General features: G+C 52.3%; 5 protein-coding genes across 7 annotated transcripts; all 5 read right to left on the bottom strand.

Moving 5' to 3' along the window:
* Positions 1-4,568: 4,568 nt before the first annotated feature.
* On the bottom strand, positions 4,569-21,122 carry ETNK2 (ethanolamine kinase 2). 3 transcript variants are annotated; one of them, XM_060088453.1, is made up of 9 exons: positions 20,865-21,122; positions 18,950-19,209; positions 15,849-15,971; positions 11,442-11,584; positions 10,764-10,847; positions 8,037-8,192; positions 6,693-6,721; positions 6,607-6,629; positions 6,291-6,399 (listed from the first exon to the last, which is right to left on the bottom strand). In XM_060088453.1, the coding sequence occupies exons 1-9, from the start codon at positions 21,120-21,122 to the stop codon at positions 6,291-6,293; spliced, it is 1,185 nt and encodes a 394-aa protein (XP_059944436.1). The 3 variants fall into 3 exon arrangements, with proteins under 3 accessions (XP_059944437.1, XP_059944438.1, XP_059944436.1); XM_060088454.1 differs by lacking the exons at positions 6,607-6,629; positions 6,693-6,721 and adding an exon at positions 4,569-4,641 and having other exon boundaries at positions 6,282-6,355; positions 8,047-8,192; XM_060088455.1 differs by lacking the exons at positions 6,607-6,629; positions 6,693-6,721; positions 15,849-15,971 and adding an exon at positions 4,569-4,641 and having other exon boundaries at positions 6,282-6,355; positions 8,047-8,192.
* A 2,342-nt stretch (positions 21,123-23,464) lies between these two features.
* Positions 23,465-33,821, bottom strand: REN (renin). Its single transcript, XM_060088452.1, has 10 exons — positions 33,730-33,821; positions 30,510-30,660; positions 29,830-29,953; positions 29,116-29,234; positions 27,935-28,131; positions 25,849-25,857; positions 25,192-25,311; positions 24,638-24,782; positions 24,251-24,349; positions 23,465-23,626 (listed from the first exon to the last, which is right to left on the bottom strand). The coding sequence occupies exons 1-10, from the start codon at positions 33,807-33,809 to the stop codon at positions 23,465-23,467; spliced, it is 1,206 nt and encodes a 401-aa protein (XP_059944435.1). The 5' UTR covers positions 33,810-33,821.
* Positions 33,822-45,237: 11,416 nt separating this feature from the next.
* Positions 45,238-47,565, bottom strand: KISS1 (KiSS-1 metastasis suppressor). The gene is made up of 2 exons (XM_060088450.1): positions 47,463-47,565; positions 45,238-45,551 (listed from the first exon to the last, which is right to left on the bottom strand). Exons 1-2 carry the CDS (start codon positions 47,563-47,565, stop codon positions 45,238-45,240), a joined length of 417 nt encoding a protein of 138 aa, XP_059944433.1.
* A 4,571-nt stretch (positions 47,566-52,136) lies between these two features.
* Positions 52,137-72,397, bottom strand: GOLT1A (golgi transport 1A). Its single transcript, XM_060078400.1, has 6 exons — positions 72,339-72,397; positions 66,522-66,640; positions 56,046-56,137; positions 54,841-55,019; positions 52,851-52,914; positions 52,137-52,175 (listed from the first exon to the last, which is right to left on the bottom strand). The coding sequence occupies exons 1-6, from the start codon at positions 72,395-72,397 to the stop codon at positions 52,137-52,139; spliced, it is 552 nt and encodes a 183-aa protein (XP_059934383.1).
* A 3,521-nt stretch (positions 72,398-75,918) lies between these two features.
* PLEKHA6 (pleckstrin homology domain containing A6) lies at positions 75,919-116,534 on the bottom strand. Its single transcript, XM_060088449.1, has 20 exons — positions 116,433-116,534; positions 110,796-110,900; positions 110,052-110,124; positions 106,953-107,053; positions 103,151-103,293; positions 100,927-101,409; positions 99,239-99,755; positions 92,828-92,896; positions 91,516-91,596; positions 91,080-91,229; positions 90,170-90,265; positions 88,478-88,589; positions 87,768-87,907; positions 85,239-85,368; positions 84,933-85,039; positions 83,888-84,061; positions 82,692-82,859; positions 82,481-82,614; positions 81,811-81,956; positions 75,919-76,034 (listed from the first exon to the last, which is right to left on the bottom strand). Exons 1-20 carry the CDS (start codon positions 116,532-116,534, stop codon positions 75,919-75,921), a joined length of 3,147 nt encoding a protein of 1,048 aa, XP_059944432.1.
* Between the last annotated feature and the right edge of the window lie 10,791 nt (positions 116,535-127,325).

Raw genomic sequence — 127,325 nt, 5'->3', positions numbered from 1 at the left:
AAGAGTCAGGAAGCTCAGGTTCTCTCCAGAACTAGCCACATGGCCTTGTGTGTGGGGGGGGGGGGGGCGCGGGGGTTTGCGTGTGTGTCAGGTCTCCCCTTTGGGCCTCATTGTCCTCATCTGAAAACAAGGAGGTTATGCCTTAGCCATGGCTCTTATCTTCTTTTGGAGAAGGAGCCCTTTGAAAATCTAATGAAAGCTGTGGACCCTCATTCCAGAAAAGGGCTCACATGGGCACCACAAGCCCACTTATAAGCCCCCCAGGATACTGATTAATGAAGCAGGGTCTCTACTTATGTACTTCAGGGCTCTGTGACCTTACACTTTGAAATGAGATTTCAAAGACCTACGTGTCCCACTAAGAGAAATAACAGTCCCGTAGACCTAAAAGAGCTGGGTGACTGAAACTCAAAATGTAACAAGAGTTGATAAAAAGACCAGCTCTTGTAGCTGAAAAATTAACCCCATCAATATGGAGTGGGGGCAACAAAGCTGAGCAGTACCGTGTCAAAGAGGTGGACTTGGGTTGGATTCACAGAAGCATGTGTTGACAAGAAGCAAGGTGATGGGCCAGTGTACACCACACAGCCCTGGCCTCAGGTGTGTCATGCCAGTCCCAGGCCCCTCAGTAGAAAAGGCGATTCTCACACTGGAGGGGCCCAGAGGCAGGCATCCTGTACAGAGGACTGGAGGGAGCCTAGTGGATGGACACGTCCTTCAAGGAATGGTTGAGAGGGCCAGGGATGTTTAGTCCAGAAAAGAGGAGACTAGGGTAGGGCAGAAAGGACAAGATGGCTTTCTTCAAAGCTGTCAGGTGGGCAACACATAGATATTTGACGTAGCTCATGAGGTGGCAGTAGCATTTGGCCTTTTGATGACAGTCGCCAGGGTCGACATTTTGGGCTTAACATAAGCTTTTTGACAAAGATGGTCAAAAGCGGTAGTGAGCTTCCCAACACAGGAGGATTCAAGCAGAGGCTCTTGAATGCTGGAAATGGATTTTTAAATTGGAGAGGGTAGTGGTGAGAGAAGGTAGGTATGGTTGACTCCCGGGCCACAAACTTGGGAGTAAAGACACCCCCAAGAATTAGGGTCCTGATACTTCTGATCTAGGGAGGATCCTGGCTGCTAGCCTTTGCTGGTTTCTCCCAGCCCAGCCTCCCAGAGCTTTGAGTCTCCTTCTCTTTGCCCTCCCCACCCCAGGTCACCGGCAGGGCAGTGGCAAGCAGCAGAGCCCAGCCTCTTGGGCTCCTTGAGGAAAAGATGAAGATGCTCTTTGGGAAGAGGAGCTTGGCTGACTGTGGCGCCTGCCCCCTAGTGGTCACAGGGGAGAGTGGCTCATTTCAACTTCCCTGTCCATCTCCGCAACCCTCCAGTCCCCACCACCCCCTCTCACTATGTTCCAAACCAAATCTGGGCAGTCTGGTCAGGACACTCCTGGCCAGGCTCGCCCTCACCTCCTGCCAGTCCTGAGTTCCTCTCACTTCCCTATTCCCAGGTCCTCTGTGGCCTCAGGCTCTCCTGAGGCCACTACTGCCCACCCCCTACTCCCTCCAGCAACCCTTGTCCTGTCTTCCTCATTCCAGCTGCTGAGAGAGAGTCACGTGCCCTGCACCCTCCTAGGGTGGGAAAAGCTCTGCCCGGGAACCTGTGGTTGGTGCCCTGGAGCCCCACCCCCCTGGGCCCCGGAGAGGTGGGATGGGGTCAGATGGGTTAAAAGGCCAGGAACAGAGCGTCCTGGACATTACCATTACTGGGAAGGGTGGGGCACGAGCTTGTTCTCTGCCCTCTCTGTGCCTCTCCGGAGGTTAGGGGTGAGAGCCCAGCAGAGATGAAGAGTCCAGGAGTGCTTTGCCCGGAGAGCCTGCTAAGTGTCAAGAAGTGGCCTGAGGGAGTGGAGCCAAGGCCACCCTGGGAGTCTCCAAGGCCTGGTGCTGAGCCCGGTGGGCAGGGGGGCTGGTTAGTGCGGGGTGGCAGTGAAAGGCGAGACGGTGGGCCTCCAGGCTTTGTGCGGGAGGGGTGTGCCTAAACTCCCCTGCCCCCACCCCTGCCCCCACCCGCCCACTCCCCTGGAGAACTGGAGGAATGAGGATACTTTCTCAAAGGCGGTAGTGGGATGGTGCCTGCAGGTTAATGCCTTTGGTGCTGGTGGTGGCCGGGCCATAGGGGCACAGGATGATACCTGGGGGGCCCTGTCCCCGCCATTCCCTGCTCACCGCTGTACCACCATCTCAGTGCTGTGACATTAAGGCCCCAGGAGGCTGGAAACGAAGCTGCCTTCACAGTGGTTTTCTGCCCTCAGCTCCAGAGGTGAATCTGAGAGGAACAAGGAGGGTGGGCACTGCCATACAGTCCTCAGGAAGGTGGTGCCCATGACCACGTGACCCCACAAGGACCTTCAGAGGCCCCACCTGCCCAGCCCTGGCACCCTCACTATGCCGGGGCAGATCTGTCACCCATGTCCTCCACTAGCACCCTTCCTAGATGTGATACTGCTACCCATCAGGGGCCTGGCCACCCTGGATCACCATGACCTTGAACAAGGCCCCAGCTGCCAGTGCCAGCTCAGCTCCAGTGGTTGCCATGGCACCCTGGTACTTCTGCAGGCAAAAGCCAAACAGGCAGAGTCCACCTGGAAGGCAGCTGCTGCTGTTGCGGTTGCTACCACTAAGGGTAACAGGCGCCTTCTGGGGGCCCTGGGAGTGCAGCCTGGGAAGCTGGGAGGGTGCCCCACTCACCTCTGAGCCTCCGTTCTCCCTCCCTCTGGCTTTCTGAGAAAGTGACATATTGGGCCCAGAAATCACCCTTGCCTGCTCCCAGGCACAGCAACCTCCCGCTCAACTCCCTTAACCGCTTGGGGCCAGAGGACCAAGGAAGAAGTCCTGAGCACTTCCATTTGGAGTCTTACTGGTCCATCACCTGGATAGGCCAAGTTCTTGGAATCCACCGTCTAGTTCCGTCGAAGCTGTGCCCTCTCGGGGTCAACACATTCTAGCAAGATGGTCAAAAGCAGAGCTGTGAGACCACCAGCTCTGCCCAGGTCTACCCCAAATCAGGACCCCAGGCCTTATGAGCCAGATCAGTGGAGGGTGTGGTGCAAAGTGTGCAGCCCAAAGGGACCCCAGAGAGGAGGGACTGGAGCACCCTGCCACCCCCCCCACCGCAGGAGAACTAGTCATACCATCTGAGTCAAACCCTACCAGTGGCACTCAGACACAGAGTGGTCCATAAATGGCCGTTTTAATGCAGAAAACCATGATAATTTACAAATGAATAATTTTTTTTTTTTTTCGGTATGTGGGCCTCTCACTGTTGTGGCCTCTCCCGTTGCGGAGCACAGGCTCCGGACGCGCAGGCTCAGCAGCCATGGCTCACGGGCCCAGCCGCTCCGCGGCATGTGGGATCTTCCCGAACCGGGGCACGAACCCGTGTCCCCTGCATCGGCAGGCGGACTCTCAACCACTGCGCCACCAGGGAAGCCCTACAAATGAATAATTTTATAGGCCAGAGCCAGAAAGGCCTGAGAGGCTGTGAGGGCAGAAAGGAGGTGGAGGCCATTGAGAGTCGAGGCAACAGCTCCTTCAGCACCTTCACGACCGACCCCACCCAGGCTCCTGCAGGCTGGGCAAGCCCCGGAGGTCCCTGGCCCCTGCCCTTAGACTCTCACTAGTCATTCCCCAGTGTGGAGACCGTGGGTCAACTTCAGAAGGTGGACATGGAGAGACTGTTCCTTGAAAGTGAGGGCCTGGAGGGCAAGGGAGGGAACAAGGCAGGAGGCTGCTGGCTATTGTCCAGCCACCCCACTCCTGGCTCTGTCCCCTCTGGCCAAGCCACAGCACGAAGCAGAGCCAGGCTTTGGTGGCCCATTCCCTTGCCTTCCCTCCCAGCAGGCGGCAGAGGTACAGAACACAAGCCTGGAGCAGAAAGGGCACTGGAGGAGAGCACATGTCCTCAGGCTGAGGTTTGGGAAGGGGTTATTTGATTGGATATGGTTTGGAGAAAGGGAGTAATCTCAGATGAGGCGGCTGCTGGGGGAGCCATCAAACCCAATTCTAGGCCCCACCCCCCCAAGATATGTACATCCATCTGTCAGAGTTGGCAGGATGCTGGTTTGGGCTCAGCACCTCCCACACGGGGCATGCAGGGGTAGATAGGTTGGAGGCTCAGGGCCCTGGAGGTAGAAAGGAGCCCTCCCACCTTCCCCCTTCCCCAAGCCAGGAAGGTCAAAGACACATCTAAGGCAGCCCAGATGCCAGGATGGCCCGGGGCTGGGAATGCCGGCCTTTCCAGGGTGGTTGTGGTCTGAGCCCTGGCTGGCTGCAGGCACTCCCCGCCACCCAGTCTGGCAAGGTGAAGAGGACCCCCAGAGCTGGGGCCTATCAGCCCCTCCAAACAAGAATGGTCACCAGAAGCATCACTGGGGGCTGGCGACAGGGGCAGAGCCTTCTCCTGGGACACCCACCTGTCCCCTCGCCCACCTTGTCCAAAGGTGAAGACCCCAGAGCAGAATGGAGCCCTGGAGAACAGGTCTGGCCAGGCAGATGGGAGGGGAGGGATGGGAACGCTGGTCACTTTGGCATCTCCAAGGCCGACACTTGAGGCTTCACCTTGAAATACTGGTTGAATCGGATCACTGCATACCTGCCAGAAGACAGGGAAGGGAAATGGGGGTGAGAAGCGTAGCCAGGTGAGCCCTGCTGGGGGCACTCACACCATGAGGAAAGTTTCTCACCAGCTCAGCCCATCTAGGTCTGGGCAAATGGACCCTAGCCCAGGCTGGGGTGTTTTGTTTTGTTTTGTTTTCACTTCAACTATAATTTTATTTTTCTTCTTAGATTAGACTGGAGCAACCCCTCCCCAAACATATTGGTTTGTTTGTTGAGTCTTTACAGCTCAGTGTGGTCAGTACGTTCACCTTGTTGAGCAACAGATCTCCAGGACGTTTTCATTCTGTAAAACTGGACTCTTATCTCCCCCACACAGCAACTGCCCAGCCCCCAGCACCCATTATCCTACTTTCTGTTTCTATGGATTTGACTACTTTAGTTACCTTATCTAAGTGGGATCATATAGTATTTGTCTTTTTGTGACTGGCTTATTTCACTCAGTACAATGTCCTTAAGGTTCATCCGTGTTGTAGCATGTGACATAATTTCCTTCCTTTTCAAAGGAATAACATTCCCTTGTGTGTACAGACCACATTTTGTTTATCCATTCACCCATCAATGAACACTTGGGTTGCTTCCACCTCTTGGCTACTGTGAATAATGCTACTATGAATATGGTTGTGCAAATTCCATTGCACAACCAACTTGAGACCCTGCTTTCAATTCTTTTGGGTATATACCCAGCAGTGAGATTGCTGGATGATACAGTCATTCTATGTTAACTCTTTGAGGAAGCACCGTATTGTTTCCCACAGAAGATACACCATTTCACATTCCCAACAGCAGTGCACAAGGGTTCCCATTTCTCCACCTCCTCACCAACGCTTGTTATTTTGTTTATTCAAAAGTAGCCATCCTAATGGGGGTGAGGCAGATGCGATTGTGGGTTGGACTTGCATTTCTCTAATTTTTGTGAACACTTTAAAGCCAGCATAGTGATTCCTTTTCAGCTGAGGGTGGGTGGGCAGGACAAAGACAAAGAGACTGGACCAGAATGGAAGACAAAATGATTCCTGGTTTTAGCGACATGTGTATCTCGCACGACAGGGCCGCCTAAGTAGTCAATACTCAAGTACAGTCTCGATACAGCCCCTAGTATATCACTAGGGGCCACTAAAGGAGCAGTTGGGTCTGATACCCCATGCAGGGAGGCAGCATAGTCAGCTAAACCACCAAGGGACCTCAGCCAGTCACCCACCCCTCTGGAACTCTGGTCCCTCTGCTACAAAACGAGGTTTGGACTCAGGGTCTTTCAGACTAATTTCCAGCCATTCCCCTCAGCACCGGGCTCTGTGGGGAAGAGCACCGGCAGAAGAGCCAGGCAGTGACGCAGACAGCAGGATATTATAGGGAAAGAGGAACCAGGAGGCAGGGCGCAAGGGCTTCCGACCACTTCCAGAGAGGGGTTCTGGGCACACGTGCTTCCCCAGGCATCCCTGGAGCAGCGACCCGCCTCGTACGGGCTGGCTGGAATGGGGATGGTGAACAGAGAAGAGGAATGGACCTGGACATTCTGTTTGGGGTGTCCTTTACCCCCACGTACTGGGCTCAGGGCTCTTCCTTTCCTCCACGCCCCCCACCCCCACTGACTTTCAACTTGCTCCCTGCACTCACCTGAGGAAATTAAAGTCGATGGTGGAGAACTGGCTCTGGATGAGGGCCCAGAGTGCCCAGAAGAAGTGAGACGCCTGAAAACACATCAGAGAAGATCAGTGTAGTGAGCCCCCCAAACCTGTCATGGACCCCCACAGCTGGAGGGACACAGGCACTGTAGAAGACACAGAACTAAGACACTGGCAGAGACACAGTGGGGTCTCCCCAGCACAGGTGGGGGATATTCCAGAGGTCAAGTCACTGGATGGTATTTGGGGACTCCACTCCTAGAAAAAAGGCAAGCAGAGTAGGTTCTACTGCCCTCAGGCTTAAGCAGACTTTCAGCTTGTTCCCCAGCCTAAGCCAGACCTGAACTCCAGCCCTGGCCGCTCCCCTACCCAGGAGAATCTTCAAGCCCAAGGTATCCAGGACAAGAGAAATCCCTAAGGCAGAGCTCAGGCCTGGTTGCCAGTGGAGGGGTGGCACCCCATCTGCAGTGCCTTGGCCACATGGGCATCAGAGGTCCAGTCGCTGGAGGACCTCTAAAGTGACTTCTTTCACCCCTTACCCTCTCTTCTATCACAAGGTGGGTGAGGTTAGACAGTGAGTGTAGACATGAGCCGGGCTGCTGACCAAGGGTTCAACTGCCTCCCCAGAACCCCCCCGGGGCCCAGGCCACCCTAGGCTCAAGAAACTAGAGTGCCGTGGTTCCTGCTGCTCCAGCGACCCCAGGCCAGGGCCCCCACTTCTGTGGCTCTCCTGCCCCACCCCAAGTCCTGCTCACTCTAGAGTCGGCTCTATAGTACCTCCCCCCATTTGATTCCCTTTTCACAACTTAAAAGGGGCAGAGATCAATTAGCAAATGGGAGTGGTTACTAAAAATTTAGCAAGATGAAGGCATAGGTGGAACAGTTAAGAGGAAGAACCTGAAGAAGAATCACTTGGTTGTACAGCAGAAATTAACATAACATTGTAAATCAACTATACTTCAATAAATTTTTTTTAAAAAAGGAAGAACCTGATAAGAATCAGTTTTACACCAATGAGGAAAATAGAATAGGCAATTTAAAATACAGGTAATTAAAGATTTTATTTAAGTTCTCTGATATATTGTGTAATTCAGGGCAGCTGACTTGTCTGCTTGCTGACATTAGTAAGACTAGTTAGCAATCCCCTTGGTGCATTCCAGTGGAGACCTGGCATGAACCATGTACCTTGGATAATCAGCACTCAACATCGAGAACTGACAACACACAGTAATTTGAGAAGAGAGAGCCTGATGGGAAAGGCTCACATAGAGTTCTGAGTGAGCCAGTGGAGAGAGTCAACAAGGAGCATTTGAACTGACATTCTCTATCTTCTCCAAAGACAAAAAAAAAAAAAAAACCCCACAAAACTTAAAGGATATATTTAACTGTGGCATGAAAGGCTAAGGTTAGACACTAGAAAGAACTTGTCCAAATGAGAGAATTGCTAAAATAGGAAGCTGGGCTCTTTCGTGGAAGTAGTTCTCTAGGAAGGAGAGAACCTGGACTTGATGGAATGGGAGGAAAGCAGGGAATAGGGTGTCAGTATTAAGAGGATGCCCAAGATGGCTCTTCCCAGAACCCCCCTCTAGGCTGGGGTTCAGGAGCATATGATGGGACTCCCCCAGGACCTCACCCCTGACCCTGGGCTCTGCTTCCTCCTCCACCACAAGGCTGTGAGAAGGTAGGAGCTGGGGGTGGGCCCTGAGTCCCTCCTCCCAGCTCTCCTTCCCCCACCCCTTCCAGTCACAAGCACTCACCAGGGCAAACTTGTTGACTTGCACATAGAGCCTCTCCACCTCCCTGGGGGTCACAGCCATCCCCTTCTGTGCCTGCAGGTAGTAGCGCAGCCACTGCAGCTGGGTCTCCCGCGCTGGGTACCAGCAGTAATCGACCTCATTCACACCTGATGGGGAGGCAGCCGCACAGAAGTTGCTGGGAGACGGGCCCACCTGGGGGTCTCCTCCAGCTCAGTAGGTGTTCCCTGATCCCCTCAAAACCTCCATCTCCAGTGTCCTGTGGGGCTGTGCAAAGAATGCAGCTTCTTTGACCACCAAACTCTAATGTGTGGAGGGTCGACCCCCATCCCAACTGGGGGCAGTGCTTTCAGTGGGCTGAGCTGGAGGAAAGCACAGAGAGAGGCAGACTCCTTGAGGGGCAAGGCACAGTCCTGGAAGTGATGGGGACCCCCTAAGACAGCACCACTGTATCCCTGAGCCCTTCGCAAATCCACGGCACACTGGAGGCGCTGGGTCAAAGCCCTGAATCAGGAGCCTAGTTGTCTTAGATCTGATGCTAACCTCCAGTTAACTTCGGGCAAGCCCCTTCCTTTCACTGGCCAAAATCTCATGTGTAAAGCAAGGGCTGGACGTAATGCACCTCAAATACGGCTTCCTGAACCAGTGTTGAGCTGGTTAACCTAAAAACATCACCTGGAGTGCTTCGTGAAAATACAGATTGCCAGGCACCCACCCATGTCCAACTCTCCAGATGATTTGGAAACACAGCCAGGCTTGGAACCCCTAAGCTAAATGGCCTGGACTCCTTCTAGTCCCACCCTTCCTTGAGTCCTCAAACTGCCAGCCCAGTACGCACCAGCCACATCTTGGGCATGATGGCAGAGAGCCTAGATTCAGAGCTGGTACAGAAAGAAACAGTTTATTAAAGACAGGACCAGGACTGGGCCACCTTGTCTGGTCTCTTCCTCCCTCTTCTTTTCTTCCTATCTTTCCCAAGCTTCCCTTATAACCCTGGAGAAACACACTCAGTCTTCTGGGCCCCCAAGAGTATGGCTGGGGAAGAAGGTCCTGGCACAGATGTAGACACTAAGGCCCAGGTAGAAGAAAGCTGTTCAAGGTCACACAGCCAGTTAGAGGCTGGTTCTTAGCTCCCAGCACTGGGTCACCCTGCTCCTGAGAACACAGGAGATGCCTCTCTCCTCTACTGCCCTCCTCCTTCCCCCACGCTAGGTTCCTCCTCCTTCATTCTCAACTTGGAAGCAGGATGCAATCTGCCCCCTTGGAGAAATTCCAGCTGGACTTTGCTCCAAGCGCTGGGTGAGAAGGACTTAAAATGCTTAAAAATTATCCCTTTTGGAAAGGCCAGTGGGTCTGTCAGCTGAGCAATCACAGGCCCCGTGCCGTGCGGGTGCCAGCCTCTGCTCCAGGCCACACCCCACAGCTCAGCTGCTCTGCCCAGCTGAAGCCCCATCTGTCCCTTGGGTGCCTAGATGCAGCTAGCTGGTGGCCACCCTGGGGAGTCATACCTTCAGGTACAAGCAGTGCTTGACAGCCCTGGTCACCTGGGGTTCCAGAAGGGGCAGGATTGGCCTGCATTGGCCTGGGGAGTGCCTCAGGCTGGCCCAGGTGCCAGCTCTACAGTTGGCCTGGGCGTGCCTCACCTATCCTAAGCCATAGGGACTGGCCACATCACGCTGAGCACCCCGCACTGCTAGCCTGGGGATGTCCCTCCAGCCCCAGTGTCCACCTCCATCCACCAGTTGCCTCTTTAGCCCCATCGAATTGTTTAACAATTAAGCCCTCGAGCTGGAAAAACCTGCCCTGCTTCCTTTACACAAATGATTCTATTGTACACACCTACCTTTATGGAAGGACGGCCTACACCAGGACACACTCCAAATCCAACCTCTTTCAGGACACACCCCAAATCCAACCTCTTCCATGGCCGCTCCAGCCTCCCTCGGAGGCAGAAAAGCTACCCTGCCTGACATCAGCAGCAAATACCAACGTGGAGCTTAGTATGTGCCACACTGGTGTGTGTACCGCATATCAATACTGTGAAGTAGGCACTATTATCATCTCCATTTTACAGAGGCACAGAGAAGGTGAGTAACCTGCCCCAAGCGTCATGCAGCTAGTAAGCAATAAAGCCAGGATGTGAAGTAGGGGAGTCAAGTTGCAAAGTACACACTTTTAACTAGTTCCACCATGATTAATTTCATCAGGTCACCAGGCAAATAGCTACTTGCAGCTTGTTCTGCCCCTTATCTGCCTGCAGGGCCCCTATTTATGACTTCACGGGTTGACTGGGCATAAAGGAGCTTGGACAGGGGGTGAGTGGAGGCTGACATCAAGCTGAGCTGGGCCAGCTGGCGTGGGCTGTGTCTGCCCAGAGGAAGGAAGGGGTCTCTTTAGAATTCACATGCCAAGCTGAATGTCCTCAGGGATCCTACAGAGGGCACATTTTCCTAATTTGTACCAAAGTGCCATATAGGCTAGCAGGGGCTTGCTCTGTGTATGTGGGTCTGCCCTGCACCGCCCCCCACCCCACCCCTGCCCATGAGACCTGGAGCTTTCTCAAGGCAGGCTGTGCCTGGCCCCTCCCTCAAGCTGTGATATCTTGAGGACAGGGCTGTCCAGCCTCCATTCCCCATGCACAGAACCCCCTCCAACACTCCCCCTGGACCTGGCCCTCCATCACAAGGAGGATACGGGCCAAAGAGTAATGCCCCTCTCACCTGCAAACTCATTGAAATGGTTGCCAATGTCAAAAGCTTGGTAGTTATAGCCGGCATATTCATAGTCAATGAACCGTACATGACCTGTGAGGTAGAGGAAAGGCAGTGAGGGTTGGCCCCAGATCTGGATATAGGGCTTGGTCAAGATTTCACAGACCTCAGGAATGCACCCACTGACTCTCACTGGCCTCTGCAGCAACCCAGCCTCACCCAACTTCTCAGTGGCAACTTTCTTCTAAGTTGCTTCCTTCCATCTTTCCATCTGTCTGTCTGCCCTTTCCCCAGCTCCAGCTGTCCCTCTCACACAGCTGGGTCCTCAGACTCTCCCCAACTAAAGACATCTGTCCTCAGCATAGCTGAGGACCAGAAAATAAAGGCAAGTACTCCATGGGGGTGAAGCTATCATCAGGAACACAGGGCAGGCTCAGGGCAGCCAAGACATCCTTGTTATCAGGGGAATGGCTCCACAAACCATGATTCTGAGCTCTTTCTTGGCAAAGATTTTTCTAAGTCGGAATTTGTTTCTTTTTCATTTCTCCCCTACAAATTAACTTGAGACCTACACCAGAAGGTCTCACTTTGCTTGTCCAAGTACCAGCCTGAGGAGTAGACCCCAACGCCAGCTGATCAAGCAGCCTGAGCCCTGCTGCTGCCTGGCCAGGGCCAGGGAAGCTATACCTTTGGTGCTGTCGTAGATGATGTTCTTGCAGAGCAGATCATTGTGGCAAAACACCACAGGGGATTCCAACTGAGGCAGGTGCTCCTTCAGCCACGCCAGCTCCTGTTCCAACACCTCGACCTTAGGGACATCTGCAGAAAGGCTGGACAGTGGCAAGAAAGGTGGCCGGTGGAGGGAGGGCTGATAGCAGACAGGCACATGCTTGGCCTCAAAAGCCCTGGGCTCTGGCCCCATCACTACTTCTTATTACAGAGGGACCTTGGACAAATGGCTGACCTTTCAGACCCTCACTTTTGTCACTTGTAAAATGGCATTAACCTTTCTTGTCCTTCTGACTTCCTGTGGTTATTCTAAGAAGCTGATTAAAACATGGATGGGCATAGGGCTTCCCTGGTGGCGCAGTGGTTGAGAGTCCGCCTGCCGATGCAGGGGACACGGGTTCGTGCCCCAGACCGGGAAGATCCCACATGCCGTGGAGCGGCTGGGCCCGTGAGCCAGACAGTGCCCTGGGAGTGGCGGCAGCACTGGCACCCTCTTGAGGGGACAGAGAGACGTTCCCGTGAGTCTCCCTCCTGCTCTGGTGGCTGGCGTCACGGTTGGAAAGGACTAGAGATCATCTAGACTAGCTTCCCATCGCACAGCGAGACCACTCAGGTCTACAGAAGAAAGCAAAAACAATTGCTTCTTGGGCCCACTCCTACAAGGTCAAGGCGATACTAGGGCCTTTCAATTGAAAAGCACTTGCTCTGTTGCGGCTCAATAACTCACCTCTTCCCCCTTGAGCTATGGGTGTGTTTCCCTGCCCCGGCCCCCTGCTTGTGTAGGAACAAAGATGCATGAAGGCCACCTGTCCCTCAGCCCACCCCATCCTGTGGCCCACGGCAGGCATTTCTGCTAAAAGTACATGTTGAGGAATGAATGAACAGGTCAGTCAATGCTGTTCTCAGAGGTCATAGGGAAGTTGGTGAGGGTGCACTGTGCTCCGAGGCTCTGAACTTTGCTCCCAGGAAGCACACCGTGCTGTGTATACTGAAAAACCAAATAGTTAGCAGAGCCCTTAAAACCCTAGCCTCCTCCCCTCCACCCATTGGTGCTTCCAGGGTTTTATCTCCATTCACATGACTCCTGTTTGCTTTCTTGTCCAGGGCAGTGAGGGTACACGTGGGAGGATGTGAATGAGACAGGTCCTCTCTGACCCTCCCCCAGGACGCCCCACTGCCCCTCACCCAGCCCAGAAGCCAGAATACAGGGAAGAGTAGTCAGCGACTAAGGCATCCCCATGTTCCCCTGGAAAAGGGTGAGCAGCAGGCTCCCTCCAGGCTCTGAGAAGGTCAATGCTAAAGAGGATCTTAGGTCTCCCGTCTAACCCCACGGGGAATCTGAGGCGCAGGGGAGGGCAGAGACTTCCTCCCGCCTCCAGATGCGTCTCACACAGCTGGACACCCTACTCCCTCACCTAAGGAAAGCGGTCCTCAGCCTATCCAAGGATCCAAGATCAAGCTGGGCCTCTGAACTGAGGGGGCCTCAGTGCCCCTCAGGGGCTCTGCACAGGCCACTCTTGAGTCTAGGGGTCTATTAGGGGTGGGATGGGGGAGGCCTCCCCTCACCCTCACTGGAATTTATCTGTGTTGACAGGTCTGTATAAGATACATTTTAATTTGGGCTTTTCTTAAGAAGCTACCTTTTCCTTTAAGATTCTTTTTCCCCCCCTTGGACTGAGACCATCCAAAGATAAGAATTAGGAGGCTTCCTTTGGTTTGCCCAGGTCTTAGCCTGAAAAACATGTCTTTGACATCCAAGATGCCTGCTGCCCAGGCCCTGACCTCTGTCTGACCCCTACCCCACCCACCCCAATGCCACACAGCTGGTTACTGTGGGAACAGTCCAGGCCTTCTACCTCCCTGCGCAGCCCTGCTTCCCTCCCCTGAGCGCTTGAAACGTCACCAGCTTTGCTACCTTCAGCCCTGACATCACTCGACTCTCGCAAGGCTGTGGGGATGGCAGAATAGTACCCACCACTGCATCACAGAAACTTCCACATCCCAGGCAGAACAGCTCTGTCCCTCAGAGGAGTAGGAGGGGGTGAAGGGGCTGGGGGCCCTCCTCAGGGAAGCCTGGGGGTTCCCTTGAAGGGACTGCTGCCTGGAAAGTGTCCACTCGGCCTTCAGGATCCAGGCGGGGGAGCAGGAGGAAGTACCTTCTCCCCACAGGGAAAGGACTTGCTAAGTGTTCAAACTTACTGACTCATCACCTTTGCCCTCATACCCATCAGCCCATCCGAAGCTCCTCTTCATGCCCCTTAAGCAGTTATCAACCCCACCTTCCCCAGCCATGCTGGGTTCCTCCATGTCCCACCCAACACCAAGACTATCAAATCTGTTTCCACAAGATCTGACTCATCCCCCTATTCTCCATCCCTCCATGAAGCTTCCCTAGGGCAACGTTCCTCAGAGCATGGTTCCTTGATCACCTGCCTCTGGCCTCCCTGCCTCGAAGCCCCCAACTCCCACCCAAATCTGTCATTTACAATGAACCCCTAGCTCCAACACCTTCACATTGACTCTCCAGTGCCTGATAAATTAATCTGGGCTCCTTAACCTGGCACTGAAGGCCCCTCACAGTCTAGCTCCAACTCACCTCTGCAGCCCCATCTCCCGCGACCCATCCCCAATCCCTCCTGAAGATCTGCTCCAGCCAGGCCCCCATCTACTCAGCATCCACAAGCAAGCTGTGCTCATGCAGTCTCCTCCAGCCGGAGGCCTCCCTTTTCATCTCTGCCATACTACCTCTGCCAAGAAGACTTTCCCTGGTGCCCCCACCCCTGCATACATCACACACACTGCATAGCTAGGTCCTATTTACACAGATGGAAGGACTGACTAAATCAGGGTTATTAGGCAACGACTGGAGCTCAAGTGCTTCACCCCATCCGAGTGAAGGCTCATCGCTGCCCTGCTTGCGGCAGGTTAGACAGTTTAGGGCAGGCATCATCCCCTCAAGAGGCTCAATTTAAGCAAATTGATTTGCCTTAGGTCAAAGGTGAGACAAGAGAAAAGGAAGTTGGCCAGCTCTTCCTCAGGGCACACTCCCCTCCCAACAAGGTCACGTCCCCTGAGGTTACACAGTGACAGTACAGTCAAAAGAAGCTGCAGTAACAAGGGTCATGCCCGAGCATCAGGCCTGGACTCTAGTCCTTGATTTGCCATGGTTCGGTAGAACCTTGGGCAAGTCCCATCCTTCCTCTGGGCCTCCGTTTTTCCATCTGTCAAACGAAAGTGGTGGGCTGGATGATCAGAGGGTCTTGCTCTCCATGTGCTGTTCTAGTCCTAAGGGGGAAAGCAGTCCTTGTCCCAGAGCCATTTGACATAGAAGGTCTGAACATAGGCCATCCTAGACAAGTAGTCCCAAAGCGGTGCTTAATAATCTCTGAGAGGGAGGATCTAGATAAAGTCATGTGTGCATGCATGTGACAGAGACACACGATTGCGATGGTTAATTATTACCATCTTAGAGGGAGAAGGCGATACCCTTCCTCCAAACCTCTTCTGTGCCCTGCTCCCACGAACATTTGGAGAAGAGTGATGTTCAGCCCCAGTGGGGATCATGGAGGGATCAGAGACCCACTATGGCCTTTTTTGGGGGGGCAGGGATGATGACCTCAATCTTTTCTCCATGCCACCATCCTTTTCTCAGCACTCAAGGCTATGCTGGGGAGTCAGGCATCTGAAGGCCAGAGGACTCTCAGGGTGCTGGTGAGAGCGTAAGGATAGGTCCAGGGAACTGCGTCTTACCTGGGGAAAGGCAATGTCAGGATGGGTAGAGTGCGCCCCTTCCTGGGGAAGAGCGGTGAGAAAGCAGCGAGCTGTCAGTTTGAACAAGGTGAGGAACCGGGGCCCCAGAGCCATGTGGGGACACGAGGTGCCCAGGCAAGTAGCAGGAATCTTGAAGTCCAAGGGCTTGTCAGCTGATGAGCTGAGTTCTTCTGACTGACTCTGAACTCAGCCCCACCCCATTTTCAAGAAGGCCGGTCCCTCCCTTCTCATTGCTCAGAAGCCAGCTCAGGTAGAAAGGGCTCTGTGTGGAAACAGAAGCCCTGCCTCTGACTAGCCCTGTGACACTGGGCAAAGCTTAAGTCTCTGAGTTCAGTATCCTTCAAGTGAAATGGGGAGATGCTGACCCTAGTCCCCGCCACAACCAGAAAACTGAGGGAGAAATAAGCACATAGGTATAAAACTGCAGAAACAAGTTCCTGAGATTTCGTCAATCAGCCCAACTCTGCTTGGAGACAGAGGCTCAGGAATCAGGACTGAAGCCACTAAACCTTCTGTCGGGGCGGGCTGGGGAAGGGAGGTCATATTAAGGCAGCAGAGACAGCGGTAGCCTTGAACCCTCTCAGATCTTTGTACCTGGGGTTGATCTCGTTCTTCACAAGGGTGAAGTAATTGTGCATCTTGTGCCAGAGGATGGGCTTGGGCAGGCTGCTGTTGGCGTGGATGGTGTGAATCTTTGCCATTTCTAAGGCAATTAGCCTACAGCAGAAAACAGGAAGAGTAGAGTATGAGTGTGGGGCAGGCCCTCCCCAGCTCAGCCACTCCTGAGCATAAAGAAATGGCCCTACAAGGTCCACTGGGGTCAAGTGTAGGACTATTACAAATCTCTTAGGAGCTCTTGGTCCTGCAGAAGCAAGGTCTCAGCAGAAGGCTGAGAAAATGAGATAAGGCCTTCAGCTCAGCAGCTCCTCTTCCAGAACCAGAGCCGGGGGAGCTTCAGGGACTGAAAGGGCAAAGCAGTGGGCCGTTGGCCACAGGTCAGTGATCCTACCCCACCCCAAGGTTGAGTGCCTACAGCAACCCCTGAGGACAGAGGGGTCACCTGGGGAGGGGGGCGGGACCCCTCCCACCCCCCCACCCCCGCCCCACCCCCTTGGACTCAGACCCACGCTCTCAGGGGGAGGTAAACGCAGGGCACCAAGGAATCAGGGGGTGGTAATGCCACGCAGGGAAGAAACGCTTGTCTCTTATCAGCCTGGCCAAGGTGGGGAGGGAAGCAGCCTGGCCCAGGGCAGCCCCTTCCTCTGCGGCAGGGAGTTGATGCTGGCGGCTGGGTGCCAAGGACGCAAAACAAACCAGCGTTCTATTTTCAAGTTCTCCTGTGGACATTATCCAAGGTCCCGGGAGAGAAGGAGGGGGCGGTGGGGAGAGGAGAAAGCAGAGCTGGGGAAGGTTGCTGGGAGAGGGCGGGGGTGGATACAGGACTGACCGGGCAGAGAGGGAAGGCCTTGATAAGGACCCCAGCGTCTGAGGCCCTGTGTCCCAGCTGGGCTCCCCCAGTCCTCTGCTTGCTCTCCCTTCTGGAGCCCCACCCCCCACTCAGCTGCCAAGCCTCCAGCATTCAAGCTTCCTTCGCCTCTGCCTGTTGCTCGAATAATAATCACTGGGAAAGACAACAAAGGCATTGGCTGTCTGAAACCTTGTTACCCAGCTGTTCCAGGGACACCCCCTCCCCTGGCCAGGTCCTTGGAAGGGACAGCCATCGCCCAACAGGATAGCAGGGCAGACTAGGGGCTCCTCCAGAAGCCCCCAAGGCTCCCACCTCCTAAAGGATGGAGGGGGCAGGGGGCGTGGCAGCGACCGAGTGGGTGAGAGATGAAGGCTGTGCTTTCAGAGGCGAGAGGCCCTGGGGCAGGAGGGAGCCCGCCAGGGCTTGGGCAAGGCAGGGGAGCAGCCCCTGACACCTGGGGTTCCCCTACCCAAAGGAAGATTCCGAAAAGAGCCTAAACAGAGTGTTTCCTTGAATATCAATAGGGCTGTTGTCTGGAATAGCAATGAAAGTAACCTCAACAGTCAGCGTTTTTATGCTGCAAAGCCTGGGCAGGAGGCGGAGGTCGGGAGGTGAGGTTCAGGGGAAGCTGGGGAGGTGGCTCCTGAGGCCTCGTCCTCCCCGCCTTTCCCTCAGAGATCCACCTTCATCCCAGAAGGATAATGGTCTATCCTGGGAAAATCATCAAGGAAGGGTCTACCTCCCATACTTATCCCAATTTCTGGCTCTCCCCCAAATGTAAAGTTCTTCTTATTATCAAACCTAAATCCATCTTCAATCTTCCCGACAATGGTAATTGTTTCCATGAAAGACTGAGTGTCAGCATCAGATTCCCAGAGGTGGCGGGAGACTGGGAGTGGTGCGGACCTGACAATATCTGAGCTTTTTTGCACAAGACTGAGGGAGAGCTGGGAGGGGTACTGTGGGAGAAGTCAGGACAGAGTTCCCCCGGCCCCGCTCTGACCTCACATCTCTAGCTGGGTGCATTCTGAACTACCACCTGGAGCCTAAGACCCTCGCACAGGGCTGCATGTCCCACCCCCACCCCAGATACACACACCTACAGCTACAACATACAACTCCACATGAATATCCTGAGGCTCAACCAGCCCGAGAGGCAGTGCTCTCAGATTTTCTTCTTCTAGGTCCCTAGAGGGCCTGCTAGGGGTTCACTGCAAATAGGGCCAGGCGCACTAGCTTGAGGTCAGCTGGGTAGCAGGTGACAGCTAAGAAGCTTCGTGGTCTACTCCCTGCGTGGGCTTTCCTGTTTCCCTTCAAGATTTGAAAGGCCCATTCCCCTTAGGTGGGACAGGACAGATCCCAAGGGTCTCAAGCAGACCCCCATGCGGTTGTTCCCGGTGTCAGGGGTAAATTTCGGTTTGCCTCAAGCCTCACTACAGTCTGAGGGCCCTGCACATGGGCGTGGCATTGTGGGGAGGAAGAAGGATCCTGCCTGACATCCCTGCTCAGCATGGTCAGAGGAGAGCATAATATGGGCTCTTCTTTGGTTCTCCCCCTTCCAGACCCCCAGCAGTGGCATCCACAGGGCTTAAAGGTTAAGTCCAGTTCCTGGGTCCTACACATCCAGGCGTTTAATAGGAGCAGCTCCCTGGGGGCCATGGGTCCTCGTGAGCCTCTGGAAGGAAGCCTCAGTGGTTCCCCAAACCTGGGCTCCTACCTTGTCAGGAAGCCCAGAAGGAGCTCAGGCTGGGGTGGGGAGGCATCTCTCTGGGTTGGCACAACCACACTCACCCTGGATAAGGCCCATTTTCCAGGAATGCCTGAGCCCTCGGCAGGAGGGGAGGCACAGGAAACCCTGAGCACTCTGGGGATTTCACTTACAAGGCTCCGATATGTTTCCAGGTCAGACTTGGGATGGGTGGAGGACTGAGGCATGGGCCAGGAAGCAGATGCCCCTTTGGTCCCATGTTCACCAAAATTCTCACTTGCCTCCCCAAGAACACATCCTTTTAGCAGACCCCACTGAAGATCTACACAAAACTATAGCTCCTCTCTGCAGAGCAAGGCACATAAACACACACACATTTTTCATGCCATTTCAGGGAGTTCACAGATCTTAAGAGTCTCTTTCATGGACGCCACTCCACCAGGGAAGCTGGCCAACGATTTCAAAGCCCAAGGCCTGTGGAATCATGGAGGTGAATGATACACTGGGCACCCTCCTCACCTGAAGAGCCGGGGCTCACGGATGTGCTCTGGCCCCAGGGCCATTCCCCTCATGTACTCGTAGCACAGCCCATTCTGGAAGGTGCAGTAGAGTTTGGGGGCACAGCCATGTGCTCGCAGCAGCTGGAAGTTCCTGACCTCATTCTCCCGGTCCACCAGCAGCTCCGTCCGCTCCCCGTACACCCGGACCAGCACACAGTCCTGCATGTCTTCCTCCACGTAGCAGGCCACCAGCTTGTTGGTAATGCCATCAGTGAAGCGCTGGCATGGGGGAGAGGGCAGCGCAGGGATGTGTGGAGCAGGGACTCTGCTCTTGCCCCGTGGTGACCCAGCTCCAGCACAGGGTGCTCGTTTGAATGCTGAGCACAATCACATAGAACCCCAGTCCTTTAGCCCTCTCACTTACTAAAGAGCTCAGCACCGCTCCGAACCCTCCACCCTCTCCCAATGCTTGAGGTAGACCAGAGAGTTCAAGAAAAAAATGGCAGCTTGGGTTCAGCCCAGGCATGCTTCTCCTGGGTCTGCGTCTAGTGGATGGGATTTGTCGGTGGAGGAATTTTCACACCACTTACTCCTCCCACCGACTTTTCACTCTCCCATCAGGCCCTGAAAGAAACCTCCATGGACCAGGATGCGGCAGAGGGAGGGGAGTCACCTAGGACGGGTACAGCCTGACCCAACTTGCCTCTCACCACCTGCCAGGCAGAGGGCTCCTTGCTGTCCCTCTTGCCCCATGCAGCGGCAGAGGTACAGGAGGGTACTGAGGTTGGCACCCACCCCAGGGCCAGGTGGTCAGAGCTCCTTAGGGCCAGAAGAGTCAGAGACAGTAGATCCTGGGCAGGTTCTCTGGGTAGGGCGACAAGGTGGAATGAACCATGGAATTTATGGGACACAGTCAAAGAGCTGCAAGGGGCCTTAGGGACATTCGAAGTAATAAAAGGTGGGGAAACTGAGGCCCAGAGAGGGGAGGGACTGGAAGACAGCATATTAGGCCAGTGCTGGAATTAATCTCAGGCCTGCTTGATGCCCTGACGGTTTTACACCAAAGTTGTCTTTTATTTTGAAAATGTTACCCACTCACCCCTCCCCCAAAAGGGGTCTGTCAACCTTCACACATGGTCCTGAACCCCACCTTTCCCCACCCAGAAGGCCCACCAGCATGGAGTCCCTACCACTCCAGCACAAGCTGCAGGTGCCCACTCAGGGCAGCATCCTCCACAGGCAGCTCCCAGAGGGAATGGGACAGCTGAAGACTCTTTACAGAGGAGGCAGGTCTGCTGGGAAGTCGGCCTGAGGCTCCTCAGGGGGAGTTTCTGCCCACGTCTGTGTCCCTGCCAATGTGCCCAGCAGAGCGAGGAGGTGCCCTGTGTAGGGGGAGCTGAGACAGAGCTAGGGGCATGGTGAGGCTTTCCACGCAGCTCAGGGCTCGGGGCTAGCTGGAATTCCTCAGGGTGGCTCCTGGGACCAGCAGTAACAGCTCGGAGCCCGGAGGCTTTGCTCCCACTATGGGGTGTGTGAGTGTGGGGGGTGCCCTTAAAAGTTCCTGCCTCCGCAGGTTTCAGAGCCGGATGGCTACTTGCTTCTGGGCAGCGAGGGGCACCGGCGCACAGCGACAGGGGGGTGGGGCCCGCACGCACAACGTGCTGACAGTGGGCAGGTGGATCTCCCGCGTGCCCGAGAGCCCCAGGAGGAGGGGTGTGTGTGGAGGGCCGAGGGAGGCGGGAGCCTAGCTTTGCTTAGGGACCAAAATAGATGGAGAAAGAAATACATACGCAAACCACCATTTCAACCCTCTTCTGGGCAGCAGCCGCGCACCCCTGGGACCGACACCCGGAAGGATGCACGAACACACGTCCACGCATCCCCGTTCCAGCCCCGGCGGGGCCCCATCCCCTGCCCCGCGCCCGCTCTGCTACCTTGGTCCGAACTTGCTGGGGCTTCCAATGCGGCCGCAGCTCCCGGATGAGGCGCAGGGCTCCGGGGAGGATGTCGTCCTGGTCCACGGATATGCCGAAGCACGGGACGGCGGCGGCCCTCGGGGGGCCCGGCGGTTCCCGGCAGCCCGCGCCGGCCGCAGCCTTCTCCTCCATGCCCCATGAGCACTGCGGGCAAGGCGCCTGCCTCCTCAGGTAAAAGGGCGAGCACGGCAGGGGAGCCGAAGGGGGTACAGCCATTCCCTGCAGCCCCACCCCCTCGGAGCCGCCGCGCGGACGCTAGCCCCCGCGGGGGGGCCCGGCGCGGGAGTGGGAGTGGTAGAGGAGGGGCCAGGGGAAGTCCATGACTCAGGAGCCAGCGGCCCGCTTCAATCGCCGCCTCGCAGCCGGGCGCCCGAAGCCGAAGCCGACCCGGGAACGCCGGGGCCCGCCGCGATTGTGACATCACGGGCCGCGGGGCGGGGGCCGCGGGAACGCTCCCACCCCACCCCGCCCCGTCCCGGCCCGCTGGCCGGGGTAGGGGGTGCGCTGCCTGCCACCGCGGGCGGCTGCGGCCACAGTTACCTGGAGAGCCTGGCGGGGTGACGCCCCCGGAGAGGCCGTGACGCAGGGGGCGGGGGCGGGGCCGGGGCCGGGGCCGGGGCGGGCCCGCCCCCACCCGCGTGGGCCCGCCCGGGTCTCAGGCCCGGTAGACCCCGGTTCATTCTCCCCGCTTCCGTGGCAGCGAAGTGGCCTCCTCCTTCCCACCTCGGCTGGGGCCGCTCTCCCTGTGTAACCTGGGGCAGGGCTGGGGGAAGCGTCTTCCCGTCCCCCACTGCGTCCTGGAGTGTGTAGATTCCGCTGCTCCCAAGAGGTCAGCTTAGGCTAGACCACCTGTCCCCCAGCGTCCTGCCCCCAATCCCTGGACTCCTGGAAGAGGCTCAGTGGGAAAAGGCCTTTTCCGATGGCGAGGGGACTTTGGGGGATGCATTTTGGGGGTGGGTGTGCCAATGGGGACCTCACTAGCCACCTGGCCGTGTGGAAGAGCTCTCACTGCACCACCCAGAAAAGTGCCTATTTCCCCAGGTTGACCCTTTCACCTATTCAGGAACCTCTTAACCACAAGCTTCCTGTCCTGATTGCTGTCCAGAATCCAGCTCTGACCAGTGGAACTTCTGCGATGATGGACATGTCCTATATCTGTTCTGTCCAGTGCAGTGGCCACCAGCCACATGTGACTATCCTGCAACTGAAATGTGGCTAGTGTGACATTTAATTTAATTTTATGTTTAATGTAAATAGCCATATATGGCTGTCTTATTGAACAGGGTAGGAGATGATTGGGGGGCCTGCCTACTTAAGGTCATGGAGCCCCAGTATGTTGAGCTGGAAATGACACTGACTCCAACCCTTCCTGCAAACAGTGAGGAGATAAAGCTAAGCAGGCAAGAAAACTCAGAGAATTGTGCTCTTGGCTCTGCACTGGGATGCTGGAAGATGTGGGAATGCTGCCCTAGAGAGGCCCTGGTGTTCTATACAATTCCAAGAGCCTGTAATTCTAGAGGTATGAGCTTTGCTGGGGCCTGGGTGGGCCACTCAGTGCCTCACCTTTTTCAGTCAAAAGAAGGGTGAGCAGCTGCCATGAAGAGGGACAGTGTCAGCTGCTTCATTCAGGTAGATGCTGCCTCTCATTCCCCAAGCTACACATCTCCTGCAGATCGTCCAAGGGGTCAGAGTGGGAGAAGACATCAGCCCGAGTCCTAAGTCTTGTGAGATGGAAGACAGCAGTGCACACATCTGTGTGCTTGTGCACCTGGCCCCATACCAGGGTGGGTGAAGCTCTGAACCTGTGAAGGTACAACTGTATGTGGTAAGGTGGGAAGCCCCCAGACCTGAGTCAGACGGGCAGCCTTCTAGTCTTGATTTTTCACACTTCACTGAGCACTCTTGGCCAAATGCTTTCATTCTCTGAGCCTCAGTTTCTCCACATGTAAAAAGGGAGCATCGGTCGGATCTCTGGTGTTCCACGTTTTTAGGTGTTGGTGCCTTAGACTACATGGGTAAATGGCTATGTGGGGTGGGGGGTTGCAGTGCCTGAGCGCAGAGCCTGAGCTTGAGGCTGGCTTCCATGAGCTGGGACAATATTTCTGGCCCACAGTCCACTGCCACAGTGTTAGCCCTGGTCCTCAAGGGGCTGGCTCTCTGCAAACTTCCCACCCAAGGTTGTGTAAACCTTCAACTCCACTCGAACCCCGCTGATGTCAGATGGATGGCATCAGCCCTGCACGCAGGAACCTGTGCTTGTGAGTGAACGTATAGTTTGTCATTCTGTCACGTTCCTGTCTGCACATGATCTCTTGGTTGTGCTTCCCTCTGTTTCAAACCCTAGTGAACCCAGGTACAGTGGGGTTGTGAACATGAAGTCTTTATTCTGTTTGTCCTCAAAGTAGGGAAGAGCTGGTGCTGGGGGCAGGGCGCACATCCAGGAGGTGCTCCATGCCCCTGAGTGAGGGCACAAGCACAGGCAGGGGTAGGAGAGTCCCAGAGAGTGCTCTAGCTCTGGGCTAGAGCTGAGAGCAGGACCTGCAGGGCAGCAGAGGGCCTCAGCGGGCCAGGGCAAAGCCAATGCGATTGTTACGCCGATCAAACTCCGTGTAGAACTTGCGGATGAAACTGGCACCCAGGACCCAGACTGGCCCCGTGGGCGGTGGGACGTCCAGACCATGGAGGGCCAGTGTACACAGATCATCACTATTGTAGGGGTCCTGGCAGGAAGCAAGAGGGTTTCCACACTGCCCAGCTGATAACCATGTTGCCTGACTCCAGCAGCCATCCTCAGCAACATCCCCCCACCAGTCCCCCATCCACACCGGGCCTCTATCACACCCTGGCCCTTTGAACCATCATGGATCGCACCCCTCCGAGATGCAGTCACTAAGCTGGATGCTGCTAACAATGCATCAGGCACAGCACTGCCTTCAGGAGCTTACAGTCTGGCAGAGCTTCTGGTCCTAGACAAGGTATTTAACACCTCTAAACCCACTGAATATAAAAAGCAGGTAAGAGTATAGGAGCATAACATTACTGGGGGCATTTGATGAGAATGGAGATCAGGAGATGAGCCCAGTGATCCTCAAATTTGGATCCAAGTTGGAATCACCTGGGGAGGTTTGAAAACATTGACGCCCAGGTACCACCCCCAGAGGTATCAGTAGGTATGGGATGTGGCTTATTACTGGGATTTTTAAAAGCTCCCAGGTGACCCTAATGTGCAGCCAAGTTTGAGAACAACTGGTCTAGCAGGTAATCTGTGCATAATGACTTGTCTCTTTTTGAGGGCCCCTGCCCACCCTCCCTCCCTGTTGCCGAGGGGCAGACTAGAGTCTCACCTGTAATACATAGTCCGCACTGGTGAGCGTGTAGGCTCTGCCTCCGAGGTGGAAGGAGATGTCAGGGAGTGTGGGCACTTGGTTACAGTTCACGACATACTGGCGGTGGGGAGGGTCAAGGGAGCCCCTTTGAGTGTGGGAGTTCCCCCCCAGCAGACACAGCCCTGTGCTTGTGGCCTGGCCCTTCTCCTGGACAGGGCTGCGCACAGTCCCCAAGTCCCCAATCCCCTCTCCCAGGGACCAAGCCACACATGGGAAGAGTGTGAGAGGCAGGAGAGGAAGGCCTGAAATGGTCTCATTTGGGACCGAATGTTTCCTAGGGTCATTTGGGGGCCTGGACCGGTGGTGCTCCCCCCACCCCTAGCACCCTCCCCGCCAGCTCCTTACTTCATCTGTGCTCAGCTCCTTGGCCCCCAGGGTCTCCATGAGCAGCCTTAAGGAGCTGGTGGGACCCGAAATGTAAGATGCACCGGTATCCACCACTACCATGCAGCCCTCCTCACAGAGCAAAGTGGTCGACCTCACAGACACCCTGGGGGAGGCCACACAGTCAGACAGACAGATGGACAGCAGGCTGATGGGGCACCACCAGGCTGCATGGCTTTCCTGAGTGAGGGCAGATGATGGGAGGGAGTGCTGGTGGTCCAGTGATGCAGTGAAGGAGGGGTAATGCGTGAGCTGGAAGAAGAAAGGTGTTGCCCCCTCCCTCGGCATGTGGCTTAGTGACCCTCCGCTTCCTCTCAGTAGGCCCCCTCCCCTCTGAACCGTATATCTCAGTGTTCCCCATCCCTGGACAAAGCAGGCAGAGAGCAAGTGTTGGCCAGACCTTAAGAAACGGCTGCATTAGGAGAGAGGGCAGGATGGTAACCCTGCCCCTTCCAGACCCCACCCACAGCAGCAGCAGCATTTTTAGAGAGTGAGGAGGGTTGAGGATTCCTGACCCTTTCATTCTGATCTGCCAGGAGCCAGTCTTGCTGATGCTCACGTAGTGGAAATTCTCTTGGTAATACTGGGGGTCGCTGCCTCCCAGCACGATCTCTCCCCCCAGCAAATGGGAATTCCTAGAGGGAAGATCAGAGGCTCTTGGAGACCCACAACCTCGAGACTCAGTAACCCCAGCAACAAGGGAAGTTGGGCACAGGTGCAGGGTGGGGCAGAGGAAGGCGGGGCGGATGGCAAGGCTAGGGAGCTGCAGAGCATGCTGCTTCTCCACCTTTCTTGCCCCTTCCCCAGCCCAGTCAGAGGTGGTTCCAGGATGGTCCGGCTGCGCCCAATAAAGCACCCCCAGAGAGGTCACAGAGAAGGAACAGGCACACGGACAGTGAGTAGAATGCAAACAAGACACAAATCAGCCCCACCCTCACTTGGGTTCGGGTAGCTGTGTGCTGCTCAGGTGCATGGGACGTGGGATGGGCCTCTGGGAGCTGTCGGGTGGGGGTGGGCAGGGACATGAGGAGAGCGGGAAGGTGGAGCAGAGAGCTTGGGCCTCCAGCAGAGCCTGGGTCTGCTGAGGTGAGTTTTGGGCAGGTGGCATGTGTGATTCTGGGCCAGGTGCTCTGGAGGGTCAGGGCCAAGTGGGGGGGTTTCCGCCTCCTTACTTGGAATTTCTGCAGAGAAAGAGACACAGCAGAAAGGAAGACTTTGTTTCAGGTGAGCCCCGCCAGCCTGTTGTTTGGCCGGGTGGGTATTACACACTCTTTTTACCCTACAGGCAATGGAGTCACCAAGAGGTGAAGTCACTTGCCTGAAGTCACTTGCCTGAGTGGGGGACTGGAGCCAGGGCTCCTGGTGCCCAGTCCGAAGCTGATGCCCCTTGCTTTCCTCTCCTCCAGGTGGCATGATGCCTCCCAAAGCTGAGGGCCTACCTTAGGGCTGCTTTCCTCTATGTGTGTGTGTGAGAGAGAGAGACAGAGACAGAGACAGAGACAGAGAGACAAAGAGAGAGAGAGAGAGATGGGATTTTCCAGCATTCATAGTAGAAAGCAAGTGTGCATGCACATGGGTGCACAGTGTGTAGGTTGCATGTTATTGGTGCAAGTGCAATTAATTGCGTTTTTATAAATCCAGTACATATGCATATGTGCTAGCACAATTTCCCTCTGCCTCTCTCCCAAAACTTCAAGATCTCTCTGGATGTTCCCTCCTTCTCATCCCAGTGTAAAGGAAGAGGCAGGCCCTCTCCTCAACAAGGCCCGCCTTCCTCCCGTTTGCTGGGATCCTACTCCCTTCCATGGCCTCCAGGCTCCTATACCCTCAGTTATCTCCTCTTTTTCCCCACATTTTCAACCTCTCACTTTCCACTGGCTTCTTCCTCCACCTGCAAGCATACTCAGGCATCCTCCAGCATTTAAAAACACCCACCCTGGGACTCCCTGGTGGCGCAAGTGGTTGAGAGTCCGCCTGCCGATGCAGGGGATACGGGTTCGTGCCCCGGTCTGGGAGGATCCCATATGCCGCGGAGCGGCTGGGCCCGTGAGCCATGGCCGCTGGGCCTGCGCATCCGGAGCCTGTGCTCCGCAACGGGAGAGGCCACAACAGTGAGAGGCCCACATACCGCAAAAAAGAAAAAAAGAAAAAAAAAAAAAAAAACACCCACCCTTCTTTTCCCTGTTTCTCTGTGCAGCTCTGTCTGCACCCCACCTGGCATTCCCTCCCCTGACGAATTTCTCAGGGCAGCCTACATCTACCTCTGCCTTCCTGACACACATCCACCTCTTCACTGCTTGCCATCTGCCCTTGCCTGGCCTCTAAAACACCTCTTCCCAAGACTGCCCCTCACAGCCAATTGGTGGCCTTTTCTCAATCCCTCCCTTTCTCTCATCAAACCAGACACTCCTTTTCATTTTATCTCTGTGATTTCTCTGGACACTGACCCTCCCCTCTGTCCTCGCTGCTGCTGGCCTCCTGTTCTCACCCTTATGATCTCTTGTCTCCAGTTCATACCCAACAGCTGAGAGCAGATCACATTTCTGCTCAACAGCTGATAGCAGCTTCCCCAAGATTGGCTGAACTGTACATAAGCTCAGCCTAGAGTTGAAAGCATGGGGTTTCAGCCTCATATCCCCTGTTGTTGCCCATCACGTTGTAATGTTTCTTGTCTTCCCTGCCGGACTGTAAGCTCTGTGAGGGCAGGGACTCTGTCTTGTACACTGTGTTCATGGCTGTACCCCCAGAGCCTTGCACAATGTTTGTCATATCAGCGCCCAATATTTGTTGAATCAGTGAATGAGCAGATAAATGAAGGGATTTATGAATGAATGAAGTCAGTTGTCTATGTGAGAGAAGCCAGGGAGCTCCACCAGTCACGGCAATGCCTTACTTCCCATCACCCCCACCCTGCATTCTCCTCTTGTTCTAGAGCAGTGCTGAACTGAACAGAAAGTAAAAGAACTTTCCACAAAGATGGAAATGTGCTACACCTGTACTATCCAAAGTGGTAGCCACTAGTCACTGTGGCTGCTGAGTACTTGAAATATGTAGTGTGACTAAGGATTTGAATGCCTAATTTTAATTAATTTTAATTTAAGCATTGGCTTCCATATTGGATAGTATAGCTCTAGATATGGATTGAATACCACCTGATCCTGAATACATCAAAATCCTGGCCCAGAACTCTCTTCCTACTCTCCCAGCTCTCCTGCCTCCTTCCCTCTCCCCGCCTCTGCCCCTGGAGTCCAGGCCTACCTGCTGTAGTAGACAGAGAAGACATCCTCCTTCAGCACCCTTTGGGAGAGGATGTGGTCAAAGACGGGGGTGACCCCCTCAATGGCCTGTGCGGGGAAGCCCATGCCCAGAACACCATCAAACTTGGCCAGCATGAAAGGTATCAGGGGCAGCTCCGTGACCTCTCCAAACGTCTGTGTGACTGTGATTCCACCCACCTGTTGGAGGAAGGACCAGAGGAGACCAAGCCCACGGCCTGTACCCTGGCCAGGGTCTGGTCTAGGCTTCCACACTGGGGCTCCTGGACACACACAGGCCCCAGGGTGTGACAATCTGGGGTAAGACCATTTCATCAACACCACATGCATATCACCTGTCCTAATAAACATGTAGGTGGCAGATCCCAGAGGGACTGGAGGGGCAGAGGCTGAGAAGGTGGTATCGCCAAGCAATAGTAGTAGAAGAGAAGATGCCAGGAGCTCCCCAGTGGCCCAGCTTTCACATTGGCAGGACTGGGTTTTGGTCCCCCTACCCCCATGATGGGCCGAGGATTTCTCCAGCATAGCCAGGCCTGCCCTTCATGATCCTTTTTCCCTAATTTCACGGACAAGGGGGAGTAAGGGCTCACACTGATTTCCTCTCAGTTCCATATGTACCCTTCCCCTAACTCTGTCAGAGCAGTAGCTGGAGAAACCCAGAAATGGAGGAGGGTCAAGACACAGGCCAAGTGACAATGAAAACCAGGACTGACCTTAATCCCAAACTCTGAACTCAACTATGACCTTAAAACCTAAGCCTGACTCCAAAAGTGACGCTGACCATAAGCATGACAATACTTCTGACCCCTGACCCCTACTCTGACTCTGGATTTCAGTCTAGGATCTAGTTAAGAGCCCAGTCAGAGCTGGGTGACCTCGGGCAGGTTAGTTGACTGCAGGCTGTGGGGCTCAGGACAAACCCTATGAGTGCATTAGATGGAAAGGCCTCCACAGATCACCCAGGTTGAGCCAGGAGCTCAGGTCTGCTCTGCCCCAGGTGCTTTGCAGCTCTGGAGGGAAGTAGCAGAGGAGGGTGCTCTTCAGCTCTCTGGGCTCCAAGGTGGACTGGCCTGCACCTTCCCCAACCACAGGCCCTAGGGTGGCAGGAGACGTCTAGGGACAAGAAGGGCAGGAGGTCAGATGACCTGGGATGGCCTCACTTACAGTCACCAGGTCCTGGCTCAGGAAGCCTTTGACCTTCCCAGATCCATAGTGGATGGTGAATTCCGTCCCATTCTCCACATAGCTGGAGGATTCCGAGGAGTCGTAGAGGCTGTGAATCTCTGGCAGGGAGACATAGGCTCAGGGCCAAGGGAGGCCCAGGCAGGGGGCTGGGGGGCAGGCGCTGGGTATGGCCCATGTGTTGAGGCCTGAGTGCAGAGACAGGGTGGTCCTGAGCTTGGAGGCTTGGAAAATGTGTTTCATCCATCAAGGACTGTGTACCTCGGGCCCCTGTAATGTGCTCATGTCTCTGAGAATTTTGTCTCAAATGAAGTATTTTAAAGTAATTGCTAACACTAGGGTGGGGAGAAGATTCTGGTCACAGTAAGTTCACTGAGGGTAAGGACAGCAGAGCCCAGGAGCCTGGGATAGGTCTGAGAATTCAGTCCTCTCCCAGTCTCAGGAGGAGTGAGAAATGGCTTTGTGGGTGGGCTGGGGGCTCCTGGAGCCTGCTTTTTTTTTTTTTTTTTTTACCTTGGTGGCCATATAAGAAAAATGGAGGACATTTTCTTCTCTCTTCTCAGAGGCAGTGGGAGCAGAGATGGAGAGGAAGCAGCTCAAGTGGTAGCAGGAGGGATTTAACTGGGTGTGAGGTGGGGCTGCCCAAGCATGACAGGGCAGGGGCTTTGAGGAGGCACCCCAGGTGCCGGGTCTCACCACAGGCCATGTAGAGAGGGCTGCACTTTGTGGAGGGCACCCAGAGGTTGGCTGAGCCCGTGTCAAAGATGACTTTGAAGGTCTGTGGTGGGGTGCCAATGCCGATCTCACCATAGTACTGGGTCTGCAGGGATGAAATGAAAGAGGTGTCTTGAGGGGCTCGGGGAGACTTGGGCCTTGGGGTCTTTCCTGATACCCCCTTTGGCACTTGGGGCCAGATGAGGCAGATCATGCAGCCTCTCTGAGCTTCCATTTTCCAGCAGGGAGGGGGTGGGAGGCTTGGCACTGTCTTATGACTTCCCAGGAAGTGGGAGGCTTGGTGAGACAAGAGGGCAAAATAAAAGTACTGCAGATGAAGCAGGAAGGTGCCCCAAGCCTTAAGGAACCACTGATGCAGTAAGTAGTCAAGCTGCACTGAGCCTGGTCACAGAAACCTGCATCTGAGGTCATACAGCCCTCCTGCCCACCCCTGACACCTGGGCTTGGGGCCCAGAGCCTGGATTCCTGAGTTCCAAACCTGACCCTGCCTCTGGGCTCCTTCCTGCCTTCTGTGCCTCAGGCTTTCCTGCTGTGAAATGGGAATTCTGTGAGGTGCTCAAAAAGGGCAAAGAAAGCCTTAGGCCCAAGAGAAAAAGGAGAGGGCAGGTGGTGGGGGCCAAGGGACTGAGCTGGGCACTCACATCCAGGTAGTTGGTGAGCACCACAGGGGAGGTGCGGTTGCCAAAGGAGTGTGTCTTGGTGAGCTGGCTCCACTCGGCACCCAGCCTGGCCACATCCACGCCTCGCTCCTTCAGGCTTTCCCAGATGGAGGGCATTTTCTTGAGGAAGATCCTGGCCCATGACGGAGTAAGAAAAAGTAGAAGGGCTCTGTCCTGCCCCATAATAATGGTAGAGTTCCGGAAGCTTCTGATACAACTACCCCTAACCTTAGCCCAGGCACCTAAGAATCACTCTTGAGCCCTTAGGCCTCTAAAGGAGAATTTACAAAGCTCCATGGTCACTTATGCTGGTATTAAATAACCCTCAACTAACTCCTCCTGTTGTCTAATTTTGATCCTTATCACTGCAAAGCCATCTGTTCGTTCACTCATTCCATAATCACTGGTTGAACCCCTACTCTGTGCCTGGATACTAGAGATATAAAGATCATCACTGCCTTCAAGGAGCTCCAGCAGGCCAGGAGACAGAGGAGGAAACAGCACTGACTTCCCTTCTAAGGAGAGGAAGGCTGGGAGTGCCCCTCTCAAGGCTGGGCAGGAGGGAGCAGTGCCACATGGGGCCTGCAGGTGGCAGCAGACACCCCCAGTGGCCTGTTGGGGGTGCTGTGAGATGCTGCGGGCAGGCACCCAGCCAGGACCGTGGGTTGGAGTGGAACAATTGAACTGGGTGCCGTGGGGGAGAGGTCGGCATCTCCAGAGTGCCTGTGCAGCCTGTCCTTGGAAAGATGTGCCTTCTGGAGCCTAAGTCCCAGTCCCTTGGCTTCTTGTCCTGACACTTTCCTATCAGCTTTGGGAGGCAGAATTAGACCTGGGAAACTCACAGCATACTGAGCTGCCACCACATGAATGGTGCACGCCACGCCACCCACGTAACCCTCATGACAACTCTGCAAGCTGGCTGTCGTTATCCTCACTTTATGATAAGGAGTGAGGTGCCTCAGAAGCGATGGAGCAGACATTCAAAGCGGCGTGATCGGCCCTGTTTCCCATATAGGGTCCCCTGGGCTCTGACATGAAGGCTGTGTGCCAGAGGCTGGAGGATGTCCTGAGCTGTTGGAGGGGGGGGGGGTTGGGTCCCAGGGTTGCAGCCCAGTGTCTGGAGTATCCCTCTTTCTCTTTCTGTACTTGCACTATCCTTTCCTGCTCACACTCCGTGTATTCTGTGTACCCCATTATGTCCACAAACATGAAGGCAACGTTCATGCCTGTCGATATAATATTTTAATGGAAATGACTGTCAGATTCATAACATAGTCTGCTCTTCAACAAAGTATTTTCACAATTATGATCTTCTTTGATTCTCAGCCATCTCATGAGCTGGGTAATTTTACTATTCTCATTTTACAGATGGGAAAATGGAGGGGCAGAGAAGGCTTGACCCCAAGGAGGGCTCATTTTCCACTATTTACTATGAACAGCCCCAGCTCTGGACCTTTATTTTTACCTTTCTCCTTTTAGAAAGTCCCTTCCTTTTCCCCTTCCCTCCCCACACCCCAGCACATTCATCCTTGGAAGCCTAGCGTGCACCCCTGTCCCCGTCCCTGGGAAGCTTGCCCCATGAACTCCCTCCACAATGGCCTCACCTTTGCTTGGGCTCCTGCTCTGTTTTTGCCGGGTGCTCACAGCCAGCACTGCACAGCCTCATGCTGCCTGCTGCTGAGGGCATAGTGGTTGTGGGGACATGCTTGAATCCCTTCCTACCAGCGTGATTCTGAGCAATTTACCTAACCTCTCTGGGCCTTTTCTGAGCCCCCATTAACTCCTCTATAACAATGGACTGAATGGTAGTACCTACCAAGGAGAAGCACTTTGCAGATTAAGCAAGCTGCCCACTGCTCGGTAAGTAAAAGGCATTTGTGTATGTAAAAGGCAAAGACACACCTTGAGAATGGGGTCTGCTGTTTGGATCCCTCAAAGAGCCTTGCATCATGCCCTGCACATGGCCGGTAGCAAAATTCCTGTAAGTATGTTTTAAAAGCCTGACTCCCTCTTCGCCCAATTCCATTCTTCTTCTCTTTCTGAAGAGAACAAGGGAGAATGTTTCTACATTTCCCTGCCTTTATCCTGGCGGTGGGGCTGCGCTCAGGCACACGCTGCTGCTGGGAAGCCCCCCGCTCTGTCACACCATGCCGCTAACCCAGAAGCTACTCTCCATGAGCCTTGGAGCAGGGGAAACCAGCTTTGGAAACAAAAGGCCCAGTGTGTGCCCAGGCTCAACCTCTTACTTGTGACCTCCGGGAGCCTCAGTGTCCCCAGCTGCAAAATGGGATTGCTGAGTTGTTTGGAGGAGGATTTGAGATGAGATACGGGAAAGGATCCTGTGAATTCCTCAGCATTTTACAGACTTAGCAACTATACTGTTATTAAAAACCTGCCCTCTTACCTTCAGGTCTTCTGGTCCCATCTGCACTCCCCAACCTGAAACCCTTTCTCCACAGGCCCCCCACCCCCCTGCCTCTCCCCTTCTGCAGCCTTGAAGAATTGCTTGTTCCCACAGGGCCTGGCACCAAACATGGATGTTAGGTCTCTCTCCTCCCACCTTTGGGCTGCCTCAAGCCTTTCTTTTAACAGTTGTGATAATCCACCCTGGAGTATGATAACAGCTGGGTTTTTACAGCGTGCCTGCACCAGGCTGAGGGATTTACATGCAATATCTCATTCAGTCTTCAAAGCAGCTCTGTAAAATAGGTGTTTTAAAAATGGTAAACTGAGACCTGGAGAGGTTCAGTGTCTTGCCTGTGGTTCCAGAGCTAGTTGGCTCTGCTAGTGGAGCAGAATTTAAACCAAGACTACCCAATTCTGGAAGCCTTGCATTTAATCACTATGTTGTGCTGCTTCCCTGGTAGACTTAACCGTACTGCGCCCTTCTTAGTAATTAGGCTGTGAGCTCCTGAGGGGCAGGGACTATGTCTCAGTCATCCCTGGGTGCCCCCACTGCCTAGCATGGTGATCTATGCAGGAAGTGAAAGCTCTGGTCAGGGATCAAAAGACACTGCTTCCAGGCTTGACTAGTGCCACTGCTGGCTGTGTGATATTGGGCCAGTCACCTGACCTCTCGGAATGGAACCATAAACCTTGCTGCCCTGCTGGTCGTGAGGACTGGGTGACATCACATACCTGAAAGCCTAGGTGTTAGGAAAATGAGGATCCCTTCTCCCCTGCCACCCTCTCTCCCAGTTACCGTCTGAAGGCGCCAGTGTCTGCGGGGAGACCGAAGGTGCAGGAGCCCCAGAGCACCAGCAGGAGTCCCCAGCGAGGCATTCTGCTCCACTGGTCCACGCTTCCCCTGGGTCCACGCTTTGCCTGTGTCCCAGCTCTCTCTGGGATCCACTGAAGGACCCTTCTCCTTTTGTACGCTCCACACTTGGGATGGCTACGGTGCTGCTCTGCCCTAATTTATTACCGTGGGGCAGATGGCAGGGCAGCCAGTAATAAATCCCTCCGTGGGACTGAGCTAAGTGGGTGAAGGGTGATCAGGCTTCTGACGCGGAGCAGGGGGGCCAGAGGAAGGAAGGTTGTGGGAAAGCAAGGCCGTGCCCAGTGACGCCAGTAGCCCTGTCTTGGCCTGGCCCTGTGACCCCCTCAGGGAAGACAGAGGCTGATGAGAAACAGCACTGCTAGGGGACAAGGTCAGGGCTGGGACAAGCATGGAACCCAGGTTTCCAGTCCCTCAGCCAGTCTCCCTCACCCCTTGCCTTTGTAGCTCTGTCTTCTGGGTTACCCTTGGCTGTGCCCCTGACTGGCTTCTCCTAGGCTGCAACTCAGTGTTCCCACCTGGAACATGGGTGACCCCTCCTGGCTCGCTCCCTGACAGAGCCAGACCCGGGGCCTCAATGCTGCCTCCCTCCAAGTCTCTGTCGGCAGTGGCTGTTTATGGGAAAGTGCGGCACAGCCCTTCCTCTGGAAGTAGGGGCCTGGGGGCAGGGGGCGTGTGTCCATCCTCAGTTGACCTAGTGTTGGTGGAAGGGAAGAGCAGCCCTGGGGATGTGGGGAGGCTTCTGCCAAAGAGCGAGGTGGGGCAGCTGGTCTTCCAGCCCCTCCTCCCCTTTCTGCTTGGCCTTAACTCCTTTCTGGGCTCTGTCTCTGCCCCCTTCCCTTTTTCTTGTAGCTTACAAGCAGTCAGGGGCAGCTCACCACACACTCACCCGGCCCCTAAATCCCAGGATGGGTGCTATTTATTCAGCCTAGGATGTCCTCTCCTGGCTTCTCCGTGCTCACTCTTAGGGCCCACTTCAAATATCACTATCTCCTCCGTGAAGCAGGTGCCGATTCAGCCTGGAATTGACTGTCTCTGCTGGGGGCTCCCACACTGCAGACACAGGCCTTCTGTGAGAACACAGACCTCAACTGTCCTGTCTCGGAATTATTTCTGTGTGTGTACATCTGCCTCTCGCCCAGAGTCGTGCTCAATACTCATCAAATGAGTGCCCAGTGAACCGTGATGAGCAGTGCGAGAAGCCCTGGCATTGCTGTCAGGGACTTGGCTTCTAGTTCTGACTCTATCACCAACTTGCTGTGTGACGTGGGAACCCCTTCCCCTCTCTGGGCTTCAGTTCTCCAATCTGGAAGATGAAGCAGATGCTGGTGGCCCCAGGGTGCCCTCCTGGTTAGACACTCTAGTATCCCAGTCCTGTGTATTCAGGGCACCGCTCTCTGCACCGACTGTGGGCAGTAAGAACTTAACCAGAGGAGCTAATCTCTGTTACCAACATGTTGTCTAATTAATGCATTCGGATCTCTGAAATTATAACACGCTTACCAAGTGATGGGAGAATTTGGTGTTTCTTGGTATAAACTCTCACTGGAGAATTCTCAGGCCCTGTGGTTGGCATTGGGGGAAGCATTTGAGGGCAGGGGAGAACTTTTAAGAACCCCTCAAAGTGGGAACATCTCTCTTGTCAGATTGAATAAATATTTATTAAGCATCCTGGTAGGTCTCGGTGCTCTTTCATTTATTAGCAAGTATCCACTGAGCATTTCTTATATATTAGACACTTTTCTAGATGCTGGAGTTACAAAGGTGACAGAAACGATCACCATTCCTTCTGCACAGCTCTGTGAAGTGGGGACCCTCGTCCCCACTGCTCAGACAGGAAGCTGAGGCTTCAGAGAACTTAGGGAAGGACAAGCTGAGCGCTTTGCCTTGTGACTCCGGGCTCCTCTCTGGGGCTGTGTGTGTCACAGATGACCGGCAGAGCCAATGGGATGCGAAGGAGAGGGGTGCTGGGCTGTGGCTGAGCCTGCCAAGCCCACAGAGCTTTCTGTCGGGGAGAGGGAGCTCTTTAAAGCCCCGTCCTCACTGCAGTTTAGATGCCCGGCACAGCGCAGCAGGACCCTCACCTGTACTTCAGGTCAGTACTCAGGACTCTTCTATGGCAAAGGCAAGGCTGGGGCTCCCAACAGCTGGCCAAGCCCTCTGTGGCCCCAGGCACTCTCCAACCAAAAACGCCCTTCCTGCCCACGTCCCTGTCTCCTGCCAGTGGGTGCAGCACATGTGAGTACTGACCCTGGGACCAGCAGTGGGTACAAGTGTGAATAAGAAGAGTGAATAACTTCCCCAGGAAAGATACAACTGTCAAACTATAGACCGGAGTTGCAGGGGCCAGAGCAGAGGCAAGGAAATCAGCCCCTGGGAGGGTAACAGGGCCCAGAAACGATGGTATCTTGTTTGTCCTGATGACTCCAGCTCAGAGGCTGGGAGGGGCAGCCGCTGCTTGCTCTTCCCACCCGCTGCTCTCAGCCCACCCCTTCAACTCCTGTGGGGCTCAGATCCTGAGACCGGACACTGGGTACCACATCTCATCAAGACTGTGGCCTGGAGTCAGAGTGAGCAGGGATCCTGAAGTCAAGCCATGAAGCTTCGTGGACGGCAGCTCTGCAGAAGCTTAGCTGGGAGAGAGAAGCCCCAGGGATCATAAAGCCCTTGAAGGTTCTTCCACAGAAATTGGAGTCAGACCCATTTGTACAGCCTCATTGTACAGAGCTGAGGCCCTTAAAGGGTGGCAGGGAGAAAGAATCCGGTTTTAGTTCCGTTCTAAGGAAGAACTGTCGAGCAGTCAGCACCCAGTTTGAGCGAATGCCCTGCGTGGGATCACCTCCGACCCTGGGACAGTCAGTTCCAGTATTTTTTAGGATTCTATGTGTCCTGACTCCCTGCCAGGTGGCCCAGCCTGTCACTCCCCATTTTCCCTGTCGGGTGAGGATGATTGGAAGGCGGGTGGAACTCCATGAGAATCTCCCTCTGAACTTGGGCCTGCCAGTGCCCTGGGCTGTGGGAGGGAAGGCGCGTGGGTAGGGACCCTTCCCAGGTTATCTCGCAGGCCCCATCAGCCCAGGGGTCCAGTGTTTCTCACAGAAGCCCCCCAGGATCCCACGTCGAGGCCCCAGGCTGCGTCACCTGAGGTCGGGGAAGCAGAGCTGGAGGCAGAGGGAAGGGCTGGGCCGCACCTGCCCTTTCCCCTGGGGCAGACCCATGACGTGAGAACCAGTCCCGAGAAGCATAAATCCCGCCTGGGTCCTGTCCTCTCCTCTCTCTTCAGATCCCACGCTGGGTGTGCAGAGTTGGGGGCAGGGGCATTCAGAGGGGTGGTGGGGCTCTGGGAATCTCTCAGGAGACAAGGGGTGCTCAGGGTTTCTCTAAAAATGCCCCCAAATCCCACTTTGCTCCAGGATAATGGTCCCAAGGAGATTTGGGATTGTGATCAAGACTGGGAGGGACCCACGAGGTCAAGTGTGGAGGGAGAGAAGGCCGTGTGGTACCAAGAGCCTGATTTTTGCTACTTTGAAAGGAGCATGGATTTATCTCCACCAGCATTAGTTTAGCGGAAAGTTCTTGCCATGGCCACTGCCCTGGGGAAGGTGGCAAAGAGGTCAGACTCACTGAGGCTTGGAATGGGGGAGCTAAGTATCTCTGGGCCGGTACTGCTTCTGTTCATAAAAAGCAAACGGGAAAGCAGGAGAAAAGATAAAAATGGACACGTCTTTTCTTCACCTGTATTCCTCCCCATGTCACACTTAACTCCCCAACCCCGGAGGGCCCAGCTGCTTCCCGGGAGGAATTTTTCAATCAGATGGGAGGACTGAGCTTGCAGAGATGAGCAGCTGGGGCCTTGAGAGGAAAAAACAGACCCAGAACGGAGTTTAATAACCAGCCAGGGCTGCCTTGTGTGGGTGGGCCCTCCAGAGGGAATAATTACTTGGAAGGCATTGGGGCTGGGACCAGGAGCACCTTGGAGCTGCGGGGTGGAGCTGCAGGGAACCAAGTGTCCTTAGCTGTTTGTTCTGGGGGCCTTGGAGGAACAGGAATTCAGCCGCAGGGTTGGGGTGATCCCAACCTGAGGCCTGCTCAAGTGGTGGCCCAGGAAAATTGAAGGCAGGTCACCCGGGTCTTGGGAGCTACAAGCACCCGGGAGGAGGACAGGATTGGCAAGGGGGTGGGGGGCTTGGTGGGAGAGCCTGGTCAAAGGAGTGCTCCTGAAATGAGATGCACCCAGTGTAGTGGAACCAGACAGCATATCCTGAGGCATGAAAGCTAGAAACATAATAAACGGCTTTTCCGCAAATGGCACTGGTGGTCTGTTTTGTTATCAAACAAAGCTTAAACTGGAAGGTCCCTTTTCCAGAGGAGGGGTAACGGTGGAGCAGCTCAGTGGAGGGTGTGTGTGTTTGTGCTGTGTGCGGGGTGGTGATGCAGGGGCAGTGGTTCTGATACGAGGGTGCTAGGAGTTTGTGTGCTGGTGTCAGCAGCAGAAGTATAGGGAAGTGGTTGTATCCCGAGAACATTTCCTAGAAAATGGACCCCTTTCTTCCTTTCTTCTCGCTTTCCTTTTTTATCAGAAACATAAATAATCTCGGTTTTTTTTTTAATTTAATTTTATTTATTTTTTTATACAGCAGGTTCTTATTAGTTATCCTTTTTTTTTTTTGCGGTACGCGGGCCTCTCACTGTTGTGGCCTCTCCCGTTGCGGAGCACAGGCTCTGGACGCGCAGGCTCAGCGGCCATGGCTCACGGGCCCAGCCACTCCGCAGCATGTGGGATCTTCCCGGACCGGGGCACAAACCCGGGTCCCCTGCATCGGCAGGCGGACTCTCAACCACTGCGCCACCAGGGAAGCCCTAGTTATCCATTTTATACATATTAGTGTATATATGTGGTGGTGGTGTGATGAATTGGGAGATTGGGATTGACATATATAAATACTCTAGTTTTAAAATCCAATAGAACTCAGAGGCTTTTAAGGATAACCAGCATCTCCAGTCCTGCTCTACAGAGGCAACGCCTTTCAACTCTCTCAGCTATTTTGCTATTGATGGTTGTCCATATTCTTAAAGGTTATGCTTAAACTGCCATTTCTTAATTTTTCAATTTTATTCATTATTTCTTCTTCTTTTAGATAATTAAGGATTTCTCTCTCTTATGCTCCATCCCTCCAACTTTGGAAAAGTCAGAAGCCAGTACTTAGATTATTAAAATTAAATTTACATTCATGGTGTATTACAATGACATTTCTTTGTGAAATTTTTTGCTTTTCATTAAGTTCATCATTGGTCCTGCCCCTTTCCCACTCCTTGTTTTTCTATGCCCAGCTGCTCCACACCCCCTTCCGCCTGGTGTGATGCCCAGGTAATGCACCAGTGGGATTTTCTCCTGGGGGCTCGGTGCTCCTGGGGGATCTCTTTGCTGCTCTCCTCTGTGGCTTCCTATGTCCAGGTTCTGGGGTTTTCCTCTTTCTCAGGTGACACTTGTATTTAGGTGGAAGATGTGTTCCAAAGCTTGCTGAGAAAGGGTGCAGGAGAAGTAAACTCTTTGAGTCCTGGCAGGTCTAGAAATGTTTCCATTCAACCCTTACTCTTTAGAGTTTGGGTGTGAATAGAATGCTAGGTTGAAACTTATTTCCCCTCTGAAATTAGAAGTTGTTTTTCCAGTATCTTCTGATTTTAACAAGTCTGGTGCAACTCTGATTCCAGACTCTTCTATGGTTTGATCTCTAGTAGGTTTCACCACCTTTCCTTACCCCTGGCATGGGTCTTTTTCCATTCATGTGCTTCATCCACTTCATGGATACCCTCAACCTGGAAAATCGTGTCCTTCCGTTCTGGGAAATCATCCTGCATTAATTCTTTGGTCATTTCTTCCCTTCCATTTTCTCTTTTTCTCTCTTCTGGAACTCATATTAGTAGGATATTGCAACTTCTGTTTGTTTTCTAAGTTTCTTATATTTTATCTCCTGATTTTGTTGTTATTGTTGTTCTACCTTCTATGAGATTTCTTTAACTTGACGTTCCAACTCTTTTATTTCTTAAAAAAAAAATTCTCCTGTAATTTTAACCTCTGAAGTCCCTTTCTTTTATTATTCCTATGTTTATTGCATCCACTACTTGGTTTTTCTGTTTGTTTGTTTTTTAATTAATTTATTTATTATTTATTTTTATTTTGGGCTGTGCGGGTCTTCGTTTCTGTGCGAGGGCTTTCTCTAGTTGTGGCGAGCGGGGGCCACTCTTCATCGCGGTGCGCAGGCCTCTCACTATCGCGGCCTCTCTTGTTGTGGAGCACAGGCTCCAGACGCGCAGGCTCAGTAGTTGTGGCTCACGGGCCTAGTTGCTCCGCAGCATGTGGGATCTTCCCAGACCAGGGATCGAACCCGTGCCCCCTGCATTGGCAGGTGGATTCTTTTTTTTTTTTTTTTTTTTTCGGTATGCGGGCCCCTCACTGTTGTGGCCTCCCCCGCTGCGGAGCACAGGCTCCGGACGCGCAGGCTCCGGACGCGCAGGCTCAGCGGCCATGGCTCACGGGCCCAGCCGCTCCGCGGCATATGGGATCCTCCCAGACCGGGGCGCGAACCCGTATCCCCTGCATCGGCAGGCGGACTCTCAACCACTTGCGCCACCAGGGAGGCCCGGCAGGTGGATTCTTAACCACTGCGCCACCAGGGAAGCCCCCACTACTTGTTTTAGTAGTGCAAAATTTTCTCTTATGCCCTCTGAGGATATTAATTACAGACTAATTTTTTTCGTGGTGTCTCTGGTTTCTCTGTGTTGGTTGCTTCGGTCTTCTCTTCCCAACTAGAGGTTTTATTCAAGCTCCTGGGACACTTGGCTCTCCATTCAGGGTTAAGACAGACAGGTGGAAGGGCCTAGAAGCTCGGTGTGCAGGGGCAAGGCTCACAGCTGGTGTACCCCACTCTAGATGGAGGCTTTGAGCAGATTTTCCCTGGAGCACTGCCATAGACTGAATGTTTGTGCCCCCCAAAATCATATGTTGAAATCCTAACCTTCCATGTGATGATATTAGGAAGTGGGGGGCCTTCATGGGTGATTAGGTCATGAGGGTGGAGCCCTCATGAATAGGATTAGTACCCTTATAAAAGATACCCCTGAGAGCTCCCGGCTCCTTTCTGCCACATGAGTATACAACAAAAGCATAGCTGTCTATGAACCAGAAAGCGGGCCCTCAACAGGCACTGAATCCAGGGTCCCTTGATTTTGGAATTCCCAGCCTCCAGAATTGTGAGAAATAAATTTCTGTTGTTTATAAGCCACCCAGTATGTAGTACTTAGTTAAAGCAGCCCAAACGGACAAAGGTAGGTACCCTTCAATATCAGTATCTGTCGGTCTCTTCTTTGGGGCTTTCTCTCTCCCATTTGGGGAGGTGGTCCTTGTGCCCTGCATTCTGGGAAGAAACTGGGAAAGGGCTCACCCAGGCAGACTTTCACACAGTCCACTCTCTTTTTTCCCTCTTTTCAGACACTCTCTTTATCCCCATCCTCACTGTGTTTGTGACCCCCTGACTAGAGGTCTCTACTGAATCCTTGAGAGAGAAAGCCTCTAGCTTCTTCCTCATGGGGGAGCAGGGTAGCCAGGCTGTGTTAGCTGGAGATAGGAGACTCAGGACGTCTAACTTCTCCATGTAGAGATTTCCAGCCAGTCCCCTGTTTTCAGTCTAGAATTCGTCCCAGGTAGCTCCAAGTACCAAGACTTGGTCCTCAGGGTGAATCAGTTATGGCCCTTCAGTAGACCTTTCTGCTGGCTTTGAGGTTGTAGCTTCTTTCATTCTGCCAAGCCCTCCATCTAATTTCCATCTTCAATATCTGGTTGTCATTTCTCATCTGCTGTGGTTTCCTTTCCCTTCTCTTTGTCCTTGGGAGTTTATTCCTTTCTTGTTCCTTTGCTATCTTTTAAGGGGCTTAGGGTGTGAGCAGACATGAATGTGTCAAAAGTGGTACCTTTAAACACTTTGTGAAGGTAACATGAGGATGAGACTGTTGTTAAGACTCTATTGGACAGAGAATAGAAAAAATATAGGTAAGCAAAACCCGAGAAGAGGATGAAACTGGGGGCTCTTTGTTTTGCTCTGGCTTTCCCAACAACCAAAACCAGTCCTGCTGGCCTCCAGGCTCCCTGCTCTGAGCTGAGTATGGAAGCCTGTTGGGCTCTGATGTTTTAAAATGGAAGAAGGGCGAGGAAGGGCATACTAACTCCCCTGGGACTTGACATCTTTTGCCTCCCTATGACCAAGTCTGGACCTGGGGAAGCTGCTTCCAGAGAAAGGAGACAGACAGGGGCAAAAGTCAGATGCCTGACCCCAAACAGGAGGTTTGAGGGGAGGAGACCTGCTCTGGGGATTGGTAACCTCACCTGTGTTGTCATTAAAGAAGCTGGAGAGGCATCGGGATAGAGTTACATTGGCTGCCAGAGACCTGCTACCCAAGACAAATCATTCAGGAAGAGGGTTGGCTCTGCCACACAGCAGGGCCAGAGAAAAAGGAAAGACTGTAGTGTGTAGGAAGATTATGATACTTAGAATGTGAGAGTCTCACTCTGGGCTCTCTAACTTGCCAGCCAACCTTGGGCACACCACTTGACTTCTCTAAGAATACTGCCCACCTCTTGCAGTTGCTGTGAGGTTGAAATGGAGTAGCCCTGTGCTTGGCACACTACAGGACTAAAAAATTGCTTGTTAATATATTGCTAGTGATACTAGAGGCAGAAATCCCCCTGCATCCCTCCCACCCCCGCCCTCCATATTCCTTTGCTTAGGGGCATGAGACCACTTCCCTACTAGTGCAACAGACTTACCAAAACGGAAGGAATATGGAAAGAGATGCTCCTACCTCCCATTCCCCAGGGAAGGAGGCCCAGGTCCTCCTGGTTTCTTGCCCCTTGGGGACAGTCTAGAGTTCCCAGGAAGGAGTGGGTTTGAGAGCCCCTAGGCAGCCCTACCTCCAAGTCTTTGGGCTCTGGTGCCCTAGCTCTCTGAGCCCACCCAGAAGTCTTGGGAGGTAGATGGGAGTCCCTGGGGCCCCTCACAGCCTGTACCTTCCCCCCAACCAATTCAGAGTCAGGCTGGGAGCCTCATGAAACCCAAAACCCCTTCATCCCATGGAGATCCCCATCCCTTCACAGCACATGGGGTCAAGAACTGCAAAGCTTGGAGTCTCACAGGCACAGTCCTGGGCAGGAAGACAAGGACAGGTGATCCAGCTCTTCTCCTGCTACCCACTGAAGCAGCTAGAACAGAGATCCTGGAGAGCACTTGGGGTGCAGTGGGAGTTAGTAAGGCCTGAAATGTAGTTAGAGGGGCCACACCACACACAGCGTCACACAGACACATGTATGTTTCTCACATTTACCCCTTTTACACATAACTTCTCACACACAGGCCTGCTTCTTATACCACTCTCCTGCCCCTGAAGCAACACACACACACACACACACACACACACACACACACCTGCCTCCTATCTGTCTAAACTTGAGGTCACGAGGAGAAGTTAGGGGGGATCACAGGAAATTTTGTAAAATTAGGTTGACTAAGAGCAGATTTTAGAGATCCATTAGCTTCTTCCTACGCATAGACTTCATCAGAGAAAGGATTGGTCCAGGGAATAGGAGAATAACTCACTTAACAGAATAGCTGTTGAGTTTATGATTCCTCTCCCAGAGGTACAGAGACACACCCCAGGCCATTTGGGGGGTGAAATATCAACAGCATCACTCTGTCATGCATGCTAGGACATGAGCTCACAGCAGTACCAATAATTTGAGAGATCCTGGAGGACGGTTTCAGAGTAGAGATAGGGGTAGGGCAGGTTGTCGTGTTCCCATAGCAGCCTATCTCATTGCCATAACAACAAGATTCTGCCTCCATTCTATGGAGTCCTGGTTTCTGTAATGGGTGGAACACTGGTGTTTCATGGAGTGGTGGTGGACCACACAATCCTTCCAGGAAAGAACATTTCCATTCTAAACCAAACAAGGTAGGGACTTCCCTGGTGGTCCAGGGGCTAGGAATCTGTCTCCCAATGCAGGGGACATGGGTTCGATCCCTGGTTGGGGAACTAAGTTCCCAATGCCACAGGGCAACTAAGCACGTGCACTGCAACTAGAGAGGAGCCCGTGCTGCAACGAAGAGCCTGTGCACCGCAACGAAGACCCAGCACAGCCAAAACCAAGCAGGGTATGCATAGCGTGAGGCTGTCAGATAGGGGTGGGTTTTCTTGTGGGCTTAGAAGCCTAGATTTCCTGGAGTTTCCCAACTGACAAGCTCCACTCCTTCCTACAGCAAACTCCCCAGCTATTGGGGACCCCCAGGAATGTCCCCACAAGGCAGATTGACCATTCCTGATGTTCACCACAGCTGACTCAGATGGAAACCCTGCCACGTCAGAGAGGTGTGACAGTGCAGTGGGGAAGCCAGGAGCCTGAAATAGCTTGCCACTCATTGGCTGTGTGCCTTGAGTGAGATATTTATCTTTCTGAACCTCAGGATTCTCACTTGTGAAAATGGGGTTAATACATGCTCAGCCCCCTGGGTGGTTCAAAAGATGTGGAGAAGTGATGAACATAAAGCACTGGACCCATCCAGGGTTTCAGGCGGGGTGAGGGGGAGGGGGGCGTGGCAGATGGATGGCCCAGTGTCCTGCTGACACTCCTTGCGCATGGAGTGGGGCTTCAGTGTGGTTGTGGCCAAGCACCCCAGTGGAGGTCTGACTGTGGAGCTAAGGTGTTATTTAAACCTCAGTGGATGGGGCATTGGTTGGCATCGTCTTCCAGATCAGGCTGTCCGACTGGCTGAAAACTTCCCTGGGAAAGGGGAAGGTACTTAAGCCATCTGCCTTCCCCTGGCCTAGATCAGTGCTACTCAAAGTGTGGGTGTCGGCTCATGGCCCTCTGAAAAATGTTGGTTACCCATCTGCAGTGACATAGGTCTAGGAATTAAGGGAACATCTTCAGAAAATCTTATAGCTATTTGATATTGCTGTAACACCACCCAAGCTGCATCCAATTTGAGCTTCTTTTCAGTTATTTTTAAAAGTCTTATAGAGATTCAGTGTGTGTGTGTGTGTGTGTGTGTGTGTGTGTGTGTGTTTAAAAGCACCGATCTGCCCCGAATTGGGGGAAAAAACAACTTGGTCCTTTATCTCTAGTTTGAAAATCATTGACCTTGATAACACTAAAGCCATCTTAAAACCAGCTGAAGCTCCAACGGAGAGAGAAGGGGAACAATCTCATCCGCGCCGCTTGCAAAAATTAGCCACAGATCACAAGCAGGTGACACAGCAGCATTTCCTTTATTTCTTCTGGAAAGAAGCTGCAGGCCCCTCCCACTGCCCCGCCCCCAGCCCCGACCCCGAGCCACGGTTGGATCCGCGTCCGGGATTGGAAGGTCAAAGGCCGCACCTCCGCGCTCAGTCCCGCCTGGCGCCTCGTCCGCGGCTGCCGGGCGGCGCAGCCTGCCGCTTTCCGTAACGTAGGCCGAAGGAGTTCCAGTTGTAGGCTGACAGGTCCTTCTCCCGCTGCACCAGCACCGCGCCGCGCGGGGCGGGGATCAGGCGACTGCGGGGGGCGCACAGGCCTGGCAGCTGGGGCCCAGCGGAGCTCTCGGGAGGAGGGCACAGCGAGGCCCCCCGAGGGCTCGGCCCGGCAGTGGCGGGCTTCCTCTCCGCACACCGCGGGCTCTGCGCCCCGGAGGCCAGGAGCGCCGGGGGTCTGAGCCGCGGGCCTAGGACAGAGCCACAGGGAGAGGCTGACGTGAGGCCGGGGCCTGGGAAAGACGGCTTTGGAACACCTACTCACATCCCCATCCTCTGCTTCCCGTTTGTTCCTTGACCCTTAGGAAGCTCAGAGGTCCAAGCTCAGCAGCATCTTAGCTTGGGTGGTTAGGCCATTTGCTCCTCCTTCCTTCAACATAGCTTTGATTTCAAATGTTTTACAGAATTGTCTTGAATGTCTTTTATATTGAATTACTTTTTTTTTTTTTTTTTAGGAAGCAAGCAGGGTAGAGCTTGGAAATCAAGAAAACTCAAGTATTTGCTGGACACCCAGCTTTGCTCCTCTTCGTGACCCTCTGGCTGGCCTGCCCCTGCATCAGGCTCCCACTAGACTGAGCTCCTAGGGCGGTTGGGGCCATGTGCATTCATCTCTGAGTCTCTCAGAGTCTTGAAAACAGTGTCTTGCACATACTGGGGCCTCAAAAATGCTTGTTAAATATATAAAAGCTAATGAAAGGCTTGTAGTTACAGAAATGAAGCAAGTGAAGCTAAGACCATTGTGCCTCCACACCCCCAACAAGTGTGACCCCTAAAAGGCTATATAAGGACTTCAACAAAGAAGGGAAATTATCTGGGTCACCTCAACCAGCTCACCTCCCCCACTCCAGGTATAATGTTTCCCCTTCACACTGAGGGTTAATGAGGCTAATTTGGAAGGCACTTCACCTGCAAGGCTCGTTAAGTGCACTCTACTTTTTAGCAGTAAAGTAGTGCAGCCAGCTCTAAGGAGACAATGACCCCAGCAAATTGTGGCAGGAGATCAGTGGAAATGAGGTCTGGGCTGTGGGTGGGTGTGTGTTGGGTGGAAGGTAGTTGGCTTTGAGCCCTGCTCTTCAATGCCCTGGCATACTCTGGAGAAGAGTGGGCATGGTGCAGAGTTAAGTTATAATCTTCCTAAGAGAGCCCTGGGCCTGGCTAAGATGGGAGGGACAATGACTCCCTTTCTCGCTATAGCCACCATCCCAGCAGTAGGATCACTGCTTAGGCTATTGTTTTTAGCATCACATAAAAGCTTTTGCCAAAAAGAGCTAAGAGCTCAATGTCCCCAGGGCAGTGATGATGTTATTCTCTGGGGGATCCTCCCTCACCCAGAAAGAACACCGATCCCAGGAGAGAAGACACACTTGGCAAAGGACACCCAGGGCCATGTTCTCTTTGCTTTGGGATAGCTTATGGGCACAGTGATATCCTGTGTATAGAGAGAATGCTGCAAGTTCCATAGCTAGAGGAACTGAGGTCCCCAGAGGCCAAGCTGACCACCCAGCAGTGTTAAACGCCCTCTCCTGACTTGGGGATGAGCACCGTCCTAGCTCATGCCCTGTAGAGGGCACTCTTTGGGAGCTCAGTGCCTGCTGGGTTTCGGCAGCATTGGATTGATTGACTTTGGGAACGTTTCTTTACCTCTTTGGGCCTCAGTTTCTCCAGGTCATCAGTTTCACAATGAACTCATAATGTTGACAGTTATTAAGGATCTGTCCTTTTGTGTAGGCTATTATTTTTTTCTTTCAAATTTCCCATAAAGGAACTGAGGTCACTGATAAGACAAACTTGCATAGTAAATTCCTTCCTAGCAGATCTGCACGGAGGTGGTTGGCGGAGCAGAGAAAACCATGCAGGAGCTCGGTGGTTAACAAGCACCTGAACCTGGGTGAGCCTCCTGATGTCTGTAACAGTGGCAAGACATTCCTTGCTTGCAAGGTTAGTGAGGCCCCTAAATGTGTTGCATGTATCAGTCTTAGGTTTCCATTAAATGCAGCTTTAACTTCACGTCAAGAGACTAGCCATATCTGAAAAATACGGTAACTCTCATTTTGCGACAACTCACTTGCTCCCTCCCACCCTTCTTCCCAGACAACACATACCTGTGGCTCTAGGATTCTCCATGGGCGTCGCCTTTTCTAATGTCTCCCTGAAGGAGATGGCACAAAGGAAAAGCATCAACTGCCAAGAAACCAGTGAGTTCATCCTGGTCCTGGAAGTGTCCTGAGACCAAGACAGAGAGAGGGAGGAGGGACTAGGTTAGGCACGCCCTCTGGGCTGGGTGATGGGGCAGATGCCAGCGTGAAGTGGGACCCTGGAAGGGAGGAGGCAGCCCCTGCCTTTGGAGGCCCCCAGTGGAGGGATGAGGCTGAACAGACACAGCATGGAAATGGGACTGAGACCACTTGCCCCGTATAGTCCAAGCTGAACTCATGCGGTGAGGATCATAAGGGAGGGCTTCCTGCAGGTGAGGCCAGTAAGGTTAGGAAGGAAGGAGAGAAGGAAAGAAGGAAGGAGGGAGGGAGGAAGGATCCATATCAGTGGAAGGGTCAGGACTGCTTGGGTTGGAAAATGGCCAGGATTCTGAATCTCAGGTTTGCTTGAGAGGATTGTTGGAGAAACAAGGAATGAGATGCAGTGTGGCAGTGAGCAGGGAAAGGTGAAGTGAAGTGGGGCAAGGAGTTCCACTGAATGGAGGACGCTGAGGTCCCAACCTGCTCTCTGGAGCCTGGGAGCAGGCACTTCTTCCCTCCATGCTGGGCTCTGCATAAATGACAACTTTCTGTGCTCCGCTCTCCCCGCTAGAATGTGCCTTCCCGAACCTGGCCCAGTTCCCTCCTGCTGTAATGGGAACTTAATTCTTTTCCTTTTTCAAGAAAAAGGAAGAAAAGAGGCAATCATCTTGCTTGCTCTCATAACCCTTCATAGCCTTGAAAACCGTCATTAAATTGTCTTATTGCCTGTAATTCAGGAAAGAGAAAAAAACTTTCCCTGATTTATCAGGTCAAACTGTCTCCATATTCTATTCCCCGTGGTCTCTGAGAGGATATGAATTTAATTGACTTCATGATTTTGGCTGTTGAGGTGGGAGCTGTGTGCTCTGACCCCCTCTTCATCCCCTTTCCCCTCTCATCCCCACCCCACCAGCTCTTCCAGCTCCCAAGTCTGATTTCTCTTTGAAAAAGTCACCAGGCACTTTGAGACTGTCCAAACATGATTAAAGACATGGAGAGCCAGGCAGCACTGCAGGCTGAGCGGAAGGGAGTGGGTGCCAGATCTAAAGGCTCGAGCCTCCCTCCGTGGTCGAGGGGTAAGTGGGCAGGGCGGGGGGACTATCATTTGTGCCCATCAGCTCCTAACGGTGGCTCAGCCCCATCCATCCCTCTGTTGTCGCCCCCACTCCCCTTTCCTCTCCCTGCTCCCACCAGGACGCAGGCATGGGGTAGAGTAAGAGTGGGATTAGGAGGACTCAAATCTGTAGCCACAGCTCCACCCTCCCTCCCTGTGAGACAAGAGCAAGTCACCTCCCATCTCTAGACCTTATTGCTCCATGTATAAAATAAGAGCATTGAGTCAGACTGGCCACCGACTGTCCCCTCAGATGGTCACTTATCCTTGCAGACTTTGACTATGTGACACCCTGAAACCCAGACCATGGCTTTCTGCACCTGCCTTAAGGCCTGGGGCAGGGCATGGAGTAGAGAGAGGATCAGTCCACTAGAGAGAACAGTGTAAACCCATTTCTTTTGTGGCTTCAGACCATGGATGCACAGGGTCCAGGTTAGTTCAGAAATCATTCCCGATCGCAGCACCTGGTTGGTGCTATGGGTGCACAGGTGTGCTAAGACATAGGGTTGCTTCCCCCAGGCCCTCCCCTGAGATCTAGCACAAGAAATTGAGTCGTAATCAGAATCCTCTCAAAATAACATGGTAAATGATAGGCTGGAGGCACGTGAGTACAGGGTGGGTGGGGAGGCCTGGGGGTGTGTCAGAGCCCATGGGAGCCTGATCTGGAGGGTCCAGGCAGGCTTTCTGCAGGGGGTGGCACCTGAGCTGAGTTTCTGAGCACTGAAGGCAGTCCCAGCAAGGGAGCTGGAGCTGGGTGTGGAAGGAAGTGCAGGCCCTCCAGCCTGCCAGGAGGGTGAAACTTTGCTGGAGAGAGAGTGAGTGATGAGGCTGGGGAAGGGGCCACCAGGGACTTCATCCCGGAGTGGTGTGTAGATTAGCATTTCAGATGGAGCATTCAGGCTGCTCTTCAGAAGCAGGAAGGTGAGTGAGGAAGGATGTAGAGGGCAGGCTGTGTGGTTAGAAGGTAGTGTTCCTTCTTCATGCTCCTCTCACCCGTATTGCATCCTCCCCATCCCATCATAGGTAGCACTTACCATGAGAACTTTGGTTTTCCCCCACTACCTGTCCCCAACACACACCTGCACCCCTCCCCCAACTCTTGGTTCACTGCCCAGCACAGTGGCTTTTAACACTTGTGGTAGAATTGAGTTGTTTGGAAAAGAACCATCAGCTTCCAAGGGACCAAGAGTGGCTGTCCTGCTGTGAGCATTTTTGTGGTCTCCCTGTCCCAGGGGTTTTGTCCCTAGAGAGTAACAGGAATTCCAGGCTTGGTTGGAAAGCTTTTTGGGGGGGAGCTCCCTTCTAGGGTGATCCCATCTCTTAGTGCCAGGGCTGGCAGGGTACACAGGGGCTCTTTGTTTAGGCCTGTGTTTGCCATCCACACATCAGGGAACTGCCCAGAGGAGTCCTATTGAGCCTCTGAGCCCCGGGAGTTCCCCATCTCCCTCCAAAAGCTTCTGTGGCCTCTCATCCCAGCCAGAGAGTTCATTCACTGTATTCATTCTTTCTACAGAAAAGAATCCCCAAGGTCCTGGTTTCATAAAGTGCAAGTCAAGGTTATTTACCCAGACATCCCAGAATAATCTGGCCAGCCGCGTAATCGGGGAAGATCGGCACCCCCTGGGCCTGCCTGGGACACCTCTGTCAGTCTTGGAACTGAATTCCTGCTACCAGCTTGGGAGCCTCCCTGGGTCCGGCCAGACCCCTCCCCTGGTGTGGGTGCTGCAGCGCACCTACCTTGCCTTGGCTCCGTCCTGAGGGGTCTCCGAGGTGGTGATACTGCTTGGCTGAGTGAACAGCTGGAGGGAGGGGAGATGGGCTCCTGGGCTCGCTGTCACCAGCTCCCTGGCCACGTCCCTTTTATAAAGCCCATGGTGACGTCTCCAGGCATAGGCCCACCTCTGCCTCCCCCTCCCTCCTCCTCAGACCCCCTCAGAGAGCACGGCGCTCCGAGCCGATGACGGCTGACTCCCGCCTCCCGGTTCTCATGACGGAAATCAGCCTTTTTCGGCCCCTCCAGACGCCTTCCAGGGCTGGCTTTCTGATTGCCACTCGTTCTTGCCAGCCTTCTCACCGCTTCTCCCCAGACCCACTCCAAGACCCATTCTGCCCCAAACAACATGGAAATGGACTGTTTGCGGGGGGGTGCGGAGTGTCAGCGTGCAATGTTCCCCCTCCAGACAAGTGAGCAGGATGCAGGGGAGGAAGGGGGAGGAGGTGGCACAGTCTGCCCCGGGGGCTCCTTGCTCCCCGTGTGCGCCCGGCTCCGGCAGCTCAGTTGGGGTCTCAGACCAGAAGGCAGCTCCTGGGCTGGGACTGCGTTGGGGGGATTGTCTCTTTTTTTCTTCCTTCCTTCCTCCCTTCTTTCCCCAAGCAATTCCTGAGCACGTGCTCAGCACAGGGTTTGGAGATGAACATGCTGAGGTCCGATGGGCGAGACAGGTATGTGAGCAGCTGGCTAGGAAAGCAGCACCTTTGCAGCTCTAGAAGGTGGGCGTACCTGGGAAGCACTAAGGGAACTTGGAAGAGTGCCTTCCAGCTGCAGTGTGTCCGGAGGTGCTGCTCCTGGAGCCCCACAGTCATGTCCTGTGGCACCTCGATCACACCTTTTTGGAATTGCTGTGAGCCTCGCTTTGAAGTGGGGCAGGTCTCCTTCCCTTTGCACCCTCAGCACCCGCTCCTTTGCTCCGTACAGACATAGGGGCCCCCACAGAGACTTACTAAATGTACGCCTTGCGGGCGACTCCTGTCTCTTTCTTGGGCCTGCAAGGATGCGCTTTACCCTTGAATGAAGTGCTTCCCAGGGCAGAGACTGGGGCCCTTGGAAGGTAGGGGCTATGTCTGTACCTCAGCACAGAGGGTACCTGGTGGGTGAGCTGTACAGACATCCACCTAATTAATGGTTGAGAAGCACTTCCTACCATGATGGGGATTAATCCCCATCACTTGTTTAATACCTCCTGCTAACAGGGGCTTGCAAACATATTATCTCACTCATTAGGACTAGTAAACACGAGGGTAAGAATGATAGGTCATGAGATAGGCCTGCTTCTAGCCATGTGTGCGGGCCTGCCCTGGGTCAGAGAATGGACTTAATGGGCTAGAGACACTGACTTTGAGTCTCAGGCACATTTACAGCTTGGGGATTTAATCTTTGCTTTTCCTCTGATAAATACAGGGTGGGGTGTGATCCCCGTTCCATCTCCATGGGACCTGGATCTCTGCTCCCAACGGTCCTGACAGCTTCTGGCGTTGACTTGGGGATTTGGGGTCAGTCACTCGGCTCCATCCTTCCTTCTGGACTTGGAGAGGTCCGGGTATGATGGGGAGGTGAGTCAGTGTGGGGTGGGGGCCTGAGGGGGTGGCCCCCATTTCCTTTCCAGCCCCCTCAACCAACGATCCAAGTTCAAGCAGCTTATCTCTGCTGTTCAGACCATTGAGCTGGTGCCTTGAAGCCTCCGGAACAGCTGTGGGAGCCAAGAATCATTACTCCAGACAAAGAGTGCGGAGTGGACTCAATATCTAGTTATTACGAAGCTGGCCTTGAGAGCTGGGAGCATTGCCAGGTGCAGATATGGAGAGGGGACAGCAGGAGTGTGTCCAGGGGGCGGGCATGTCAAGGTGCTGGCTTAGAGCCTCTCTGGGCTTCTCAGAGAGCTTGTATTCTATCCGGTGCTTCAGAGAAAGGGAGGGGCAGGGGCTAAGGACCACTGCCCCATGCCTGCCCCAAGGAGAGGACAGAATCTGCCACCTGCTTTTCCTGTTGTCACTGGCTGTCACACATCCTTTCTCTGCCTGGGGCCCAGACTCAGCCCTCTCTCCAGAAGTCTGGCACTTTCTGGCTGGGTCACCTAGACTCCCTAAGGCTCCGTTTCTTTGGCTGTAATAGGGAGCTACTGACAAACACCGTTCTCTACACCCACACCTTTGGCACGACTGCTCACACCCCTCATCTCATCTGCTGTTGTCAGACGGAGAAGGTACAGGGAGGGGAAGAGGAGCTGAGGCTGGCCCACCTGGGGAAAGGCCTTTGAGGGGAGATGGGGAAGTGTCCACTGCACCTGGGGCTGCTGTTTTACTAAGTCCGTGTGCTTCCCCCACCCCAAGGCACCGCCACCAAGCCACACGCATAATCCACTTACCATGCTCAGGAAGGGGATGTTGAAGGTATTGCCCAAGAAGCCAAAGGCGACAGAGAAAAAGCCCCTAGGAGTAGAGAGGTGGAGGGAGTGGTCAGTGATGGCCCCAGAGGGGAGGATGAGGGCAGCGATGCTGACGTCCCCCCTAAGCCTCCAGCTTTGGCTCCCAAGAGAATGGGCCCCTGGGCACTGGGGGCGGGCGTGCTTCTGCACCCTTGTTTTTTTGAGAGGCAGCCAAGTGGAGTAGTTAAGAATGAAGGCCCTGAGGTCAGACTCCCTGGGTTCAAAACTTGGCTCTACCACTCACTGGTGCTGTATAAACTTAGGCAAATTTCTTCACTTCTCTGAATCTATTTCCGGCTGTAAAATGGGGTTAATAATAATAGTATCTACGTCATAGGGCCTTACACGAAGAAATGCTAGGGAAATGTTTATTTTTATTATTGTTACTGTCTTCTCCTCCCTAGACTGGGTGTGTACTGCCTGCCGCATGTTTCCTGGGCTCCAGGCATGGATCGCCATTGGAGGCTGCCCTCACTTTATTCTCCCCTACGCCTCGGCGCCCCATTCTTACCACACACCCCCTGGCATGGATGGGTGATCCTTCAAAGGGCTTGGAGGCACGGAGGTTAGTGTGGGAAAGGGAGCAGAAATCTGAGTTGTGGCCTTTCCTTGGGCCTCAGGTCCCTGAGGTTCGCGTGGGTCTCTGAGGTCTCTTATAGCTCTGAGTTGTTTTGTTTTGTTTTGTTTTGTTTTTGCCCCTTCAGTGCTGCTGCAAGGTGTCTTTCTCAAGGTTTACTCTTGGTTAGAACTACTGAGTCTGCAGTGGCCCCACTCACACTTCCAAGCCCTCAATAGTAACTATTGTCAGAGTTAGTCTTCTTCACTAAATTGCAAGTTCCACGGGAAGTTTCTCCTCGTTTAGTGCCATATCCCCACACCTAGCCCTGTATTTGGCACGTAGTAGGTACTTTTTATATATCTGACTATTTGAATGAATGACTGTTTGAATGATGACATCGTTGAAACATAATGGATGGCAGAACACGTGTGAGAGAATTTCACTTCCTGCAACCACACTGCATGATGTCTCCGAAGTCTAGGGCATCGGGCCGATCAGGTGTTTTCAAGGCTGCACTGAGTAAGCTGATGGTTCCGATTAGCCTAGGGTTCCTGGTCCACAGCTCCTTCCCATGAGTCCATAAGCCATGATTCTTCTAGCCCACATCATCCCCATCCCCACCCCTGTTCTCTCCACAGTGCCCCAGAGATGGTCTTCCTCAGTATCCTTTTCTTTCTTCTCCTTAAGGACCCTTCAGTCTTCTCTGAGACCCTACCCACCCCTCAAGGCCTGTCTCAGGTCCTGCTTCCTCTGGGACACCTCCCCGGCCCTGATGGAGGCCACACACCTTCGGTGAGTTCCACCGTGTCTTTCATCAGGCCCAGGCTGACACTGGATGGGCCGAGGGATATGGGAACATGAGCCAGACACCTGGGTCAGGTTCAGATCCTTTGCATACTACTTGTGAGAGCTTGGGCAGGGGCAGCCTCTCTGAGCATTGGTTTCCTTATCTGCAAGTAGAGGACAATCCTACAATGGGTTGTGGAGATGACAAAATGAGAGGATGCTTGTGAGCATGCTTGGTGCATGTGAGGGGCTTAGTAGATTTTAGTTCACTGCCCTTCCTCTCTATCTGGATTGCCAGACTTGAGGGCAGTTCCTGTGTCTCCTCCCTGGGGACAGGCACAGTGATGGGTACACAGCAGGTACTCCATGTTTACTGATGGATGGGCTGATTCCTCCAACTTATCCTTCAGCCTACGGTTGGTGTCCACCTGATGCTCCTCCCTATTTTCAACCCTTCCGAGGCTCCCGTCTCTTGCAGGATAAAGTCCAGCTTCTGTATGCACTGCTGGTCACGCTGCCCAAACCTGATCTCAGCCGTTTAGAGGCCCTGGTGGGCCCGTCCAGGGGAAGGGGACCTGCACTCACTTGAAGAGGTTAAAGAAGCCATAGGTTTCCAGGAGCATGCCCAGGAGGGGCCAGCGCAGGAGCACAATGACCACACCCCCCAGGAAGAAGCTGGTCCCCTTGAGCTTGTGCCTCTGGAAGAAGAAGGAAAACGTCTTCCTCAGGCCGATGATGAGGGAGAGGCCGGTCAGGAACAGCAGCTGTGGGAGAGGGAGGGGGTGGGTGTGAGAACCAACACCCTGGCCGCCTCTGCTCCCTCGGGAGTCAGGGGCCAGGCCTGGAGCTGCACATCAGGCGTGCGGCAGGACTTGCTAACTCTTCAAGGAGGGATAATATTGGAGAGGGTGAGTAATTTGAACTGCTTAGGAACAGAAGTGCCCAGAGGCAGGGTGGACCCGGAGACCTTTGAAGGTCTCTAGCTTGTCACCCAATTCGACCCAATTTCTTGGATCCCAAGCACTTCTTCTTATATGACATCATTTCTCATCACACCTCCTAAGTAAGATGGGAAAGAGAGTGAGATTCTCTCCACTTTATGAAGGTGAAGGCTGAAGCCTAAGTAGGTTAGGCAGCCACACCCAGAGTCACATGGCAGTGTCAGGGCTCCTGCCTGTGGCAGCATTCTCCAGGCCCTCCACGCTATGGCCCTGTCACCACCTTCAGCTTGGCTCCCAACGATCCCTCAAGAGTGCCTGGCCTCCTGTTAAACTTAACTCTCTGGCTTTCTCCCAGCACGTCCCATGCTTTCCCTCCCCTTCTCCATACCTCTTCTCTTGTTGTTCCATCCACCTGGAAGTGCTTTATCCTCCCCACACTCATTTATTTTTCTAAATTGTTTTTCATCCTTCTCCCACAGGGCACGCTCTCTTTTCTCCAAGCACCTTGTTTCATATTAGATGTGTTCATCTTACAGTGACTTTACCACTGCCCCTGCCTTCCTCCCCAGTCGTGTATGTTGATGTGACATTCCTTTCCCTAGGTGGTGGGATTCTGACGGGCGTCTGATTCATCTTGGTACCCTCAGGGCCTTGCCCAGAGCTTGGCATGAGAATCCAGGTCCTTAGATTCTCTGTGCCCCGTAAGCCTCACCATCCATCCCCAGCCACCCCTTGCCTGCCTGGGCTTGGTGGTGCCCAGCGCCTGGATGGGCACGATCTGAATAAACTCAGGGCCGACCCTCCCGGCAACAGAGACCTCAGGTAGGGTCACAGGGCTTGGGGACTCACGTTTCCGAAGGCCAGGAGCACCGAATCAAAGTACAGGAGCATTCCAAAGAGGATAAAGAAGATGCCGAAGCCGGTGGTGCCCACACCAATCTCTGCAATGGGCAAGGAGGTTGTGGTGGGATGGGCTTCGGGGAGCAGCTTGGGATGCTGGAACATCACCCCATTGCCACTGGACAGGTGCCCTCTGGGGGGCGGGGGATGGCGTGGCTCCATTGCCATCCAGGAATCTTGGCTTCTGTGCTCTCAGGGAATGACAGGAGGGGAAGGGAAGGATGGGCACGAATCTATGTTTAGCACCTGGAAACTGCTGGTCAGTTCTATATACTCTGGCGTCCTGTCCTCACAACATCTCCATGAGGTAGCTAGTGATACTCTCACCACTTTCTATTTTCAGTTTCCTCTTGTCTTCAAATGCCACGTCATCTAGATCATTATCAGGCTTGGGTCTCTGGCTGAACACAACCCTCTGCCTACTCTGTTCCTGGCCTCTTGCTTTTGGGAGCCGCTTGATGCCCAACTCACACCAGGGCCGAAGGGTACCACTGAAAACTCACAGCCATATCCCCAAAGTGTCTCAGAACTGCCCAGCTGGCCTGCCCTATTTCTCAGGAGGCTTGCCCTCCTGAACAATTCTTTACAGTGTCTCCTTCCTTCTCTAAACCGCCCCGGCTCCCAGCCTTCTGATGACGACCTCTCACACTTGACTGGGAAAGAGAAGTCATTGACCAGAAATGTGCTCATCACCTCGGAGTCTACACCCCAGCCAGCACCGTGGCTGCCCTGCCACACACCCCTCGGAACCCTAACTTCAGCCACAGGTGGGCCCCAGCAGCAGCGTGTCTTTTGCTTTGTGTCTCCTCGTTCTTTGAACTACAGGAGTTGGCTCAGAGCCAGGGAGCCCGGCCCAGATACGCAGGCTATTTAGGATATGAAGTTCCCTTTCTCTTAAACCCCCTCCATCACACAGAATTGTTAATTTTACTTTATCTGTGTCACTCTGGTAGTCAACAAATGACAATTCATTGTGTTGCTTCATTTTTAAATGGAATCAAGTTGAAATTTTTATCTTAAATTACAATAAAATACAAGTAAAATTTATCATCTTAACCATTTTTAGGTATACAGTTCAGTGGTACTAAGTACATTCACCTTGTGCTATCACCACCACCCACATCCAGAACTCTTTTCATCTTGTAAAACTGAAACTCTGTACCCTATAAACAACTCCCCATTCCCCGCTCTCTCTGGCAACCACCATTCTACTTTCTATGGTTCTAACTAGTCTAGGTACCTCATATGATTGGAATCATACAGTACTTGTCTCTGTGTGACTGCCTTATTTCACTCAGCATAATGTCTTCAAGGTTTATCCATGTTGTAGCATGTGTCAGAATTTCCTTCCTTTTTAAGGCTGAATAATACTCCATTGTATGCATATACTACATTTTGTTTATCTAGTCATTTATACATGGACGTGGGTTTCTTCCACCTTTTGGCTATTGTAAATAATGCTACTGTGAGCACGGGTGAACAAATATCTCTCCGAGACTCTACTTTCACTTCTTTTGGGTATATACCCAGAAGTGGAATTGCTGGGTCATATGGTAATTCTATTTTCAAGTTTTTGAGAAACCACCATACTGCTTCCCACAGAAGTTACACCACTTTACATTCCCGGTAGTGGTGTACAAGGGGTTCCAACTTCTCTACATCCTCACCAACACTTGTTACTTTCTGGTTTTTTGCTTTATTTTGTTTTTGATAGCATCCATCCTAAGGGCTGTGAGGTGGTATCTCACTGAGGTTTTGATTTGCATTTCCTTGATGATTAGTGGTGTTGAGTATCTTTCATGTGCTTGTTGGTCATTTGTATACCTTCTTTGGAGAAGTGTCTATTCAAGTCCTTTGCCCATTTTTTTTTTTTTTTTTTTGCGGTATGCAGGCCTCTCACTGCTGTGGCCTCTCCTGCTGTGGAGCACAGGCTCCGGATGCGCAGGCTCAGTGGCCATGGCTCACGGGCCCAGCCGCTCCGTGGCATGTGGGATTTTCCCGGACCGGGGCACGAACCCGTGTCCCCTGCATCGGCAGGCGGACTCTCAACCACTGTGCCACCAGGGAAGCCCCTCCTTTGCCCATTTTTAAAACAGGTTGTTTGGGGGTTTTTGTTGTTCAGTTGTAGGAGTTCTTTGTATATTCTGTATAGTAACCCCTTATCAGATACAAGATTTGCCAATATTTTCTCCTATTCTTTAGGTTGCCTTTTCACTCTGTTGATTGTGTCCTTTGATGCACAGAAGTTTTAAATTTTCATATAGTCCAGTGTGTCTATTTTTTTTCTTTAGTTGCCTGTGCTTTTGTTTATTTATTTTTATTTATTTATTTTTTGTGGTAGAGGGCCTCTCACTGTTGTGGCCTCTCCCGTTTCAGAGCACAGGCTCCAGACGCACAGGCTCAGCAGCCATGGCTCACGGGCCTAGCCACTCCGCAGTTGCCTGTGCTTTTGGTATCACACCCAAGAAATAATGGTCAAATTCAGCATCATGGAGCTCTTCTCCTATGTTTTCTTCTAAGAGTTTGTTTTAGATCTTACTTAGAGCTAAAATGAACTTTGAGTTAATTTTTACATATGGTGTAAGGTATGGGTCCGATTTCATTCTTTTGCCTGTGAATATCCAGTTTTCTCAACATCGTTTGTTGAAAAGACTGTCTTTTCTCCATTGAACGGTCTTGGCAGCCTTGTTGAAAACCATGTGGCCATATATGCCAGGGTTTATTTCTGGGCTCTCTTTTATATTCCATTGGTCTCTATGTCTGTCTTTATGCCAGTCCCACACTGTTTTGATTACTGTAGTTTTGTAATAAGTTTTGCAATCAGGAAGTTTGAAACCTCCAACTTCGTTCTTTTTCAAGATTGGTTTGGCTATTCAAGATCCCTTGAGATTCCATGTTAATTTTAGGATGGATTTTTCTATTTCTGCAAAAAACGCCACTGGGATTTTGATAGATTATTGCATTGAATCTGTAGACTGCCTTCTGTAGTATTGACATCTTAACAATACTGTCTTCCAATCCATGAATATGGGTCTTTCTACCTATTTGTGTCTTTTAAAATTTCTTTCAGCAACATTTTGTAGTTTCCAGGGTACAAGCCTTTTGCCTCCTTAGTTAGGTTTATTCCTAAGTATTTTATTCTTTTTGATGCTATGGTAAATGGAACTGTGTTGCTTCCTTTTAAAAAATTACTGATGAGGTATAACTTTAAGTTTATATTGTATATACAGTTTTGCAACTTGCTTTATTTACTTAATATAGCTAAAATGCCTTATTTTCTTTTTGTTGTAAATTATATGGTGAATAGGGTTAGGGCAAGAGTGTCTTTTTAAACTACAACATGTATAACTTTATTTAAAATGGCTTAACTTTTACAAAGAAAACACAGGTAATTTTTTTTGTGTGTGTGTGGTATGCGGGCCTCTCACTGTTGTGGCCTCCCCCGTTGCAGAGCACAGGCTCCAGATGCGCAGGCTCAGCGGCCATGGCTCACGGGCCCAGCCACTCCACGGCATGTGGGATCTTCCTGGACAGGGGCACGAACCCGTGTCCCCTGCATCGGCAGGCAGACTCTCAACAACTGCGCCACCAGGGAAGCCCCAACACAGGTAATTTTTAAAGAGTAAAATTTTACTGGGCTTGTTAACTAACATCTTAGAATTGATCCTTACAATCTCTATGAAATTGGTATTATTGCCATGTTTCTACAGAGAGTTGTAAAAAGTTGTTAAAAGTCTGGTTGTTAAGAGGCAGAACTGTAAAAACAAAACAAACAAAAACAAAATTATGAAGATTAGGCTTACTGGCTAAGTTATATTTACAACTGAAAGAAAATGACACACAATCGTCTTTCAGGTAGGTAGTTAATCTTTCGTAATCTGTTACCATACAGATCTTAAGAGGATTAGGATCAGTTCCAGTATAGAAATAAGGCCAAAGGACTTCTTTAAAAGATCATTAAAAATACAGAGATGAGATTTATTGTTCAAATTATGGACTGAAACCTCGTTCAACTCATATTCTAGAAAAATGCCAGTCTAATTGGGTCTCCCTTTTGGCAGAGCTGGATTTGCTAGGAACCAGTACAACATCATTTCTCTCAGCATATCCCCCCCCACCCCCCCTGCTGCCCAGAATCCATCTGCTACTAATGGCGATTCCTCCTGTTTCTGACAAATCTCCGTAATCTATTCAAGTTTGTTTCCTATTTCCACCTCCTAGAATGCCTGCCTGAATTAAATCTCTTAGAACCCAAGACACTGGGTAGAGTACAACCCCCTTGGTCATTATGAAGATTGTGTTCTGTCTTTCCATGTTGCATGATTTTTCTACCCTCAGAGACAATAAGTTGAGGATCTAGAAGTACATCTATCTTGTCATGATAATTTTACACGGGCCAGGGTACTGTGGAGGAAGACCACAACCATATTTCTTTAATCTGAATGACAAAGGTATTTTAAGTTTTTATGCCTGTTATAAAAATCTCTTATTAGCTTACACTCACCATAAAAATAGGTCAGTTCTGACAATACACCCTTCCGGTCTATCTCCCTTAGTAGATATTTTTGTGTGGAAACATAACATGGGCATTTTATTGGGTTTTCATTTTGTTTTGTTAAAATATCCACATGCCCATCCTGTAAACACTTAAGTACAGCCTCTTACTCATTTTGTAGAAATAGCATACATTTCTCAAATTCATATTTCATGTCTTCTCTCCTATATTATACTTTTTTCTGCAACAATGATTTGCTGGCTTGTATGGTTATTACTTTTCCGACTTGTTCCACACTGCCCTTCAAGGGCTGGTGCATTTCCAGAATTTTTCTGCAATGGAGGCAGCCTTCTTTATGGGCCACAATTAGTGCTTCCAGCGTTCAGTGGAGAAACTGCACCGTGAACACAAAACCCCACAGAAAAGGGTCAGAAACTGTGTTTCTCACACACAAGCCTCAGACCTTGCTCTGCTTCTGACCTGTGGAGTAGCTGAGGGATTTCAGTCAAATTACCAGCCAGGGGCTGCTCCTGAAGTTCTTCTTGGGGCGGAAAGCATGGCAGAGAGGGTGGGGGGTGGGACACATCACCAGGAGTGACAGCAGTGTCTGCAGCCCACTGTCCCCAGGATGCAGACAGTTGGGGCGGCGCACCCCTTGCTGGAGGTCACCCAGTCTCCAGGCTCTGGGGCAGAGAACAGCTGGGAGACTGACGGCACTCTCCAGAGAGGCCTGGCTCTCCAGGGCGCCACCTGGTGAGAAGTGGGGCCCTCCCCAGACCGCAGGGGACAGCTGGGCTGATGGCTGCTCCGAAGTCCTGTTTAGACCCCGCCCTGTAGCACTAACTGAAGCCAGGTTCAATGTCTTTCTTGCTTCCAGAAAGCAGCTGCAGCTCCAAGGAAAGCAATATCCCCTGGAGCAGGCGGATGGGTCGCTCTGGTCTGAGGCTGTGCAAGGGAGCCTCAGACACCATTCACTTTCTCTCTCCCTCTCTCTCTTTTTTTATTTTTTTAATTTATGTATTTATTTATTTATTTGGCTGTGTTGGGTCTTCATTGCCGCTCACGGGCTTTCTCTAGTTGCGGCGAGCAGGGGCTACTCTTCGTTGCGGTGCACGGGCTTCTCATTGCCGTGGCTTCTCGTTGCAGAGCACAGGCTCTAGGCACGCAGGCTTCAGTAGTTGTGGCGCGCAGGCTCAGTAGTTGTGGCTTGTGGGCTTAGTTGCTCCACAGCATGTGGGATCTTCCCGGACCAGGGCTCAAACCTGTGTCCCCTGCATTGGCAGGCAGATTCTTATTTATTTATTTATTTATTTACTTACTTACTTACTTATTTTTGGCTGCATTGGGTCTTTGTTGCTGCGCACAGGCTTTCTCTAGTTGTAGCAAGTGGGGGCTACTCTTCGTTGTGGTGTGTGGGCTTCTCATTGTGGTGGCTTGTTGCAGAGCAGGGCTCTATGCATACAGGTTTTAGTAGTTGTGGCACACAGGCTCAGTAGTTGTGGCTTTCAGGCTCTAGAGTGCAGGCTCAGTATTTGTGGTGCACGGGCTTAGTTGCTCCGCGGCATGTAGGATCTTCTCCGAACATGGCTCAAACCCGCGTCTCCTGCGTTGGCAGGTGGATTCTTAACCACTGTGCTACCAGGGAAGCCCGGCAGGTGGATTCTTAACCACCACCAGGGAAGTCCCTCTCCCTCTTTTTTTAAAATCAATATCAAATGGACATAAAAGTTGCAAGTACAGTACAAATAATTTTTTTCCTGAACCATTTGAAAGCAGTTGCCACCGGCTATCTCATCGCCCCTGAATACTTGGCTGTGGTTTCCTTTATTCTCCTATACAGCCAGGACACAATGTCAAAGTCAGGAGATTAACACCGATACATTACTACCATCCAACCCCCAGACCCCATTCAGGTTTCATCAGTTGTCCCAGTCATATCATTCGCAGCAAGAAGATCCAGTTCAGAATCACATGTGGCATGTGGTTGCCATGCCTCTTCAGCCTGTTTTATCTGAAACAGTTCCTCAGTCTCTCCTTGACATGACCTTGACCCTTATGAAGATTTGGGCCAGTTATCCTGTAGCTGTCCCTCTGTTTGGGTTTGTCTGATGTTTCCTCGTGACTAGATTCAGGTTATGCAGAGATATCAACAAGAGGTGATGCTGTGTTCTTCTCACTGCGTCTATTAGGTGATGCACAGTTCCAATCGGACCTGTTACTGAATGACGTTTCTTTAAGTACTTCATCAAGGCGGAGTCTGCAGGTCCCTCCACCATAAAGTTACTCTCCAGTTTCCACCCCAACGCTTCCAGGATGCCCCCCTCCCCCTGGCCTGGCACCAGGCAAACCCCAGTGTGAACCCACCAGCCCGGCGAGGGCCCTGACACCCGCCCTGGGCACTGCCCCCCTGCTACCTCGTGGCTTTAGGACTGAATTGTTCAGGAAGAGGAAGGTGGCAAAGGGGAAGAGAAAGAGCCTTGTTTCTCTTTTCAAAATTAACAACAGTGATTAATAGTAATAATTGTTAACACTAATGAACACATGGTGCCAGGCAGTCTAAGCACTTTATGTGCATTAACTCGTTTAATTTTCATAACTGCCTATGAGGTAGGTATGCTTTAGCCCCATTTCACAAACAGAACGGAAACACTGAGAGGTCTTAACCTGTGCCCAGGGGTGCACAGCCAGCAGCTGGCAGAACCAGGGTGTGAACCCAGTAGACTGGCTCTAGGAAAACTGCCTTTAACCAACCCTGTCCGGTCCACTTCTGCCTCCACCCCCTCTACAGAGAGGCTCTTGCTTGGGCCTCCCATGACATCCATGTTCCCACATCCAAAGGAGAGGGGTCGGTCGTCATCTGTCAGCAGTTGGCCACTCCCTTCTTGAAATATCCTGTGGTGGGTTCCGTGACACCATATTCTTGATTTCTTCCTGCTGTTCTGGCCACTCTTTCCCAGGCTTCTTCACCAGCTCCCACTTCTTCCTCTTCTCTTGGGGTTTGAATTGCTCAGGGCTTCAGCTCCAGCTCATTTCTCTTCTCATTCTAGTTTCACACGAATTTACACATCTTTAAGTATCTCTTGTGTGCTGACAATGTTGATATTTATCTTTCTAGTCCATGCCTCCTTTGAGCTTCCAAACTCCCATCCAGCTGCTTACTTGGCATATCTGCATGTTTTTCTCTCTCCAAGGCATCTTGAACTCAACAGGTCCAAACTGAGCTATTGATTTTCCTTCCTTAAAGCTGCACCTGGCACAGTTTTCCCCAAATGAACGAAATGTCATCTCCACCCACTCAGCAGCTCGAGGCAGAAGCCCAAGAGCCATCACTGAGTCTCCCTCACTGTTCCTACCACCCCTCCTCCATTCAATCCACAGCTAAGTTTTATTGCTTCTTCCTCCTAAATGTATCTTGAAAGCTGTCCATTTCTCTCCACTCTTACCACTTAATTCTAAGCCATCATTATCTCTTTCCTGGACTCCTGCAACATCCCCCAGTTAGTCTCCTGCTTCATTCCTGCCACCCTCTTATCCCTTCTCCACACAGCAGTCAGGGGCCTTGGAAAACATGTAATCCGCTCATAGTAGCACAGCGTACAATCCGTCATGGCTTCCCACTGGCTTAGAATGCAACAGAGTCCTCCCACCCATGCCTTGGCTTACAGGCCCTTCATGATGGGGCCTAGACTTGCTTGTCCAACTTCATCTTCTGCCCTTGCCTGCCATACTCCAAACACATCATTGTTTTCATGACAAGCCTTCCTGCCTCGGGGCCTTTGTACATGCGGTTTCTCCCCACTTGCTATCTGCCCAACACACACTCCTTCAGGTCTCAACGCAAATGTCGGTTTCTCAGGGAAACCTGGTCCACTATGTGTTCCCGACTTAATCTGGTTCCCTCATATTTTTTCTCTTCGTAGGACTTACTTAGCACATTCTTCATAGAACGTAGCACATTTTGGTTTACTGTTGGCTTGCCCCTGGGCTCACGCCTCAGCCCTCTTCTATTTTTTCCCCTAAGTCAGTGTTTCTCAACTTGGGGTGGAGGGGGAGGCTGATGGGTAAGTTGGCAATTTTGTTCCCCTGGGGACATTTGGTAACATAAGAAGACATTTTGATGGTCACAGGTGGGAGTGAGAGTGTGCTACTGGCATCTAGTGGGTAGAGGCCAGGGATGCTGCTAAAATCCTACAGTGGACAGGACAGACCCCCCTCCCCCCACAACAAAGAACTACCCTGCCCCCAAATGTCAGTAGTGGGGAGGCTGAGAAGCTGTGCCCAGGCGATCTCATGGTTTTACATACCATCCGTATGCTGGCAACTCCCAGATTTCTCTCCATTGCAGACTAATATACCTGACTACCTACTTGACATGGAACTCGACATATCTAAAACCCAACTCCTGCCTTCCCCCCTACTCAACCCTTCTAATTGCTCAGGCTGAAAATATTGGAGGCATTCTTGAATTCTTTCTCTCACAACCCACATCCAGTCCATCAGCAAATCCTTTCAGCCATTTCCTCAGCGCAGATCCAGCACTGACTACTCCCCACCAGTTTGCCGCTACCACCCTGGTCTCCTCCACTGTCTCTCACCTCTGAACTGGTCTCCTCCATCACCTCTCACCTCTGAACTGGTCTCCTCCATCACCTCTCACCTCTGAACTGGTCTCCTTCACCATCTCTTGCCTCAAAACTGGTCTCTCTGTTGCTGACCCCACCCTTCCACAGTCTGTCTGTTCTCAATCCAACACCCAGAGTGATCTTTTAAAAATATAAGCAGATCATATCACTCCTCTGCACAAAACCTTCTAATGGTTTCCCATCTTATGGAGATAAAACCAAAATTCTTACACAGCCTGGCCTCTGAGTGACCTCCCTGACTATCCTCCTACTGCTCTCCCCTCTCCTCACTTTGTTCCACCCACACCAGCCTCCTTGTTTTTCAAACACACCAAAGTATGCTAATGCCTCAGGGCCTTTGCACTGGCGGTCCCCTCTTCCTAGAACATTTCCCCCCCTCCCGCCAGACAGCTGCGTGGCTTTGCTCCCTCACTTCCTATGGGTCTCTGTATAAAAGTACCTTCCCAGGTAAACTTAGTGACCACTCTATACAAAACAGTCACCCCTCCTACCCCACACTCCCAAGCCTCTTTACCCTGTTTTATTTTTGTCCAGAGGGAGGTATCACCATCTGACATACTACATACTAATTACCTGTTTCCTCATTCTGGAACATAAGCAGGGAATATGTCTGTTCCATTCACTGTTGCATACCCTGTGCCCAGAACAGTGCTTGGTGCATAAAGGAGACAAATTTGTTCAGTGAATGAATGAATATTATCTCCAGTTCACAGATAAGACACTGGCTTTAAGTAACTCACCCAAATGAAACTTACAGAGCCACAGTTTTCACCACTTCTCCTGGACCTTGGGACTATCTCCCTGCCCTCTTCCCTGAATAAAGGGGAAAGATATTTAGGAGTGAGGACAGAGTAATTTGGGGGGGGGGGATTTGAGTTTAGTTTCTGATAAGAAGGAGCCAGGGCCACAGGATACCCTAAGAGTTTGTGGGGGAAAGATGTCTCAATAGGCAGAGGCCTTCTAGGTCCACCCTTGTAGTATCCCATGTTTAAGAATCCTGAATGGGGAAGGGACCAGCCTGAGTGGTGAACTTGGCAGTTCCTCCAGGCACCAGCCTCTGGCTACCTGGGGGCCCTGGGCAACCCCCCACCCCCTGGAAGGCAGGGAACCACACCCCGCCCTGGCCCTGCTGCCTGAAGGATGCCAACAGGGCAGCTCCCAGCCACTAGCTCCAGAGGTCGCCTTGCAGGTTCCCCAGAGAAAGATCCCGGCTGGGAGGGGCTGCATCTTCACCCACCCTAGCCGGTCCAGCCAGCCCCCTCGACAGCACCGGCCCCTCGCACTCACTCTGCCATTCGGTGATGGAGGTCATGCTGCGGGCTGCCTGGGGGACCTTCCGGGTGGAAGCTGGCAAGGGGTGAGGAGCCCAGAGGACCGAACTTGTACATGCCCAAGAGAAGCTGACCCTTGGTAAGTTGTGAAAGGAGCCTCTGGTAAATCATTAACCACACACACACACACACACACACACACACACACACACACACACACACAACCTCTGCCAGAAGTCTCCCTCTGGGTTCTTCCCAGAGGGCACTGCTCCCACCCACGTGCTCCGCCCACTGGGGGAGGCCACTCCCATCTGGCCCCTGTATTCCCCACCACCCCATGCCCTGAGGCTGAGTTCAGCTGTTTCCATCTCTTTTGCAATATTTTGACTCTTTATGGAAGAATTGGGATTTAGGAGTACCTGGATTCCTTACTGGCTTGGTGGAAGGTGTGGGAAGAGTTGGGATCTGTTTCTCTCTGGAAAAGTACTAAATTCATCTTGTAAGTCGTTTGCTCGCTTTGTGCCAGTACCCACGCTAGACGCTAGGGGCGATAAACAACTGAGTAAAACCTGTTGCCGGCAGCCTTAGGAGAGCGCCAGATTCGGTTGAGTCTAGGGCAAGAATGTCCCAAGGGAGTTAGACACGGAGGGCTTCGATCTCCTTTCCTCCAGCAGTGTCCAACTTTGGACTGTGAAGTTGAGCTAGGGAAAATGAAAGCTGAATTTAGGCTTAGGGTAGGGCTGGACAACGATTCAGGAAGCCTGGTTCTAATCCACCACCAGTTGTGTAGATGTGGCTGCATCCTTTCCACCCTCTGTGGGCCTGAAAAAAAGAGAGGCTGGACAGTTCCTAACATCCTTTCTCTCATTGTAGAGCAGTGGTTCTCAATCCCATTAGAGTCAGAATTCCCTCTGTAATGTCCCCTCTATCCTGCAGTGCAATTCATAGATGATATGACCAGTCTACATACATCATTAAAGAAAAAACCCTCGAAGCTAATTATAATAAAGAAGAAAAAAATCATAATAAAACATAATGTCTCTCAGTATATAAGTGTTCAGGCAAGACTTAACAGAAGACATAAGTAGGCAGATTGCTTGCACCTACTTGTAATAAGTTTGAACTTAATTAAGAGAAATAGACCACCATTATATACCACCACCCCTCCAAAAAACCCAAATAACCCCTCTCTCCATAAAAGAAAATGAAAGAACAGTAGGGAGTGAATACGAGAATAAAAACTAATGTTAGCTAAGTAAAAACAGACCAGAGGTCCTTGCATATAAAAAAAGAGGGAAATAAACTTCACTGAAGTAGAGATAACATAGCGAAGCAAGTTATAGATGGCAAGGTGGAGACATTGAGGAAACACCATGTGAATGCAAACAAACTGAGTTTGAGGGAGTTCCCTGGTGGTCTAGTGGTTAGGATTCAGGGCTTTCACAGCCATGGCCCGGATTCAATCCCTGGTCAGGGAACTGAGATCCCACCAGCCATGCTGCACAGCCAAAAAACCAACCAACCAACCAAAAACTGCATTTGTTGTGTGTGTTGTTTAAATAGCTCCCCATGTTACCACGTGGGATGGGGTAGTGGCGACATGTCACAGATACATAGATCTGTGTTTTGAAACGCCATGACGTGTTGAGGCAAAATTCAGTCTGTGGGACCTTAAAAGGCCTTGGAGATCATATATTTCCAATAGGCAATGGGGAAGAGAGGATGGATTGGAAAGAGAAGTGGCGATATAAGCCGTTTAGAGAAATTGAATGTGGACCCCTGGGACTGTGTCAGAGAAAAATAGAAAAACAACAGGCAATTCCCCAAAACATTTCCACATATAATTGTTACAACATAGGTGTTCGTCTTTGGGCTGTAAAAAAACTTTAAAAATATAAAGGAGGCAATAATATGAAATAATTTCTAAAAACATTTCTTGAGGAGATCCAAGGAGACCCCTTGCATTTCAAGTATCTTTGCTCTAATGATGTTTGGTTCTCTCAGAGCTCCTCTGTTAACTGTTTTCAGTCAGCCTCTTTGCTTATTCAGTAAGACCCTACTGCACTGGAACCAAATATACAGTAGTTGCAATGTTAGAATACATTGTGTAAACAATGCGCGGAGTAGATTATTCAACAATTTTGAGACAATGTCTTTATTCCACTTAAGAGCCTTCTCCATAATAACCATCTCCTAACTTACTGAGTTATTCATAGAACTTACTTAAAAAAAAACTTAGCTTATAAAAACTTGTTAGGACTATTATGAATTCCAGTATGACTGACATACTGGTAGTGGGTTTAGTGCATTTTTACATTTTAAAGTCGTGCAGGACAGAAAGCAATTATTTATTTTGGAAACCTGCCCTGTGTATTGCAGCCACTAAATGCCAGTAAGAGTTTTGCCCCCTTAGCCCTGAGACAACTTAAGCTCCCCTGAAAATTTCCAAAATCACCCCTAGGGGGCAGTATCATCCCCATTGAAACTGGTAGGTTAAGAGCTCAGGCTATAAAATCAGAGCGCCCTGGGCTTCATCCTAGCTCCATGAGACAGATATTTTATTCACCCTTTCTGTGCCTCAGTTCCTTTGATAAAAATAGTACCTATCAGGTAAAGATATAATGAGAATTAGTGAGTAAACGCATGTGAAGTGCATAGAACCAGGTGCCTGGTTCATAGTAAATAACGAGCCATTGTTCTTATTATTCTAGTATAGTTATAATAATTACTGTGTTATTAATATTACTATTATTTGTACACTGTTAAATGCTGTGAGAGACTTCTGATCTCCTCTCAATTGTGGTTTTAAACTGCTCCAATAGGAGTATAAAATAGCAGCTAACAGTACCTCCCCTAACAATGGAGCCCACCTGTAAACTCAGAACTGAACCTTCCTGAAGCTGGGCCCTCTTCACCTGATTCTCAGACTACAGCACTGGGCACCAGAGTTGGGCCCCAAGGGGTTTGTCTATAGCCCATCTTCCTGGAGAGGGGCCCCCTTCATGGGGGCAACCCCAGGGGGGAGGACGTAGGCCCTGGAAAGCCTGTCCTGATCAACGTGGGGAAGGGCTGGGATAGTGCAGCTACTCCCTGGGGCTGGAGGAATGGAAGTGGGCAGGGGGAGGACACCTCAGATGGCTGACAACAGGGCCCCTGCTGACGTCCTCCAGCGAAGGCTATGGAGCCAGCAAAGGGGAGACCTTGGGAAACATTTTCCCTCTTCCCTCATCATATCCCTAAAGGCAGCCAAGGGGCCAACACAGTGTCACCACCCTCTCCTCTCATTTGTAAATGAATTTGAGTTTTCAAAGGGTTTTTCATCCATTTTTTCACTTGACTTTCTTGAGAGCTCCATAAGATGGCAGTTAATATCCCCATTTCACAGATGAGGAAACTGAGACTCAAGAATTTTAGTGACTTGTCCAAATCTTCACGCAGCTAGCAAGGAGCGGGGCCAGGAGTTGAGCACGGCATCTCCTTTCCTCCATCAATCTCAGCAATGGGGTGAGCCAGTTCTGCACTGGAGGCTTAGAGATAAGGGGGCATGTGGCATGACCCCCATTCCCTGTCAGCAGCAGGGTCTGAAGCCTGGCTGCCGCCTGACCCTAGCCTGCTTCTCTTCAAGAATACATACACGACCACACAGTTACAGAGCACCACCCCTTAAAGGCATTCTGCTGGTTGCTTTTTCATTTATAGTTCCTGACTACTGCTCCCTTTGGCAACCCCAGCCTGGCTTGATTGAAGGGCTGATCCGGGCCAGAAGGTGGAGCGGCCAGGGACCTGTGAGCATCATGCTTGGAAAGAAGCGCCCAGCAGTGCCCTGTGTTCTCACATTCCACCTCCTCTCCAAGTCAATGGCTTTGGCCTAGAGGGGAAGCTGCAGACAGAGAGGCAGGTCCTGGAAACTGACAATTTCTCCAGTATACCTCCTCCAGCTCTAAAGGTCTGTCTTGAGCCTGTATCTGGTCCCAATTCTCCCTGCTTCACAAAGGACGTCAAGGTTTATAGCTCTCCCGGGGATGTTACAAAATCCAAAATCCAGTCATTTTTACTTATTTTTAAAACTATAGATAGATAGATAGAGGATAGATACAAAATACCTACTCCACTAGCCTTTTAGGAATGAGAAGAGGTGTCCAGAATTCAAAATCAGCCATTAGAACCAGACTGAGGCTAATCAAGAATTACAAGAAGCTTGCCTTCCTACATCCTCTTTCTTGAACCATTAATGCCTCCTCCTCTCCCCAGACATCCTGCAGAAGCCCAGGGAAGCCTGCCGCTGTCCTGGGCTCACATTCTCTCTCCACCCCCCGCCCCATAGAATTCACAGGGCTTCTTGACTCTCACTCCTCACAACCATTTCACATTGAGCAGCTCTGGTAAAGTCCTTCACACTGAGTGTCAATAAGGGATAACCACTGAGTACCTGCCAAGAGAAATGACCCCAAAACACTGAGGCTAGATGAAAAGAATTTGGGCCACCTTTCTGATACTACCCCCCCCACCCCCACCTTCAGTGGAAGCTTCCAGGGCCTGAAGAATCTGATATTTCCATTGTATAGGACCTTGGGACAAACCTTGATCTGGGATCACCTGGATCAAAAAGATGACAGTGGTGTTGACAACAAACCATCATTACCTAGTTCATGGGGAGGTGGCACGCTTCTGAGAACTCCAGGATCCCTGCCTGGGGAGGCTGAGATGTACAGCCCAAGGTATGGGGGGAATGGGTGGTGCATATGCTCTGAACCCAGTTCTTTTAGGGAAGGATGGCCCCAGATACCCCTCCCCTTTTCTGCCAAGCACGTAAACACTCATGGACCCCCCAAGGCCAGCCACGGGCAGACACGGACACGGAGTGCCAGAGACACACCACTTGTACAAACCATTTATTCCCTGCATTGGGTTTATACAAACTTGCAAGATACGAATGCAGAACTCACTGGGTGCTTCAGTACCTATATCTAAAAAGAATGCTGCTGAGAGGGAAGCAAGCTTTCGCCTGTCAGTCAGGATGGCCCCTCCCTGGGGAGGGGCTCATCGGCTAGAAAGACGCTAAGGGGCTGGTATGGCTGTTTGGTCCCCTGACAGAGATGCCCTCTGTTTATCTAACCTTAACTCTTCTTCTAAGGTCACTTTTATACTAAATGAAGACACTGAGTCATAAATTTCCTTGTATGGTTTATTGTCTAATGCTAGCAAATCAAATTGGCCCCAATATGTGCATAAATAGATATATGTGTATATATATATATGTATATTTCATATTTTCCTTAGTTTTAAGAGCTGCCAGGTTGTCGGGGGGTACCTAAAGGGAAAGGATTTAATTCTGTCTTGCTATAGTCAGCCCTGCTCCAAGAGGATCCCTCTCACCAAGGAAGGCGAGCAAGTGCGCACAGCTTGCAACCTCAGAAAAACTCTAAAGTGACGGTGTTAGTATTTGATTACAGCTTCTTGGTTATTGATGAGGGAGGTAATGTGCTAATTGGGAAGACCCTAGATTAGTAACCAGGGCTGTCACCAGGTCGGTTACTTCACCCTGGGCCTCCATCTAGGCCCCCTTCATTCATAGCAAGCTGCTTTAGGCTGGGAATAGGGTGCCAGCAAATGTCAAAGTGGGAAGCCAGGCTTCAAATGCTGGCCAGGAGCTCTGTGCTAGATTCCAAAACCCTTGATTCCAGATCTGGACAAAAGACATCCATTCTGCCCAAATTCTTGCAAGGCGAGAGCCCCTTGCCCACTTCAACGGTCGATAAGCGGTTTGGAAGGCTGAGCTGGCTTAGTTCAGGGCCCCAGCAGCAAGAAAGTCCTTGGCAAGCCTGAGATGTACCTTGTCCGTGGGACCCTCTGGGCTGACTTCACAGTCTGGATGCCAGACTGGGGTACCATCCCCTTAACAATGGCCCCCAGATGAAAGGTCACAGAGGGAGACAGATGCCATAGATGTCACCCAGACCAGTGAGGGATCAAGTGAAAAGGAGTGTGAGAAGTCCAAGGAACTTGAATGTGTCTGCCCCGAAGGACCCGTGATGCCAAACCATTTCCTTTGGCCGTTGCACCATATCCTAGGTCCATCAAAGAATAGACTGACATTCTCAGTGCTGTTTGGCGTAGGCTGCCCTTTCCAGCGGGGTGATAAAGGAGGTGGTCCAGGAGCGCATCTGGGGGGGGGTGTGCCTGCAAGGCTGTACTTTTGTGCACACAACTGTAAACATTTCCTCAAAGAGGGTTCACACCCAATAACCCTAGAGGGTCATCAAAAGTTGACAGTGTAATCAAATCCTTAGACCAGGACTTGCAAGAGAATGTCCTGCCCTGGCAAGATCCTCTCCGGGTGAGCTCTGGGGACCAGCCCTTTGCAGACTGGGGAATGGGAGGAAGAAAGCTGCCGAGGAGGAGGGAAGGGTGGAGGGTTGGACCTACAGGCAGCTGTCCCAGTCTCCTCATATCATTTGCCAATTCCATTCAGACATTGCACATTTTGAAAATAGATTTGCTTTTATAACAAAAGCGTAAAATAGATCTGTCTTAAAATAAGTCTTTCCTCTCCCCTTCTTTGGATTAAAAGGCATGGGGTATGGCCGCAGTATGCTAGGAATGATGTGGAAAGTAAAGGAGAGAAAATGGGCCTGGGCAGGAGTTCTAGTAAAGGATCAGACATCCAAACAAATATATATATATATATATATATATATTACATATACGTCTATAATATGTATAATCTTCATAAAACATATATTAAGGCATGTAAAGCAACATAAAGAGCCAGCTTTATGAAATAAGAGGTGAGAGAGAGGTGGGAGAGGGGCAGACATTAATCCTTGGTATTTTACATGTATTTCTAAAAATATCACTTAAAAAAAAAAAGCAGACACAGACAAAGAAAGGGGAAGGCATGGAAGGCCCCGAAAAATCTGTTTCTTATGGATGGATAAGGTGTGGGAGAAGATGGAGAAGGGAGAGACGGTTACCTGGGAGCCAATCCCACCTGCCAGTCTGTGTGGGGGGGGGGAAGGGACAGGTTTGGGGTGCTTGAGCTGTGCTGAAGATGGCAACTGCAGCCAAGGGTCAAGTTCACAAAACCTGCTAGAAGTGAAGGTAAGTGGAATCCCGTCTGTAAACCCTCAGAAGCATGAGAATATCCTAAGCACCTAGAACAGTGCCTGGTACATAAAAGGTGCTCAATAAATATTTGTTGAGTGAATTGTTAACTTTACTTGCATATGAACCATAACTGTCCCAGCCATGAAGGAGTGGAGAGGAATTGTTGGAAGATGAAGTAATCATTCCTGGGGCCGCTGGAGGTCAGACTGAAGTCTCTGGGCAGCAACTCTGGCAAAGAGAAGGCCTAGGGGCCAAGGTTTTTCAGCTTCACTCTCTCTCCTCCATCCTCTCTGGCTACATTCATCTGAAGGTGGGTGGAGCATAGGGAGAATGGGCTTGGCTTCTGTCTCTCCACTACTGGCTCCCTGGGTAGGTGGGTTGTGAGTGAGCCAAGCTAGAAGGGAGACCTTCCATACAGCCTCAACCTGTCCTCATCTGGGATGCCTGGAATGCCTGGGATGCAGGGTAGGGCCCCAGAATCTGGCCGACCAGATTAAGGCCACATTCCCTCTTTCCAGGGCACATGCTCAGCTGGCCCACAGCACATTTCAGGGGGAAGGGAGACAAGATAATGTCACAGAAATGTTTAGGAAAGGCCCCAAGGCTGACCACACCCTCCATAAGACAGGTCCTTCTCTCTGCTCCTGACCCCAGAACGAGGCCCAGACCTAGAAAGAGCCATCTCCCAGACTGCTGCTGCCCGGCCCCTCAGCTCACACCCCCATACCCACAGCAGTGTGCTCCATGGCAGGTCCTCGGTCTGGCAGCCCCGCTGATCCTGGGGACGAGGTGGGAGAAGCAGAGCCAACAGCTGGCACTAACCGAAGGTTCCACCCTGGGGAAACCAACCCCTTACCCCTTCTCATCTCCGTCGTCCTCCTCCTACTTGCGCATGAGTCCTGCTGCTTCCCTTTCCTCCCACTCTCCTGAGACCTCTCCCTCTCTCTCTGCTACCCTTCTCAACCTGCCCTCAGACACTGCACAGACCTGCTGCTCTCTATCCACAGCCAGCACTGTCTTCTGGGAGCCGAGGAGCCTCTCCCCATCTCTCATCATCTTGTCTTTGGCTCAGGCAGGGTGGTCAGTCTCCACTGGACCCCAAAGGAGTACCCATAAGCAGAGATGTGCCAAGACCCTGGGCACAGCTGGGGCAGGACGGCGGGGGTGATGGGGGAAGGGGGTGATGGTGGGTGCTGTTCTCGGTGTCAGGAGTCCTAACCTAAGATAGCCCAGGGCGCCTTCCCCAGCAGGGCATCTTCTCCATCAGGGAGTGTTCCAGTAGGGCCATCCCAAACCCAGCCAGAGCTAGACCTAGGCTCCCTGTGCGGTGGGCGTCAGATAGGATGGCACTCCTCACCCCACCATCCTACGCCCTGGCCTAGGACCACCGTGTGAGCAGCAAGGACTTCAGGGCCAGGCGCCGTGGGTATGTGGACACTGAGGCATCTGTGTTCCTCTCGGCAGAACCCCAGCCCCCAGCCTGGCTCTCTGTGGCATTCCCATGAGAGCACAGGGGCGGGGGGCCAGGGGGCCAGGGGGCCAGGATGGGCGGAGGCGGGCTTCAGAACGTGGCTCTGTGGAGCTTCACGGCGTTGGCCTCGGCCAGGGCTTGCACTGGAGGAGAGAGACACGGGTGAGAAAAGCGCTGCACAGAGGGGCAGACCCTCCAGCCCACCCTCCCCAGAGAGAAGTCTTGCCTTGCAAAAACCTGTGGAAACCCGCCCCCCGCCCTCAACCCTGAGAGAGGGGAACAAACGAGTAGAAGTCAATTCTTGTTCACTCGCCTGATACTGAGCAGCTGCGTGCTAGGGGGAAAGAAGGGACACAGCCTTTGCCTAGAATCGTCCAGTGCTATTTTAATTTACAGTAAGATCTGGGAGTGGTCTGGGAGAAATAAGATCTGGGACAAGCAGCTTCTGGGGGCTTCTGAGGCAGGACTGCTGTGTATCTCAACAGATGGCAGGCTTCTTGGCCAACAGGAAGTGCAGGGGTGGGAGTCAGGGCAGTCCCTCAGCGGACAGGAGAGGCCTCAGCTCTGTTCCCGTCTGCTTCTGGAGAAGCAAAGCCACTGGGACTGCAGCATCCAAGAAGCGGCCCTGCCAGCCGGCTCTAGCCCGGCACTGCGTGGGGACGCTTGCAGGCTCAAGCAGATGGATGGATGGGAAAGAGCGGCAAGGGGCACTGGGGTGAGGGGAGAAGCAGTGCCGGATGGAGCAAGAGGGTGCAGATGGCTCAGTGGGGGTGAGGGAAGGGGTCCCGCCCCCTGGGCTGGATGAAATACAGTAGAAAAGTGCTTACGTCAGAGCTCAGACCCGCATGGCATGGCTGCTGTCGGCGCCCCGTGGGGATTCAGACGATAGGGGGTTGGCTGGTGGAGCCGGGGAGGCAGGGGAGGTGGGAGGGCTTGGGGTGGCACATTGCACTGGAAACAGAAATGAACAGGGAAGTGAATAGGGGCGGCCGGGGGTGGGAGGAGGGAGGTTGGGCGCCCAGAGCAAGCGAGGCCCCCCTCTGTGCGGTGCGGGGAGCAAGGCAGGAGGCAAGCAGGAGAGCTGAGTTTGGGAACTTGTTCGAGCTGAGGCAGAGCTGGCCTGGTTCCAGGGGCCCCAGAGGAGCCCTGGCCCAACCCAGGCTCTGCTGGGAACCAGTGTGACTGTGGGCGAGGCCCAGCCCCTCTGAGCCCAGGGCTCCCCTTCCATCCCTGCAACCGGGAGATACACGTACCTTTCCACGCCTGTGGAACAGAAGGAGGGATGGCACCTCATAGGCAGTGATATCGCTAGTGATAATGATTAATAGTGCAGTAAAATCACACTAATCCAAACCATCAGGCCCTCATTCAGTGACTCAATCCAAGCGATCGCCCTGTTTATCAATTCCACGCAAACAGAGGTTTCTGACAGGCTTCAAGCCAGTCGGTTAACTTAGGCTGGAGGGTTCAGAAACGATTCCCCACAGTCGCTTAATATCTCTTTTCATCAATCCAGGAAAGGCAAATTCCAATCCACCCCTAAACAGATCATTAAAGGCCTTAAAGTGCTGACGTTCGAATTAATGAGATTTTACTCTATTATCATTATTATTTCATGTTGAGAACAGCAAAATGAAGGACAAGGAAAGGGGAGTCGTATTGTTAGGAACAAGCTCTGCACTGTCTCCGGGCCCTTGTGCACCCTTGGTGCAGCTATGCGAGAACATCCTCACTCAGGTTCAGAGAAGAACCAGACCTCAGCCAGGGTCACACTGTGTTCCCCCCAAGAGAGGGATCCTGGCATTGAACTTCGCAGTCCCTTGCTCCCACCCTACCCTGGACCTCATCGCCTTCCCTGGCCTCTGCACAAGAGAAAGGGCCAATGCAGCCCCACGCATATCTACACACGCCCACATACATACATAAGACACGCAGTGCTCCCCCCGACAGGAAGTGATCCACAGTCTGTGCATGGGATCCAGCAATACGAAACCTTTCTGCTCAGCACACATAACTCAGATGTGTGTGTATGGGCACTTCTGAACCTGTGCCTTGCACATGACCCAACACACTTGTAACTTGCCATACAAATACATACACAAGTGCTTTCAAAACACACATTCGTGTGCATGTCCGTATCACAAATAATGGTTAGTTGTCTGGCAACTTCAACTTTTAAAAGAGTCAAAAAATCAAAACCTAAGCAAGGAAGATCTCAAGGAAGCCAAATACATGTTACAATGTACATGCAGTGAAGCTCTTACAATTTATTCATTGAAGAGCTCCTTGGAGTCCAGTTACTCTTATTTATACACAATTCTGATATATGTTGACTTGCTGAGTTTCTAGCCCATGAGAGATTAGAAACAGGAAAATCAGGAGAGAGAGAGAGAGGAATTGAGAGGCCCACTGACACCTATATAAGGCATAACTGAAGAGAGAAAATCTTCTGTAAAAAGTAGACATAATAACTAAAATATTTCTCCAAAGAAGACATACGGATGGCCAAGAGGCACATGAAAAGATGCTCAACATCACTAATTATTAGACAAATGCAAATCAGAACTACAATGAGGGGGCTTCCCTGGTGGCGCAGTGGTTAAGAATCCACCTGCCAATCCAGGGGACATGGGTTCAAGCCCTGGTCCAGGAAGATCTCACATGCCACAGAGCAACTAAGCCCGTGCGCCACAACTACTGAAGCCCATGCGCCTAGAGCCCATGCTCTGCAACAAGAGAAGCCACAGCAACGAGAAGCCCACGCACTGCAACAAAGAGCGGCCGCTGCTCACGGTAAGTGGAGAAAGCCCGTGCGCAGCAACGAAGACCCAATGCAGCTAAAAATAAATAAATAAAATAAATAAATTTATTAAAAATAAAACAAACTACAGGGCCTCCCTGGTGGCGCAGTGTTTGAGAGTCCGCCTGCCGATGCAGGGGATACGGGTTCGTGCCCCGGTCTGGGAGGATCCCATATGCCGCGGAGCGGCTGGGCCCGTGAGCCATGGCCGCTGGGCCTGCGCGTCCGGAGCCTGTGCTCCGCAACGGGAGAGGCCACAACAGTAAGAGGCCCGCATACCACAAAAAGAAAAAAAAAAAAAAAAAAAAAAAAAAAAAAATAAAACAAACTACAATGAGGTATCACCTCACACTGGTCAGAATGGCCATTATCAAAAAATCTAGAAAAAAATGCTGGAAAGGGTGTGGTGAAAAGGGAACCCTCCTGCACTGTTGGTGGGAATGTAAATTGATACAGCCACTATGGAGAACAGTATGGAGGTTCCTTAAAAAACTAAAAATAGAATTACCATATGATCCAGCAATCCCACTACTGGGCATATACCCTGAGAAAACCATAATTCAAAAAGAGACATGTACCACAATGTTCACTGCAGCACTGTTTACAATAGCCAGGACATGAAAGCAACCTAAGTGTCCATCAACAGACGAATGGATAAAGAAGATGTGGCACATATATACAGTGGAATATTAGCCATAAAAAGAAATTAAACTGAGTTATTTGTAATGAGGTGGATGGACCTAGAGTCTGTCATACAGAGTGAAGACAGAAAGAGAAAACCAAATACTGTATGCTAATGCATATAAATGAAATCTAAAAAAAACAAAAACAAAAACTGGTACTGATGAACCTAGTGGCAGGGCAGGAGTAAAGACATAGACATAGAGAACGGACTTGAGGACACGGGGTGGGAGGGGGAAGCTGGGGCGAAGTGAGAGTAGCATCGACATATATACACTACTGAATGTAAAATAGTTGGCTGGTGGGAAGCAGCAGCATAGCACAGGGAGATCAGCTCGGTGCTTTGTGACGACCTAGAGGGGTGGGATAGGGAGGGTGGGAGGGAGATACAAGAGGGAGGAGATATGGGGATATATGTATGCATATGGCTGATTCACTTTGTTGTGCAACACAAATTAACACAGTATTGTGAAGCAATTATACTCTAATAAAGATCTATTACCAAAAAAAAGTGTAACAGTTTGGTAGCATTTAGCAGGGCTACAAACAGATCTGTATGGATTATAGCCCCCAAGGGCATCCCTTCCACAGAGGTCAGCAAAATAAGGACGTTTATAATGATACTAAATGAGCGAGAGCAAGAAAGATTGATTGCTAAATATAACCTCTTTAAGAAGTCAGAAAAATACTAAACACATTAGGAATATATCCATCAAAATAAATTCACATATGCAATGGATAGGCATTGGACAGATGTGCTATTACAGTTGTGTGTTCACAAGTGCTACCACATCTGCAGGCATAATCGGTCACAGGTACATTCATGAGGCTGTGCTCTCTCCATCCTGCACACACAGGTGTGTGTCCACAAATGTGCAGTACATACACTGTGCGCGACGTATACACACTCTATCATTCCTCATACTGCAAAGAAAGCCTATCACACGTAAACGTGCATTCATAAGCACTACCTCCACCCACGTATTGTACACTCACGTCAACAGCTTCCCAAACATCATCTGTACTCATAATGGGTCTCCACTCAACACCCATAGACATTTTGCACACACAGACACACTCCTATATTTGTTCTCAAACTTTCCCTCCACCCACACGTAACACACGTGCATATGCACCCATACGTATGTATCTACAACCATTACCCAATACAGACACTGCAATGACATCACGCCACACATACAAACTTAAAATTGCCGCATTTTCCCAGATACTGCACACCAGGTATACCAACAACTGCTACAAGCTCGCCACCGACCACAGCATCCAGGCCACACCCCCCCCACTCAGGCACGAACTACATCCCTTGCCCGCTGCACTGTCGTCATGCCCCCTGTGCCCAGCACTCCTCCACTACAGTGCCTGCTGTGCCTGGCAGAGCTGCAGCTCTGGGAATCTGAGCCATAGGCCGGGGTGGTGGGGACAGTGGGCTAAGTCTGAGGTCTGGCCCACAGCCATTTTTTAAGTAGTTGGGGTCTTGGCAAAAGCAAGGTGACCATTTGTTTTCAGCACACTGACCCTGAAATATAAGCCCATGTGTATCAAGGGGGAATCTGAAGAGCCAGGGTGGGTTTTGTTTTCATGGCACCTTTGGCGGGGGAGCTATAGAAGAGAGAGCCAGGGGCTGGGACTGGGGAAAGGGCAGAGGGAAGTTTTAACAGTGCTGTATGTGCTAACCCTTGAAATAGGAAGTTGCCTTTTGCCCAGAGCGTGTGGAATTTGATCTTTGGAAGCTTCGAGTTCATTTTGCAGGTAAACTACGGGGCGGTTGACAGAAGCCTCCTTGTAGCCAAACTGGTTCTGCTGCCTTCGGTTCTGGCTGCAAGATGGGGCTCTCTGAAGCCCATCCCTTCTCTTGTCCTCAACTCCTGCCCACCTGAAAGCCTGTTTCTGAAGTATGTCCAAGGGCTTTCCCTGGCCACCCGTTCTAATGTCCATTTATATGCCAACTGCTAGTAGGATCTTCCTTAAAGCTTACTTAAATCTCCTTTGCTGTAGCCTAAAACCCTCTGGTTTCTGAAAATATCCATATTTAAAATAGCTAGAAAACCCACAAAACCTTCCTATCTCTACTTTAGCTATTGCTACTTCAACTAATACCACCACCAGCACCAGCGCTACTGCTACCACAGCCGGCTAGCGTTTATTGAGCAGTTACTGGGTGGCAGGCATGGTGCTAGGTGCTTAGCGCACCTCGTTTCCATCCTCACACCACCAGACAGGTATTTTGACTTGAATTTTACAGATGAGGAAATGGAGCCTCAAAGAGCAAAAACTGAAACACTCCGAGTCACCACCATGAAACGCCACTCCCTCCTCTGTGCGTCCAGCCACGATTCTAATCTGACAGTTGCCCAGGCTACCATAACTCTGGCTGGCGCAACCTGTCTCTGCCCCCTCAACCAAAGTCATCACAAGCCTGGCATCCGTCCAGGGCATTCATCTGGACTGGCCTTCAGAATTACCCCCCCCTCCCTCCTGAGCACCTTTCGTGTTCAGGAGGGGGGAATATTGTCTCCCATGCTTAATGACTTAACCACTGTCCTTCCTCCACCTCAAAGCCTCCCATTCATAGGGTCTCTTCTATTCTTCCCAATTACATTCTCCTCTATTCCGGGGTGCTTCTCCTCAAGCTGAGGGGAAGTGAATCCTATTGGCTGCAACCCCATAGTGTCCACTAAGACCCACTAGCCTTTGTATCAGTGTGAAGTCAGTTCCTTGTACTCATCTTTTCTTAGCAGAAAAGTGGGTTTGGGTCAGTAGCCAAGGTGGTGACTGTATTGGCTGCTTGTACCATCTTCCCTTTTCATTCCTGCTATTTGCACGCAGCACGAATGGGAAGTCAGAGAATACCCTGGAATACCTGGCCCTCACTCCACCACCGGTACATACTTGCATCTTTTCCAATCAAGCTCAGTTATCGCCTCTTCTCTGGGCCTTTCCTGGACCTGCCCAGGTAGAATGGCTCCCTGTGCTCCCCGCATGGCCTCTGGCCATTCCTCTATCCAGCAGCTAGGTGGGCCATCCTGGCTCTGAGCTCCCAGATGTCAGCAACTCTGGCCCCTTTGCACCCCCTGAGACTAGCACAGCCCCTGGCGCTCAATAAGGCTCATTCTGACCTCAAGGAACATCTCCCTGTTCTGTCCCTGGCCCCCTGCCGCACTGCACTACCTCCCCTACGCCTGGTCAGCCGGTCTCCCTGGCGGAGCGAGGCCCAGCCCCTCTCACCAGACAGCATGCGGCCCCTGCGGGAGGCCTCGGTCGCCAGGGCACAGGAGATTTCAATCCGCTTCTCCTGCTCCTGCAGCTGGCTCTCTGAGTCCTGGGGCACGTCCACAAGGTCCCCCTCGCCGATGGGCACCACGTTCTGCATACTAAAGAGGCACAGACACACAGAGATGGAGGCGGGGACGGGATGGTCCGACTGGCTCGGGGGGGCCTGCAGACTGAGGTTGGCAGGGATCCAGGGGCCTGTGAACATGCAGGCTCCGGTTCCCAGCAAGCCTGTCCGCTGGGGTGAGTGGGACCCTAGCAAAACGCGTGCTGGGACCCCTACCTGCACCATTTAGAAATGAATTAGAAGGGTCAAGTGACTATTTAGGGCAGGCTTGACAGGGAAAAGAAGTCACCGGAGGGCAACCCCACAGTTTGTCTTGACGACAGCACGTGCGCGAGCCCAGCAGGTCTTTTTGGCACCGATGGCAGCGTCACCAACCCTGCCACACGCCTGGGCCCGGTCCGCTGCCTGGAACCACCGCTTCCATTCGTTCTCTGCTGGGGAGGCTCGGGAACCCCAACCGCGTGAGTCCAGGCACTGGATTCAGTGGCACTAGAGCCCCAGGTGCCCTAGGAGCCAGGGTGGGTAGAGGAAGTGGAGGTTCAGCCCAAGGCCTGTTACCTGGACTTGGCAATGAGCGTCTTGATCCTCTCCACCTTCTTCTGCTTCTCCTTCAACTCCTCTGGGCTCAGGGGAGTGTCAGGCTCCAGGTCAATGTACCGCTCAGGGATGAGGACTTTGTCTGGGGTGGAGAGCTGTGGAGCGACCGAGGTCACCGCCTCTATCCCTTCCTGGCCTTCCCCCCCACCGGCCCCTCCTGGACTCTGCTCACCTCCTTACTGATATCCACATCATAGTGCTGGGGCTCCAGCTCCATTTTGCGGAGCCGGGCAATCTCCTCCCGTGGTGTCTCGTAGGCCTGCCCACCAGGCTCCTCTGCCCGCAGAGCTGCCTCCAGGTTGGAGATGTCCACCTCATGGATGCTGCGGTGACGGCGCACCTAGGCGGCAGCACCGTCGTGACCACGCAGGGCCTCTGTCCCACTGCCAGTGGCACCTCCACTGCTACCCACGCCTCCAGGCAGCCCTAACCATGCCCGTGTCCTCACTGTCCCTGCCTAGCATGCCTGACCTGGTCACCCCCCACTGCTGAGCTACCCTTCTTCCATGCTGCTTGTCCAAAGCCTGCTCACCTCCAAGGGCCCCAAGGTGAAATCTCATCACTGTCTTCTGTCCCCATCCTGCTGTACCTGTGTTCACATCCTGTGCCATATATAATATCCTGGGCAACTGAATCAGTGTGTCTTATATGGATCTCTAATTTTTTCATATGCTAGAAGTTCTAGTCCACCAATTAGAATGTAAAATGTTTGAGGGCAGGACTCATGGGCCATAATTTTTCTTGTATTTCTGAAATTTAATGGGAAGAAAAATTAGGCCAATAGTTTGGGCTACTCCCAGCTCTGCACTTAATAGCTGTGTGGCCCAGAGATCCCTTAACTTCTCATGACTTTGTTTCCCTATCTCTAAAATGGGGGTAATACTTCCTAATCCAGCATCCTTGAAATGACTAAATGAAATAACATGAAAGGGATCGTGACTTATATTGTGCCATGTGATGGTGAGCTATGATGATTACCTTCAGTAACCCCCCAGCCCAATGTTAAGCACATAGGAGATGCTCTAGAAACAAGTGACGGCTACTTCTAGGTTGCAGATTTTGTACTAACCTCTCTTAACTGAATTTTGTATAATTCATTTCAGCCAAAATAATCAAGGCATTCCTTTCTGTGAGTTATTTTTCTTTAAACACAAAAAAAGGAAACACTTGTTGTAGTATCTCCTCTGCCCAGTGGGGGACAAGCATCCCCCAGGTCTCCCAGGCACCCAGCTTGGGTCCTTCCTGGTCTCTCCCTGACTAAAACCTCCTCCCTCCCTGCAACCCCTCCAGTCCAGGCTGGTGGGGACCTGGGCGTGGGCAGTGTTGGCAGATGCCAGGCCATGCCTGTGGGGGCTGGGAGGACGTTACCACTTTGTAGGCAGGCCGAGCACTGGGGTCGGGGGCCGGGCTGGCCGGGAGCTGCAGGCTCCTCCGCTTATCCTTCATAGAGCCGCTCTGGTGTCGCCGCATGCGGTCAATCTGCTCCTCCACGCTCATCTTGACCTTGCCCTCGCCAGGGAACACAGCACTCTTGGGGCGCTCCTGCTGTAGTGGGAGAACGGGGCTCTGACTGGTGCCTCGCCCCCCAACCCAGATTTTTCATCTGCCTTAATCCCTTAAAATTTCCCTTCTCTGGGAAGCCTGCCTGTAATGGGTTGAAGAGTGGACCCCAAAAGATATAGCCAAGTCCTAACCACAGTACCTGTGAATGGAAATATTTGGAAATAGGGTCTTTGCAGATGTAATCAAGTTAAGGAGCTCAAGATGAGATCATCTTCAATTAGGGTGAGCCCTAAATCGAACAATGGGTGTCCTTATAAGAAACAGAAAAAAAGAAGACACGTAGAGTAGAAGGTGATGTGAAGGTGGAGACGGCAGTTGGGCGGGGGGTGGGGGGTGCGTCTACAAGCCAAAGATTGCCAGCAACAGCCAGAGCCAGGAGAGAGGCATGGAATGGAGGCTCCCTCAAGCCTCCAGAAGGAACCAACCCTGTGGACACCTTGATTCTGGACTGCTGGCCTCTGCAACGGTGAGGGAATAAGCTTCTATTGTCTTAAGTCACCAAGTTTGTGGTGTTTTATTAACTTCCTAGAAACCCCAGGAAACTAACACGGTGCCTCTGGTCAGCGCATTCGACTCTGACCACTGACTTTTGCATTTGTATTTCATCCCTGGCACATTACAATAATTTTGTTAAATATTCTTATATCTTTATTATGTAGAGCTTCCTTGTCCCGTGGCGTCTCCCTGAAGGAGAACTCCTCCGCTTGCCTTCTTCCTTCTTGTTCTACCTTCCTCCTTCTAGCCCTGGGTTTCTTGAACAGTGACAGATAGGTGGACACACGGAGGCCCCTGGGCTCCCAGCCCAGCTCAGGCCTGCACAAGCTCTCGGAGCCTGCGGGCGTGCACTCACCCGGGAGGAGAGTCCATTGGTGAGCCCGCTGGCACTCCTCCTCACCACCCTTGATGGGGTCACTTCTTCGTCAGTGGGTGACTTTGTCCGAGGGGGCACAATGCCAACTGCAGGGAGACACAGTAGCCAGTGGGTCCCATAAAAAGGGACACAGGGCAGCCTGCTTCTCAGAGAGGCTCAGTCCCGCCCTCCATGGAGGTGAGAGGCCCAGGTGGGGAAGCACCTCCTTGGAGGTGAGCGAGCACCTCTCTGGGCTCTTCCCTGACCCTTAGCCTCACTTCCAGGGGAGGATGGAACAGGAAGTACCTTTGTTGAGAGCTGCCTGCTTCTCTGCTTCCACCTCTTGCCTGGTGGGCACAAGGCTGACGTCTCTAGTGGTGTCCAGGGGTGATGTCTGGTGGGGGTCTTTCTTGCTTTGCTCATAGCTTGCCTTGGGCTAGGGAGAAGGGATGAGAAGATGGATGGATGGTGCTAGAGTGACCACCGAGAATTTGGTCCCTGGTGGTGTTTCTTTGCTTTGCAGTGGTGGGAGTGCAAACCTTTGAAAAAACATGGGGCAGGGAAACTGTGTGTGCCAGCTGGGAAGTGGGCAAGGATGCACTGGAGCCTCCCACCCATGCCACCTTAAGACTGGCCAATGTGTGGTCCTCTTGGGGAATGAGGGCTCAGGGCCTCCAAGAGGGCCTCCGTTGAGGCCCATCAGAGAGATCCCTCAGCCCAACCAGTCCTCCTGGCAAACATGAAAAGCACAGACTTGCTGTGAGCCAGAGGAGGAATGGTTGGAGGAAGGGGCTACAAGGCCAAGGATATCTGTGGATTCTGTTGGGATCCCACCCAAGACTTGAGCAAAAGAACAAGATGAGCTTTGTGGGAAGGAAAAGGGCATTTGGGTTGTGGTCTCACAGAATCATGTGACTAGGAAGGGACCTCAGACATCATCTGAGCCATCCCCTCCCACGGGGATGAAGAATCTAAGTCTCAGTGAGGGGAGTACAGAGAGACTAGACCAGAGGTCAGAAACTCCAGCTCTGGCCCAACTACAGAGCATGGGTAAGTCCTATCACCTTTCTTTGTCCGTAAAACCGAGGCAGTGATACCTGCTCTGCCCACCTCACTAGGCAGACCCTCAAGGGTTGTGCATATTACCAGTAAGTAGCTGAGCCTATTTTAGGAGTCTTTCTACTCACCATGCAACCTCTTCCAAGCCTAACTGCATATTTCTCCTGGATCTTGGCTAGGGATCCAGGTGAGAGAAGGAGCCAGAAGAGGGGAGAAAAGGGTCTGTATCCTTGCACTTCAGGGGCTGATGAGACTCAGAGGACATAGACAAGGCAGAGACACAGGCAAGGGGAGAGGGAGAGCATGGGAGGATTGGGGTCTGAGGTGGACAATGGCAGGAAGGGACTGGAATGGCACCAGTGGGGGGTGGGGGGGTGTCACTGGATTTCCATCGTCTGGTCATGCTGGTAGGGAGTGGGGCATAACCCACCACCTACAGCCATGGGCTGCCACGGGGTAGGGCAGCAACTCATGTTTTCATTGTCCACAGGAAGCAAAAAGGGGAAAGAGGACCAGTATGAGGGTCTCAACCATCCCTTTGCTTATCCCAGAGTCTGACAGAGGACCAGTAGAAGCTGAGCTGTGGGAAAATTAATACTGGAACGGGGACAATGACTTGGTCCCCTGCCGGGCCCCGTTCCCTCCGTCCCTGCCCTCCAGGACCCAAGGGTGTTGGGTACCTGACCCCTGGCTGTCTCGCCACTGCGGTGCCAGGAAGGGGAGTTGGGGTATGGCCAGAGGCGGCTCTCACTAGGGAGTGGAGGCACGGTGGGAGGAGACTCCAGGGGGACGTAGGCTTTGGGGAGGGGAGGCCGCGGGGGGCCAGATTCCTGAGGCAGAGAGAAGCCAGAGCATTAGGAGGAACAAGAGCAGCCACTGTGAGAGCAGAAGAAAAGAGCATTAGCAGAGGCAGACGACAACATTGCTGGAGCCTGGGGCAGGGCCCTGGACCACCAAACGCCCACCCGTTGCCTGGATGGAGTTCCACCTCCAGAGCTAACCCTGCCTGGCCTACAAGGCCCTCCTCTACTGAGCCCCCACCTGTGCACTGGTCCCCCATTTTCTCTGAAGCTCTCTCCTCCTTGTCTCCCCATCACACTGGGCACACCCCTCCCCTGTACCTTTGCTTCTGCCAGCTCTCCAGCCTGTAATGCCTTTGCCTTGTTCCTCTACCTGTCCCAATGCTTCATGGCCCAGTTTAAGTTCCACCCTCTCTTTGGAACATCAGAACATTTACACTCTGAACCACGTGGCTTAGTATTGAGACATATGCCACCACGTTCCAGAGGAGGGTTGTTCACTGTGAATGGGTCTTGGTCCCCATTGGACACTGGGTGGGGTGAAGGCCCTCAGGCATCTTTCTGAGAGGGCCTCATACCATCCCTTGCCCAGAGTAGAGCCTCAGAAAACACTTGCTGATTGACTGACTAGGCAAATGCCCCCCCCCACACCAACCCTCAGCCCTCTCACCCGCAGAACAATCCTAGATTTAAATTCCTATTAAGTGTTTGGTGTCTCTGCTAACCATCCTAGTGCTCAGGAAGACTTCCCTGAAAGGCAACTGAAGATGACAGTTGGAGATGAGAACAAGTAAAGGAGAAGTCTGGAGGGAGGGTCACCAAACTGGGTGTGAGAATGACTACCTTAGACAGAGATGAAGCACTACGACTGGAGGCCTCTGGGGAAGAGATGGGCACAGAATTTGTATCATTTCAGGCAAATGAGGACCTAGTCCTCCCTCCCCCACCCACCTTCTTCTCCGTGATCTCAGCTTACCTCATTGGACCCGGGCTTAGTGGGGGACCCCTGAGAGCCAGACACCAATGAAAAAGGGCTCAGGGGGCTGGTGAGGCTGGTGGAGCTGAGAGGGCTGGCGGGGCTGTTGGAGCTGTAGGTGCCTGAGGGGCCAAGTCCTCCTTTGGGGAAACAGAAGAGGAGAGAGATGAGGGAAGGGGTAGGGGTGTGGCCTGGAGTGTGGCTGGGCTCTGTAGGTGGAGAAGGCAGGGGAGGATTTAGGGTCTCAGGGCCACCTGGGCCTGCTGAAGGGACATGTAACAGGCTGGCTCACAGGTTGGCTGTTGAGAGGCGAGCTGGGCAGGAAAAGATAATGGATGGAAATGACACCACTACCTCAAAGGTGTCACAGGAAGCCAGCCCAAGGTCCCTGGGCTGAAGGAAGACACTAAGGTAATGGTCTCAGATCACCAGTGGGCCCATGGGCTTAGGGGCAGGGAAGGCGCAGGTGCTCTTTGACCTGTTCTGGGGAGGAATCTAGAGTATCAGGGCAACAGCATCTCTGATTGGTATATCTGGTCTATTCTGGGCAGGGGGAAATTTCTGGAGCTCTGAGAAGGCCCTGACTGGCTCTGAGCACAGTGTGAGGGCCTGAAGAGGTATGAGTTGGCAGGTGTGGGATGGAGACCAGAGACACTGGAGGTTTTTCTGGTGAGGCCAGGAGCCAGGAGGCTGGTGGACAGAGCGCCTACCTCTGTGCTTGGCTGTGTCTGTGCCCCGGGATGGGTTATTCTTCCTCAGCCCCTCCATCACATCCTGGATCCTCCAGATCTCCTTCTGGATTTGTCGGTTGAGCACCTCATTCTGAAACAGCCAGAGAGCAGGTCAAAGGAAGTGGCTACCAAGGAGTGTCCCGGGGGGAGCTTTCACGTGCTCATGTACACACACACATCCCTCTAGTACACTCATCTTTCTCATGGGCAGCCTTTGCCTCTTCGGCTTCCGGAATTGCAGGAGGAGAGGGCTGTGTCATCACAGCAAAGAGCACTTTTAGGCGAACATGTGGCCTCAGAACGAAGAGAGTGAGAACCTGTCCCTCTGATTCCGCCCCCCACCCAGGGGAGCTCAAGGTGGTCTTGAAGTGAACGCCTCTCTAGGTGGACACTTGATGGTGGCCTGTTTTCCAGGGGCAAGAGCTTCTGGTTTACTGTCTTGTTTCACAATCTGTGGGACTGTTTGATATGCATGAATTCTACTCAATTACAGTGTCCACTCTTTGAAAAATAATAGCTACCTTTTATTTAACATTCCCCGCCCCGCTGCCCGCCTACACCAGGCACTGTGCTGAGTGCTTTGCACACATGAACTCACTGTGGCTGCACAACACCTCTACGAGGCAAGGACAGCAGTTGTCTCCACTTCAGAGGCGAAGAGGCTCACGCCCAAGACCATCTGTTAGTAAGCAGTGTGGCCACCATCTGAATCTGGTCTCAAGAGCTGGTGCTCTTGACCATGACGCTATCCTACCTCCCAAAATGTTTGCGTTGAAAGTGAGGCTTGCCCACAGAACATGGTGGCATTTGGGGCCTCTGGTCCAGAGGCTAACCTAACCTGACAAGCTGCAAGGTTGGGTGGTAAGTTTTGTTACCAGGAGGGAAACAGGAGGAAAATGGGGGAAACCAGGGTGTTAACAGCATCAGAGAGACAGGGCTTGCAAAGTGAGCTAGAGAGGGGGCAGAGCCTGGGAAGAGAAAAGACAGAGGAAGGAAAAGAAGAAGAATGGGGGCTTCCCTGATGGCGCAGTGGTTGAGAGTCCGCCTGCCGATGCAGGGGACACGGGTTCGTGCCCCGGTCCAGGAAGATCCCACATGCCACGGAGCGGCTGGGCCCGTGAGCCATGGCCGCTGAGCCTGCGCGTCCGGAGCCTGTGCTCCGCAACGGGAGAGGCCACAACAGTGAGAGGTCCGCGTACCGCAAAAAAAAAAAAAAAAAAAAAAAGAAGAATGCCCCAGGAATGTCCATCCTCCTGCCTCCAAGCAGAGTGTTTTTGACCCATCCCAGAAAGAAAGGCCTCTTTCCCGCCTAAAAATTCCCCGGTGGATGGCTCCCACACTACGTACTCTTCTGATGTTGTGAGAGAGATTTGTATTTATCGTGATCTTGTTTACATTCATATATCTGTTAAAGTCTCCCATGCTTCAACTTTTCTTCTTCCCCCATGATTTGATGGAACTAAAGAACGATCCCACATTATCTTCACCCTGAAACTCAGAGTCTGTTTTAAGAGGCCCTGAACCTTGTCTTTCATCTCAGGACCAACTCCTGGTCGTAAGTCTCTGAAATTTCTAAAGCAAGAAAGGAAGCCACCGTGGTCTCTTTCAGCCAAAGCGACAAAGGAGGGCCTGAAGCACACAGCAGCCCCGCCTGCCTGTGGGCCTCTTCACCTGAAGGTCCAAGCTGAGCTGCTCCCAGAGCTCGTCGTGCAGGGCAGAGACCTCTGCCTCCAGGCCCTCGTACTCCATGGTGCTGTTCGCCAGGGCCTGCAAGGGGAGGGCTTACTGAGAAGCTGCAATTGTCAAACCGCCCCTCCTCATCCTGCCTCAGGGCCTGGGACCCGGGTCCCTGGGGTCCGGCAGATCAGGGAGGATGATGCAGAGGGATGGGAGAGGGCACAGGGCCGAGACATTCTGAACAGCCAAACACTGGCCTCTTAGGAGGTGCAACAGCCCAGCCTACTGCACGCCCAAACAGAGAGAAAGCGGAATCCTCTCTGGATGGCAGGCAGGCCAAAAGGGGCTAATCTCACTCTCACACCCCTCCTGTTCTCCCCAGATCGGGTGATAGAGAGTAGAGGGTAAAAAAGGAAAGGGCTGGGGGTGCCTGTTCCCTGGAGGTTAGAGACCTTCCTCCCTCTGGGCCACACTTTCCTGGGGCTTTTGCTGCTGCTCTCTGTGTCAGAGGGTCTGCCCCGTGCCTACTGGGAAGTAACCAGGGTGGCATGTTGCCAGTATCCTGGTTCTCCAGGGGAGAGGAAAAGGTGGGCAGGAAAGCTGTTAGAGCAGCCAAGGAAATAAGTGGCCCTCAACTTCACTTTGTCCTGAATGAATCCTGGTGCAGATATGGCTTGTGGGAAACAAGCCAGTCTCCCTGGTGGAGACTCAATGGGATGAGCAGGCTGGCACATCTGCTGCCTTTTTGTAAGGCAGCGTTAAGGTCTTTGTTTATGCCCCTCGCAGACAGCACCCTGCTCTCGCCGTCAGAGGAGAAAAGGAATTAGAGGAGCACAGCTGGGAGGGTGGCTCCCCCAAGCACGTGCTGACCAGGGTGGGAGCACACACCCAGCTCCCAGGTTACCGTGGTTGCCTGAGACAGCTCCACCCGGATGTGGATGAGCTGGTTCTGCAGCGACTCCTTCTTGTGTAGCAGCTTCTCTGGGTAGGCAGGCTGGCTTCCAAACATCTCCAGTTCCTGATGGGTCCCCATCAAGGCACTTTCCAGGCTCTCCTGAAGAAAGGCAGGGGAATGGCTATGAGCGGCCTTGATATCTCCTCTCCCGGGCTTTCAGCAGCAGAGGCCTGAGCCCTAGGGGTTCAACCCGGCAGCTTAGTGCAGGTTTCCCTCACACTGGCTAAGGTCCCCAGAAGAGCTTCAGCAGGTCTGATTAAGGGCAGGACAGAAGTTTAAGGAGGGGTAAAGCTTCATCAGCTTAGGCAGGATGGAGATAGCAACCCACACCTTCTCTGGGCCAGCCCCCCGTCTGCCCCACTCAGGGCCACCCCACGGCTCTCACCTTCTCAGCTCGGAGCTGCTGCACCAGCCGTTCCTGCTCCCTCACCACCTTGTTCTGCTCACACAATTTGCCCAGCAGCTTCTGGGGGCCCCAAGGGGGAAGGGAGGGAGAAAGAAGGGAGTGAAGGACACGGTTTGATGGCGACCTGGGAATTGGGTTGGCAGGGCCTGGCCTCTGGATACCACCTCCTCTCCCCTGCCAAGGAACCCTGGGCCTTCACCTTGACCTTGGAGGCTCCTGGGAACAGGAAGATGGTCTTCACCTTGGGGGACTCTCCAAAGACCCATTGGGAGGGGAGACAAATTTATTCTCTGAGGAAGCGAGTCAGCTTGAGAGGGGAGAGGGCTGAGAGCCAAATGTTCAGCTTCTGCACTCCCATCCTCTTGGGGTTCCAATTCACAGGGGGTTCAGGAGATAACATGGCCTCACCTCCTAGGCCTCCAGGTGTGTATGAATTAGAGGCGTAGGCCGGTTTCTGAACAACAGTCTTAGCAAAACCCCTGAACAATGTAAACTGGTTCCCTAGTCCCACAGGACCCTGATCTCCCCTCCTCCTTCCAGAGTCTCATGAGGGATGGCTGATGGTGGCTCCCTCTGAGGTCTGGTCCTTGCCTGTACAGAGCGTCTCCCCTGCCTGCTGGGCAGATCTGCTACCCAGGCAAGGCAGGTTAGGCCAAACTTGTCTTCTGGGAAGACCTGTGCTTTCCTGCGTCCACACCTTTATCCTTGCCACTCCTCAAATACCCCCTTGGCTACTTTCTGGTGGGCCAAATCTTGTCCTCTGGGCCCTTTACTTCAAGGCCCAGCTCACGTGCCACCTGTTTTGTCCCCGGCCTCCACCAGCCCACGTGGTCCCCCGCCCCGCCCTCCTGCAGTCCCTGTCACAGTCCGCTCAGCATAGGAATCCTGTGCTGCCACCTGCTGCTACCTGGGCCTCCCGCTGCCCAGAAGCTCCCCGAGGGTGGAGCCAGGCCTCGTTCTTCTTTCCAGGCACCTGGGGACTACGTGCTCTACCTCCTAACAAAGTCTGTGCTCCTGAAGGAAGCACATGCCAGCGCTGTAGATAAGAGGGCCTCGAACTCAGTGGAGAAACACACACAGCCATGGTGGGAGGTAGGGGTGAGTGGTAAGGACGAGAGGAGCCCCAGGCAGAATGCTGTCTTTGCGGTGAGAGAGGTCAGGAATCAAATGTATGAAGGGTCACAGAAGATGAGAGATGGACGGAGGAGAAGCCCCCACGGAGGAGAGTGAGGAGGAGGAGGGCAGCGGGAGGGGCTGGAGTGGACAGAGGGAGCGGGAGAGCTGCTCTTACATCTGTGTCTTGCTCGTTTAGCTTGTAGGTGTGGAGGCTGTCCCGGAACACTTCTGGGTATGGAGGGACCTGCAGGAACAGGAGGCCGGTTACCACGGCAGAGGACACAGCCCGGGCAGGGCACGCAGGGACGGGAGCGCTGACGGTCCTGCTCCGTTCTTGCCACCGACCACAGCCCCATCACCTCAGGTAGCATCTGTTCTGGGGACCTGGGCTGAACTAGGGCTCTGCCCCCGGGCTGGAAAGCGTGGGACAGCCCGGCCTAAGCTCCATCCCAACTGTCCTGGGCTGATTCTGGAGGCAGAGATGCTGCTTACTCGTGCTCTGTATCTCCTCTCCTCTAAGGTCTAAAATCTACTGCCAAGAGGGACTCCAGGGCTGTGTAGCGCCCAAATGGCTTACTGGTAACAACCACGAGAACAACAGTGAAGTCTTGGCTGTTTTTGATAAGGATAAGACCTGGGAGAACAGAATGAGCATTGGAAGACTTTGAGAATGACCACCCTACTAGATTGAACGCCAGCCCCAGGGCTTGTGCCTAAACCAGAAGGGTCTCTCAGTCCAGCAAAGGCGCCTGCCTTTGGTGACACATGCAGCAACCATAGCACATTCTACACAACTCCGTCACTGGACGGTTCCATATCACACCCCTCGTGCCCTTCACCCCAACAACTGTTAAAAAGATACCAAACATGAAAGAGAAGTCCTGAACGTTAAAAAGCAGCTTTGCGATCGCTGGCATGGCATGAGATGTCAGTGCTGGCTATTTTGATGGTCTGGGAAATGGGCCTGGGTTCACCCATGAACGTGAAGAATGGAGGAGATACAGTGAAAATAAAGGAGGGAGGCCAGGCTGAGCCTGGGAGATGAGGCCTGGCAGGTGAGCAGGCGGAGTGGACTCATCCCTGATGGGTAGACTCGACCATGCACAAGCAGCTGAAAAATGGTGTTGACAGGGACCATGCTGCCAGGCAGAGGTCTTACTTGCATGAAGAGTTGGGCCCTGGGGGAGGAGTTCTCCACCATGCGGTTCACCATACTGATGAGAGTCTCACTCTCACTCATCTGCAGCAGAGGAAGGAACAGACGATTCAAACTCAGACCCACAGAGAGGTGTCTCCCCACGCCCGCCTGTGCTTGCTCTCCAGGAAACAGGAAAGGACAGCTCCTCCTGAGGCCTCCAGCATCCTCTGCCTGGCCTTGCCCATCACTCACCCCTTGTGAACTCCATCTCAGGACCCGCACTGAAGTTGCCCTTGAGGAAAGCCCACAGAAGGGAGCTGGGAGGCCACTGTGCCCTCGCTTGTGGCTCTGAAGAGGCCCCAGCCCAGTGACACCTCCCCAGGGCGCCTGAGTGTGGTGGGTCTCATCCCATTGGACCAGCTCTCATTTCTCACACTGGTTTGGTCAAAGACCACACAGGCAGTTGGAAAGTCCGATCTCCCAAAATCTGAACTAAATGAAACCACTTTAAAGAAAATGTGACCCGCTCTTTGGATGGGCCGTCACATTGGGAAGGCACAGGTCTCTCTCCCCAAACCCTGACCACCTCTGCTCTAGAGTAGAAAGGATTGCTAAACACGGTTTCCAGAGCTGGGCTGGTAGCATCCATGCCAATCTGGGATGGCGCCAGGGAGCAAACAAGGAGGCCAAAGCAAGGAAGCCACGTTAAAGGGACACCAGAGATCGGAACACGGCTCTCCCAACATGTTATCCTTATGCTTCAAGGATCATCAGGAACATGGAGGGGGAAAGACTATTTGCCAGATGAAAAAGAAAGAGACAGAGGAAGGGTGAGGGAGACGGACAGGGAGGGAGGGAGGACGAGCCAACCAAATCAACCAGGAATGCCATCATTTCCCCCACTGGTTCCAGTGTGATAGCATCAAATGTAAACATATTAGGGAGTGTCCTTGGCTAAGTCCCTTTAACTCAATTGATCTCCAGGAGGAGGCAGAAGACAGAGGGGAGTTGTGCAGGAAAAGCTTCTTGGGGAGGGGCAGTGAGTAAGGGAAGGGACGGAGCCACCTTAGGGCAGATCTTCTCAGGTCACAGTTCAGGGAACCCCCATGTTTTTTGCCCTTGTCTTCCCAATCTTTGTTGGACCCACACATATTTATTTCCCTCTTGCCCTGTTTAGGCAGCAGCCCCAAAGCAGCCTTGCTTCTGTGTGCTGTAGACAGGGCGAGGGGCACCCCTCCACCCCCATTCACAGGCTCTAGAGCATTTTAAAAGGCTTTCCTAGGATCTGATTTTGCTACTTCTTTAGCCCAGTTGGGAATTTTTTCTATGATATAAAGTGTGATTTAAAAGGCTTTTAAAAGAGCAATTGTAATATGAGGTTGAATCTTTGCAAAATGGTTAAAAGTCAACAGTACATCAACCACCTTTTCTGTAAGGATCTGAACTCAAGTCAGTCCTTATCTCCTTAGAGCCTGTGCACGCGCATGTGCGTGTGTGTGTGTGTGAATGAGATTGTGTTTATTGTGTATGGGGTGTGCCAGTGTGGTGTATGTGTGATTGTATGTGGTATGTGTATGTTTGCTGCCTGTGTGTCATACCTGTGTCCCGTGTGTGGTGTTTATGTTTATGTGTGTAGGACAAGGCAGATCTACCAACACATCAGGCTTTGAGAGGGCAAGGGAGGCCCAGGCTCTTCTTGACCACCCACAGATCTCATTCCTTCCCCAACCAGTAGATCTAAAAACAATAAAGGAAGCAGGGGTCTTCTCACCCTGGCCTGCCCCCACACATGCTATGGCTTTCAGGATCGTTCAGCCCATGTGGGCCTTGCCTCTAGGAGGATTCCTGTGTGCCACTTTCTGTCTCTCCAGAATGTTAGAGAAATTTTGTGAGAAAGCACCTAACCCAGTACCTTACACACAGCACTGGGGTCAAGGGTGGTCAATTAATATTTTTGAGTTTTGGAAGAAAAAGAACAATAAAATAATCATAGTAGCAATCACTAGCCCTCATCAATGCCTGCCAAAGTGCTCTCATATACATTCTCACTCGACTCTCCCAATAACTCTGTGAGGTAGAAAGGGCAGGTCCTACAATGTCCGTCTCATGATTGAGAAAACAAAGACCCAGAGAGACCAAAGTTTAAAAAAAAAAATCCCTGTAAATGGCCCAGCTGGAACTAGAGTGCAGTGTCTGACTACATTCTGGACTCTTCTTATCATACAAGACTGCCTTTTAAGAGTATTATCGTTTATCTAGGAAGAGGTCCTCTGAAAGGTTATTTCTGAAGCCCCCAGCCCCTCTGTGAGGGCAGAAGCCCCCAGGAAGGGGCCCTGCCATCTGCACTGAATGCTTGGAAAGCCAGCAGTGTGGATGGGCTGCGGGGAGGAAGGCCTGCTGGGAGTCATCCCCCCATGGACTAGAATGCTTACGGTGTCAACACCACATGCTCCTTCTGGGACTAAAATGCAATGTTCTTGAGGGCCAGGAGCCATCACCGCTGATTAAAATGTGTATATCATGCTTCCCAGAACCCAAGGGCTCCCATGAGGACGACCTCACTGAGACACCAAGACCCTGTGAGATGACGGTCACATGGCTTGTGACTAGAACCACCAGCAGTTGCAGCCATGTCCTCTGATATCAAGTTTCTGGTTCTCTCTACAATGTTCAGAGCACAAAATCATCCTGATGAGGTTCGACCCTAGCTTCTTCACATGTTAGATGTTTCCTCAGCTGTAAGCTGAGTCAAAAGCTCAGAGTCATTTCCAAGCTCTGTTGTTCACTGGTTGTGTGTCCTTGGCATGTTATTTGATCTCTCTGGGCTTTAGTTTCATCATATCCCCTACGAAATGGGGATAATAACAATACCTACGTTGCAGAGTTGTTATAAAGGTTAGGATCTGTAAGATGCTTAGAATAGTGCAGGGCGTGGAGGAAGCATCCCATTACGGTCACTGCTGCCACTATTATTATTATTATTACTAACATTATTATTTCCACCACTGCAGGCTGCCTCCACCTGGATCTGGTACACATCCAGGTCCCCCATGATTTGTAGCACAGATCTGAATATGAGTATGTGCTCATATAAACTGCCCAGCATATTGACCCCTGGCCTGTCTAAACCCAGTATCACAGCCTCCTTAGTCTCAAAAGGCAAGGTAGCCAAAGGTGAGAGCCCAGGCAGCCGACTGCTTTCATCACATGGGGACACTCATTGACTCTTCAGGATGCTCATCTGTAACACTGGATTGATGACATTCCCTCTGCCTACAGCACTGAGTTCTCAGGAAAACATGAGCCGTGTATACAAAAGAACTTTGCAGAGGAACTGACATATATACTAAATTACCATAATTTAAAAAATCACTGGAGGGCAGGTCTGTGGTCCTTCGCTTACAAAATATGGAGTTTAACCACAACCTGTGGAATAGGATAGGCTAATTTCCCAGATTCCGGCTGAACTAAATCCTTAGCCTCTTAGGGCGCAGCACAGAGCTCCTCCCTGTCTCTGCAACTCTATCCAGCAAAAATGCAAATTCCCGCCTGCCCCGTGGGGGCAGTTCCATCTGGGTCGAACAAATAGGCGGTGACATTAATTATTCATGTGGTAATTTACAATTCTCCTTTCCCCAGGAAACTCCCAGCTGCCCTAAAGGGCTTTGCAGAGAAGGGGTGTGAAGGTGCAAACCAAAATATAAGCCACTTTGTTGTGTCCTGGTTTTGCCAACAAAGGTTGTCGGATGGGGGATGAGGAGGCGGGGAGGAGCAGGGAGACGTGAAGGGAGGGCAGGGGGATGGTAAGGGGCACCAGCTCTGCCTACCTGCTGATCCAAATACTCTAGGTTTCTTTGCAATTGAAGGTCTAAAAGTTCATCCTACCCGGAGCCCGAGGCCCAACGGCAACACAAACAAACAGGAACAGGACAAAAGAAAACAATAAAAAGGAAGCAAAGCAGTTAAGAGTTAGCTGGACAGCGACAAAGAGAGGCCTCTCTGGCCTTGAGGAGTCTAGGGAAGGGAGGGGGGAAGGGTGCGGGCAGCCACAGAGGTTGTCTGCTGGACAAGCCCAGCGAGAGAAGGGACACACTCTGAGGCTCCTGGGTCAGCCTGGCCCTGCCCTGGGAGAGGGAAGCACCACTGAAGCCATCTAGTCAGCACTTCCTGGAGCTTTTTCTGAGTTTTCTGGAAAATCCACTGTTTACGGATGGGTGCATTTGCTGTGTGTCTTGGCTATAGAGTTTGGACACCGGCAGAGAAGACTCAGAGACAGGGGTCAGTGACAGACCGTCGGGGACAAGGATTCTGCCTGTTGGCTCCAGTGGTTCTCCCCAGCTCCCCAGGTGGAGCATCTGCATTGAGTTCTCCAGGTGGAGACAAAAATTCTCAGGAGAACAAATGCCCAGAAGAGACACAAGTAGAAAGGGGAGAGAAAGTAGGCAGAGACACAGTATGGAAAATCTTTTCTTCCTCAATCCGACTTCTAGTCTCTTTCCCCCAAAGTGACATTCCAGGCAAGGACAAGCTTGAAGCAAGTACGCTTAGGGGGAAGAAGACTAGAAGATCATGCCTGTTTTGGGAGCTCTAGCTTAACTTTTCTTCCCAGCCCATAGCCTAAGCCCCCTGTCCAAGCCCCTCTGCATGCTGGAGAGGAGTTGTTCTGAGATTGAGAGAATGGGGACATTTCACGCTTCCAGATCTTGTCCCTGCTCCTCTGCCCTGTGTCACAGAGGAGGAGGGGTAACTGACACCACTCTCTATATTGGGGTTAGAGTCCAGGCCGGAGGGAGGAGGTATCCAGAGGCTGCTAAAGACCAGACGGGCCAGGCATCGGGCACAGAGCATCCCTGCGTCTGCCCTAGTTTGGCCCCGCCCTGGGAGGAGAGGTCCTGAGGGGACGTGGAGTGGGAGGAAAGGACGTACCATCTTATCGTGGACCGTGGGGGATGGTGGGTAGTTGTAGGGGAACAGTCCTGCAGGGACTGGCCGCCTGTCTCCCAGGTAATCATACTGGAAGAGAAAGGGGATTGGAGAGGTGAGGGGGTCCGGCTGGGATATGGACTTCCCCACCAACTGAAGTTCAAGGTTAGGGATGTTTGTAACCTGTCCCAGAGCAGATTTCAAACTAAAATGGACAGCCTTTAACCATTGCAATATCCTTGCAATGATCTGTCCAGGTCCTCAAGATTTGAAAAGATAGAACCCTCTCTGTCCTCTTATATAGAATTAGGGCTCCTGGTACAGGCAAATCCCCCAGGCAGCTCTCCTACGGACAGAACCGCAGGGCCAGTGGCTCCCCCTGGGCAGCATCCCTGGTCCTGCTGACACAGCCCAGTGACCCCATGTCCCCAGATGCCCTTGCATCTCCACCTCTTCTCAGCAGATGGTCTTAGGCTTCCGGGGGATCTCAGGGGCTGAGGAAGGAGGGGAAGGTTGGTGGCTCACCTTGGGGGAGCTGATGGATCGCCTCATCACATAGGCAGCAGGGTCAGCATAGATGTCCTCGCTGCGAGGTGGCAGCCGCTCGAAACGGGCACTGGGTGAGCGGACGGGGGAGAAAATGCGGGCGCGGCTGTAGGACCCCTGGCTTGGCGAGCGGGGCACAGAGTGGGAACGGGGCTGCAAGGACAGGCGGCGCAGGGAGCCGGAGGCAGCATCCAGTTCATCATAATAGACAGGCTGCCGGGAGGGGCTGGGGATCCAGGTGGTGCCATCCTGCCGCCCATAGCCGGCAGGCTCCTTCCACTCACGCAGCTGGAAGGCGGGGCCGCCTCCATTCCGGAAGGAGTGCCGCTTGTCTTCCAGGGCCCAGGGTGGGCTGATCCGATCGTAGGCCGGCATGGAGCAGATGCTATCGGGCCGTACCCCTGGCGGGTAGTACTGGTAATCATCAGGGTACTGGGAGGAGTAGGGGCTGTAATACTCAGGGACCCTACGGGACACAGGGTAGAACCTAGAGGGACTGAGACAGAGAGGACTTTGTAAGGAAGCCAGACAAAATGGGCACGCCCCCAGCCACCTGTCCATGCCCCCTCCTCCTTGGCCTCCAGCCTAGAGTGGGCTCTGACTAGGTGAATGGTGCCCTAGGCTGACCTTGCGAGCATACGGGGGCGCCCACTGCCCAGGCACGGAGGCTTGTTTCCAGAAGTGCAAGGAAAGACCTGTCCTCAAAGCTCTCCCCCTCAACCAGTTCCCTGAGGCCAGAAATTTCACCATTCAGAGCTTCCCTCTTTGTCTCTTTGTCTCCCTGGGGAGAAACTTTAAGCCTTATTAGCCATCTCTATCTCAGCATGAACCAATTGATCAGATTCTTTCCAGAGAGGCTAAGAGCAGAAAGAACACTAGAGTGTACCAGACACCTGGAGGGGGACAACGGAGGAGGGACAAAGGGATGCCTTCGCTGATTTTATGATCCTGTCAAGGACCCAACCAGTCTGTTCCTGGGATTCAACCCTAGTGAGGCGCTGTCCCCAGGGCAGGGCAGACGACCACAGTGAGCTGCCCTCCCAGACCCCCAGGGAAGGAGCGGCAGCCCCACTTGCCCTGATGAACACAATCAGGTCCAATAAATGTCTTCAAGTATTTGAAAGCCAGTCACTCGATAAAGAAGTAAATTGGTCTATTGGAAAGAACTTGGGCCAATGAGTAGCAACGTTTTTCTTTTTTAAAAAACTGCTTATAAATAATGGCCTGCAGACAGTTAGAGCTTCAAAAACGGAGTGAGTTGCCTTGGCAGCTAGTGAGTCTCGCATTGGTAGAAACACTGGATGCTGTACAAAGGTGGGAAGCACAGACGGATGTCTGGCTGGAACAGCTTTAAAGGCCCCTCGCTGTGACTGCCTGCACGTTTCAGGCCGCCCAGCGTCCTGTGAGAGGCACTGGGTGCTCCGTCCTTTCCTCTGAAGTAAGTAGACAGAGGGAGCAAGAGTCAGGGGCAGGGGGCAAACTCTACAGATGGAACCATGGGGTTAGTAAGCATCTGGGCAAGCAGGGAATCCTGGGGTTTTCTTGGTTTCCCAATTCAGCCTGGCTTCCAGAAGGTTTCCAACAGAGGGTGCCTCCATGTCACTCCCCCAGCCCCAGCCCCAAGCCGGTACACCATCCCCACTCCACCCCACCCCACCAGGCCTCACCTCCGAAGATCTTCAGGAGGGGGCACCCCTCGGCGCAGGTTCACCCACTGCTGAAGCTGGTTCATGGAGCTCTTGCGCTGGGCGATTTTGTCGGGGTTGGCACGTGGGGGGAAGCTCCGCCGGTGCCCCCCACTCTCTGAGTCCTGAGGTGGGAAAGCTGTGCTCCCCGGCCGGCTTGGGGAGCTATACTGCCAGCCATTGGGCTGGGTGGGCCGCTCCCCACCTCCTGGGACCCTTGGGCCCTCAGGGTAAGGACTGCCTGGGTCTGAGGCTGGTTCTGGTCCAGCGTGGACACCATTGGCTTTCACCAGAGGCTCGCTCTTGACCTCAGGCCTCTCAGGCCTCCTCTCCACCTTCTCGCAGCCTCGGCCATCACCCTCTCCTCGAGTCTTGGCCTCTGGTTCAGGCTTGGGGAGGCTGTTTTGGGGGGGTTGTTGGTGGTGTTTGCTGGGTGGGATGTTCTCAGAGTCTGGCTTCTCGTGGCTGTGGGATGCCAAGGAAGATGTTGTAAGGGACTCCAGCCCAGCATGGAGTTCAGGTGGGGGGAAACTGGGAAGGAGAAAAGGAGTGGAGAAGGATGGACAGGAAGGCAGTGATGGAAACAGGATTCCATGAATTCCAATTCTGTTTCCTAAATCCTACCATTTTATATTCTTGCTCCAGCCTGGGCAACTATAAAGCATACTCCAAGCTTGCCTGTGCATATGTGCTCGTCTTGCCCTCCTGGTCCTCCTCATGTGTCACCCTCTGCTCCCTTCTGCTGAAACTCCTTGAGTCCAGCCTCCTAGCTATGGCCGAGACTAACCTCACCCAGACTAGGTCTCTCCTGTAGTCTGTCCCTGATCCAGCCCCCCTCACTTGGTGTGCACTATACACTACACATAATCGGAACCATCCTTGATGTCTCAGCCACAGAGGTTTGTGACAGGTCAGCCCTCTCTCCTTTAGGAAGTTACTTAATTTCCACGAGTCTTGGGCCCCTCGTTGGCAGGGTGGGTAGGACTGTGTGAGATCAAACATGGCAGGCGCACCAGGGGCTGAAGCTGTTGCCTCAAACTTCACAGGCATAGAAAGAGGCTAGTTCCCCTCTCCCAAACAAGCATCTTCCAGGACTTTCTATTAGAGTATAAGCTCCATGGGGTAGGAGCTTGTCAGACTTTTCCTACCTTGTTTTCTTAGCACCCTATACACATTTCTATTTACAGTAAATATTTATGAAAAGAATGAGTGAAGTTCTGGGGCTTCCCTGGTGGTGCAGTGGTTGAGAGTCCGCCTGCCGATGCAGGGGACACAGGTTCGTGCCCCGGTCTGGGAAGATCCCATATGCCGCGGAGCGGCTGGGCCCGTGAGCCATGGCCGCTGAGCCTGCGTGTCTGGAGCCTGTGCTCCGCAACGGGAGAGGCCACAAAAGTGAGAGGCCCGCGTACCGCAAAAAAAAAAAAAAAAAAAAGAATGAGTGAAGTTCTGGAATTCCACCCCTTGGTCAAAGAAAAGATGGAATCTCATGACAATGTTTTCGCTACACCTTCCCCAGTTCAACATAGTCAAGCATCCTTGCTGAGACACTGCTTGGTAAACATTTTCAAGACATGTACACAGACTTGGAGTCTATACTGTAAAACTTCCTTCTGCTGGATCCCTGTTAACATCTAACGTAAGACTCAATGCCCAGTTCAAGTAGAGACAGGTGCTGAGACTGCGGGTGATGACGCGATGAGGTGACAGGAGCAGTCACATGCTGAGTGCTTGCTGCATGTCAAGCATTTTACCTCTACTGTTGAGTCCTCACAACAACCCCATGAGGTAGGATTATCACTATTGTCTCTGAGGGTCAGAGGCTAAGTAACTTACACTTAGGTCACACAGTGGGCAAGTGTTCAAGTTGGGATTCAAACCTGAGTCCCACAAAGCCTGTATGCATAACAAAACAAGCAAATGACCCTGGTCTTTGGCTCCTGGCCAGGCCCGGATGGAACCTGGCTTCTCTCTTGGCCTCCACCAGCTCAGAGAGAAGAGGAGGAGCTGGCCAGGGGCAAAGAGACTATAGGTTCTGAATTCACGTAGCCAGGCACCCTGCTGGGAGGCAAGGAGTTGGCTCACATGTTCTCAGAGGTTCAAGTCCACATGCTGGGCTCAGCAAGGGCACAGAGATGGGCACCTCTTCACTCCTCTTCTCTCTCTCTAATAGCAGTCCTCATGCCTATGCCCAGTCCCCGGCACTCACTTGTGACGTGCCGCTTGGGGCACCGACTTCTGGGCTGGGGGGATCTGTACTCGGGCAGCCTCCCCCATGGCCTGGATCCAGGCCTCCTGCTCCTCGGGGCTCTCGGCACTGAAGAAGTAGGTGCGGACCCCGGCATGCTCAGCCTGTGGGGAGAGGCAGTACGTGGAACTGTCCCCAGCCTCGTCCACCCAGCACACAGTCACCTGTGGGGAGAAGACACCCACGCCCACAGGACAGGTGGTCAGGCAGGTCGTTCCCCTGACCTGCAGCTCTTCGCCCCATATGGAGCTCAGGGCAATGTGAGGAGGCCCACAGCTGTCCCAAGCGCTCCAGCTGGCATCCAAGTATCTGCCTTGACTAGCTCTCTGGACACCACTAGGCAGCCCAATAGCCAGGTAAGCTGACCTGCCCCACCTGAGGGACAATTACCTCGCCCGCTCTCCCATCAAATTCCATGTTTGATTTGAAGGGCAATTACCCCATGCCCGGGAGAGATGCCCCCCTACCCCAACCACATACCAGTCTCAGCCCCAGCTCAGCCTCTGAGAAGCTGGCACTCTCTTCCGCGCAGCGGGACAGCGCGGGCACACGGGGGGCATGCACAGACAGTCAGAGCACGCTACCTAGTTGGCGGCTGCAAGCAGGTGCAGCAGGCGGTAACCCAGAAGCGAGCTCCTGTCCAGAGGAGGGGTCCTCACGCGGCCAGAAGGAGGAGAAGCAGAGAACAGGTCAACCGAACACCAGAAGGAGAGACAGGAGACGTGACAGGAATGTTGAGGAACAGAGGGAAGTGGGGAGCTATTCAGACTAGCCCCTTCTACTCGGTGTCACCACTGCGACCACAGCACCCAGCAAGGCTCAGGTCAGCCCACTAGGAGTGGGGGTGGACAGCTTGCACCCGGCAAACCTGGGTTGCTTGAGGAGAGAAGGCAGGGCAGCCCAGCACTAATCCTAGCTCTGTTCCAAACCAGCCCTGCAACTGTAAACAACTCGAGATATTGCTCTGGCCTTAACTGATGCATCTGTTTGATGGGGAAGGTCCATGAGGAAAAGACGCTCCAGTGTTAGATTCTTTCTGGGGTCTCAGAACACTTCCTAGGAGAGACCAATCTCCCAGAAAAAGCAGCTAGCCTTGTTCATCCCATTCAACATGAGAGATCCAAAAGTGTTTAAGAGTCTCAGATGTGAACTCCACTATGGCCTATGACCCCTTGGGTGCTAAATCCTGGGTCTCTGGGGGTTGGAAGGGGAGAAGACAGGGCTCCTCTGGCCAAGCCCCAGGGTTCTCCTAAGCAACAGTGTCAAATCCACACCCTTCGAGTGCTTTCCCAGCCGGACCTTCACTTTTCCTCAGCACCTTCCCCAGCGCATGATGTCTTTCCACAGGAGCCATTACCCAGTGAGGGAGCATCCTACTTCTCTAAGGACAGAGATAGGCCTCCTTCCTCTGGATCCGGCCAGTCCCCACCCTCCAGCACGGCTGCCCAGCAGGTAGGCAGAGACAGGAAGGTGCTGACGAAAAGCCAGTGAAGTTGTAAGGAGGCATCTGGGGGTTGAAACTGCACAGGGATATGGAGAGCAGGGGCCCAGGCAAGCCCTCTGGGGTGGAGAACACAGGGTTATTGTAGAGGGGAGAGACACACAAGTGGGATGAGTGGGTGTGTCCTGGGCTGGTAGGAGTGGCAGCAGATAATTAATTTGCTAAGCATCCAGTGAGCATCCTGTGTGTGCAGAGCTCTGCTCTGGGTACCAGTCACAGGGAAAGCAAAGACATGCTCTTAGCACTTGAAGAGCTCACGGTCAAGCTGGAGGACAAAACATACCCATGGGGAAACAAGGAGAGAGCAAAGGCACGGGAACAACAGCTTGTGACAGGAGAAGGCAGAGGGCCTGGGAAAAGACAGGGTGATTGATGGGGAGCCAGGAGGGGGCACCAGCCTGGAAGCATGAAAGGGGACCAGAGAATTGAGGGAGGTGCCCCCATGGATGAGCCCACAGAGCCCCCACGGGGCTGAGCAGGGACAGAGGAAGGCCATTCAGCAGCAGGCTGGGTGGGAACAGTGCCGGCTCATTACTGGCCATCTGAGTGTTTCGCTTGGTGGCCGCAGCAGGACAAGTCTCCCATCTGTCTCATCTCCCCTCCCTTCCCTGGGGAAAGGCCACTGAATAGCCACAATCTGAACCTTTTGTGGGCCACTGAGCACAGCCCTCAGAGTTGGGTTTTAAAGAGGCAGTGCACTCCTCAGGGGAAAGGGACGGAGGAGAGGGGCCCAGAGATCTGGGTTTATGGAGGGGTGTGTCAGTCACCGGGACGTTGTTCTAACGGGGCTGCCGGCAGAGCTCCCGAGCCAGAGTGTGTGTGTGTGTGTGTGTGTGTGTGTGTGTGTGCGCGTGCATGCGTGCGCGCAGGTCTGGAGGGGAAGAGTAAGACAGGCTGTCTGACTGTGTGGGGGTGTGTGCGTGTCTGTGTATAGCAGGCCTGTTTGTTGTTGGTTAAACAGCCTGTTCCTATTTCCCCAGCTAAAATCCGGCTCCCTGGAGCCAGTGTCTTATTGATTACTCATTCTGCAGACAGGACCCTTGGAGGCTGGAAACTAATTATGTGCCTAAGAAGTCCCTCTTTGTTCCCCGGAGCAGCATCTATGTGTCTGCCCACCTCTCTGTGGCCAGGTGACCAGAGCTGAAGGACAGAAAGGGCAGAGTCTCTGGGGCCCCAGGAACTCGGATGCTGCCCTCGAGTAACCTGTGTGTTTTCAGGGTCTTGCACAGCAATTCTCAACTGGAGGAGAGAGGGCTTTGTACTAAGAAAATGCATGGTTGATATCATAATTTTATATTGGAAAATGAAAAAGAACCTATGATCTTTGCATCATAAAATACAAAACGGGCATGGAATTTTCATTGTTTTTAATGGGCCATGAATTTTTAAATGTGGGAAAACACTGGCCTAGGATGAGATAGATGCAGTCCCGTCTCTGATGGGTGGGTCCCCCAGGGGTGCCGAGGAGTGGCGCTGAGCAGGCAGGTGAGGTCCATCTCCCTGGGCCCTTATTCCCTCAAAGTGTGTCTCTGTGAGGTTTGTAGCTTTCAATTATACTGAAACTCAATTCCTAACTTTCTGCAAAGATTTTTTTTTTTAATTAGAGCATGTTGTTTATGGAAATTAAAAAACACAGGCCTACGAAACCCATTTTACAAGGTGGCAAAAATACTAGGGTGCTGGCCCATGACAAGGGCTGGAGAGGGGACAGGGTGCAGGCAGCAGGGCTGAAGGGCAAAGGGAAAAAAAGGAAAGTGAGGACAAATGACAAATTGAGGGCCCTTACATGGGCCGGTGGGAACGTGCTGTACACTGAATAGTAGTGAACAACTTACATCTGAGACCCTTTGAGTAAGTTTGACTGGGGGTCTAGCTCCCTGGGCCCAAAGTGGGGAGGAAGACTTTCCAGAATGGATCTTAGAAACCCACCCGGCCACAGTTCCTGCCTCTGCTGTGAGGGATTTCCTAGGTGCCAGGCCACTGGGCAGAGGGTCCACGGCCTCAGCACATAACTAATTCTCCCCCAGGAAAGACTGTGGTACCGCTGAAGCTCATCTCTACAGGCCCACCCTGAGGAGAGAAGAGGAAGGGGTCCCGGCCTCACAACAGCCTGTACTGAGCCCAGGGACCACTGCCTGCTCACCCCAGTACTACCACTTGGGGTTCCTAAGGAGGTGGCTCTTGATCCTGTTCCATTCTTGTATGCTCTAGAAGAGCCGGCCTCCCTCCCCTACCTGACCTGGGAGAGGAAGGCCAACTGACCTTAAAGGTATGTTTTCGGCTGATGTTGTCTGAGGGCTGCACCGCAGCTACCCGGAAGCTCAGGAGGGGGATGCTGCCCAGGATGCTCTCCTCCTTCTCATCTGTCAAGGAAATAGAAGCACAAGTGAGATGTATGTGTGCGGGGGGGAGGGGAGGGGAGTGTATCAGCTCTATTAGGATAAATACCAACAAATGTCTGTTACTCATCTACTATCTGTCAGGCACTTGGGGCCACCACACAACCACACAGGGTGTGCTCTGCACAGCAAGAGGCACACTCCCTGGAGCTGGGGAGCGTGGCAGCCCTACAGGCAGTGTTCTAGACTTGGGGACTGTAGAGGTGAATGCAAGAGTAGTAGTGCCCGACCTTGGGGAGCTCACATTCCAGTGCGCAAGCAAACAAGCACAGAAGAGCCAACATTTTGGAGGGCTTGCCATATGTCAGGCACTGTTCTAAGTTAAAAGGCTTAATGGATTTAACCTGCCCAACAATCCTATGACTGGGTACTCTTATGATCTCCATTTTATAGGTAAGGACGTTGAGACACAGAAAGATTAAATAACTTGTCCAGGGCTTCCCTGGTGGCGCAGCGGTTGAGAGTCCGCCTGCCGATGCAGGGGACACGGGTTCATGCCCCGGTCCGGGAAGATCCCACATGCCGCGGAGCGGCTGGGCCCGTGAGCCACGGCCGCTGAGCCTGTGCGCCCGGAGCCTGTGCTCCGCAACGGGAGAGGTCACAGCAGTAAGAGGCCCGTGTACCGCAAAAAAAAAAAACAAAAAAAAAAACAAAAAAAAAACTTGTCCAAGGTTACTTAAGTAAAAACTGGTGGATTAGTCTTTAACCCAAGAAGTCTGACTTTCAAGCTAGCATTCTTAACCTTCCTCCCATCCACAGTGCCTCTCCAAACAAGGTGATCCCAACAGTGACACATGGAACAGGATATAACGGGATGCGGTGCGTTAGAGTGGATGCTCGCATCTTCGGCTCTGGCTCTTCTGGGTAGTTGTCTCTAAGGTTCTCCCAGGCACCTGGCAGCTTGCTTTGTCTTCTCCTGACTAGACCCCTCCCCTTTACAGTCCCTATGTCTGCACAGAAGACACGCCCCTGCATGCCCCCACCCCCCCTGCCCTCTGATCCCCAGAAGCAGGCTAACAATCAGGCTGCTGCATAATTCATCCGGAATCTCCAAAGGAGCCTGAAGGATTAGCTAGTCAGGCCCCCAGCTATCAGCAGGAGACCGAAAGGGTAGGGGTGCTGTGTGGGAACCATGAGGTTGGGGCTATAACTATGAGGCCATGGCAAGACCCTCCCCACTTCCCTGGGATAGCTCTTTATTCCTGGGGCTAGAGACCCTGTAAAACTCTCAGCTAGGGTTCAGAAGAAATCTCACAGGGGTTACAGACTCCACTAGCTCCCCTTCTCCCCTTACTCAGCACTTGCACAAGATACTTAGCCCAAGGTCCAGTTTCCTGGGCAGACCTCGGCATGGTACCCAGAGGATGGACTAAGCTAAAGGAACAGGAGGGCTGGGAACCCAGAGCTTCTTCAGGAAGCCAGAGGCCATCATCCCCAGGAGGAAGTGGGCCCCCTGCCTGGCTGAGTCCAGGCCAGTGTTTAGGGGTCTCCTGAGAGCATCTCTCAGTGCACAGTGACCCTCCATCTCCATGCCCCTTGAGTTCAGAGCTTCTCCCCTCACACCAGGCCCTGCAGAGACCCTGGCCTTCCCTCCAGCTTCTGTTATACTCTGGCTCCTGTGCGGCCCTACATCCCGGGGCCCAGCCTGAGCAGATTTTTCTCCCTCAGTCTTGGGGTTTCCTCTGTGACTAGACCCTGGACGTGCATCCCCTTCCTGATCTCTCTCCTTGGGATTCAGGTGCCTCAGGGCACAGGGACAGCAGTGTTCTAAGGGCGGGCGGGGGGTGGCGGGGGGTGGTGGTGGTGGTGGTTACTAGGTACAACCTTTGTTTGCCAAAGTTAATGATTCAGTGAATTGCTCCCAGGAGACCTGGAGAAATCAGAGCTCTGCCATTCCCAGGGCACGGAGGAAAAGGAAACGGACACTCCTGCTGCTCGATCATTTTATCCTCTCCTCAGCGCCCAGGCCTCCTTGCACGGCATCGGTGTGACAGAACCGTCACTGTCATCAACGCTCACTAGCTCCTCCCTGCCCTCCTTGACATATTGTTGCTGTACATACTTTAAAAATAACTTCCTAGAGGCTGCTGCACCAAGGTTATAAGAGTTTTGCCCTCCTTTCTGTGGGGGAGGAAAGGGAGTGAGTGGTGGGGTAGGCACAGAGGGCAGAAGCTGGGGGATAATCATTGACTCCACATTGACTGAGCACCTACTATGTGCCAGGTGCTGTTTTCAGTGCTGTGGATACAGCAGTGAACAAAACTGACCAAACAATCCTGCCTACACAGATCGGATCATACATTCCAGTGGGATGGGAGAAGCTCAACATGCAAGGCCCAATTAGCAGGTGACCTGCTAGTGAGGACCAGGGACCCTCCTCTTCTTCCTCCTTTTCTTTTCCCACCCACGACCTCCCCCGGACTTCACCCTCTGTCATCTGACTGTCTTGTTCATCCACCACACCACCCACCAGGGCCTAGAACTCTGCCTGAAATCTAGTAGGCACTCGGTAAATACTGTCGAATGTGAAATGAGTGAGTGAATGAGTGAGCAGGTGAGCTTGTCTTTATCCCCTGTCACGTGCCACTGGTGCTGGCGACCACAGGGGGGATATGTGCCCCCCCACCCCCAACATCCATCAGAAAACGAGCCCTGTGACAGGGCAGAATGAGAAAGAGGGGGCCCTGGCTTCCCACAGCCCCTGCCAGTGCCAGGCGCAAGCTCACCTTTTTTTTTCTTTTTTTTTCTTTTTTTTTTTTTGCCGTACACGGGCCTCTCACTGCTGTGGCCTCTCCCGTTGCGGAGCACAGGCTCCGGACGCGCAGGCTCAGCGGCCATGGCTCACAGGCCCAGCCGCTCCACGGCATGTGGGGTCTTCCCGGACCGGGGCATGAACCCGTGTCCCCTGCATCGGCAGGCGGACTCTCAACCACTGCACCACCAGGGAAGGCCGCAAGCTCACCTTTATAGTAGAAGAGGCCGCGATCCACCAGGACAAACCAGCGCTTATTCCACTGCTTAACCCCGGAGCTGGCCTGCAGGAGAAGTGGGGAATAAACAGGATAGTCTGTGACCTGGGCCTGGGGAGGTGGGTGTGTGCAGTGGAAAGAGGGCTGCACTCATTATAAGGACATCCTGCCTCTGCTTGCAGCTCTGCCACTAACAAGTGGCAGCAACCCCCAAGAGCCCTCAGAGGCAGGGAATGACATTACATTATTGCCTGTGACCTTCCACTTCGGTCGTTCTGGGCCTCAGTGTCTCCCCCAGGGAAGATAAACGGTGGAGCGATGAGCCAGAAAGAGTGAGCGGAAGGTCAGGCAGGGAGAGTGGCCAGGTCAACGAGGAGAACTGGACCCCTAGACTTAGAGGAGACATCCCCCTCCCTTCATAGCAAGAGGGCCCTGCTGACTGAGCCACTGGGTTGCTCTGATAGGGTTGATGACAGCATATTTCAAAGTCACTGCATCTGCCCATCAGGAGACCTGGCTGAATTCCCAAATGTAACACTAATTTCTCTGTGTGATTTTGGGAAGATACTCAACCTCTCTGAGCCTTTATTAAATTAGGAGATTTCGCAGAGATATACCAAAATAGGACCTGGAGGGACATAGCAAAATATACATGGGCTGTTATAACTACAGAGGAATTACAGCGCTATGAGGAGAAGGCAGGGATGCGGTGGGCAGAATGGAATAGGAGGCCTCACCTGCTTGAAAAGCCAGCCTGCCTTGGTGACAGGAGCACTGGGGTTCCGCTTCATGGAGTGTGAGCGCTTGCCGAAAGCGATGGCCTTGCGGGACGTCCGGGTGGCCTATGGATGCAGAGAACAGCCAGCTTAACTCTTCCTCTCCTCCTTCCTGCTCCACCCGCAAGGGGAGATGCCCTTGGTGGGAGCTATCCCTCTCCAGGGCCCTGGGGGCCCTTACGTTAAGAGGCCCAGGTGAGAAGCTTGGATCTCTTACTAACTCAAGGGCACGGCCTTTCAATTCTTTGGCTCTTTTTCTTATCTCTAAAATGGGGCTCAAAATTATAGTCTTACCTGTCTCACAGCGATGTGTGTTTCTGGCTTTTTCTTAAGGAGAAAATAAGATTTTTCATTTCACTCCTGGCCTATCCTTCTCTACTGGCCTTACTCCTTACCTCTTTCATAATGCTTTCTCAGACCCATTCAACTTCAAGTAAATTCCCTACGTCATCATCTTCTCCAAGCCCAATTCATTCTCTTTTTTTTTTTAATAAATGTATTTATTTAATTTATTTATTTTTGGTCGTGTTGGGTCTTCGTTGCGGTGTGCGGGCTTCTCAGTGCAGTGGCTTCCCGTTGCAGAGTACAGGCTCTAGGCGTGCGTCAGTAGTTGTGGCACGCGGGCTCAGTAGTTGTGGCTCGTGGGCTCTAGAGCGCAGGCTCAGGAGTTGTGGCGCACAGACATAGTTGCTCCGCGGCACGTGGGATCTTCCCGGACCAGGGCTCGAACCCGTGTCCCCTGCATTGGCAGGCAGATTCTTAATCACTGCGCCACCAGGGAAGCCCCCTATTCATTCTTGAATGTCCAACACACCACAGAGCAGGGAGGGTGTACGGGTGTTCTCCTGGCTCCTTACTGCCACAGGGACTTCCCCACATTCTGGCAACAATCTCTCTTTCTCGAAGTATCAGTGATCTTTCACTGTTTAGCCCTTCTCACCACTATCAGCTCCTAGATCATTTTTTCAGAGTCTAAGGATTTTGATGTCACTCATCCTCTCCATTCTAAGTCTTACCATCACTGTGGACAATTTCATTGCTCCACAGTGAGAGGGAGGATGACCCATCCAGTGGCCTAACTTTAAACTACCTTGATGTCCTCAAGTCCAAAATCCTCCACTTCCACCCCAGCAACTCATTCCCATGGCAACACCTTAGACTTGGCCAGCTCCCAAGCCCCTTCACCACCAGCATTGTCAATTCTCATATCCCCATCTTCTGATCACAGCATCCCATCCTCTGGGCTGTCTCAGTCCATCCCTCAACGACACCAGCTTTTCTACTCCACTGAGATCCCCAACTCCTCAATCCTTGCCTTTTTTTCCTGGATCCATGAGTTACCTCCTGGTATTAGTTGTTTCCCTACAAAGCCTAGGCCCCCTGGTGGAATAGATCAACCGCACTCTGCAACACCAACACCCTATCCAGTGCCTTTACGCTTGATCTTCTCTGAAACTCTAAATCCCTGATTAATCAAATTATCCACCCTCCCTGCACTCACAGCCAGATTATAGTGCTGCTGGAGGACAATCACACCACAGTACAGACGAGGTCACTGTGACCCCTCGGTCCCCGGTGCTCCACTGCACACCCTCACCTCTCTCCTGAGCCCAGCGACCTGCCTGCCTCTGCCTTCCCCGCAATGGCTTGGATCCTCCCCCACAGAGAAAATTGAGGTTGCCAGAAAGCGCTTCCTCAATTTCACACCCTTTTACCCAGAAAATTACTGCCCTTACCACTCTCCTTGTCGCTTTCCCTTCAGTGTGAGAAGAAGAGGCGTTTTCTTCCTTTCCAAGGCTATTGGGTCCAGACTGCTGTTTCCTCTGAGACTTGCATCATTGATAACCTCTCAAATCTGTCTTCATTTCTTCCTCCTCCACTGGCTGCTTCTCCTAAGCAAACATGCTCAGGTCTCTTCATCTTAAAGCATCCCTGTGTCTCTCTCTGTCTCTGTCTGTCTCTGTTTCTCTCTCTCAATCTCTCTCTCACTGTCTGTTTCTGTCTCTCTCAGTCGTTCTCTCTCCTCCTTCTCACTGTCCCTCACCCAACCACACACCTGACTGCCCCGTCCACCCTCCGCGAGCTGTCCCCGTCAGGTAACACCTTCCCTCCCCTCCCTCTCTTTCTCCTCAGAGATAGGCTGCTGGGAAGAGTCCTGACTTCCTGTCCTCCTTTTACTCCTAAACCTCCTCCACTCTTTTCAGAAGTGGTCCCTGCGATGTCAACTCAGGCCACTCAGTCCCTGACATTCTTTTTTTTTTTTTTTTGCAGTACGTGGGCCTCTCACTGTTGTGGCCTCTCCTGTTGAGGAGTACAGACTCCAGACGTGCAGGCTCAGTGGCCATGGCTCACGGGCCCAGCCTCTCTGCGGCATGCGGGATCCTCCCGGACCGGGGCACGAACCCGCATCCCCTGCATTGGCAGGCGGACTCTCAACCACTGCGCCACCAGGGAAGCCCCCTGACATTCTTAAGCACCGATAATGTGAACCTTTCTGTCCTTCCCGAAACTCTTCTTTTGGTTTCTGGGGCACTATTCCTTACTTTTCAGTATCTGCATCTGTGGCCAGTCCTTCTCAATCTCCACCTCCACTCTAAGTGTTGACAGACCTCAAACTTATGCTTTTAGTCTCGTCATACATTGTGCCTGTGTAATGTCATCCATACCCATTGCCTCAGCTGCCCAGCAATATGCTGAAAACTCCCTAATCTATATCTAGATTCATTTGCTAGAATGAATCTAGATATAGATTCATTTGTTCCAGTCCATTTGCTCACTAGTTGTCCAACTAGGATTAAATAAGCGCAAAACCAAACTCATCCTCTTTCTAACCAAACTTGTTCTTCTGTACTTCTCATCTTGGTGACTGGGCCACAATCTACCCAGTGGCCCAAACCAGAACTCTGAACAAGCTCACACCATCCCCTCCTCCCTCCATTCCTCCACACCATCATTTACTCAGGGCTGACAAGTGTGTCTTCTTAATGGATCTCAAGCCTGTCCTTTCTTCTCCAATGCCTCTGTTGGTGCCTCAAGGGTTGTCATCTCTTCTGGCTGTCTACCCTCTGTATTGAACTAAGGTTATCTTTCTAAAATACTTTATTAATTACACTACTCTCTTGCTTAAAATTTCTCACTACCTCTCGTCACTTAGGAGAGAATTCCAATCCTCAGCACAGCGCACAAGGACAGGTCTACAAGATCTGGCTGGGCCACCACCCACTTTCTGCCACTCCACCAGAAAGGCACCACCGCTGGTCATGCCACACTCCGAGTGGTTCTCTCCCATCTCCCTAGGGCTTTGCTCACCATGGGAGGCGGGGGAACCCCACTTCCCTTGTCCACTACCAAATCCCAGCTCATCCTTCACAGCCTAATGCTGGCCCCCCTAGTCCCCGAAACCCCCCTGTTCTCCCAGAATAGTTGCTGCTCCCTCTTCTCAGAAACTTCTCATAGTCTAGACTCTGTCACACTGCAACAGAACCATGGACTTTCTGTCTCTCATACGAGACTGGGAGCTCTTTGTAGGGAGAAACTTTTGTTTTGTTCATCTCTTTATCACCGGAGCCTAGCAAGGTGTCTAGCTATCAATAAGCACTTAGTAAATACTTGTAGAAGGAAGGAAAGAAGAAACTGGGGTTTATCATAAAGTACCTCCCAAACTGGAAAATGAAATTATTTCCTTTACTTTGCTTGTAAAAACCCACATATAATGGCGGAGATCAGCCATCTGAAGAAGTCATCCACCACCCTCAGAATATGTAAATCCTAAAATCTTTCCCTTTTCTCTCAGTCCGTCATCTGTCATAGTTTCACCTGCTCTCTGCAGCCTAAAAGCTGCTCCCTGCCACTTCAGCCATTCCCCTGCCAACCCCTCAGTAATACTCTAGCCTCCTTATCTTTCTGCCACAGCTTCCCAGCAACCCTCAACCTTAGGTCAATGCAACCATCTGCCAGGCCATAGCATTGCTGGAGAAAAACCACAGACGCCTGTGGGTCAGAGCCACACAGATTCAGTCTATGACCTCAGATGACTCTTCAGTATTATTGGGCAATATTCCAAATGTTCCTTGTTGATCACTGACCCTTGGGCTTATTCTGAAGCCCCCCACCCCGCAGTGCCTCTCTATCCACCCCACTCTTCTCAGCAGAAAACCCCACCTCCTACTTCCCTGCAAAAGTTGAAAACATGAAGTGGGAGTGTCTTGAACTTCCTAGCCCCACCGCCATGTTTCACATACCTTTCTTACGCAGCCTCAGGAAGAGGGCCCCTCCCCTATCCAGGCTGACAGCACCTTTGCACCTGACTCCTGTCTCTACACAGACATGACTCATTGGCTATGCCCTTTCTCCTGAAACTACCTACTTGGCTCATTCCCCTCCTTCCCTTAACACCTTGAAACAAAACAAAATGAACAAAGAAAACCTCCCTGCATCTTGCATATCTCCTAGCTGCCACCCTCCACCCCTCATTTCCCTTCACGGTCAAGTTTCTTTAAAAAACTTTTTTTGAAATATTTCAAACATTTCAGAGAAGTAGGGACTAAATCACCACTGCGTGTTGCTTTCTTTCCCTAATAAAACATGACAAATAGAGCTGAAACTCCCTTTGAGCCCCCTCCCCAATCTCATTACCTTTTCTTCCTCCCTAGAGGTGACTGCTGACCACAAGTTAGTATGCCTGTCCGTGGTTATAGGCTTGTACTGCAAGCTTATCTATAAAAACGCTGAATTACTTTTCATGTTTGTACATTTTACATAAATGATACCATGGTTTTCATATCCTACAACTTGCTTTTTCCTCAGCATTATGTTTTTAAGGTTCGTCCTTGTTATACATCTCACTCCAGTCCATTTTTAATTTTTGGAGAGTCCTCCATTGTATGACCACACTACCATTTACTATCTCGTTTCTTAGAAGAGCAGTTTTCTACTCTTCAGTGTCCTGTATCTGCCCTCCCATCCCCTCTTAAGCCCTCTCCAGCTTGTCTTTGTCTTCCGCCCTCCTCACACCACTGAACTGCTCTTATCAGGGTCTCCAATTACGACAATGTTGCTAAACCCCATGGATACTTTTAGCCCTTATCTTACTGGACCTTTTTGCAACATTCTTCTCTGATTACTTCCTCCTGATGGTCTTTTCCTTCCTCCACCTTTCTGAGCGCTCAATTGCCATGTCCTTCATGAGTTATTCTTCTTTCGCTGTCCCCCTAGATCAGTGGTTCTCAGTGAGGGTGGGGCAGTTTTGTCCCACAGGGGGCATTTGACAATGTCTGGAGAAATTTTTGATTGTCACAGGGTGGGGGCTACTGGCATCTAGTGGGTAGAGGCCAGGGCTGCTGCTCAACATGCTACAGAGAAAGAATGGTCCCACACTACAAAGAATTATCCAGCCCCCAATGCTAATAGTGCTAAGGTTGAGAACCCCTGGTCTAGATGTTGGTCTTCTGTATGGTTCTGGTCTGAGCCCTCCTTCCTCCCCACTCTCCACTTCCTGCATCACATCACCTGCTCTTTGGAACCTGCAGAAAAAAGCAAGCAGCCTAATACATTTCCTAGGATTCCTCCCCAACAGCTTGCGTGGGGGACCGGACTTACCCGGACACTGGGCCGCTCTGGAGGGACCTCGGACACCATGTTGTGGTTGGATAGGTCACTGTTGGCGGTAGTTGGGTGTTTCCCACCTGCTTTATTGGACATGTCCAAGGTCGATCTGATTTCAAGTTGACCAAAAAAGAAGTGACTAGTGAGACCAAGAAACAATGGGTGCCACCCATCCCTTTTCCCAACCCTGCCATTCACTGTTCCAGCATTCAGCACAAATTAGGTCCCCTCAGTGCTCCCAAGGGGTCCTCTCAGTGGCTCCTGCTGCTTTTCTGAGATTATATGCCAGTAACCCTGGACAGTCTCCTCTCTTTTTCCTGCAAATTTATCTTAAAAACCTAGACCCTAGGACTCTGGAACTCGGACTATGAGAGTCATTTAATTATCTTTCTTTCCTTTCATTTACTGAGCCAAGATCAGAGGAATTAGCATTTGGCTCTCGTGGTCATAGCAGATTCCCTCACTACTCTCCTCAGAGTCCCCAGGTGATTGACATGCCAGCCTCAGACATGTCTCACTCCTTTAGCTCAGCCCATGGGATGCAACAACCTGGGACCTGCAAGATTCCAGAAAAAGTGGTTGAGGGTATCAAGCCAGATGGGTCTCAGGAGTTTCCAGTCCTCAGAACTGAGGTGAGAGACCCTAAACCTCTCCTGCTCTCCTTTCTGACCCCCACTCCCTTCCTCTTCCTAGCTACACAGAGGCAGCGGGATGATGGTGGTTAAGGACGGAAAGGCCAAACAGCAAGTAAGGGGTAAACGTACATTTTCAAGTCAAACTTTTTGTTTTCCTCTGGGACCTGGTCAGTCAGTGGGTGTAGAAATGTGTTCCGTCTTTCATTATGGCTGTGGAGGCAAAAGAGAGAGAGAGAAGCTGTGGTCAAAACGAAGAAGGCAGAGACACAGGCTAAAGGGTGGACAGGCCCTAGGCAGTGACAGGGATGGTGACCACACAGGAGCTTGTTGTTCTGTCCTCCAGTGGGACAGTAAGCAGCAAGACAGAGGGCTGGGCTGTAGAAGGTCATTTGGAGAGGGAAGGGGAGGGGAGGAGAGGGGAGGGGAGGGGAGGGGAGGGGAGGAGAGGGGAGGGGAGGGGAGGAGAGGGGAGGGGAGGGGAGGGGAGGAGAGGGGAGGGGAGGAGAGGGGAGGGGAGGAGAGGGGAGGGGAGGGGAGGGGAGGGGAGGGGAGGGGAGGGGAGGGGGCAGGAAGATGTCTTTCTGACAGTATTAATTACTTACTAGAGATCCCCAGGCTGGAAAGAAACCCCACTTAACCCTTTCAGTGGCCATCCTGGGCACGTATGTGGGGGGCGGGGAGGGGCTCCAATAGTCAAGACTTGGTGTTTGGCTGATTCCCTCCCAGGGACAACTCCTGCCAGGGCTCCACATAAAAACCACTCACTCATTATTTGCTAAAAGAATTCTCTTGCAACCTTGGACTCCTTCCTCTCCCGCTCTATCTTTCTTCAAATGAAATGAGACATCCAGAAATTCCATCCTTGAGCTTGGGCTGGGCCCCACTCACACCCCAAGTCCAGGGCCTCCCCGTCTAGGGGCTACCTGAGTAGCCGACACCTCAGGAGCTGTCCAGCATTGAGGTGAGTGCTGGCTCTCAGCCAGATCTAATTAAGGGACGCTGTGGCCAGGGAGGGTTGTGTGGACATCCTGCCAGGAAGCAGGGGCGAACATGGGCCAGGGCCGGGGTCTGTGCAGAGGCAGATGGGAAGCTCCCTTGGGAGTTGTGGCTCTTCTGGCTGGCTGGCTGCCACGTTAGCTCCCGGTGGCTCTGCAGGGAGGTAAGGGAGGAAGGGCAGGAGACAGAGCTTAGGGAGGGGCTGGTGCAGAGGGTCTAAGCCATAAATGGCAGCAGTTTGAGATGGATTCTGAAAGCAGAGGGCCACCTGGCAAGAAGGCTGTGGGAGATTCAAGCGTGCAGCCAGTGGGGGGCTGGAACAATGTTAAGGTCCTCTTCACCCTCTTGGGAGATACTGTGAGAGCCCAGAGCATGCTCAGTCCACCCCCCAGAAGCTGGTGCCTGCACAGAGCCTACCAAGGCTGCACGGCGGCTTGTGGGTCTTAATACCAAGCCACCACGCACTCCCACAGCAAAGGGCCGGCGCTCTGCTTGGCAAGTGGCAGGTTAGCTAGCACCAGGAGAAAACAGATCTCAGCGTGGTTCCTTCAGCTGCATGAGAGAAGTAAAATAACCTTTTGGAGAGCACCTTTTCATAGCCGAGGATGCTTCCCAGCCCTTAAGATGTCTGCTGAAACTAAAGATCATATCAGAGGGTATTTTTTTCAGCTTCCAAACCAGTCATGTTCAGATCGAATCCAAAGACATGTGGGAGATAGAAGCCCAGTGGACAGTGGCCACAGCCTCTGTGGAAATCTGGTTTTGCAGCCAGGACCCTAAATCTGGCCAGTGTCTATTCGGCCTGGGTTCTAACTCTAGCACATTGATAACCGGCTCCCTGCTTCTCAACCTACTCCTCCCTTTTTCCCAGGTCCAATAAGGAGGCTCTCCTCAACTTAACCACAGGGGATCTTTGCAAGGAACAGTAGCTGTTTCCAGTCACCTCATCCCTGGTTCTGCCTCATCTAGGGGTGGGGGCAGGCAGCCTGTGACCGCTAAGATCCTTGAGGCACCAAGGTCTCTGCTGTTTCCCAGTGGCACAGATCACCTGCCCCCCTGACACCCCTCCACCCATTCCGTCCCCTTCGGCCTATCCTGCTGTACACGTTCCCTGTGCTAACTCTGCTGGAACCTTTCCTGCAGGCACTGGTACAGATGGATAGATGGACGGAGAGACAGACACACACAGAGGCACACACACAGTCTGCTGTCAGCTGGCACAAGTCTTTCAGAGGACACCAAATTTCTTCCTGCCCCAGACTCTCCTACCCAGCAACCCCTACAGATGATGTCCTCGCTCCATCCCGGCGCTACCAATTTCAAAACAGCTTCCCCTTCACAAGCACTGCAATGCAGCAACCATTGACCTAACTGCTGTCCCTTCTCCAGGTCACATGGGGCAGGCCCCTCACTCTGACGCCCCCGGATCCAAGTGACCTGCCAACTCAGCTGTCACTTCACTTGGCTCACAGTCCACTGAAGAAATCCCTACCTGACCCGTCGATCAGCTCGAAACTTCAACATCTTTTTGGCAGCTCTGTCCCCTGTTTGGCAGCCTCAGAGGACCCACCAGCCACCCTGCTCGTACCATCCCTCTGAGAAGTAAGTCCTCTGGTCCGGCTCGCAGTGCCGTGGCTGAGCTCCAGGCGCACGTGGCAGCGGCCGGCGCTGCTCGTTCCCCTCCTCCTGGCTCCAGCACCAGGAAGGGGGAGGGCCTCTCCCTGGGTGGTGGCAGGGGTGCCCAGGTGCCCTAGGGGGTCTGCAGCTTCCCAGCATTCAGACAGAACACTGCCCGGCAGAGTGCCAGAGGCAGAATAAGTGAGCAGGAGATGACATCTTCTCAGTTCAGGTGCTCAAGGAGAAAATGCAAAAACGGAGAGACGGAGTACACGGAGCAGGTGTACAACTTCCAGGTAGTCTGACCTCGCTGAGCTAAGGACGCAGAGTAGCTGGGCGGATGGAGGAGTCTGGGGCTGCATTCCCATCTGCACGGCAGAAACCCATGCCAGCCCAACCTGCAGGAAGACAGCTGCCTCCCCAACTCCTAGCCCAGAACACAGGCCCTTGGGCTGAAATCCACTTGCTTCAGGGAGACCCTTTCGACCCAGCGGGCACAAGGGTTAAATGGGGCTCCAGATTCACGTGCTGCTATTGTTGTTGCTGCCGATGCCGGGAAGCTCTCTCTCCTCCCAGCCTGCCCAGCCTTCTGTACGGACAGGAGCATAAATGAACACGAAGCTTGTCTGCAGCATCCCCCTACACATTCCCTTTAGACACAGCCCCAGGTTGCTTGCCCTCCGCTCGGGGTGGCCCAGCAGATGAAGAGCAAGTGAAGCACATGAGTGTGGGTGTCATGGAGCCAGAGCTGGTGGCGAGGACTGGCTTTTCTGCTTGGGTGAAATGGAAGAAAAGCTTCTTCCCAAATCTGATGAGGAAGAGGGTAGCAAATGAGGCTCAGAGGGGTCACCATGTGTTTATTTTTGTAAATCTGCCCAGATGCAATGTAATAAATTCCAGCTGGAAACCGTCAGATCTGCTCGGGGCAGGGAGGTTTGCATCGTTGTTAGCTACTCTGAACTCTCCAGAGATCGAAGATGGCCACACCTCCCCTTTTCCTAATGTCCTCTGTGTCTTAGGGCCCTCCACGCAAGGGGCTTCTGAAGGTCATCTCTTCCAAGCCCCTGCCTCCCCGTAAGCCTGCTCTCCAATCAGTCTCAGTAAGTGCCTTGTTGGTTTGTGAAGGGTTCCAGGAAAGGAAGCTCCAGACCCACTGTTATCTTATACTGCCCAGATGTTCTTTTCTGATATCAAATGTCAGTTCCTCTGGCTTTTGATATCATTCCATTTTTATCTTTGGAAGACAGAATCCTTTCTGACCAATGTGGCTCCTTTCAGCAGCACCAGGCGTTCTGTTGACATCATAGTCTGTTGTTATGACAATTTTGTGATGTCAACAGACACTGAAAGGGAGGAGCTAATCTAATTTTTTGGATTGAGGACAGAACTCAGTCAGAGAACAAAGCAATCAGTGAATGGAAAAGGACAACAGAATTATTTAACCCGTGATGAGACAAGCTGGGTGGATACAGCTGGGGTCAACAGCTGCTGATACTTAAGCAACTAATCCTAAATCCAAAAGGTCAATATATTCAGCCGTTTAGTGGTACTTCTGCAAATGCTTTATCCTGATGACAAGTGGCTTCACTTTCCGGATCCCACCTCTCCCTGTTCCTCATCCAGTTACTGGAGCCCTGCTGTGGTTATGGAGAGCTGGGCCCTCTCCTGATGCCTGCTTGGGGTCTCTGCCTGTGCACAGTAGGTACCCAATAAATATTCATTGAATGAATAAGTGAATGAATGAATGAACAAAAGAAACTCCATATGTTCTGATTTAATTTTTAGCCACCTGCTTTTGGAGTTTGACATTCTATTACCAAGGCTTTCCCTATCCTTGCTCTCTCTTAAAATTAATTACTTCCTCTCCATGAGAGCAGCTCTGTTTCTGTCCCCTCACCCCTTCACTTAGCTCCCCTGCCTGGCTCCCCCTTGAATATATAGCTTGGCTTTGATCCATCTTCATTAGGAGGGGAAGAAAATTAAGCTCATCTGCACAGGAGAAGGGGTGGAGGTGCACTGGGAAATGAGTTTTCTTCCTCTAGAAGGCAAAAATATCCCTTTTCCCTTCAATTTGAGCTCAGGGGCCTCCCACAGCCTTTGCTTAACTTGCAAGTTAAATTACTTCTCCCATGCCCACTGAAGATAGCACAGGAGGAGGAAGGAAGGCTCAAGGGTTTCCCCTGCTTGTTGAGAGCTCTGAAATCCTCAGGATTAAGTGAGCACACAGAATGCCTGGCTGGAGTTTTTTTCCTTTGCCACTAAACTGCACAGATGACAGGTTTTCATTAGGTTAGACACCAGGAAGAACTTACCAGGTATGGAACATTAAAAAAGGGAAACAGGGACAGGTAATCAGTTTTTTTTTCCCCTCTCCTCTTCCCTTTCTTTTGGGATGTCAAAGGCCTCCATTTCTCAAGAACAAATGGTTATGAATCCATCTCCAAATGGACTTCTTGAATTCCACCCAAGGGAAGGGGGAATCTCAAGCAATAAAGGAGATTTTGCTATGAAGGCAGGAGCATCCCTAAACTCCCGAGTTGCCCACTAGGTGTTCCCCTATCCACGGTACCTACGAAGGTGGTCCCAATGGCAGTGCCGTCAGTGAGAAGAGAATTGGCAACACCGGGCTTTCAGTCCAAGATCCAACATGAGGGTGACTTGACTTCTTTGGCCCTTAGTTTTCTCACATGCAAATGAGGTACTTTCTAATTCTATGAAATAATAACTGGAAACTTAAAAAATGTGAAATAGTTTATGCACAAGAGATAATGGCTATGATTATTCTGCTTAAAAACAAATCAAGAGGGACTCCCCTGGTGGCGCAGTCGATAAGACTCCACACTCCCAATGCAGGGGGCCTGGGTTAGGGAACTAGATCCCACATGCATGCTGCAACTAAGAGTTCACATGCCACAACTAAGGAGCCCATGTGCCGTAAGTAAGGAGCCCACCTGCCACAACTAAGGCCTGCCACAACTAAAACCCAGCTCAACCAGATAAATAAATAAATAAATATTTAAATGTTAAAAAAATCAAGAAATATGCTAGGTACTGGAGCTAGAAAATGAAAAACACACAGTCTCAGGCTTAAGATGGCAGTGGATGGAGAAGGGGCTGGGAATGCAGGGACTGGCATTCCAGAAGTGCCAAAACCAGTCAATTACAAAGAAAAGAGGTAGACCCTCTCCATTTTCCAAGCATTTGTCCTCCATCTAGTTTGGGCTTTTCTACAGTTCTACAGACACCTGCAGCCTCTAACTGCAGGCGCCTGTGACAGCCTCACTACGAAGGTAACTGTGTACTGACTTATCTCCAAACATGCTCCCCAAGAATCGGTATCTATCTGGAGTGATAGCTGGCACTACGCAATCAAAAGCAGCAAAATCAACCTGGGTCTTTGTGACTCTTTGCAGACACCGCATGGCCGCACATGTGTGCACACACACACACCACACACTCAGGATGGCCACCCAGAGGTCCCACCGTGATAAATACTGAATGACTAGAGAGATACATTCAACTCCTTCCACCCTGGGGCCCTCTTGGTTATCTGCAGGACACCAAGCTGCAGCATCTCCAGAGCTCCTGAGAATTAGCCCCGCCAGGCTTTTCCATCCAGACAAGGCTTTGGCTTCTGGCATTATCGCTCATTAGATAGAGAGAGGACTGTGAGGCGAGTGGGAAGGAGGGCTGCTATGGCCCGTCCCTCCCACTTCCTTCTCCCCCAGCTAGCAAATTCCAAACTCAGACTGTCCACACTCCAGGGAGGATTTCTGCAGCCAACAAAGGAGGCGAGGGTGGGGAGACTTTTGGCTCCTGCTCTCCACCTCCCCTCTGGATCTCATCATCATTTTCAAGGAGCTTGATGTGTTCTACCTTTCTCTCCCAATGAAAAACCAACTTGGTTTACATTCTCAATGATCCTGATGTGCCTGATTCCTGAGACTCCCACCAACCTCCGTCATTCCTAGGAAAAAATACACTTCCTAGCCAAGTTCTCCCCACCCAAATCCCTCTGCAGCCACACAAAGAGGAGGTCGAAAGGGGTCGGCCCCGGTGGCACCTCTAGGTATTTGCAAGTGGGAAAGGCCCCTCTACCTGACACTGTCTTTTTTCCAAATGCTACCAACAGATCAAGATACCAGTCCTGCAGGCTCTAGGGACACAGCTGTCAGCCCTGTACTTGCATTTACTCTCTTCTCTCCTCCCTGCCCTCGCTCCAGCCCTCCTCCTGTGCCACAGTCATTTCCAAACTGGCAAGATTAGAGTGTCTTCTCCAAGTAAGCTTGGAATATCCAAAAATGCTGGCCACTGGGCTGAGTGCCTAGGAGATAAGGCCCAGGCTGCTCTCTTTCCTGCTAAACTCTGCCTGTCCTCACAGCCCCTTCCCTGCCCCAAAGGGTCAAAACACCTTTTCCTTCCCTGCTATGACCAATCATGGAACACTGGGGGAATTTCACCTGAGTTTGGCCCCTACCTCAGGTAGAAAGCAGAAAAGCTGGCTCAGTAGCCAAGGGATGGAAATTACAAATCAGGGATCCAGATCCAGGCTTCCTCCCTTCCATCCTACGTGGATGTCCTTCTCTAGTCTCTCACTATATAATCGCCTGAGCTTGGACATTCAAGCTTACAACTGCAGGTAAGGGTATGAGGGCCTTGGGTACTCTTTAGTCAGGGCAATGCTTCACTGTGTGTATGTGAGTGTGTGCGTGTGTGTTTATGCATATGTGCGTGTGTCTGGTGCGGGGGAGAGTACAAATATCACTCAGGGGAAGTTCATGGGGAATCTTCATGCTGATCGTCTACCCCAACTTGGATTATCTTATTTTCAAACTGATTACTTGACTTTATGGAACTCCATTTGTCTTCTGAAAAATAAAGATAAACAGGGTGGATATTCAGCATAATCATGCCAGTTATTAAAATGCTGAAGTTCTTCCATATTGGTTGGTAAAGGGCTACTCTTCCAATAAGAAAGAATTTCAATATTTTAATAACTGGCCCTCCCCTCCTCTATGTGATCCAGAGACACCTTGGGGCCCTCCAGGACTCCAGGCCAGTGTCCTTTCTGGTTGATAAATTACTGAGTGTCATTGCTAGGATGACCATTCCTTAACTATCTGAACACCAACGGCCCTTCCAGGTGTTAAGAACTGTGATTCTGGGCACAGAAGTCATTTCAGGCAGGTCAGGAGGCATTTCCCCCCTCACACCCTGGCCCAACTTGGAAAACTGGGGCAACCCAGCTCCCTGGGCTTCCTCATGCTCCTTGCCCTGTGCCTCTGTGTTGTCCCTGCTAAGGGGAAAAGGAAATGAAAGGAGAAATGGAAGCTCTCTACGGCTCCAGCTCCACATTTTCCTTCTCTCATCCTTCCCCTGAGTGGCCCCCAGCTAAGCCAGATAGAAGCAGAGGGAAAAGGGCTCCAGTCCCCTCCCCTCAGCCTCCAAGCTGCTTTCTCCGACAGTCAGCAACTGAAAAGAGGCCCAAGAGGTAACGGGCAGAGCAATAATTAATTACCACCACCCCCCCCCACACACACACACCCCGCCGCCAAGCTCTGAGCCAAATCCCAAACCCCTACCCTTCAGAGACTGAGGAAGCCCAGCTGTCTGCTTCTAGGCCTATGGAAGGTCACTCGAACCAGCCTTCCTCATACCTAGCTCAGCAGATTTGGTCCTGTTGTCCCACAGACAGCAGTCACCCCACCCCACCCCCAGGGAATGAATTGTACAAAGTGAGTGTTTGGAGAGTAATGCAGCTGGGCTGGTGCCCCTCCTTCCACACCCTCAAAAGCTACAAATGCCTTCTTGGTTCCCAATCCAGCAATCTGCGGGCGTCAAGCCCTTCCATGGCTCAGTTTCCTCGTTTTAAGAATGAAACAGTAGTAATAAGTGGTGACCTGTTTAGAAGACAACACAAATTTCCTACCAGACTAGACAGCAGAGGAAGAAAGGTGATGATGCTCTGAAGGGGTAAACACAGGGAAACCATTAAACTCATGTGGTCTCTGGTCCTTGCACTGGGAAGAAGGCAAGGCCCATTCCAGAGTCAGGGGAGCCGAGAGTCACTGCCCCAGCTACAGTGACAAGAGACACAAGACAAAGTTCCCGTCTCCTTGGTTGTCCCCAGTCCCTGCTACTTCTCCAACCTGAGCTCCTCATCTCCAGGAGAGAAGAGAGCCTCGTGATTCAGGGGGGAGACTACGGCTCCACAAGGCCCGCTGCAAGAACACGGGGGAAAGTCACAAACCCTCTTGCTGCTAACCCCCATGGGCTACAGGTCTGGGCACTGTGTGTGATGTAGGATGGGAGGTACCCAAAAATGTTAGTCCGACCACACCTGCCTGGGTGCAGAGGTGTGGAGGGGCGGCCACACACAAACTGCTTACAACCTGGACCTTCTTTGTCACTGTGCCTGGCCGGCACCTCACACCCAGACACTGAATGGCTGTCTGGTAGAGTGGCTTAGAGGCAGGCCAGTGGTCTGACCACAGTGGGAGGAGAGAACATGTGCTGTTCTGCTCTGGGATGTTGAATTGCTAGTGCGAGGCAGGAGAGCTCAGCCTTGAATCCTCTCACAAGGGAATCCAATGGGTGGGTTCCATCTGCTCCATGGCCCCTCCTCTCCCCTCTCACTTCCTACTGGCCAGTCAGACTCTGATAAGAGTCTACTGAGCAGAGGCTTTGTCTGGGGAAGAAGAGAGCAATAAATCAATGGGAGCAGGAGGGCAGGAGCCTTGGCGACTGCTTTGGGAGAAGGAGGCCCCCACCTCGGAGGGCTGCGTGGGGTGTGGATGCAAAGGCAGGTGGGATGGCAGCAAAGCTCTAGTGAGAGCACTGCTTCTCACCTGCCCCCTGGGAGGTCTCAGCTTCTTGTCTCTCCTAGATTGGGAGTAACAGGTGAGCAGGGATGCAGATGGATTGTGGGAAATTTTGAACGCCTCCTTCTGCAGGGAGTGAGGAATCTGGGACTTCCCATGTACTCAGGGAGCTTGCTAAGGGCTCGAAGGGCAGAGGAATCTCCCTGGATTTCTGTCTGCTGTAGAAAAGATCCAAAAGGAGCTTGGGGACAAGGGTCACCAGTGGAACCAGCCAGGAAATGACTGTGTCTGGAGAGAGACATTGTTGTCTCCACCTCTGTGTGCTGAGAAAAATCACTGTGAGCTCCCCTGACATCCCAGAGAAGGAAAGTGAGACCTGGAAGGGAAAGGACTTGGAGAACTTTTTTTTTTTTTTTTTGTGCGGTATGCGGGCCTCTCACTGCTGTGGCCTTTCCCGCCGCGGAGCACAGGCTCCGGACGCGCAGGGTCAACGGCCATGGCCCACGGGCCCAGCCGCTCCGCGGCATGTGGGACGCTCTCAGACCGGGGCACGAACCCGCACCCCCTACGTCGGCAGGTGGACTCTCAACCACTGCGCCACCAGGGAAGCCCTGGAGAGCTTTTGAAGAGAGCTGTAACATGAAAACAAAGAATGGCTGGCACATGGCTGTGGCTGAGCAGTACTGACCTCTTTACTTTTCTGGGCCTCAGTTTCCCCATCTGTAACATGGAATGATACCACATTGCTGGGAGGATTAAACAAGATCACATATTTAAAGCACCTAGGAGAATGCTTGGCACATAACAGTTGCTCAGTC

Source organism: Mesoplodon densirostris, chromosome 2 (genome assembly GCF_025265405.1).
Source record: "Mesoplodon densirostris isolate mMesDen1 chromosome 2, mMesDen1 primary haplotype, whole genome shotgun sequence".
Lineage (NCBI taxonomy): Eukaryota > Metazoa > Chordata > Mammalia > Artiodactyla > Ziphiidae > Mesoplodon > Mesoplodon densirostris.
The sequence above is the reverse complement of the archived record's forward strand: the minus strand, read 5'-3'. Positions and strand labels throughout refer to the sequence as shown.

Bases quoted from the DNA above. Each gene is read 5' to 3' on its own strand.
- ETNK2 (XM_060088453.1), bottom strand. From the start codon at position 21,122: ATGGCTGTACCCCCTTCGGCTCCCCTGCCGTGCTCGCCCTTTTACCTG. The intron at 11,585-15,848 runs GTACAAAGATCT...GCCACTGTCCAG, and splicing joins AAGAACGAGATCAACCCCAG to CCTTTCTGCAGATGTCCCTA. The intron at 6,630-6,692 runs GTCCTGGATACC...GCTGGAGTTCAG, and splicing joins CTGCCTTAGGGATTTCTCTT to GTCTGGCTTAGGCTGGGGAA.
- REN (XM_060088452.1), bottom strand. From the start codon at position 33,809: ATGCCTCGCTGGGGACTCCTGCTGGTGCTCTGGGGCTCCTGCACCTTC. The intron at 29,235-29,829 runs GTGAGACCCGGC...TCTCCCTGCCAG, and splicing joins CCCTCTCTACATGGCCTGTG to AGATTCACAGCCTCTACGAC. The intron at 23,627-24,250 runs GTGAGACTCTAG...GCTTCCTGCCAG, and splicing joins GTGCGGACTATGTATTACAG to GACCCCTACAATAGTGATGA.
- KISS1 (XM_060088450.1), bottom strand. From the start codon at position 47,565: ATGAACTCACTGGTTTCTTGGCAGTTGATGCTTTTCCTTTGTGCCATC. The intron at 45,552-47,462 runs GTATGTGTTGTC...GCTCTGTCCTAG, and splicing joins GGAGAATCCTAGAGCCACAG to GCCCGCGGCTCAGACCCCCG.
- GOLT1A (XM_060078400.1), bottom strand. From the start codon at position 72,397: ATGGTACCCCAGTCTGGCATCCAGACTGTGAAGTCAGCCCAGAGGGTC. The intron at 55,020-56,045 runs GTGAGTCCCCAA...CCTCTCCCACAG, and splicing joins TGCTCCTGGCCTTCGGAAAC to CTGCTGTTCCTGACCGGCCT. The intron at 52,176-52,850 runs GTAAGTGGATTA...TGGCTCCCACAG, and splicing joins ACATCCCCTTCCTGAGCATG to CTGTTCCGGAGGCTTCAAGG.
- PLEKHA6 (XM_060088449.1), bottom strand. From the start codon at position 116,534: ATGTCCAATAAAGCAGGTGGGAAACACCCAACTACCGCCAACAGTGAC. The intron at 107,054-110,051 runs GTGAGCTTGCGG...TTTCCTTGACAG, and splicing joins CGGCCTCTTCTACTATAAAG to ATGAGAAGGAGGAGAGCATC. The intron at 90,266-91,079 runs GTAACCTGGGAG...CTCCCCTTGCAG, and splicing joins AGCTGTCTCAGGCAACCACG to GCCCTGGCGAACAGCACCAT.